Raw genomic sequence first — 136,833 nt, 5'->3', positions numbered from 1 at the left:
CGAGTGGCTCCCTGCTCGCCCCTCGCTGTTTCCCTCCCCCCTCCCAACCCGGCACAGAAGCGTCTCTCTTTCTCTCTCTCTCTTCCCACACCCTCACCGGCTCCGAGCCGAGGCCCGCGCGGCGTGGAACCGCCGGGCCTCACAAAACTCTCTCTCTCTCTCTCTCCCCACCCCCATCCCCCCTCCGGCTCCAAACCAAGGGCCGATCGGCAAGCCGATCGGCCGTCGCCGCTCTGGCCCCCCCCTCCCTGCTCGCCGCTTCCCTCCCAAGCAGCGGCGGCAGTTACAGAGCGTCTCCTGCGCACGCGCAGGAGACACTCTTGCACTTTCGGGGGGATTTAAACATCCCCCCGAAATTTTTTTCAACTTTTTTTATTTTTGTGCACACGTGGGGACTGGCCCACGTGTGCACAAACCTCCCCGGCCCCCCAGCTGCCCCCGGAGCGCTGATTTAGCGATCCGCACTCCGGGGGCAAGTTCGCTATTAGATATATAGATAATTTATCCTTTGTGCATTAAGAGTCTGTCAAACGGCACAACTTCTCCCTTGGTAGGGCCATCATCCGGAAGACTGTGGTTGTACTGTTCAGCAAGGGTATGCTAATACCACTGCAAAAGCCTTTGAATGTAGAAAGCACCTAGGCTCATCAGGGACTTAAATTATTGGCTAAGAGAAATCACTGTAAGCTAATCCTCTTGTTTTAATTAAATTATTGTCTTATGCAAGCTTTGGAAAATTAATACTCTCAGTGCTCTAGCTACTGTATCTGTGACAAATTCTAAATCAATATGCATAATTTACAGCTACCAAAATATTTATGCTGAACTGGAGCAGAACATCAAAGGAGCTGATGCTGTTGAAGATCTGAGGTGGTTCAGGGCCAATCATGGTCCAGGCATGTCGATGAACTGGCCCCAGTTTGAAGTAAGGGCTTTAACTTGCTTTGTAGCATTTTTGTTTTTGTTTTTCCTGAAGGCAGTTTTCCATGTGTCACACTAATGGTAGGAGAATCCATTAGTGAGTTGCAATTTCTCTGTTCAGTGCCTGTGGAAAGAGGGAAAATATGCATACTGTCCCTAGATTGAGAGAAGATGCCTCTTTGTATCACAAGACTCAGAAGAAGGGCAAAGCACAATGCACAAGCAGTTTTCCTCCTTGCCATCCTTGAAGGAATGTTAAACAACTCTTAACCAGTGAATCCTGTTTTATATGAATTTGGGTTATTGAAAATAGTTTCCATATCCTTTTAATGTTTCAGTTGGTTTATACATACTTTTGCTGGCTTTACACTCAGGGGTCCTCAACCTTGCTTGAACTTGTGGTTCCTTGTTCAATTTTGAAAGAGATGCGGTGGGTGCTGCTACCAAGTGTTGGCCAGAGGAGCAGGGCCAGTCACAAAATGTTGAAAGGTTCCGAGCCTATGACAGAGGAAGCTGTTTCTGAATGGGCAGTTCTGCAGATGCAAAGGTGATCTTTCTTGGGCTCTCCTGTGCCAAGGATGCAGGAGAAAGCTGGGATCAGTTCTTTGGGAGGAGAGACCTCCTTAGTTTCCATTTCCAAGCAATGGGAGAGGGCTTGCACCCTGTATGACCACAGGGTTAGGCATCACAGGGGAGGGTGTGTTAATGGCTGATGTGCTTGATGGGAGGGGACAGGGGGAACTGGCTTGTGGCAAATGACCCAAAGCATTCTGTTCTTTTTCTGCTCCATTCAAGGCATTGGGGATTTTATCCTCCAAATTCAGGAGTTCACAGAATCAGCATTGCTGTCAGATGGCCATCTAGCCTCTGTTTAAAAACCTCCAAAGAAGGAGAGCCCACCACCTCCTGCAGAAGCCTGTTCCCCTGAGGAACCACTCTGTCAGGAACCTGTTGGTTCTGGTCCGACCTTCTGGGGCAAGAGAAAAATAACTTCACAGAATCCTCTATATGACAGCCCTTCAAATACTTGAAGATGGTTATCATGTAGTAGGAATATTCTGTTGTGCTGTATATGAAAATAAGTTAACAGTAACTGAAGATATTTTACTATGCCTTTAATGTTTGTGCACAATGGTGGTTGCTTTCAAAGAGCTATTTTTATTTTAGTCATTTCTAAATGTGTCTCAGTTAATGTTTTAAAAGCATCCTTGTTCATTCTCTGAGTACTTTATGAATTTTGATAGAGGGTAAAGGTAGGTGGGGCCAAACCCTCAGAACATGGGAAACAATGAAGAATGGGGGCACCGCCTTCTGGGGCCCATAGAATTGGACCCAGGGTCCAATCCTTTTTGAAACTTGAGGAGATTCTTGAAGAGTGGCAACAGCAGCTATGCTGCAAATTTGGTGCCTCTACCTCAAAAAACAGCTCCCCCCCAAGAGCCCCAGATACCCCCAGATTGATTCTCTATTACAGCCTATGGGGCCCATTTACGAAAATGGTCCCCATAGACTACAGGGGAGATGGGGAACGGGGGGGGGGGGTTGCACACCCATATTACACTTTTCAGTAAGATTTATAAGCTGCCTTGAGTCACAGGGAAAAGTGGGAAATAAATATTTGAATAAATAAGTAGTTTGGGGGGTGATAACATTTAAGCAACTTGCTGTTTTTTAGGTTAGGCAGGGTTCTGACAGTGATGGTTCCTGAAGAAGTGAGCAGTGACTCATGAAAACTCATACCCTGCCACATATTTTGTTAGTCTTTAAGGTGCTACCAGACTCTTTCACTTTTCTACTATTCCTTTGTTATACTTACCTGCAGGGCTATTTTTGGGCAGGAGCGCACAGGAACAGAGTTCCGGCTGGCTTCAGAGCTGGCCACGCCCACTACAGTGCGGGGCTACAGAGGGAAGGCCTGGAGAGCGACACCCCCCCCCCCCCACAGTGACTCCAGGCGGATGGGCCGGGGGGGGGCCCTGGAAGGAGCAGGGAGGCATTTAAATGCCTCCCCATGCCTTCCCCAGCCTGTCCAAGAGCTGGCTTGCCCGGGCAAGCCAAGGGAAGGCATGGGGGTGGCCTAATATGCTAATGAGTTTCTGCTGTTGGGTGTGGCCTATTATGCTAAAAAAGCCCTGCTTCCCTGTAATGCTGGTTGTCATATTTAACTTTAAAAAAACAAAGTAGACTGTAAGAGTCCCCACCCCCCAAGTGCTGGTATGTTTTCTAAGGCTCAACACAGGGTGACAGTCGGAGGCCAAGCCTACCAATACAGTGGACTGGGGCAGGTAGACCTGTTCTCCAGAGACCAGGTCTACCAATACATTGGAAAGGGGCGGGTAGACCTGTTCTGCAGAGGCCAGGTCTACCAATATAGTGGACTGGGGTGGGTAGACCTCTTCTCCAGAGACCAGGTCTACCAATACATTGGAAAGGGGCGGGTAGACCTGTTCTGCAGAGGCTGGGTCTACCAGTATAGTGGAAATGGGTGGGTGGACCTGTTCTCTGGAGGACTGGTCTACTAATATAGTGGACTGGGGTAGGTAGACCTGTTCTCTGGAGAACAGGTCTACCAGTATAATGGAAAGGGGTGGGTAAGATTTGTCTTGATTCTATTTTCTCTTATAACGTTTAAATTATTCTTAAAATATAGTTTAAATATAACAAAATAATTTATTCTGAGATTTTTACAAGGTTATGGAAGTACTCTTCTAAAAAACTAATTTACACAAAAGTCAAATGTAGATTCGCTCATAACTGTAATGCTACTAGGGGTTGTTGGGTGTTTTGCTCACGAGTTAGAATTTCTGTTCACAACACTGAGCGTAGAGGGAATGACAGGATGACATTAAGCCTGAATGTGCATGAATCTGGCTTGTGGCCATCCATGCCCCACTCCTCCCCATCCCTCCTTGCATGAAGGGTGATGAGAAGTCTTGGCATAAAACACTCCAGTAGGAAGGCAGGCATGCTGTTTCATCAAAATGATTTTCCACTTACATGCTGGAGGTCTAAGCTTGGTTTACAATCCATGATTGTGGAAGGAAAATGATTTCCATTCACATGGGTAACTAGAGTTAAGCTTAAGCCTTCATCATGCATTGTGTGGGCTGAGTGAATTGAGGTATAAGCCAGGTGGAGGCACATTCAGTAGGGTTGCCAGTTCCCCTTGTCACTCCGGCGGGTGGATTTAAGGGGTGTTCTGGTGCCCCCAACCCCCCCTCCCAAGAGCAACTACCCAGGGCCACCTCTCTCCCTCCCCTCCTGCAAGATTTAAAAGATCTGCAGGGAGCATGTTGCCTGCTGATCAGCTGGAGGATCCTTTAAATCTTTCAGGAGGGAGGGAGAGGGGCTGTCACTGGTTGCATGCTCTGCTAGCAAAAAGAACTTTCTTTTTTTTTAAAAAAACATTTTTTATTTGGATATAACATCAAGTCAACCAATATAATATTTTAGCATCCTTTTCTCCCCATCTCTCCCCCCTTCCGGCTTCCCGCAGTGCTCCCACCTCCCTTCCAAATCTTCTATTTTCTTCTCTCTTCTCCCCACATCAATAATTAAACTTATAAGGTAACATTTTTTAAGCTATTATTCTTACACATTTGAACTAACTCTAAATATCCTTCTATCTCTAATAGTTATCAAAGCAAAATAGATTATTCTTCACATCCCAATATTGAACTTTCAAAGGGTCTTTTTGCGAGTGGGGTGGGGGCCACAGAGCACGGGGCTGATTTCCCAGCAGCGATTCGCCAGTTGGTATTCAGGCACGCATGCTGCCACTCCGCTCGCAGAGAGCCCCACTTGTAGCCAGCCCCGCGTGCCACCGCCTTGTTATCAGTGAGTGGGGTGGCAGTGCACACACCTGAACCCCAAGCAGCGAATCGTTGCTGGGAAATCAGCACTCCACAGACCCCACCCCACTCACAAAAAGACTGTTTAAAGGGTCTTTCTGTGAGCGGAGCTTTTGGCCAGCGGCAGCCCCTCTCCCCCCCTCTCCCCCCCTCCCTGCCGATCAACTGAAGCCCTTTAAATCTTCCTGGAGTGGAGGGAGAGCGGTGGTGGCCCCAGCTGGCCACTCTTGGGGGCAAGGCTTCCCCTGCCGGCCAACTGGCTAGCAGTGGATTAGAGCCGCCAAAAGCAGGGGAACCCCCTGCCCAGACCTGCGGGCTGGCAACCCTAACATTCAGCCTTGCTGCCAGTTTTTTCAGAATGTTTGAGTGTAGTCATTTTAGCTATCAAAACAAATTTTAAATTGTAAAAAGTAGTTGTCAGGTTGCTTGGTAATTCAAGATGATTCACTTGTTAGAATTCCACTAGATATAGAGCTGAGTGGGAGGTACAACTTACACAGAACATTCTGCCTGGCTGAGCTCAGTAATGTAACAGTTCAGTTCTAAGCTGACATACTTCATAGCAGCTTCATTTTGAAATTCACTAGATTCAGATTGATAAAACATTCTCTGAATTTGGCCTGTTTGTGGAATAAGGCTTTCAAAGGGTTTTGGAGCTTCACTGGCACACACACTGTCAGTCCTGCATTTGGTCAGTGTTCAGCACTGAATTCTGAAGTACGAAGACCTCAAAAATAAATTCTGACTTTCCTAACAAATATTTTGTTTGCTTTGCATGCAACAAGGATGAAGTAAGTTTCAGACTGCTATATTTAAAGTTAGTCATACTTTTTAGGATTTATAAATGGCCAAGAAAACTTGCCAAGCTTGTGCTGCTTGTACAATTTGTTTTCAGCCTGCATTTTAGTGGCTAGTCGTGTGCATGATTTGAGATGTGAATTCTGTATAATCTTGTTGTTAAGAAATGCTCCTAGGCGATTTAAGCTTCTACCAAGGAACATATATGCGCATGGCTTTTGTGAACGTATTAAGGAATGTATGTGTACATGGCTTTTGGCAGTACTGGAGGGAATATTTCATGAATCACAGGGGAAATTTATTCCTTTGGAGTAGTGTCTGAAAAGTGATTTCAGATATTCTTGTTTTCTGAATGTTAACTTAATGGTACACAATGTCTTACCAGCAGTGGGCAGTAATAACTGATCAGGGCAGATGGATTCAACTCTGATTGAAAGCACCAATTTTAAATCCAAATTTTTCATTATTATTCAGACAATTCTGAAAAGTATATATTTCTTTGTTGCTATAACCATAAAATTTTTTAGAGGATTCTAGTTGGTCCTTAGAGATTAATGTGCCTTCTCTCTCTGACAAGATTTGTTAAAGCTTTTGATAAGTAAATGTTCATGATTTCAAAGCAACATGGTCCCAATTTGCAAAGTAGGCATGCTCCCACTTAGACTGCATTTTTCTTTTCCCTCCCAAGAGTTCACATACTCAGCCACTGAGGTAGCTTTGAAAAAATATGTAAGTAGCAGGGGAGAAGGGAAGAGTGCCCATTCAATTCCATTATTTCTGTGTTAATTTTAAATGACTTCTGTTGCAAATGCAGTTTTTTCAAGGAGAAGAAATCATGAGAGAGGAGCCATTTTATCCTTTTCTCCTCTGCTGTTTCCTTGCAGGGGGCTTCTGTCAGTAAGAAAAACAGCCCCACTCTTCTCTTTGAAAAAGCAGCATAGAAGCTTGCCATTATGGAAGAACACAAAATGGCCACAGGACTTTGCTATGAATGCACTTGTCACTGGGACTCTGTCTTCCCTGGGGTAGTGTCCTCTTGAAGATGTAAACCTCAGAGCACGAGTGCAAGTTCTTCACCTTCACAGGCTTCATTCTCTCCTGCTGCTGGGGGGGGGGGGCACAGAAGAGATGGACACTACCCTACTTTCCTCCTCCCTCCTTTGTTGGCCAATAACCAGTATGCTGCCTCCACTGGTGCCTACTGGTGTTGCTGTTGCTTCTGCAGCTCACCTGGATGAAGGATAGAAGTGCTTTCTGGAAAGCTGTAGACAGCATTGATGGATAAAATCATAAGAACGTAAGAAGAGCCATGCTAGATCATTCCACAGGCCCATCTAGTCCAGCATTCTGCTCACACAGTGGCCAACTAGCTACTTGAAGGAAGCCCACAAACAGGAATCATCTCCCCACCACACTAATTGGTCATCTCTCACTGGGTAATAGGGGAAACAATTCCCCTCACACAAGTAAGGGGTTTATGTACCCGTGTTCCATTTAAGACAAACTGTTCTTAAAAGAGAAAGTTGTTACATCCAAAATAGAAAAATAATTAAAATCCAATTAATTTTTTTTAAAATCATTTTTAGATCAATTTGTACATACGTTTATGCTGAGGAATAGCCAGGAAGAGAAGCTCTGTTTTAGCATGGGGTTTGTTTTTGTCAACAACAGTATTTAAAAGGGAATATCTAAAGAATAGATTCTGGGTTTTAAAAAACTATTTATATCTAATTTATTTTATAACTTGAAAACTTTGAGGTGATCAGTTTTAACATGCTGTCCATGAATAGCAGAGCCTGTGAGGCTGAATTTTGAACTGGAAGCTGATTTTAAACTTCAGGAAGCTTTAAAAGTTAATATCTAGCCTGGCCTGTTTATGGTTTCCCCCTCAGAGTCAAACTACATGGCCATAACAGCTTGCATTCAGTTAGTGAGTTGATAGTGGATTTTCCATCTTTTAATCATGGTGGTGGGGAGACAATGTGCAATAACTGGGAGAACAAAGGTTAAGATTAAGCAATTAAAATCTTGTTCATTTCTGTTGTGTGCGCTCAACATTGGATTTGAGATAGCTGCTTGAATCTTTATTTCTGCCTTTGTGTAGGAATGGTCAGCTGACCTGAACCGTACTCTCAGTAGAAGAGAGAAGAAAAAGGCTGCAGATGGAGTGACCCTGACTGGCATTAACCAGACAGGAGACCAGCCCAACAAAAACAGCAGGTTGGCAAGTCTGATATGGCCTTTCAAGGTGCTGACTGGAAGATGATGTATTGGATAGTGTTTTGGAAAATACAGGATCAGAAAACAGATCTAGACCATATCAGAACACTTTCTTCCCACAGTTGTCCTCAAAAGTTCTTACTTGCTGACACTAATTCCCAAGTCTTTCTCCATGAGGAGAAGCTCATGACTGACCATAGAGACCTTGCCATTATTTGGGTGCAAAATCTCCCACAACCCTGTAAAATAATCTAAGGGCCTTTAATCTCCCAAGGTGAAGGGATATTTATATTTAAAGGTGGAGTTCCCTGTTTTATTTGGGAAGTGTGAGGGTCAGAGGCCTGTTCCAGCTCTTTTTCTGGGTTGGTGGATGGAAATATGGTTGTGAAAAAACATTGAAACAGGACCCTATGTAAAGAGGAAAACGGGCTCACTGTCCCAACAGGCACCTGAGCAGAGAGACAGTGCCAGTGCAGTCCAGAAAGCAAAGTCAAAGCCAGTTCCAAAGTCAGTAATCTGTTAGATGCAGACAGGTCAAGGAAGCAGAATCCAAAGGCAATCCAAATATCAAAGTCCAAGGTCAGTCTGAAAATCACAAGGTGCAAGGCAGGAGTTGTGGTCGCTGGGTTCAGAGATATGACGTTGCTTCCACAGCTAGAAAGGCATGCCAGTTAGGTTTAAGTAAGCCTCTCACATCGAGCTGAATTAATCAAGGCAAGATCCTGCAGTCACTCAGAACTGCTGTCAGCCAAACGCCAGCATTGAGCCAAGAGATGCACACTGCGCCTTCTCTCTGTAAGTTGCCAGCGACTTCGCTCCCAGCGTTCATCTGCTGTCTGAGGAGTCTGAGGAATCTGAGGAGTCATCCTGCCCCAGATGGTCTTCATCATCCCCTCCCGTAGTCTGTCTGGAGGAGCCGGCTTCAGCTGTCAGTGTTGAATCATGGAGCTCCTGGCTTTCCTCAGCTGCTTCTTGTGAGCTGGGCCCAGGCTCTGCGACACTCAAGGAGTCTTTCTCTAGGCTGAGTTCTGACTGGTCAAGCTGGCCCATGACACCCAGCAGCATATTTTGGGTTAAGTTTCAGTATAATACACAAAAGTAACAATCTGCGAAAAAGAACTAGTTTGCAACAAATAAGCATGAAATTAATGGTGGTGGTGAAGATAGAAACAGATAAGAAAATGGCTTGATAGTGACTTACACCAAGCCTAGGACAGTGTGGTCTACTCTGACCTACATACTTCAGGCTGCCTTGCAGAGATTTTCTTCCAGACTTGCAGCTGCAGAGCCATCTATTTGAAGATGGCAGGAACTGAACCTGGGACCTCATGTGTACTGTGGTCTTTTCCATGCAGTGACCCTAACCATTGCAGAGTGGGGATTTGAAGCTGGGGTTTTCCTAGTCCAACACACTAACCGCTACACCAAGCTGGTGTACGGCTGCTGTAATAATCTAATAGTATAAGAAAAGATATAAACAGTGAGTGACAGACAGAATCCAGAATGCTATCATATGTAGATCTGCATTTGGGGTTCTTGTTGTCTTGATTTCAACCTGTTATAACTCAACCAGCTTTTGCTCCTTCTCACAAGCACTTGTGAACAGTGCTAACCTGGGCTTTCACAGAGAAGCTACATGTTCTTAAATTACTGTTCACTGAGGGAATACAAGAGATCAGTTCATATGAAATGCTTTGCTCTGTGTGTGAATGGTCCTGGGTGCCCTTTGCCCCCACAAATGAGGACCCAACTTAAGAAGTACATCAGGTGATCATCCGTATCAGGACAGTGTGCCAGATGTCACCAGGTATGGAAGTTGCTGGTTGTGCTACCTGAAGTCAGGTTCTCCTCATGAATGTATGCTGCCCTGATTGAAATTGGTCATGAGTAAAGCAATATGTCTTAAGTGAAAATACACTCAGCTACTGATTCTTGTGGTTCATTAACATACGGCCATTATCCTGCCCTGTTTTTGATAGCCATAAAAATGCTTGTGCTGTTGTCTGTTTTGGAGGACAAGCTGAAAGGAGCAGGATCTGTCCTGTCCTTCATTGGTAAGGGAATGATGTCCTGAGTAACTTAGGGGTTGTGCAGACAGTCTTTCAGCAGTTTGCTTGCTGACTGTAGCACTCTGTTCCATGCATCAGGGAATATTCTCCAGGAATGGTGGGAAATCATTGCACATGAGGACATGGAACATAGAGCTCCCTGTGTCCAGTGAAAGCCCCATCAAGCTTTATTTTAATCCATAATGTTTTGTTATCAGTATTTGTTCTGTGAAAAATAAACTCTTTGGGGAAGTAGATTTACAGGTGGTGAATTTTAGTCTCTCTAGCATAGGCAGTATATAAACAACCACCCCAGAGGATTAGGTTAAAAGGGATAAACACAGCTTGCCTATCAGATCACTAAGTTGCTTTTATAAACTGGTCTTCAAAGTGTTGGTAAATGCTACTCTCTTTGAAAAGAGCTTCCAAACCATAGGTTTTGTCATTCCTTCAGGGTGCTGCTGCATTTTTAGAAGTAGCTAGAAATGACCTTCCCCATCTGCCTGGGTGCTTTTAAGACAAGACAAGCATTGCAATTAGGGGGCCCTTAATCAAGGGGACATACTGTGCTGCGTGTGTGTACTGGGACCATGAAATGATAGGGTCACCTTAATGCTTTTTCTCTCCCAAATAGCATCCTTAGTGTCCCGAGTAACACAGTGCAGGCAGTACAGTCAAGTTACAATCCCTTTGAAGATGAAGAGGATACTGGAAGTACTATCAGTGAAAAGGAGGACAATAAAATCAAAAAGTTGGTGAAAGACTGTTCTCAAACTGTTTTTCATTCTTACACTTCTTCTGTCAAGGGGTTCCACCTCCGGGTTTCTACCAAGGCATTATGTTGTGCGTGCATGAAGCCATTGTGGAGAAGTTATGTAACTGTTGTTGCAAGTATGACTAATATGATACTGTATCTACTGTTTTCTGGTGGTTGTTTTTCCCCACCTGCTGGTTCCACAACAGCTAACTATGGCAGTGTGCTGTGCAACTACTTCAGGAGCTTTGATCCTGTCTGTTTTCATTGGATATGTCCTTTGCTGAGACTCTCTCTCTGCCTAACATTTTCCTCAAATGAATATAGTTTTATTGTGGTGTTTTCATGTTGTGTTGGTTGCTAATTTCATGTCTCTCTGTCTCTAAACGCCATTGCTCTAGGTCTCAGAAATGTCAAAGCACAGCATTTCTTAGTAAATAGGTGGCCTTGGTTGTGTGGTTGTCGGCGTGATTACTCAGATGGCTTTTTGAGACAGTCTAAATTATTGTTTTTGTGTTTAGTGTTAGCAGCTCTGAGAGAAACCAAAGTTATCCCACAGAGTGGTCTGATGAAGAGACCAGCAATCCATTTTCGTCCAGTGATGCACAAGGAGAAACAAATCCCTTTGATGAGGAGGAGGCCTCACTTACCATGGAGGTGCGAGTTCGAGCCCTGTATGATTATGAGGGTCAAGAGCATGATGAGCTCAGCTTTAAGACTGGTAAGCATCTGTCTTTTCTCCGCCATGAAAGAAATGTGTATGAAATTACTGATACTGTTAAAATTAGAGAAGGCTTTCAGCTGCTTGGTTTATTGGGAATTTGACAATGGTTTGTTCCTTACTGGAAAGGTACAATGCAGTGTCATGGCTGTTAGATTTGTCAGACTTTCAATATAAATTTTCTATAAATTTTCTGTTCTGTTTTCAAAAATAAAATAGAATGAAGGATAACAACAGAATCATGCTAAGTAAACTACACATTTGGTGCTTAGGGTTCAAGTTAGATTCTTTAAGGACATTCTTCTTCCTCTTTGTGTCCAATCTGATTTTTAAAAAGTGTGGAATTCTTAGTGTATCTTAAATAGCAACTATTAGTAACCTTCAACACAGGATGTACAGTGCCAATGTGTGTGTCTATGATACTTCAACTTACTACAGAACTTTGTCCATACGTGCTTTTTTAAAAAAAAAACCCCAAACCCTAATTTTTAAAATACCTGGCCACTTCTGGGTTCCATCTACAAAACAGTTATAATAGCAATGCTGATGAAGGTTTCTCTGTTTCACCTGGTATTACACCCATTCTTGTTGTGATAAAAAATGTTAATGTTGAGGCCCAATGGTCAGTTCATTGTTGTGGTATCTGTGCAGTCCCATTTGGGTACTGCACATTGCACAGGCCTATCACAGAAAGGTTTCTGAAGCAAAAAAAAAAAAAAGCCTGAGGGAGTGCCCTCACCACACACTGTTTCCCACCTTTTCCAGTGTTATAAAGAGGGGGCTGGATTCTTTGTCACTTCTTTCTCTGCCATCACTGAAAAGGGTTTGTTACTAGAAGCTGTCATTCCTTACCAGCAGAAACTGCCAACAGTTCTACCTCATACCTGTCTCTATAGAGATACGCGTCTAAAATGACACAGAACGCTTTCTTCAAAAATGTATGTCCTGTGAGTTGAAAATCCCCCACACAGATAACCATGGAAAATGTCTTCTGTGCCATGGCAAAGAGTAGAGTGAGAAGTTTTGCTCTACTTTGTCACCAGTTTACACCTAAAAATGGTGCTCTGGAAAAAGGTTCTGTCCAGCACTGCTCAATGAAAAGATCCAAGCACAATGCTGATGTCTTAATACCAATAGATGGATCCAGCTATCTTCAGTTCCAACGAGACTAAACCCAAGCACCTCAACCTTGTCAAAAGGCACAGCAAAAACCTTGGGACCACCACCTAAGAAGACTCAGCACAAGCACACAACCACCTAGAGAAGCCTCCCAATTTGAACAATTCAGATTCTACCTTTACCTTCTCCTGTCCTAAGGACTCAGTTCCTTGCAAGTCCCATTCTGAGAATGTCCTCACCATCAGGCCAATTGCAGTACGTATCTCATTCAGTTTTGGAAGGTGACGAACAAGGTTCAGAGCCCCTTGTCCCTGGAATCAACCGGATATCTCAGCTCACCATTTAAATCCATTGCATCAATCGGATTTTTGCCCTATGTCATCCCAACTGCTGTATCAAGAGTTGCAGTGTGACTACTATGACCAGGACTGGGATCCATGTGCTCCCCTCAGTTCTGAACAAGCAGACAGAGTCTGCTATCCTATGGATGAACCAGAATTTCCCCTGGATCCACATGAGGAAGCTCAATCCTACAGTGATTTGATCTTTGATTATGATCACCCTGCTTGTGAGGACTGAGAGCCTGACTGCCTCTGAACCCTCACCCAATGATGCTATCTCAGAACTACTGATATACTCTCCCAGCAAGCATCTGCACATGTACAATGAATAACTCATCCAGATAGCTCAGTCTCTCAAAATCAATGTATCCTGCATTCCTCCTAGAGCCATAGACCTGGTATGCAAGGTTATGCATCCAGGGAACTTGTGACCTGTCACCTTTCCCATAATGGATTGCCTACTGGAAGTCACAGCTGACAAATGCAAACTAGTTAAACTCCTGGCCTTAGAGGTGTCAAAGCTATCTAAATGCCTGATTTCCTCAGTAAAGCACTCAGCTGACTGTGCAGCCCACAGTCTTCCCACAGCAGTTGCACTGCATCATCACTACTGGCCAAGATCCACAGCACTTCCCCAAGAGACACGCACCAGAATCAAAGACCTACCTTTTTTTTTTTTTAAATCCCCGGAGGGATATTTTTTTATTTTGCAAATACTACAAACTACAAAGAAATATTAGAGGAGGGACTACAACTAAGGATAAAGGAAAGCAAACCACACTAAGCTAAAACCCCAAGAGGAGGAGATCTTTTCACTGTTAGTAAAAATGTTAGTACAATCAGTTTTAGTATCACAATATACTTGTAGAGTTCTTGCTTATGACAGTTCGCTATTTATATGTTATTTTGTTAGTTGTTATGAGAGAAGTCTCTGATCATCATCTTATTCTTCACTTCAAAAGGCCATTTTCCAAGTCCTTCTGCCTTTAGTTCGGCTTTCTGTCTCTAAAATTGTATACCACTCTGGCAGGTCCTGCACCCTTCTGCCGCAAAATCCTCTTCCTACCTTTTGAGGGCACAGGCCTCTCCTTATTCATACAAAGAGAGTCCAAATTATTCCTCAAGGAATTACTAAATAAATTTTCCCTGGTTCAACCCTCAGTACATCACTAGAGCTTCTCACCTGTACTCATGGGCAAACCATTTGAATTTATGGCCACCTGCCCACTCCGTCTTCTCACCATGAAAACAGTGTTCTTGACTGCCATCATTTCAGCCAGAAGGGTCAGCGAGCTCCTTAAAATCTTCAAAACCAGAGTCGTTCCAATTCTTCACTAAGATAACATCTAAATTTCACTTAAACTAAGACTACTGGTGCTGTACTCACAACCATGGGATAAAAAAGATGATAATCTTTTCATATCCTTCTTAAGCCCTAATTTGGGCAAGAAACTGTCAATACAATCCACTTCTAGATGGATACTCGTCTGTATCTAACTGTGTTACAAATTAGTATGAGTTGACTATCTGCTGCAGCTTCACACTCGCTCTACCCAAACACAGTCTGCCTCAGCTGCTGTTTGCCGTGGTCCATTCTTTAACTCCATCTGCAAGGACGCATCATGAAGCTTTGCCAAGCGTTATTCTGTGGACATAGATGCCACAAGACATAGATGCCACATAGCCACCCTGAGCCCATTGTGGGATAGGTAGGGCAGGATATAAATATAAATAAATAAATAAATAAATAAATAAATAGGAGCCATAGGAGTGAATAGAGTGATTTTACAGTCTCTTCAACTGAGAGCTCCTTTTTGCCTTCCTAAGACTGGCAAGTTAGCTTGCTATTGTCCCACGTGGTACTGCACAGGTACTACACAACGATGAAAACAGGGTTGCACTTACCTGTATATTTTGTTCGTTGAGTAAGTCACCTGTGCAGTCACTCATCCCTCTCTCCTGCCCCATTTAAACTGGGCGACTTGCCTCATTCTGGTGGTAGCAAACAGGAACTGATGGAAGATTGCTATGTCCCTCTTTATCATGCTGGAAAAGGTGGGAAACAGCACGGGAGAAGGGGGATAGAACACCCTCTGGCTTTTTTGTGCTTCAGAAACCTTTCTGTGGTAGGCCTATGCATGTGCTGTACCGACATGTGACTGCACAGATGATCAGTCGATGAACAACAGTTACCTGTAACTGCAACTCTGTTTTCTCCTATATCAATTGTTTAATCTGACCACCTTGCTGCTTAATGTATGTTTGCAGGGCTATTTTTGGGCAGGAACGCACAGGAACGGAGTTCCGGCTGGCTCCCGAGTTGGCCACGTCCAGCAGGAACTCATTAGCATAATAGGCCACACCCAAAAGCAGAAACTCATTAGGATTGGCTACATTAGGGGTGTGTGGCCTAACATGCAAAGGAGTTCCTGCTCCAAAAAAAGCCCTGGGTTTTGACAACAAACAAGGTAAACAGAATAAGAAGCAAAAAGTGGGTGTGGCTGGATGACCACACTTCTGGTAACATGGGGGTGTGGCCTAATGGGCTAATGAGCTGTGCTGTCAGGGGTGTGGCCTAATATGCTAATGAGTTTCTGATGTTGGGGGTGGCCTGTTATGCTAATGAGTTCCTGCTGGGCTTTTTCTACAAAAAGAGCCCTGGATGTTTGTCTTTTCCCATCAGTATTTTGAGGGATCAGTTCAATACAAAGCAGAGTTCTAACCTTCTGATCCTGATTGGTGTAAGAAGGGAATACTAGAGTTGCTATGGGAAGACATAATTTAATCCAATGCTACATATTGTTAGCCGAATTTAACAATATTCCTCATGATTTTTATAGTTTTTCAAATGACTCTGTTCCCAGGGGAAGAGCTAACAAAAATAGAAGATGAAGATGAACAAGGCTGGTGCAAAGGACGTCTGGATAATGGACAAGTTGGTCTATATCCAGCAAACTATGTGGAACCAATACAGTGACAATTTATGTTTAGAAGCACTGCAGAAATTGTTGGTCTGTACAATATTTGTGACTTACAGTGAGGGGGAAACCAAAAAGTGTGTATATTTCTTGTAATGCAATTGAATGATGGACTGAGTTCTTGTCCCCAGAGAAATCATTTAACAAAATAAAGCAAAAATAGAAAGGGGAAATGTTGTGCCACTTATGCATAGCACAAACAACCAGGACCGAGTGAAAAAAATTGTACAGCAAAGAAAGGACTTCTTAGTGCTTGCTGCCAATTTCCTCCATCATGACTTCTGTTTCAAATTTGCTGAATCAGTGCTTCAACTAGCATTCTTTGTTGTGGCCTTATATTGACTGTGGTTTAATCAGTTATTTTAAATGACCTTCATTTATTTGCAACATGATTTTTTATTGCAGTTAATTTTGTAACTGTTCCTAGGAAAATTTGAAAGATGGAACTTTTAAAATGTAAAGTCTATATGCCATCTTCTCATGCCTGCGTAATCATTTATTACTACTTCAATTATGACTCAGAGGTATCAGCCAAAACTCCTTCAATGTGGAATTTTTTTCTATACTGTATGTCTTTCCATGCTATTTGCACCAGACAGTGTCTTCAAGTACTGTATTAAGTATCTTTTGCAGAACATTGTAACAGTCTTGTTAATGCTGCCAACCCATTTTGATACCTGACATATTAATTTCCGGAATGATGAGCTTGGGGAGATTTCCGAAAACCAAAAAATTAAGCCAGTTTCCATCAAATTGTTGCTGAGAAATTTCTGCTTTGCCAATTGTTAATTATTGTGTGATTTGGAAAGTTAAATATATATTATTTTTTCAAGCAAAGAGACTGTAATATAGATTGATGCCTTTTATTAAGATATTCTTCATTTGTGTATATGTATATATGATTTGACAGAAATGTAAAGAGCATGTCATAACTAGCAAGCCTTTTATTGATTAAGAGTTAGATTGATATGCTGGTGTGAAGCTGCACACTAAATGGGAGTTTGCTATTGACTTCAATGGGCTATGGATTGCCTCCTTAGATTAAGCAAAGCAGGTTCAATTATAGACTTATTTAAAGTGGCTTTGTTGGTGCATTCTCCTTTGGCTCTAAGATAGACCAGTAGCTCATTTCAGTGCACAAACAGAACAGCACTAGGAAGGATCCCTTTGGGCATAATGGAAACCCAGTCTCTGTGGGTGAATTATTGTAGCAGAACACTGTAAAATCCTTCTACTACTTGTTTGCAATGGCAAACCAGCTATAAAAGTATCAAGCTGTATACCCTGATATAGCTAAATTGTGAACGTGTAAGAATAAATTGCTTTATAGAAAATCTAAATATCAGATAAGTAGATATGCTGTTTTAGGAAACTACACTGTAATTGAAATAACATTTTGATGCTGTAAATGCTCCATGATTATTCCCTTTGCTTGTGTAGATTGATATATTTATTAATCTCTAAAGTTAAAATTATAAACAACTAAGAACTATATCTTTCTGTTATGATATTCTGAAAAATTGTTAATTTACAATCAGAAGTTTCACCAGAAATGGTCAGAATGAGTGTGGAATATTTTTCTGTTCAGTACAATATTTTAGAAATAATAAAATTGTTAAAATACTGAACACAATTTAGTCAGCAAAAATAATTTTATAATCTTGTTGTAAGTGTTGTATTCTTGAGATGAATTACCAGAGAGTTTGTTAGCAACTGCTTTCTGTCACAGCAGTGCACACCACAGATAGCCTTGGCTAATATGGAACTCCCTGGATATTTATGTGCTGCTACAAGTGCTTTGTGGCACTTTTGCATTTATACAAGGCTTAGGTATTCGGTGCAACTTTAAAATGTACTAGTTTATGCATTCAGGGATGAAAATCCTGAAAGCAAAAAGCAATCTTGAGCTAGCTAATTGACTTTCTCTATCAGCTGCTCTTTTGGCTTCTTCGTTGGGTAAGATGATGATGTAATGGCTTGATCAAACCATTTCTCTATACAGTTTCATTGGATCCAGTGGCTGAGACTGGACACGGTGAAGTGAGAAAATAGAAATTGTTTTCTTAAAAGTTTTCTTAAAAGTTTTGGTAACAAGTCTTATTCTTTCCCCGGAAAGCCAAATGTTCTTCTGATTGTACATCTGAAAGAGAAGACAAACTTTTGTCTGAGTTTAAGCAGATTCTTTTCCTATAGAGTGATTTTGGCTTTGGAACCTGCTGGGCTGAACACATGTAAAGAAGGTCAAATGCTGTTGTAGCCACTGTTCTCTAGATTGTGGAGTATCTGGCTTCAGACGTGTACATACGTTCATCCCTCACCTTACGACGAATGTAAATATTTCCAAGAATTGCAAAACTACACTGAGCATGGGGAAATGGTTATCTCTTGACTACTAACCCTCTAGCGGCTTTCCCTTGTTCATACTGAGTTATCCTGAAAAGTCTCAACACAAGTATCTCCACTTGCTGGTTTGATCCACAATTTATAATAATAATAATATTTATTGCATTAGCAAAAAAGCCATAGCAACTGTACAGGATAAAATAAAATAAATGTCCACAATTTATGATTAACACAATGAAATACTTGACAAATTGTATTTCCTTTTCCTTTTCTTTAATGATATGGCACTTTTGGCGACAGCCTTAAGCCTAATCACACCGGGGGCAGGGGGGAGGCAGGGAAACTCACTCAAGTCACAAACTTTTTTAAAAAAAATTTTCAGCTGGGTTGCTAAAAGGTAGGATGTCAATGTCCTGGTGATATATGGGTCCTTATCTTGTAAAAGAAAAGAAAGGCTCTGATTAATATTTGTGAGCTCATTCTTCTCAAGTATTGGGGTAATCCATCTCTGTCTCTCCTCAATGAATTTGGGGCATTCAGTTATTAGATGAGCCAATCTTCCCTGTATTGCAGAAACCAGCACTCTGAAAAGGGAACTCCCGAAAAGCGACCTTTCATTTCTGGGGTTAATGCAGCATTCAATCTAGCAGCCAAAAGCATCCACAATATCGGAAAACCATCATGGACTTTTAAGTATGCTGGTAAGGTCCATCAGCTTATTCCAATTGACTATCACCAAGTACGACAGACCTCGTCCACTTCCCTCCCTTAGAGGCAAGATTTTCCCTCCCATTTTTCTTTTTGGTCCGTTCACTTACTGAGCAGCCTTGGTAACCTGTATTCTTCTCTGTAAAGTAGCTTTAGCAGTCCCACCCTGTGTCAGTACGGTAATATGTAATGGCTATTTTCCCAGCCCAGGACCTGCGGGAAGGGCTTGGGTCTCCCTTTAGCATAAATGACGGAAAATAGTACTTGAGACTCTCTTAAAATTCAAAAGCAACAGAAGATTTTATTAACATCAAGGGGAAAGGTTAGATGAAGTTGGGTTGAAAATACTGAGGTAAATTAGTATAAGCACGAACTCTTGTTCTTATAAATCAAGCTAGGTGACAGTTTCTTGAATTATTCACAGTTACTATGTTCCTTTATTTTGAGAGGCTTTTGTTACTGGGCTTTCCCAAACCACTCCAGTTCACTTAATTTGTATAATAGCAGACTATTTTGGTGCCCAGAAGGCTGGTACCCTATTCCCAGTACACAAACCCCTTCTCTTGGAACACCAGAAATCTTCTTGAGTTGTTAACTGACTTTCAAAGTCTCCACAAGCAGAATCTAGTCACACTAGACTAGGATATCTCTCCTTCTCAGAGATAACTTTCTCTGTTTGACTGGGTAGCAATTCTTTTTTTTCTCCCAAGAAGATTTATCACCTCTTCCTTTGGCCTGAATGGGAGACTTCTTATTCTACCCAAACCTTCTTGCCAAACTTTTCCCCAGCTCGCTGTCTGTGTTTAAAACCGCTCTCAGCTAATGTTGAATTAAGACTATATTAAGTCAAGGGTGAATTTTGACTTTGTCATCACAAAAACCCTTTTCTTTCAGGGCTAGTCTAAAACCATCTCCATACACGTCTTGTCACAGTTAAGGCAGGAATCTCAATCTCTTCTCCTAAGCATCCAGCTCTCATAAGACTTTTTTCTCAGCTGATGCCAACCAGTCAGATTGCCTGGAGCAGCCTGTCACTCAAGGCTCTGTGAAGTATTAACCCTTCACAGTCCTGTAGTTTATGTACAGCACCTTTAAGCCTCTTAATAGGTGCAGTCCGTCACACCAAGTTATGAGAAAGCACCAGGTTTATTAATTGTTTATCAGCAGGGTTTACCCCTTGATTCCTTCCTGCACTATTCAGGAGGGAGTCACTATATGGGAAGTCTTCCTTGTCTAAGTCAAACATCTCTAAAATTGTATTAGATCCATCTGCACCGATATGAGCATTAACATCCCCTGTTATTAAGTAATGCTTTGGTAACCCTTCTCTTGCTTCTGAGATAAATTCATCTGTATTGTCCCAATTTCTTACTAACTCTTCTTTTCTTAGGACAAGGGGGTAAGTACGCTGTTATCAATAAAAAGGAGATTGTTGGAAGGGCCAAAATAAACAACAACATAAGTGCTAAAGAGGTTGAAGCCATTGTCCTCACCTCCATTATGTTCTGGGAGTTTTCAATTAGGCATGCTAATCCTCCACAAAAGTGTCCCTTTTTACTATATCTTTCAGCACTAACTGAGAAGGTAGTATATCCTTCTACAAAGATTTCTTCTGATAATCTTGTTTCCTGGATCAGCAGGATATGAAATTTCTTAATCTGTCTATAAACTTCAGGGATCTGTATTTTCAAGGCCCATCTTGAAGTGTTCAATGAGAGGGTTAGCTTTTCCTCTAGTCAATTAATGTTTGTAAACTCCTGTTCTTTAATAAAACTAGATTTTACAATTACTTTGGCCAGAGGTTTTTACAGTTCTGGTGTGCCTCTTCTGCTATAGTACCACTAGGTGGAGGAATGGAGGTAACATCTTGGTTGATTCGTGGGTCAGATTCCATATTTCTCTCCTCTGGGGCTAAAGGTCTTTTGTCTGCCCTCTTTAACCACTCCACATTCAGTTGAGTGGGTCACTCTTGGTTTCTCTTAATATACACAGAAGAGTTTGAAGTCTTGAAAGAACACTTTCTTGGACTTCTGCTGCTACTGAACCAAAGGAGGCTATTAACTCAGCCTCCATTAGAAAAGGGTCATTCTGGGGGGTGGGGGTGTCTATTAGATGTTGTTTTAAGTTGCCTGATGTTAGTAGTTGTATTTTGGGGGGGTTTCAAGGGTGAAGTGACATTGATCAATTGAGGTTTAGTGGTCATATCTCCCATTTCCACTAAATTTAAACTAGAGCCATTGTCTCCTGGGATAATAGAGGGGACTTCCTCTGTTCTTCTCTTGAATGGTAGACTGGAGCCTGATTCCTCTCCGGTTGCTTTGCCTCCCGACTTGGTCTTATTTCCCTGTCCTCCAAAAGGGAACCCAATTTGGAGATGCAAAAAATGTCTTTTAATACACAGGCCAAAAGGCTTCATTTCAAATCTTTTGGACCATAATAATAGTGAAATATGCCTAGAGTGGAAAATCAGCAAAACTGATTGGTGATATATAGGGCTGCTTCAGCGTTCTAATTTCCACAAATCTATTTCCCTTATTGGTATTCCTAATAAATCGCTAAGTGTCTTTTAGCTTGCCACTTGTTCTGCCAACTTATATCTCTACCTCAATAAGGAAAGATTTCAAGAATAATTTTGCTTGGTTTAAAAATCAAATTCTGTTGGCTCATCTTGGTTCCAGTTGTGGATACTTAGATGGATAAGCTGGCTGCTTCCTTCCCTTGCTTGTTATTGTGAAGGATGTAAGAAGTTAGTACATCTCATTTTTCGTAAGCTTTATTAAGAGACGTTCAATATGTTGTCGAAGGCTTTCACAGCTGGAGTTCATTAGCTGTGGTAGATTTTCCGGGCTGTATGGCTGTGGTCTTGACATTGTAGTACCTGATGTTTTGCCAGCAGCTGTGACTGGCATTCTCAGAGGTATAACACAGAAAGATGGAGTGCTCTCTGTGCCAGCCAGCAAAACACCTGATGAAACAAAGATAATAAAACTAAAAATAAGATAAAATATTCCAGGAAACAGAGCACAGCACTGTCTCAGGTCCAAACCAGGAAGTCCTTTCACGAACTGTATTTGAAAACTTTACCTAGGATCTTGATTGTGTAAAAAAGCCAGTTGTGCATGCAGAGTCTCTAATTGCTTTCCTGTGGCTTTTCCTATCTGCTGTTTGCCACTTCTGTCGAGGACATTGTCTCCATCTGTCTCTGAGAATAGGACAGGAAAGCAAACTGCCTAGAATGAGAATAACAGTAGCATGTTTGTTTTCATAGTTCTCTGCCAAAGCTGTCCCTTCATCCAAATATTTTTCTACCCAAATTAAAACACCAACTTACAAACCAGGCTCTCTCCATAGTTCCATAAGTTCCCTTTTTTGTTTCATTTTATATTTCCTAGAGACCTGCCCCTGCTCCTGCCACTTTCTGCTGCACAGAAAACCTGTATAAGATCAAACAGGATGATACTACATTCCTGTCTACTCATCCACCCCCTTCTTCCTCAGTGACAGAGGAGCCCCAGAACAGAGCTTGGCCATCCTTTCATTGTGCTCCGGCTGATAAGGAAGGGGAGGAAGCTGGATGCTTTGGGGTGTAAGGTGTACTCCTCCTTTGCTCTGACCCTCAGAATTTCCAACTTTCAGGCCATCATGAGGGCCTACCAGCTGTTTTTATGGCAGAAAATGTCACCTTACTTTGAGTTCCTTCCTGAAGACAAGAGAGACCTGGCTAAGGTATTTTCTCACAGAGGCCACCAGACTGTCTAAGCAACAAATCAATGCCTCTCGTTACTCCATTGATTCTGCTATAAGGGCCATCGCTTCTGTGGTCGTGATTAGACAGCATGCTTGATTACTCTCCCTGTTGAGACCAGGAGCAAACTAAAGGATTTATCCTTCGAGGGTTCCACTCTCTTTTCAGAGAGTACTGACGAGACCCTGACATAAATAATCACCAGACAGCACGATCATTGGGCTTTTCGCAACCATCCTCTTCTACCACTGGTAGCATTCACCTGCAACCAGGCCTTGGTACTCTTACCAGCACCCTTTAATCTGCCTAGATCCTCCTCAGAGATCAGACTCTTCTTTCCAGCCCTCAGCTAGGAGAAGGAATTGGTCCAAGCAGAAGTCTGGCCAGCAACTTGCCTCTTCCAGGGACCCTCAGGGTCAACTGCCCAAACCATCTTTCTGACTAGACCCATTTTCTGAGTCCAACACAACCTTCAGGGACAAGCGGCACCCCTTTTTGTCAATGCCATTACTGATGATAGATGGGTCCTGTCTATCGTGGCTCAGGGCTACAGGCTAGAATTTATGTCACTACTCCCTGTTCAGAGTGTTCCCGAGGCAGTTGACAATTAACTGCTGGAGTTAGAGCCCCAACATGTTAAACTGTCACAAAAGGAAGTGGTCCAGGAGGTCCTGGAACTTGTTTCATCCCCTGATTTTTACTCCAAGTTCTTTTTGGTTGATAAAAGGGACAGTGGATCTCACCCTATTCTAGATCTCAGACGACTAAATAAGTTTTTATGGTTAACAGAGTTTAAGATGGTTACTATCTCTTCTGTGTTACAGTTATTGAACATTATGCCTTGTTTGCAGTTATCATTCTCCAAGATGCTTACTTTCATAGAATCATAGAGTTGGAAGAAACCTCCAGGGTTAGCTAGTCCAACCCCTTGCACAATGCAGGAAATTCACAAATACCTCCCACCTACACCCCCAGTGACCTCTGTTCCATGCTCAGAAGATGACAAAAAAAACCTCCAGGATCTCTGGCTTGGAGAAAAATTGCTTCCTGTCCCCAAAGTAATGATCACCATTTCCCTGTATGTGTAAGAAAGGGCCACAAGAACTAAGCAGTGATGCATCCCTTCCTGGACTCCCTATCATTATCTGCCTAAGTTCACAGAATCAGCAGTGCTGTCAGACAGCCATTTAGCCTCCGTTTGAAAACCTCCAAAGGAGGAGAGCCCACACTCTCCCAAGGAAGCCTGTTCCACTGAGGAATTGCTCCATCAGGAAGTTCTTCCTAATGTTTAGCAAAAAAATCTTCTGCTTTAATTTCAACCCGTTAGTTCTGGACCGACATTCTGGGGCAACAAAAAACAACTCTGTACCATCCTCTATATGACAGCCCTTCAAATACTTGAAGATGATTATCATATCACCTCTCAGTCGTCTCCTCTCCAGGCTAAACATACCCAGCTCCTTCAGTCTTCCCTCATAGGACTTGGTTTCCAGACCCCTCACCATCTTTGTTGCCCTCCTCTGGATATGTTCCAGCTTGTCTATATCCTTCTTAAACTGTGGTGCCCAAAACTGAACAGAATACTCTAGGTGAGGTCTAGCCAGAGCAGAGTAACGTGATACCATCACTTCACATGATCTGGACACCATACATCTGTTGACACAGGCCAAAGTCACATTTGCCTTTTAGCTAATGCATCACACTGCTGACTCATGTTCAGTGTATGGTCTACTAAGACCCCGAGATCCTTTTCGCATATGCTATTGCTAAGACAAGTCTCCCCATGCTATAATTATACATTTGGGTTTTCCTACCTAAATGCAGAACTTTACATTTATCCCCACTGAAATTCATTTTATTTGTTTTAGCCCCATTTTCCAGCCTGTCAAGATCATCCTGTATCCTGATTCTGTCCTCTGCCATATTTGCTACCCCTCCCAATTCAGTATCATCTGCAAATTTAATAAGCATTCCTTCTATTCCTTCATCCAAATCATTTATAAAGCTGTTGAACAAAACAGGCCCCAGGACAGATCCTCGAGGCACTCCACTTGTCACTCCTCTCCAAGAGGATGAGGAACCATTAACAAGCAATCTGTCAACCAGTTACAGATCCACCTAACAGAATCCCTCAGCAGGATACATACATCCAATCACAAGTGGGCACTCAGGCAGCAGTACGTTCAACTTGTTTTCGATCTGGGGATACCCCATGGTAGACCTGTTCACCACACACCACAACACCAAGGCACAATGTTTCTGCTCTCTGGCAGGCAGCAACCCCATCTATGGGGGATGCTTTCCAGTTCATTTGGAACGGTACCCTTTTTTACCTGTTTCCCCTCTTCTCTCTCCTTACAGGAGTAGTGACAAAGTTGTTTCAGGATTGCTCAGAGACTATTCTTATAGCACCCATCTGGCCATGTCAGGCTTGGTTTGCCCTCTTCTCAAGGGCTCCAGGAGAACATATGTTCATCTGCCTGTTGCCCCAGATCTGCTGAGAACAGGACAGTTGCTTCATCACAACATTCCCCACCTCTGCCTCATGGCATGGAGACTGACAAATGACCCTGCCCCCACATATTAAGAAGGTTCTATGTAATTCCCATAAGGTATTTACCAGAAGGTCATATGGTGCTAAATGGAAACACTTTGAGCTATGGGAACGTTCTGAAGGCCATTGTCCTGTTTTGTGCCCATTGTCCGTAGTGTTACAGTATTTGTTCGTTCTCAAGGACTGGCATACTCATCTGTGAAGGTGCACTTGGTAGCCATATCTGCCTTTCATTTCCCCCACAAGGGGTCAGACCATTCTTTCACACAGACTCTCTAATCAATTTCTAAAGAAGTTGTTAAACTTGTATCCTCCACGTCCTACACTGGTATTGCAATGGCTTCTTTCATTGGTACTCTTGCAGCTAATGTTAGAGTCCTTTGAGCCATTGGACTTATTATCAATTAAAGTTTGTTTTTTGGTAGCCATAATTTTGCTCCAGGGGGTTAGTGAATTAGCTGTACTACATATCAGTTCTTCATTTCTGAATTTTTTTGCTGAACGAGTAGTCCTTAGACTCAGTTTGGAATTTTTGCTCATCTCCCTTATATATAAAAGCTGAATGGTGGTGGCACTTCTCTAGAACATTCCACACGCTCCAGGGAACCATTGTTGCCAATCTCCAGGTGAGGGCTGGAGATCACTCAGAATTACAACTGCTTTCCAGATGGCAGAGATCAGTTCCCCTGGAGAAAATGGTGGGCTCTGTATCCTTATATGCTGCTGAGGTGGACCCCGTATGACAGCCAATGTGACGTAGCAGTCAGGGCTTCAGAGCACAGGAGAGGCTGCAGGTGTGGGGGTGGGGGTGGAAAGCTGAAGAGTGAGGGGAAAATATAGGTAGGTTGATGATTGGCTGGGAAGGAGATAGGGTTGCCAACTCCAGGTGGGAAATTCCTGGAAATGTGAGGGATGGAGCCTAGAGAGGGTGAGGTTTCAGGAGGCGTGGGACCTCGGACAGGTACAAAGCCATAGACTCCACCCTCCAAACCAACCATTGCCTTCTGGGGAACCATCATTGCCAATCTCCAAGTGAGGGCTGGAGATCACTCAAAATTACAACTGTTTTTTAGGTAGCAGAGATCAGTTCCTCTGGAGAAAATGGTGGACTCAGTGTCATTATACCCTGCTGTGGTCGCCACAGCAAATTGACACTGAGTGTCCAAGGCTGGGGCACCCGCCCAGAGCCTCTTTGTAGAGACCGTTGTATTTATTTCCACAATGAGCCTTTTCCCCTGTATTCTATATGCTGCGGGACATAGTGTTACCTGTATTTTTCCTTACACCTTCTGCCCCTGTATACACACTTCATACATTATATCAGAGGTGTCAGACTCATTTGTTATAAAGGCCAGATCTGACATAAATGGAACTTTGTGGGGCCAGGCCTGTCATAAAATGTAATGCCAGGTAGCAGAGATATAAACTTTATAAAGGATACAGACAAACACAATTAAAGGTATTTTTTTTACTTAAAATACAAACATGCTTAAAACTCTTGCAATATTTTCTTTATTTAACAATCTTTGATAACTGACACCTCCCAAACCTTCTCCCGCTCCAAAAAAAGAAACTTGCCTAAAATGGAAAGGTGGGGGAATAGTAGGATTTGGCAATGCAATTTTAAAAATAAAACATCAAGAAAAAGCACAAGGATCACAGCAAAAACTAAAACTATAAACTAAAAATATAAAATGCTCCGAGCCTAGGAAAACATGAAATGGCTGGGCATTGCAAGCTTCTTCCCCCCATCTACTCAGAGTGGCAGTGGCTCTCCAGTGTAATGTCCCTCTTTGGCTGTGGGTTCCCATGTTAGAGTACTCACTCAGGCAGCCATTCTTAGGTCAATTCAGCAGAGACAAACTGGCTCAAAACATCAACCTTGTATTTCCAAGGAGACAACTCCAGCAAGTAACAGCTTCAGCTGGCATGCAAACATTGGAAAGTGAAACATCTTGAAGTCCACTCCATTGAAATACATTGCAGCACAGACAAAGTTGCAAAGAAAATGTGGCTTTTCTATTAAAGTCTCTGGACCCAGATAGACAACTCTGGGACTGGAATGACAGCCACCAGAGTAAAATAACAGCCCCTAGCAAAAGAATCTGTGTTCTGGGACTGAAATGACAGTCCATGGGAGTAGCAGCAGCGCTCTGGGAATGGAATTCCACTCTGGGGGCCCTCATTCCAATCCCAGAATGCTTCTGCTATTGCTAGAAACAGTCCCAGAGTAGTCTATCTGGGTGCAGAGACTTTAATGGAAAAATCCATTCTGCATTTTCCGCACAACTTTGCAAATTCAGAAGAGCTTCCTGCCAAAGCAGGCAAAGACCTGAGGGAGCTGGGAATTTTGGCAGTCTCAAGCTTCAAAGGGTGAATGGAGGAGGGTGAATGGAGGAGGGGGAAACGAAAAGAAAGCCGCGGGCTGGATTAAACCCATGGACAGGTCAGTTCTGGCCCGTGGGCCTTAAGTTTGACACCCATTGCCTTAGATGATAGAAGATACTGCTTTCTCACCTCAAGAGAAACATTTAGGAGGTGTGTTAATCTTTTTATTATACTGGGTGCCACAACGGTAAACCAGTTACCTCTCAGACATTGTCTAGATGAATTGTTTCTGCTGTCCAGAGATATTACAAACTGGCAGGGTTGCCTTCCCCTCTGCATATTCAAGCTCATTCCACTAGGGCACAAGCTGCCTCTGCTGCAATGCTACAAGATGTCCCATTGCTAGAGATCTGCAGGTTGGCTACCTGGTCCTCTTCGAAGACATTCACAAAGCACTATGAATTGAATCTACAGGCAAAAAGGGAATCAGAGGTTGACAAGGCCATCCCGCCCCGGCTAGGCGGGATACAAATCTAAAATAATAAATAAATAATAAACTTCTTGTTCCAGTAACTCTTAAGGTGAGAACCTCATCCCACTTCCTAAGTTGTCAGCTTGGTAGCATCCTAATGAGGGACTGCACAGAAGACTGTTTATCAAGTGTCTTCTGTGTAGGCACACATTCCCCCCCATCTACCCTGCTGGGGGTTCTTGGAGGAATTTTTTCTTCTGGTGCTTATGGCAGCTCAGGCAGAACTGAGGTGAGTGGGTTCCCCTTCCTTAGACCATGCAACCATCTTTGGGCTGGAAAAGGATGGCTCACAATGGTGGGAGGGAGAAGGAGTGCCTTCTAGATTACTTTTTAGCTTGGAAACAGATTTTTTTTTCGTGGGAGTCCTGCATGGATTCAGTCCCGACGTGTGTCTGCACAGAAGACACTCGATGAACAGCAGTTACAGATAAGAACAACCCTGTTTTCTTTCAATTCTAGCTTTTGGAGATTACCTCAGGTTTTCTACATATGACAGCACTTCTAAAGAAACTACCAACATGAGGGGGAAATGGCACAAGCATATGATCACTCCATGTCTTGTTCCTTGGTGAGGGCCTCAATACCACTAGATGCCCTTTCTGTAAACAATTTACACCAAAGGCAAGAAGCAATCTCCAGCCTGGCACCTTGGGAAAAAGCACTCATGAGAGATGTTACGATTCCTGAGAAAGTCACCCCCTTGATGTCTCCACCTTCAGAGAGATGAACCTGGCCTCATCAGTTACAAGGTTTGGAGCCATTGCCAGCCATGGTACCAAGGATTCTCAAACACCAGTCTCCACATAGCCATTCAGAACCAGAACCAGGCCACATATAGGTCTAAGCACAAAGGCATGTTCCTAAGAAGCATATCACCGAAGAGATTGCTGTGGTCCCAGTTTCTCCTAAGACATAGAACTTATTACTGGTTTGAGAGGAGCTGCCTCAGATACCAAAGATCTCTTCACTACATCTAAGAGGTAAGACCCTGGTACCCTTGGTTCTCTCTGTATCTGAAGGAGAAACTGACAACAAGCATGAGCTTGTTGGATATCAAACATGTCAGTCCTCCACTAGGACATGCTCTCTTGTTTGAGGGAGTGGCATTAAGGGTATAATAAGAACACTATATATTGGAAGCGAAGGGAACGGAGATGTAGAAGGGCTAGCCTGCGCTCCATCCCGAGGATAGTAGGTAGTGGGGCTAGGATTATTGACCCCTCTTCGACATTGGTGTTGTGCAATGACAGGCCCATAAATAATAAGACCGTGACTTCTTGGCAGAACAGGATATGGATCTGGCATGCATGACCGAGACCTGGGTACGAGATGGGGAGACTGTAACTCCCAGTTAACTCCCCCTAGATTCTTGGTCCTCCAGCAATCTCGGACTAAGGGGTGGGGGGGAGGAGTGGCTCTGTTCATCCAGGAGGCTTACATCTTCAGAGTGCTTCCGCCGCTGAAGCTCACGGGCACAGAGTGTGCTGGCTTTCTATGGAAAGCCGGGGAGAGTTTGGCTGTTTGGTTGGTGTACCATCTGCCTAACGCACCGGCAAGCAGCCTGCCATCCCTGCTGGAGGCCGTATCAGGCTGGGCACTGGAGCACCCTAGACTGTTAGTCCTGGGTGACTTCAATGTCCATGCTGATGACGCAACCTCCATGCAGGCAATGGATCTGGTGTTGTCCATGGTGACACTATGACTCTCCCAATATGTTACGGCCCCTACTCACTGAGCAGTGCACACACTCAATTTGATCTTCACGGTGGGGGTTACAGTGGACCGTGTTACGGCTACGGCCATTTCATGGTCGGACCACCATGTTCTGAAGGCCCACATGAATGTGCCACCCTGACCCTGTTTGGGCAGTGAGCATATTTTAGCTTGCCCGTGGAGCCAAATGGACCCGGTGTGGCTCCAAATGGCCCTGCGTGATCCGATGCCCCCCTGGCAGCTCACTGGATGAGCTCGTCGAGGACTGGCATAGCCAACTCTCAGCAGCCATCAACAAGATTGCTCCCCAGCGTCCTCTGCGTCCCTGCTCAAAACTTGCCCCGTGGTATACACAGGCGCTGAGGTTGATGAAGCGGGAGCTTAGACGACTAGAGAAACAGTGGCGATACACTTGGGACGAAGCGTCAAGAGCATCCTATAGGACATCATTATTAACCTGGCCTTAACATCAGCACCACTGACAGCTGGAAGTTTAACAGCTTGGCAGGAGCCTGGAGGCGGCCATTCAGTGATAACATCATGTGCTGTGTAACTACGGTTTTATAATTTTAATGTTATTTATATTGGAGTTTTAATGTATATTTATACCTATGTTGTGAGCCGCCCTGAGCCTGTCATGGCGAGGAGGGCGGCATATGAATCTAAGAAATAAATAAATAAATAAATTTAACATCAGATTTCGGAATACAAATTATATCACTTTTAATAAATTGTACTTTAAAAGGATCTTGAATTTTATTTAGCCAACCTGTCACATTCCAAGAAATGCATTTTAAACAATGCTGCTACTGAGTCCCTGATAGTCAGTCTAAGGTGGAAATCTGAGAAATCATAGCATATTGCCTCCATGCCCCTTGCTCTATCCAGGTGATGACTAGCTTTGGTTATTACAGGACAATTCAAGACGAAGGTGACCATCCCTGATCAGTTTGTTGGTCTAAATTCCTTCTCAAGTCTATTTCAATGGACTCATGGGGCTGATGGATCTTAGCATAAACCACTATGTTTGGCTTCTTAACAGTTAATTTAACTGGGAAACAAAAGAAAAGTACAGACTTGCAGTTATCTGGGCCAAAATGATTAGATAAAGTAAATCATCAACTTGAGCTGGAATAGACTGAATTGGAATAGAAATATTAGCCAGATCAGAAAGGTCTGAGATTATAATTGCCCTATCTGCATCATTCTTGGTCTGTTTAGGCAGAATAACTATATCCTCGACCATCATTAACTCAGTACTAGGCTCTTACCCTGCTTTTTAATCAGATTGGAATTGCATCCTATTCTTATCCTCTGCATCCATATTTGATGGAATCTGAGTACTGCGATTTCCCTTGCAATTTACCTGTTTATCTGTGACTTTATTACTCATTACACTCAATGAAAGGAGCTGCGGTGGCTCAAATGGTTAAGACGCTGAACTGCAGGCTGTGGAAGGTCGGTAGTTCAGCAGTTCGAGACCCGAGTGTGCCGCATGACGGAGTGAGCTCCCGTCTCTAGTTCCAGCTCCTGCCAACCTAGCAGTTTGAAAGCAAGAAATTGCAAGTAGATAAGTAGGTACCACTTCAGTGGGAAGGTAACAGCGTTCCGTGTGCCTTGGTGTTTAGTCATGCCGGCCACATGACCACGGAAATGTCTTCGGACAGCGCTGGCTCTTCGGCTTTGAAACGGAGATGAGCACCGCAACCCTAGAGTCGGATTCAACTGGCTTTCGAGCAAGGAAACCTTTACCTTTACTTTACTTACACTCAATGAAGGGGTTATGGTTCCAGAATTAAAGACACCTGTAACCCATGCATTATATCTTAGTAATGAATTCTTATGTTCCAGAATAACTGAAGGTAGCTTCGCTGTAACAAAGGTAACAATACATCTCTTATTTGGCCCTGAAGTTGGTAGCACATTTACACTGATGATATCACTAAGTTTTGCTGGCAGATTAATCAACCATTCCAAGTTGGCTCTAATTTGTAGTTTTGATTTGAATTCCATCTAGGAGGATGACCACCAGGCAATGAAAATACTGAAAAAGCCAAGGAATTCTTGATTACAATGAGTCCTGTAGATGTTACCCCTTTCTACTCCAAGGTTATAGGTAGAAACAACAGTTTGAGTGCCCATAGAATTGGACCCCCTGGTCCAATGTTCTTGAAACTTGGTGGGTATCTTCAGGAAAGGCTCCAGCAGCTACCCTGCAAGTTTGGAGCCTCTCCCTCAAACCACCTCGCCTCCATCCCCCTAGAATATACCCAATGTTTTTGCCATTGACTTCAATGGTCCATAGGATATAATGGAGACGAAATTGACATTTGGCTGGCAATTGGTTGGTACTGCCGTGACACCGGGAGTCTTTCTGCTGGCCGAAACTGATTCTGCCCATTCGGCAGCCAGCCCAGGATGGAGCCTGTGGGGCTGCTGACAGGTGGGGAAGTTGTGGGGCCTTGGTAGGAGGTTGGGGGCCAGGCCCCAGAATGCTTCAATGAAGCTACCGGCCTGGATCAACCCCTCCTAGGAAGGAAAGCCTTAACCAGGGGGGAAAACTTTCCCAGCCATCTCTCAGTCAGATTCACAAGGAGCCCGCCCTGCAGTTAACATTGTCCTGAATTTAGCCCTGGCGGAATAAACAACCATCTCTGATCCCCGCCTATTTCTCTCTCAGCTGCCCAAGCCGGCACTCTGAGAGAATGTCAAACTGTGCAATCCGCACATGCCACGCCCGCCCTGCTCCAAAGACGGGCAGCGATGCCGCCGCAACCTTGAGTCAGATAAAGCTCAGTGGCTCAGCCAACGCAGACGTGGCCAAGTGCTTCCGCACACGTGTGACACCCTAGCGCAGCCTCCTCAAGTGATGTATGCCTGGGCGTGCACCGGTGAACAGCCGCCGGTTTGCCAGTCTGCACGGAAGCGGCCCCGCCTCCCGTCACAAGTCCTGTCGCCTTGGAAACCCGCAGGGGCGTCCCCTCCACCGATCCGCTCGGGGCGCATGCGTGCGGCCACGTCTGCCCACCTGCTGGGTCCCGCCGTTGCCTGCGTCTGTGCGGAGTGGGGTTTCTCCTCTGTGGCCGGGATCTTGCTAAGGCAGCGCTCGCTGGCGGACAACGGAGGAAGGGGAGGACAATGTGCGAGCCTAGCAAGCAGGACATCAGCGCCATTTTCAAGCGACTCCGCGCCGTTCCGACCAACAAGGTGCCGGGGGGGGGGGCGCGGGGGAGCAATGGGACTGATCTTCGCCAGGGACACGTCGCGCAACCTTTGGGGCGGGCTGGAGAGGAAGGGCAGCCTCGCGCAGGCTACTCGAGCGGCCTCGGGTCTCAGGAGGCGAGGCGTTGCGTGTTACTCCGCCCCCTTTTTGCCAAAGCCCCAGCTGGTAGTGGCTCGGCCCCTAAACTCCGCCGTTTTTGACCCAGTCGCTTTCACCGAGCCGCGGACTGGGCGCAGCAGAGGCCTGAGAGAAAGACAGCTCTCTCAGTTTTGGGATGCGGAAGAACGGGGTGATCTAGGGAGGAACCCTAGGCAGTTCTTCTTATGTGTAAGCCCTGTTTTCGTCGATGGGACTTACTCCCAGAAGAGCGTTCTTGCGATTGCAGCGTTTGTGTGCCCCACGCGGGGGCGGGGGCGGCGCAGATCGATTTTCTGCACTGCTGTTGGTGCTCTTATTTTTAATGCCTCTCTCGAAATAAAAATCCGTTGAAAAAGAGAAGTGGAACAAAATATGTGCTGGGAGGTGGGCCTGCAGTGTTTTCCATAAGTTTCAATAAAGGAGAAGAAGAGCTAGATTCCTACCATCTAAAAAATCGAATGCTTTGATGACATTATTGATAATAGTGTATTTTTTAACTCTTGAATCACTTTGATTATGTAAAAATGGAATTCACCTTGAAAAACAAAATGTGAACTTATTTACAGCTGTGCATGACGCTAGGAGGTCTTAGGACACTAAGGCCTCGCTAGGGATGCTAGCCTCCAGGTGGGACCTGGGGATCTCCTGGAATCACACCTTATCTCCAGACTACAGAGGTCAGTTCCCCTGGAGAAAATGGATGCTTTGGAGTGTAGACTCTTGACATTGTACCCTACTGAGGTCCATGTCCTCCCCAGGCTCAGTCCCCAATTCTCCAGGAGTTTCTTAACCTGGATCTGGTAACCCTATTCCCCACCGTGGTTAGAGGGGACCAGGCAACCTTATGACCTGCTGATATTTGTTATCCAGTTAAAATTCATGGTGAAAAAAAGTTATCAGTTGGATTAAATAGAGCAGTCAGATTTGCACATAGGAGTAACGGAACATTGTTCAAAGTTCAAAGATGTATTGGCTTGTAGACAAGCCACATTAATCATTGACTTTTAAACTTAAAAAACTTAAGGTATGTATACCTTTGTGTTCACATTGTTGATGATATCACAGATTTAATAAAAGTTGTGCAGTAAAATGAAATGAAGTATTTTTGTGAGGAAAAGGTCACCTTTTTGCCACCAGCAGTTCTTTGTATCTTTATCAGCCAGTTTGAAAGGAGGGGAACAACATTTTTAGTTAAACTTTTAAGAAATTCCATATTTAGATTGTAACGCTGGACAGCAGAGATTTAGGCTAACATTGAACTAATATGAATTTTGTAATGCACCGTTAGCTCAGTGGTGTATAGAATCTTTTTTTGTCCCAGAATTTTTGAATTATTGGACAGTCCCAAGTACAAAATAAGTTTGCACCAACTCATGAGCATCTGTGTTGGACTTAGGTGATGTGGTACTATACTACCTACACAGCAATGTTTAGAAAAATTCCTTTAAGGTAATACAGTGCAGGACTGGAAACATATGTTGTCCCAAACAGCTGTGTGACGTTAACATTGAGCTTTAAATGTGTTCCTTGAATAGTCATTATGTAGAAAATGGGAGATATTTTAAAGTATATCTTTCTAGTTGTTTAGAGTATTTTGCAGCATGGTAATTTGAATGCTGTTATAGTCAGTCTCCTTAATCACATCTCTTATATTTTTGGAAACATAATATTCCAACTATAAATTCTGAAACGCAAGTTTACTACACCCAACCATCTGAAATCCTGGTTTAGCCTTAATCAACCATCTTTGTTCATTAACTACAATCCATTTTCATTATGTTGAATTCACCTACTTCTGTTGTCAGAAATAGTGTTTGTGTAGTCGGTCCCATGGGAAGATATAAAACTACAAATTTATTTATTTCCTTCATTTATATTTTCCCCACTGGAGAAAGTCTCCGCTGAGGCTTTGGGTCCAAATAGACATTATCCTTTTCTCCTCTGTTTTACCCATCCAACAACTTGTGATATAGATTGGGCTGAGACTGTGTGACTGGCCCAAGCTTGGCAGAGTGGGGTCCCCTAGATCCTAGTCTGGCATTCTAACCACAGCACCATAGAGAAAATATTAAATCTATCCTGTACTCTTAGTATTACATCATGTGGGGATTAGAACAAAGCACAGTTATCTTGAGGCCAAGGTACCAGAGGGTGTCTCCTTCCATACTATCAAGCCTACCAATTAAGCTCTGTCAAGCTCTGTGCTCTATGATCTTCAGAGGTTGGCGTCTAGAGACAGGACATCTCCTATGGTGCCACCTTGTCTCTGGAACAACCTCCCCCTTGAAGCTCACCTGGCACCTACTTTATTTTCTTTCAGATGCCAGGTTTTGCTCTGGTTTTTAGTTAGGGGCTTTATCTTATCAGCTTTTTAATGGCCTGCCTCTGTTTTTATTTTGTAAGCCACCTTGAGCAAGACTTTGAGAAGGTGGCATAGAAATATCATAAATAAATAAATACCCCAATAAAAGCAAGGCAAAAACTGTAAAGAGATTTGAGGGCAAGTTTATTCCATAGTGGGCTATGGTTGGCTTAAATCCTGCCTAATTCATTGTAAGCAAAAACTTTGCATTCCAGAAGTTATAGATCTAACATCTAGAACCTACTTGCATACTTAGTGCTGAATTTTTACTGTGCTTTATGCTGCTATCCAGCATATCTGCAGGGCTGTACACTGTGCATAGGACAAAGAATGCTGCTATAGATACTGTGCTGTGAACTGTGATTTATTCACATAAAATGGTGCTTAAATAAACATATTGCTAAATATTTAAAAAGGTTCAAAAGCAATATCATCTTTTTAAAATTAAAAGCAATATAATTTTAAATGTAAGTGTCAAGCATCATAGGTTTTAATTTTTCACTTTTTGTTGCTCATATAGAATCATAGAGTTGGAAGGGAACTCCAGGGTCATCTATTCCATGGGTAAAGTTCCACTTGTCTTATCGGTGCTGGTTTTTTTGAGCTCAGCAGGGAATGGCGATTGAAAATGGAAGAGTCAGTTTAGTGATTCCAAATGTGGTTAAATCGTCTTTTCATTTAGTGAACAGTGCTGACTGCCAGATGTCCAAACAATGGGTTGATCGTCCCTTAGGGGGCAGGTATCTAGGGATGGGCATAAACTGGGAAAATGCAGTTCAGACTGTGTTTTGTGGTGTGCCCGGTTCACAAACCATGAACTATCACAAACTTTTTAGGGGCCAAATAGCCTGGGGAGGTTTGTGAGGTTCATGGTTCGCTAGAATGGCCCCGGCACTTTCCTGGGGGCACCTTCTTTGGAGGGCTGTAAATCAGACCCCATAAATCCAGTGCTCAGTAACCTTGGAGGGCAGGTAGATTAGAGTCAGCTGGATATCTCCTGCGAGTTTGGTGTCTCTAGCTTGCACAGGATCCATTCTATACACTCCTGAACCCGTACTTGTCAAAATAAGTACATAGAACGGATCCTGATAGCTAGAGACATCAAAGTCACAGGACCTCCCCTGGATGCTCCTCTACATGCCCTCCAATTTCTGCGAACCACAAGCTGGCCATTTTGTGCCCATCCCTACAGGCAAGCCTTGGATGGGGCCGGAGCGCCCTGGAGCAGCGCTCCGGGAGTGAGGCGCCGGGGGCGGGCACATGATGAAGCCCCGCCCCCTGCTTCCAGCCGCCCTCATTTGGGCCTAGGAGGAGGCAGAAGAAGGATGGTAAGTTGACTTCCTCTCCGCCCCATCCCCAGCTTCCTCCCTGCCCCGCCCCTGGCTGCCTCGGGCGCTCCGAGCGCCACGGCCTGGCTGGTGGGGGCTTTCTCTCAGGGCGGGGTGGGTGGGCTACGGATGCTCCAAGCACCGCAGCCTGGGGGGGGGGGGGGGGGGGGGTGGGCGGGCCACGGGCACCTTAACTCAAAACACTTAGCACGAATGGCCATAACCCACTGTTTCAGAATGACCCCAGTAAGTGCAAAATGTGCTTTTCAGTTCACATGTCTTACCTTGCTTCCCAGTCTGCACAGGAATCATATTAAGTGGCTGGGATACTGAAAGCCAGTGTGATGCTAGTGGTTAGAGGAACTGGGAGACTCGGGTTCAAATCCCCACTCCATGGAAGTTTGTCTAGGCCAGTCACTCTCTTGGTCCCTCAGCTTAACCTACCTAATGGGGTTGCCATAAAAATAAAATGCTGCAGGGGAAGACAGTGTTATAAGCCACTCTGGGTACCTAGTGGGGAGAAAGGAAGGCTATAAATATCTAAACTACTGCTGTCCCTACTTGCACTGTTGTGCTTTGAGCAGTACTTGTACACAGGGTATGTATTCACTCTCCTTCTTTGGAGGTTTTTAAGCAGAGGCTAGATGGCCATCGGACAGCAATGCTGATTCTGTGAAGTTAGGCAGATCATAAGAGGGAGGGCAGGATGGGTTGCATCAGTGCTTTGTTCTCATGGCCTTTCTTACATGCCCAGGGAAATACCGATCACCACTTAATGGTCAGGAAGCAATTTTTCTCCAGGTTAAGATAGGCTGGAGATCCTGGAGGTTTTTTGTCATCTTCTGGGCATGGATCATGGGTCACTAGTAGTGTGGTGGGGGAGGTAGTTGTGAATTTCCTTCATTGTGCAGGTGGTTGGACTAGATGACCCTAGAGGTTGCTTCCAACTGTATGACTAGGAAAAAGTCCTGTTGTGGAAATAAATACAACGAGCTCTAGAAAGAGGCTTTGAGTGGGTGCCCAGGCCTTGGACACTCAGTGTCAATTTGCTGCGGCGACCTAAGCAGGGTATAATGACACTGAGTCCACCATTTTCTCCAGAGGAACTAATCTCTGCTACCTAAAGAACAGTGGTAATTTTGAGTGATCTCCAGCCCTCACCTGGAGATTGGCAACGATGGTTCCCCAGAAGGAAATGGTTGGTTTGGAGGGTGGAGTCTTTGGCTTTGTACCTGTCAGAGGTCCCATGCCTCCTGAAACCTCACCCTCTCCAGGCTCCATCCCTCACATTTCCAGGAATTACTGTGGAACTACTGACCTTCCACAGCCTGCAGTTCAGCGTCTTAACCACTTGAGCCACCGCAGCTCCTACAATAGTACAAAAGTAAGTCTATTTAAGGAACAATCTATATATCTAATAGCCAAGTTGCCCCCTGAGTGCGGATCGCTAAATCAGTGCTCCGGGGGCACTTGGGGGGGAGGGGGAGGTTTGTGCACACGTGGGCCAGTCCCCACGTGTGCACAAAAATTGAAAAAGTTGAAAAAAATTTCGGGGGGATGTTTAAATTCCCCCGAAAGGGACAGAGCGTCCCCTGCGCATGCGCAGGTAATGCTCTGTAGCTGGCCTTGCCGCGCCTCCTCCTCCTCCTCCTCCTCGGAGCCGGGCGGGCGGGGGAACCAGCCTCGTCGCCACCGCCGAGCCTGGCAAAGGGTGGGGGAGGACCGGCCTTGCTGCCGCCGCCGCCTCGGGGAGATTGAGGGGGGGGGATGGAGGAGACGGAGCTCTTCTCCCCCCCCCCGCGAGTATCGCGGGTCCCCCTCTTGTAGCATAATGATTCCTTAAATAGACCTACTTTATTTTCTCACTCACACACAAACACACTGCTCAGCACTCTCTCACATAAAACCTCCCTCTGAACCACATAGTGAACTCCGGCTCTAGGGTGCAGCTACTATCCAATCATGACCACTCACCCATCCATCCCCCTTCTTTCTTAGTCTGCAGGCCTACATTTTAGATCACAGCCATATATACATAAAACTCCACATTAGAACACAGAAGTAAAAACATGCATGCAGTATTTACATGGCAAAACAACACCGTTTAACTAAATGAGACCTAGAGTGCTGTAGTGTTGAATCAGTGAGAACTGGGTTCAACTCACTACATGGTGTAGCCTCATCTGCCTTCCAGGGCACTGAAGATAAAATGGGAAAGGGAGAACCATATACGCTTCTCTACATTCCTAGGAGGAAAGGTGAGATAGCAATGTCCTATCTAGATAGATTCTGGAGGCTCCCAAATCATCCCCCCCCCTTAGTAAGTAGCAGATGCGCAAGGCTCTGATATGGGTTGAGACCACATCGAGGAGAGACGGCTTTAACTCTTACCCTATATTCATGCATACCTTGCCTGTGTGTTTTCTCCAAAGTGGTAAATAGCAGCTCTGTAGGGCCAGGACAAGGTAATGGGGAAAAGAACTAACATTGTGTCCCCCACACTGCAATTCTGAGCTTAGTCAGTGCTCCACATGGAACTCTGACTACAAAATTACCATTCTCATGTTTAGTTAGGTCCTGATAAACAGCTCTCAGAGGATTCTTAAATGCCCAGGGAAATGCTGATCGTCACTTTGGGGTCAAGAAGTAATTTTTCTCCAGGCCAGTTTTGGCTGGAGATCCTGGAGGTTTTTTGCCATCTTCTGGGCATGGAGGTATTTGTGGGTGTGAGGAGGAAGTATTTGTGAATTTCCTGCATTGTGCAGGGGGTTGGACTAGATGACCCTGGAGGTCCCTTCCAACTTTATGATTCTATGATTCCACAGGACTGGCAGAGCAGACAGCACAACTCCATAGTCACTGCTGTTCCAGAAACCTGTGGTGATTGTGTTGTAATTGTCAATCACTGATTTCAGAAGTGTGTGCAATCCAGGCTGGATTAAGACAGAGAAATTTCCTGATAGCTGAGAAGGTTTTGTTTGTTTGTTTTAAATTTACAAGAAAATGAGTTGTGTAATAATCTTCTGCTTTGCTTGCTTTTTTTTAAAATTGCTTTGCTTGCTTTTGAGATTTGGGGCTGAGACTGGACAACTTCAGTAGCAAATGGGAGGGGGAATAATCAGTGATTTTTATGTCCTTATTTTCCTGTTGGGCAAATGTATCAAATGGTGGCATATCCCATTATTTTGCTCAGCATGGCAGCTCCCCAGCTGGGGTAGAAGGGCTGGTGAGAAGCCAGCAGCATCTTGAGAAGGGGTTGTGACTTCCTCAGCAATGGTTTAAAATTAGAATTTGGAATATGGTCATTCTGAGTGTGAAAGTTTGAGTGTAAACTGGTGGTACTCACTGCGTGGCTTGCAGAGAGCCATGTTCACAATTACCATAACCAAAAGAGCCACAACTACTGTATGGCTTGGGGGGGGGGGGGAAGTGGCTCTGTCTGCCACCCCCTAGGTTGAAGACCACAACTCTAGATCATTGGGGGATTTTTAGGCAAAAATTAGTGGATGTGATTTTGTCGTTGTTCTGGATCCAGACTTGTCAGCATTATTTATTTAAAAATGGATAACCTGCTTTTCCTCCCTGAAAGTGACCTTGTTGTGGCTGACAAAAATAACAGTAAATGGCAGTGATATAAAACCCACAGTCAACGATAACAGGGTGGAAGGCTGCCAGTCAAACAGAAAAGGAACACTAAAAGCACCTCAGCCATCAATGCCAAGGAGAATAAAAATATATTGACCTGGTATCCCCCCTCTTTACCTGACATGGGTGGTTTGCTTGTTTTCCCCTACGTGTGCCATCAGATAGGCTCGCCAGCTCTGAGGTGGGAATACCTTGGAGATTTTTGGGGTGGAGCCTGAGTGGTGGGTGTTGCCTTCTGACACACTTCCGGTGATCTCAGGGGGTGTTGCCTTCTGACACACTTCCGGTGATGTCAGGGGGTGTTGCCTTCTGACACACTTCCGGTGATGTCAGTGGGTGTGGCATATGCTAATGAGTTATGCTAATGAGCTCCTGCACCTCTTTTTCTACTAAAAGACCCCTGCCTACAGGTATCTTTCTTTGAAGAAAAAAGTGCTGGCTGAGAATGGATTTGGAGGCATCTTCCAAATTCTGCCTCCCTGACACAGTTTTTCTTCTTCCTCCATAGCAGAAGGTTGCTGATTCCTCTTGCCCTGCAGCATTTTGTTTAAGCCAGTTAACAAGGTTTTTTGTTGATTGCAGGCTGGGTACTTAACATTTTTTCAGAAGGGAAAGATGATCTAGGAAAGTGCTGCATTAAGGGTTTCCAAGCCAGTCTTGGGAAATGTCTTCCATGCCTTGCTATATAGAACTCTGCAGAGAGGGAGGGGTTAATGTGCTGTGAGTTCTGGCACTGTACCCATAGCTTTGGCACCAGGAGTGAGGGTCTGGCCTATCATGAGACCTGGAAGAGGCGTAGAAGCAACGGCAGGAGCATTCCTTTCTGTTCTCCCATCCAATACTCTCAGCTCTTGGTCTCATATGGTCCCACAGGAGGGAAACCTTTGCAGGGGCCACTTTTATAGCTGAGCCCAACTCACCACAGTGTGCCATCACTGTCTGTGAAGCAGAGGTCTTTCTAGACCTTACTGCAGTACTTTCCAGTTAAGCTGCAAGACCACAGAGGAGGCATTGGTCTAACAGCATGGACCAGAACAAGCACAGATGCATATATTCTTTTTCCAGCTCTGACTTGCAGTACTTGATGGAGTAAGGCAAGGATCCCTCAACCCAGCAAATAACTGGAGAAGGTCTATTTTTCCTCCCTGGAGCACAGACCCCTGATGGTTCCCAGGACTGATGGGACTCCTTTCTGCCCTAGAAAGCACTATGTTGCTCTCACACCAGTCCGATACCAGGACATGAAGGGCAATTTTCCTTCCCACCACCAGGAATAAGCTTAGCTTTTCATGATTATAGTCCACCAACAACTAAAGTTGAAAAAGTATAACTCTCAGTTGAGGTGTTGCCCCCTCCCCAATAGAAGTACTGAGTGTCAAAACAGGTCCAGAGAAAACAGTGAAGTGGATTCCTGCATACTGGCATTCTCAGGCTTTGATCACACACAATAACTAATCCACTTTCAAACCAGTTTCAGTACACTTTCCAACTGGATTTTGCCAGTTCACACAGTAAAATCCAGTTGGAAAGTGCATCGAAAGTGGATTATTTAGTGTGTGTGATCACAACCTCAATGTATACAAGAAAACCTTTTTAAAGAGACTCTGTCTTCCCAGAGAAGCTCCAAACCCAACACTATTGGGGGGTGGAGTGGCCTTTATTGCCCTGCATAGGACTAGGCTTCAATGGATATAGCTTCGCTATAGCTATGGCTCTCCAAACCAATCAATCAGTCTTTATTCAGCCAATGACCAGTACAAGTCAAATATAAAAACTTTACAGTAAAGTCATTAGAAAGTAAAATTGGTCTCATCTATTGGCAACAATTAGTTAAAATCTGTACATATTTTTTCCTACGAAATCTACAGGCTACTGAATTTTTTTGGGCACAGCTAATGGTAACTGACGACCCCTTATCTGGGAGGCCTGGTTTCACTTTAAAGTGTTTTTTTTTATTTTGTTCCACTGGGTAGGTTAGGCTGCCACCAGGAAATTTTAGGCTTTCCAAACCTTTATACTTTCTTTTGGCTATCACTGGATAGGTAGGTCGAGTTTTTAAGTCTCATGCGGGTCTATGTGTTTCCTGAGAAATTATTTCTTTCAGAGCTGGCAGACTTAAATAAAAGAAGATTTATTGAAACAGTTCATAGATTAAAGTGTAGAACAATGTAACCAGTAATGTGAATACTTTTAGCAATTTCGTTGTGTCTCACACACAAGATCTGCTCCCTTTCTGACAGGGATTTTTCAAGTAACTTTGTAACTCATTACTCAGTGTCATATACGTTTCCTATTCCACTCCAGTCTGTCACTCAGACTTTCATTTAACTTTTGTTTCCTTATACATTCAAGTTTTCTTCATACACAGAACTTAACTCTTGTATCACACACAAGACTGTCTCTCCCCCTCAGAACACAGAACGAACTAACTTAACTACTGTATTTATCAACTGTCCAACCTCTAACTGTCATTCCTGAAGGACATACCCATTCATCCACTCAGAAACACTTTCTAAAACCCCTCCCCCTCTCTGTCAATCACCAATCACACCACACTTGTCTCTTCAAGCACTCTAGTCCATCACACAGCCATGCAACCAAACTTTTAAAGAGACACACACACATATAAAACAAGGAATCATTACAGTAACCTATTGATTAACACCCATTAAAAGTTTCTTTAAAATATAAACATCAGAACATCCTGAAAAATTATCAAGTAGAGGGGAAATTATATTAGAACGAGCTTCCTGATAGAAGTGACAGTCACCTCTGCTACAAGGGCTGCTCAGCTGGGACTGGAAGGTGTGGAATGCATTCTCATGCAGTGCCCTGGCTGGGTCCCAGCTGAGCCCTTGCCCCTGCTAAAGGACAATGAGACTTCTCTCTGTCTCCTGATGCAGGAGCTACTCAATTCTGACCTGGCTGGCAGTGATTCAGAGTGGGAGGGCTGGAAGGAGAGTTTAACCATCCTTCAAGCTCATTTGTCTTCTACTTACGAAGCAAGGCATGGAAATAGGCCAGAGAATGGTGAGTAGGGTTGGCCACGAGCTGAACCACAAAGCAAAATTTTGCTCTGTTTGTGGCTCACAAACAAAACTTCGTGACGGGTTTACTCCATGAACTTCTTTTAGAGTGGTTTGTGCGGTTCATGGATGGAGCAGAAAGTGGGGGTTTAAAGGGACTCCAAGTCCCTTTAAGTCCCTGCTTTCTGTTCCCTGTGAAAGCTGCAAAAGCAGCTGAGTGTTAGGGAGGCACTCCCTTCTGCCCAGTTGTTTCAGGCTGTTTTCTGTGTCTGTTTAAAGTTTAAACTAAAGTTTAAAGGGACTGCAGAAGACCACACCAAAAATAGTGGTGGGTAGGCACTTCTCATTGCACAAGAATTTGGAGGAAAAGCAGGATTAAAAATAAACTTGAAGAAAACTAAAATAATAACAAAAAACTGTATGGCTAACGTAAACCAAGAATTATATACGATAACAAATATAGAGATAGTGAAAAAATTAAATATTTAGGAATGACAATAGAAATAGTACAATTCTCAAAGACAATTATTACAGACTACTAGAGGGAATTAAGAAAGATATCTTACAATGGAAAAATTTACAACTATCTTTAATGGGGAGAATAAATACTATAAAAATGATGATATTACCGAAATTTCTATTCGCCCAGAATATACCCATACTAAAAAATTCTAAAATCTTTATCAAAATGGATAAAGAGATAAAAAGATTTATTTGGTATCCAAAGCGTGCAAGAATCAACTGGAAAGCACTTCAAAATAGAAAAGAGAGAGGGGTTTTTGGAATGCCTAATTGGAGATTATATTACCAGGCGGCAGCACTATCTTGGATTAAGGATTGGTTAACTTTAGACAATACAAGAATGTTAAATTTAAAAGGGCATGACCTGAGTATGGGTTGGCATGCTTACATCTGGTACAGGAAAGATAAAATACATTCAAATTTCAAGCAACATATGATCAGAGGAGCGTTATTATGGGTATGGGATGAAATTAAAGAGAAATATTATAGGAAAACTTCGAAATGGGTCTCACCTTTAGAAGCTTATATAAAACCATCTCTTATAAACCTGTGCGATAGAGAAAGTTATCAAACATTGTTAGACGAAAATTACAGATTAAAATCAGAAGAAAAAATATTAAAGCTGTACAAAATAAAACTAACTTGGTGGGAAGCCATGTAACTTAGGTCTTGACACGCTAAAGATATGATAGTAGGATTTCAAGAAACAAAAACACTATTAGATAAGATCTGGCTATCCTCAAGTGATAAAGCAATCCAGAGAGTATATAGCTTTTTATTAGAAGAGTATATGTTAGACGAAATGGTTAGCTCAACCATGATAGCATGGATGAAGGATATAGGGCATACGATAGACCAATGGGCAAGTACAAGGAAGTCACTGAAATATGTAAGAGCGATCAACTATAAAGAAAATATCTATAAGGTTTATCATCGATGGTATTGGTCTCCAGATAGGATAGCGAAATGTCTCCCATCAATGTCTAAAATATGTTGGAAATGTAAAAAAAAAATAGGGACCTTTTTCCATATGTGGTGGCGTTGTGGAAAAGTGGAGAAGTATTGGGAAATGATACTAAAACTTATTATGGATATTATGAAGTTAAATTTGGATTTAACTCCGGAAATAGCCCTGCTGAATATGATACCTGAGGATTACAACCAAAGTGATAAATACTTATTAACATATATATTGACCACGGCTAGAATATTAATGGCTAAATATTGGAAACAAGATAAATTCCCAAGAAGAGAGGAAGTGTTAATTAAACTAATGGAGGTAGCGGAAATGGATAAACTAACTATAATCCTTCAAGGGAAAGATGAAAGTGTGTTTAGTAAAAGATGGGGAAGAGTATATAAATGGATCAACAAGATGTGGGAAAAGACAGACTCAAAAGTATAAAAGAATGAACGTATGTAAATGTTAATTAAGACTCAAGTTATTTGAAAAAAGAATGTTTGTAAATGTTATCTAAATAAAAAAATTATAAATTAAAAAAAAAAAAAAAAAACCCACAAAAATATTCTTTTTTTCGTTCTGGGCATTGAGACTTTGTGGAGTTGGACTTTCCCCCACCTGTTGCAGCCCACTGAAATTTTGTTTCAGGCCAAAACATGAACAGTATAGGGGGCAAATTGGGGGTCTATGATTGGATGAAGAATCAGTGGAGATCACCGCCCCTTCTTCCGCAAATGAAAGTACCGTTCCACCCTGGGAACTGCATGGATGGATACATTCTAAATTATTAACTTCAAGTAGAGAAATTCCTGTTCCATATGTTTCAGTGTAGAAATTAGTATACTGAATAAATCTTAATGTAACTATTTAACCAAATTGTAATTGTTTTTTTCTAGGCCTGCTTTGACTGTGGAGTAAAAAACCCAAGCTGGGCAAGCATAACGTATGGTGTGTTCCTGTGCATTGATTGCTCAGGGACCCATCGATCCCTTGGGGTCCACCTGAGTTTTATTAGGTAAAAAGTCTGTTTATCATGTTGAGTGGGGGGAGGGGAGAATCCAGCCATATTGTAGTAAAAGTGTTTATGACACATGACTCTTGATTTTATGTGCTCTAAAGCTAAATATGTGAGAATTGTTTTGTATTATATTTATATTTTTTATAGTAGTTAGAGGACTTCTTCATTCTTGCCTTGGAGGTGGAAGACTAGGAGGCGGTGTTTGAAGTTAAGGCTCCAGCCCCAGCATTTGTCATGCACACGTTGTACAAATGTGGGAGCACCTGAAACCCTCGTCAAAGGCTCACGTGCTCTCATTCTTGTCACCCCCCCCACAGCTGAAGAAGTCACTGACACTTGGGACTAGCACTAGGACCCAATGGCAGGGCCCCAGACACGCAGAGAATTGGAAGTCATCTCCCCCGTCTGCCCGCCCCAACTGATGTGCCATAACTTAGAGCACTCTTGGGTACCTTTAACTTTTCCTGCGACTTTATTGAAGCCTTTGCTGACAAGGCGTGACCTCTTTACGCTTTGCTAAAGAAGGACGCCCAATGGCACTGGGGTCCCGAGCAACAGCAGGCTTTTGCTGCTTTGAAGCATAGCCTAGCATCCGCTCCCGCCCTCGCGCACCCAGACACGGGAAAGCCTTTTTGCATCCAGCTAGCCCACTCAGAGCAAAGCATTGGCGCTACGCTGACACAGCAACAAACTGGAACACAGAGAGTAATTGCGTATGCTTCCAGGAATCTTAACTCAGTGGAACAAAAATACACACCATGTGAAAAGGTCTGCCTAGCTTTGGTATGGAGCCTTACTCACTGGGAATTCATCATAGGAGGAGCAAGAGTGATTGTGCAAACGACACACACTTCCCTAAAATACATCCTTTCAAAGAAAGGTGGGGTGTATGTACATGTGTGTGTGTTGTGCTTGGTGCAAACTGGGACTTTCCTATTGTCCTACTCCGTTCGTTTTGTTCTCCCACCCGCGATAGATCGGAAGCGTGGCGCAGGGTTGCTTCAAGGGTTGCAGACGGAAAGAGACAAAGGAAACCCTCCCACGATAGAGTGCTCTCTAAAGAGCCAGGCTCGCAGACAGAAACCTCTCACACAGACCCTCACTGGTCCTTGGAGCGGACTATTCCTCTATGTCTGCGTGAGGCGAGAGATAGCGTGTCAACTCGCTTGTTCTCGCGCACGCGCAGGGCAGATCCCAGTGGTGCCTCCAATTATTCTGTTAGCCGAACTGCTTTATATACAACAGCTGGCAGACTAAATTTATATGGGTTCCTGCCTGTGTATACTGAACTCCAGTCCACCCCGAGGATTTCCCAGTAAATGAGTCGAGACTGGTGAATTTGAAACAATCTGTCTTTTACTTAAGAATATATCAAAATCACATTCAATCGATACAGATACACACACACATTCAATCAAGTTTCCTTTAGAGTTACAGTTCATACTTATCTGTCCTGAAGCCTTGTCTGTTGCAATGAAGAATGAAGGGTATAGAAAATAGAACCTAGGGATGTTTCTAAATCACACTGCTAGAACCAGCAAGCGAGTGTGGACCTCTTAGCTGTGCATACCAAGAGATCAAGCAAGCTGGACGTTAGGAGGTAAAAGCAGACAGGGGGTGATGGAGGGTTTGCAGCTAGCAAAAGACCAAGCACATGGTCCTTAGCTTTTATAGGTGAATCTTTGGGTGGATGGCAACCTTGCCAATCTGAAGATCCACCTACCTGTAAGTCCGTCCCATCCCTACAACTATTGGTGCGTGTAGTGAGGGGTAGTTACTTAGGGTTTGGTCAATATTGAAACTCTAACCTCTAACTCTCGGAAAAACCATCTGGTCAAGTGTGAACTCTTGGCGTCAAGGAACCTCCTTGATGTGCAGATAAATCTAGGCTTTCCCAGGTAATCAAAGTGCATCTGCCAGGAAATGGCCTTTCAGATGTAGAGTAGATAGGTGTAGGACGTGTATTCCCACAGTACATCAATGGGGGGTTGCTTGTCCTTAAGCTGTTGTTTCTGCTAACCACAGTGGTGATGGCATGCTTTCCCTCCAGGCTAGGAGCTGTGTATTTGCAAGCTTCATTAACATGAAATGCAGGCAGGTACCTCCTATGTGTATCAGTCACAACAGGTGATTCAAGCAGCTTCCTTTGAGCCTAAGGGTGTATATGTGTGCACAGTCCATGTAGTGTGTGTGTGTCAGCGAATATAAATCCATAAAAAGCAAAGATCAGTCTCAATTCTCAACAATTACCTGAGAACATAACATGGATATTTGAACCGTGCTGTTCTGTTCCATTATATCAGATAGTATAATAACTGTTGAAAGAGAGGATAGTTCTGTTTACAGGAGCTAGTATGGTACAGTCTTCTACCCACAATTAATGTTTGTTTATATGAGTAATAGAGGGACTTTCTGTTTTTGGATATATTTGCCATCCTGTTACTGTATGTGGTTGGTGTTGAAACACGTGTACAAGTTTTGTTTCCCCTTTGGATTCTAATTCATTCTTAGGAAGCCAATGTTCTGCCTCCTCTTACTGTGCTAAAGGAGGTGCAGCTTCAGTTTTTGAAGCCTGGCTTCTTTCTTGCTGCTCCAAAGAAGTACAAAAGAAGGCTTCCAAGATGATTAAGGGTTTGGAGCACTTTTCCTGTGAGGAAAGGCTGAAGAGTCTGGGGCTTTTTAGTTTAGAAAAGAGACAGTGGGGGCACATCAGATCAGATGTTTATAAAGTTATTTGTGGGATAGATGAGTGGACAGAGATAAGTTTTTCTCCCTTTCCCAAAATACTAGAACTTGAGGATATTCAATGAAGCTGATGGGCACTAGATTCAGGACAGACAAAAAGAAATACTTATTTACCGAGTGAGTGATTAAAATGTGGAATTCACTGTCAGAGAATGTAGGGATGGCCATAGGCATAAACAGCTTTAAAGGGGGCTAGACAGATTCATGGAGGATATATCTGTTAGTGGCTACTAGCCACAGTGACTAAAGGGACTTCCACATCCAAAGGCAATTGACCTCTGAATATCTGTGCCAGGAGGCAGCATCAGGGGAAGGCCTCTATGCCCTTTTGTTGGACCTCCAGAGTAACTGGTTGGCCATTATGTGAAACAGGATGCTGGACTAGATGTACTGCTGGTCTAATCCAGCAGGGCTCTTTTTATGTTAATTGTTAATATTCTGTGCAGTCATGGGACTGCTATTGAGAAGCCTGCTGTGGAGAGGTTTTACAAGCTAAAGCCTCCAGGGGGTGCTGAACACCAGAGCCGGAAGAAGCTATTCCTGCCCAAATGGTCATGTGCTCCAGCGCCTCCACCCTCAGTTCCTTTCTTGCTGCTGAATGAGAAGGTTCAAGCTAGTAACTTCTCTACTGTCATTCTTGTGAGTAGCTGTCTCACCCTTGCTCCCCCACCTCTGGGCAGTGGCAATCTTCCCTTCTCTGGACCATCATAGCTCAGATAGCTTGGTTCAAAAAATGCTCATGTTGTGGTGCCAAGATGACTTAGATTAACGAGCGCTGTTCTGTTTGGGAAAGGGGCATAATGTATCCGCGTGCAAAGATTGCCAGCATTTTATCCCCAAAGTTAGGAGTAATTGGGCATCAAAACTCAAAGTGGCCCTTTGGGAAAAAGCCCAAAAAGCTTCCAGTCCACAGGATCTGGCTTCAGCTCTGGAGGGATCGTCAAAGCCGTCTTCCTCCAATTCTGTTGGGCCAGCTCTGTCTATAACCTGTTCAGAGCCACACCACAGCCCTTTGGAATTGTGGTCCCCTGGAGTTCAAAGGTGTTCTTTGGAACCACTGGCTAAAAGACCCAAGGAGAAGTGCAAATCAGAATCCACACATCACACCCCTGTGTTAGTACCAGACCAGACGCCTGAACCGCAGGAGGTTTTTCTCTTCTGAAGACACCATCTCCCAGGCCATCATCGCCCCTCATGTTGATTTCTGAAGGAGAGATTGAAGCAGAACAGGAGGCCGTTTCAGTTCCAGATGTTTTCAAATCTGAGCCCAGTCAAGTGATTCCGTGGTCCCAGCCTTGGGTGACTGTACCTTGATCGCTGCATCCCTCCCGATGTCGCCTGTGTACTTAGCTGAATGAGGCAACAGCTATATCCGTGGATCCAGGTTAGCCACGAGTCAATACTGAGCTTCACAATAAAAGATCCCATTGTATCTTTCAGCCACAGTTTCTAGAAAATCTCTTACGCTGATTCCAGTGTCGGATGCAGATTACAGCAAGGATAGAACTATTCGTTCAGAGGCTGACTTGGCTCCTACATCTGACCTTGGCCCTGATGAACCGGTAGGACATGCCCCTGCATCCCCCACTGAAGATCTTTGCACGTATGGAGAGCTAATGCTCAGAATGGCTCAGTCTCTTGAGATCAATGTGGCCACATCTGACCCAAGGACAAGATTTTGGGGCATCTCTACACTGAATCGCCAGGTGTTATTGCCTTTCCCATGTTGGAAAGCTTACTTGATTTAACACAGGAGTTTCAGCAAAAACCTGCACCTCTCCAGGCCACATCAAGGAGAGTCAAAAATTTCTACAGAATAAAACAGGACTCTATCAATTATTTAACTACTCACCCACAACCCTTATCTTTAGTGACGGAGGAAATGCAACCCAAGGGCTAACAGTTGTAATATGCTCCCCCTACTGACAGGGAAGGCAGAAAACTTGATGTCATTGGCTGTAAGATCTTTTGCATTTCTTGGCCTCAGGGTGGCCAACTACCAGACCATTATGGCTGGTTACCAATTTTTCTTGTGGGAAACTACACCATGTGCACAATTTAATATACTTCAAAGAGACCCACTGATTAACTCTGACCTTTAAGTAGGTTGTATTTGTGGGTTGGAAATTAAGGGTACATTTGTAGACTGGAAGTTAAAGGGTACATTTTCTAAAAGTCTTGCAATTTTTTTTTTAAAAAAAACTAATATTCTCTAAATCAAAACATTTAGCACATTGAAGACAGCTTTTAAATAACATATTGAAAAATCATGGTTTAAAATATTAGTATTTTGTTGTTGCAGGTCTACAGAATTGGATTCTAACTGGTCATGGTTTCAGTTGAGGTGTATGCAAGTTGGAGGAAATGCTAACGCTGTAAGTTTTGCTGAGTCCCTTTTCCTGAAAATATAGCTTTCTTCTTTAGAAAAACCTGTAAAAGTTAGAAATTTATGCTTGAAAGAGGGTGACGAGCACCCACTGAAGTCTCAGAAGCCATATCTTCACTCTTCATTGGTTGGAGAGAAGGTTTACATGTCCTGGTCTTTCCCATGACCAGCAGACCTAGCATAAGTTTGGCAAAATAACAAAAACTGATGAATAAATTATGCAAGATAAAAATCCAAATTGGCTTAATTTGTGTAATTGCATAATTTACAAATGAAAATGGCTAGGACAATAATGGCAAAAAGTCAGTGGTGTCAGAAACTAAGGGGAGAATTCTACAAACTAAAGAGACCATATCCTAAGGGTTTATGTTGAGATTAAGTGACATAGTAGATGTGGGAAATGGTGCTTTTAATGTAACATATAAAGTTTGTTTTAATATTCTTTGAAATTTTCAAATAAGTGTGGTCTCTCTGTGCTTTGATACATGCATGAGTGATTGGTTGGCTTCAGCAAATTTATGTTTTGAAAAACATGTTTATAAACCCTAACATTTCTGGATGTAGGCGTTTTAAATATGTTTATATAATCTATGTTCTGTTTTAAGAATGTATGCAGATTTGTTTTGTGAGAGGTTTTTTTTTGTTAATTCTTATTAATGTTATCTTACAGGTCCCATGATGAAGCCAATGCAAAACATGTAGGGATTATTAACAATAAATATCTGCTCTCTTTTATTGCATCATTGTTTTTTTATTGCATCATTTTTCTGGGCCGGCAACTGGTATGGCCCTTTTGTTTTTTGCTTCATTGTAGGATAGTAGAAATGGGGACCCCACGAGAATCATGGGGGAGGGATCTCCCAAATTCACTCAACCCCAGGTTCACTGTAGTGACAGCACCAACACCAGTTTCCATGCCTCAATGGTAGTGAATCCCCCCTAAACCTACCCAAGTCCCATTTCCTTGGAGCTGCAGCTCCCAACCTCCCCCCATCACCATGGCCAGACTTGGCATGGCTCACAGCCTCTGCTGCTGGGCTCGACACAACTCCCAGCTTCTGCCCGTGTGGCTTCCTGCCCCGTCAACAACAGAAGAGGTAGCTGCATTGTCTGCATTTGTGAAGACAACAGTATTGTTTTGGAGGGGACATTAAACCCCCCCCCCCATGTATTTTTTAACTTTTTCATTTTTTTCTACAAACCTGGGGGTCCCCCAACTTTAATTAAGATAACTATCAGTCTTTATTAACTAGGGAATCTCAGGCCTATAGCTGTCTGAATGGAGCTGACCTTGAGGCAGCAGCAACTATATGAGTTCCTGACTTTTGAAAGAGGGGGTTTTAACGGTTTCTATCTGGCCGATTTTTAAGTACAAGTCGCTTGAACCCTTGACAAGGGACTGAGGGGATTTAGAACACTCGCAGGCATGCCAGAGTGTGCCTGTGTGGATCCAGCTTGGGCAAGGTTCTTGTTCCGTCATCTGCAGCTGAGTATGGGGTGGGGGGGCAAGAGAAGAGTGATAAAAAATCTTGACCATGAAGGAGCATCCTTGTACAGAGCTCAAAGCACTGCGGTGATGGGAAGTGCCCTCAAGTCGCAGCTGATTTATGGTGACCCCATAGGGGTTTTCAAGGCAAGAGACGTTCAGAGGTAGTGTGTCATTGCCTGGCTCTGCCAATCCTAATATTCCTTAGAGGTCTCCCATCCAAATACTAGCCAGAACTGACCCATTTAGCTTCCACAATCTGATGAGACAGGGCTATTCAAGTCAAGGCCAAAGCACCGTACTTTATTAGAAATTAATTCCTCTCCCACCTACCTTTCCCCTTTTCCAGCATGTTAGGGTAAAGAAATCCTACTCTTCCAGCCACTCTTGCCTCTGGTGTTTTGGTTCCACTGGCTAATCTGGGTGGCCAGTTTCACCATATTTGTTTGCACAATTTCACTTTGCTACCGGAAGGGAAGGAGAGAGGGAGATGTGGAGAAAGGGAATGTTTGAAGGATGGGTATCTCGGGGAGAGGAAAGGCAGGCATAGCCCAGCCTCATCAGATCTTGGAAGCTAAGTAGGGTCAGTACATGGAAGGGAGACCACCAAGAAGACTCTGCAGAGGAAGGCGATGGCAAACCACTTCTTCTTCTCACTTCCCCTGAAAGCCCCATAATTGGCATAATTGGCAATTGCAAATTGATGGCACATACCTATTTATCCAGGTGGGTTAATAGGAAGGAACTGTATATTGGGGGAGAAGTAATAAAACTGGCAGATAGTTAGAAAGAAAGGCTTAAAGATGAATATGCAGGATTAATTAACCAATGCATGAATCACGTTAAAATTTGGATTTTTAAATCCATTCCAATTCAAACTGCTGCTCCCAAGAGAAAGCTTCCATTGTAGTGGATTCAAGCGGGTAGTGTGCATGCACACGAAAGCTTATGCACAGAATTAAACTTCGTTGGTCTTAAAGGTGCCACTGGACTCAAACTTTGTTCTGTTTCTGAAATAATAATAGCAATGGAGTTGCAACTCCGGCTGGGATCCCTTGGATCCCTTACTTTTCTGTTTTAGTGTGGCGGCAGCAGAGGAGAGGCAGAAAAGTGGTCCAATGGGGCATCTGTGAATTCAGCCTCAATCAATTCATGTGGTGGTAGTGGGGAGTGCTGTTGGGTCCCAGCCAACTTACGGCAAACTTGTCAGGTTTCCAAGGCAAGAGAACAGGGCTGTTTGCATTGCCTGCCTCTGCAGAGCAACCCCTGGACTTACTCGGTGGTCTCCCAGCCAAGTACATACAAGGCCTGAGTCTGACCCTGCTTACCTTCTGAGATCCAACAAGTCCCTCCAGGGTGAAAGGCATGTAGGTACATTTATATCCAGCCCTTCCTCCAAGGAGGCAGCAGGCATCATTTCTTCCTTTCCCATTTTACCCCTATGAAAGTCCTGTGAGTAGAAGGCTGTGAGAGAGTGACTGGCCCAAAGTCAGCCACCCAATAAGCTTCATGAAAGAAGCAATTTGAACCTGGGTCTCTCAGGTCCTAGCCCAGCTCTCCAGCCACCCCATGGGGGCAGAGAGGCATATGAGCAGCCTGGATGAGGAACTGAAATGTTCTAGTTCCCTGTTCTCTCAGCTGACAGCCATGTGGATGGAAATGCATAGGGCTGCTTCACTTGTCTGCAAAGAGCAAATGCAGATGTCTTCATGTGGGCATTGCCGTGAATAATCCGGGGTGGCCTGGTCATGTCATTCCCATTCTGCCTGTTCACTGACCTTATGACCATAGCCCGTGAACAGGGCTTGAGTCTCTGTTCCACATCTGTAACAGTGGCAGGCTGCAGCTATTGACCTGCCTTTACAAAATATTAAAAGGTTTCTGAAGTAATGTATAGGAGGACTTTGGTCCTGAGAATCAAAATTGCACTGAACTAGAAAAGTTCTATTTTTGCAATTTTACACTGTAGTCCTAAACACAGTCACATCCTCACTGATGCAGAAGCGTGTAACTCTATTTAGGATTGCACGGTTGATGGCTTTGGGGGGAGACTGGCGAAGGGAAGGGAAATGCATGACTGGAAATTGCGAACCGAGCCTAGGCGGCATGTCTTGTTGGGAATGGCTTGCAAACATACGTGTGTCTAAAGTCTGTATTAAAGTCGTTTGGTGCTAACTGCCATGCAAGAGAAAACATCTGAAAAAGTAGCTTCATTGTTGTGTGTGTTGGCAGAACACTTGACTGTTGCATGGGGGACTTTGGGGGACATCTGCAGAGAAACAGAGTTGTAACTAAAAATGAGCATTGTCAACAGCACTTTGGAGATTGCCTGTTTTGTGAAATTTAAAAAGTAGGCAGAGTTTCTGAAGAAGATTATTGTCCCTCTTCTCCTGCCACTGGGCTGACATCTGCCTTTAATGGGCCAGCAAAGTTGATGTTCTTAAACCTCCTAATAAGAGAGATTTCTGCTTCTGAGGAGTTGACTTCCAACGATTGGTGATCTTGCGATGGTAGTGATACTTTGATGTGGTAAAGCCCACCTGTTCACAGGATCATTTTACCTGTGGGACAGACTCTGCATGGTAACCACTCCACCGGTACATAATTGCTTGTAAAAAATATTATAGTGTAATAATTCAGGTGGGTAGCCATGTTGGTCTGAAGCAGCAGAACAAAGTTGGAGTCCAAAGTTTCGTCCAAGATATAAGCTTTTGTGTGCATGCACACTTCTTCCATCCGAAGGAGTGTGGGTGGCACATGAAATATTAAACGGTGAATAAAATCTTTCCATGTTCCAGAGTGTTTATTGAGATGTTTGCTTATGTTACTGCTACTCTTAAAATAAATATAATATTAATTATTAAAAGTATGGAATTGGAAACTTTTTAAAAAAAATAACGTTTTTATTGGTTTTGTCAAAACCGTTTTGACAACAAACAAGGTAAACAGAATAAGAAGCAAAAGGGTGTGGCTGGATGACCACACTTCTGGTAACATGGGTGTGTGGCCTAATATGCTAATGTCAGAGGTGTGGCCTAATATGCTAATGAGTTTATGTTGTTGGGTTTGGCATATTATGCTAATGAGTACCCCCTGGGCTTTTTCTACAAAAGAGCCCTGGTTTTGGACATCCCATGCTGAGATGCTTTCCTCTCAGAATGAGAAAGGAATGTTGGACACTTACCACGGACGTTCCTTCGGTTCTGAAGTAGGGAGGGCATGTTGAGATACTTCGCATTGTGTTTTCCTTCTGGCTCCATGTTCATATTCTTATTTGTTCGTGCTTTTTCATCACCGCCTGCACTGGTACATTCAGTTTTTAGCTTATTACAGTTATGAAGTGAATGAAAATGTCCACAGCTGGGGGAACTGAACTGAGGAGCAGAATGACCCCCCTACCACTAAAGAGACGAAGTTGATAATTAAATCCTGCCCCGTTGACTAATTGGTGGGAATCATCTGTGCTAAGATGCCCTCCCTCAGAGGAGAAGGAGCTTTCACAGCAAGTGTCCAATTATCCTTTTAATTTTCTCTTGAACTATATGAGGAGATTTCCTCTGTTCTCAAGACATTTAGTTATCTGGCACAGTATAACACAGGCAGAGGGACTTAATTGATTCAGGTGGGGAAACAGTGCATCATCTTTAAGGATAGCTTAGCGTTCTTTCATTTTAGTGGAAGAATGTCAGTCACAATTTTTTTTAAACTAACATTTTCCACTCTTTTTTGTAGTCTGCATTTTTCCATCAGCATGGTTGCACAACAAATGACTCTAATGCCAAGTACAGCAGTCGTGCTGCTCAACTTTACAAGGAAAAGATTAAATATCTTGCAGCGCAAGCAACACGGAAACATGGTACCAATGTAAGTTATGCACATGTTATGTCATTGATTGACTTTTGTTCCTGGAGCACTGTGCTTCCAAATCGTTTGAAGTCTGTTACTAACTTAATTAAAATTATAATAGATATATCATTATCATAATAAATGTATTCCATACTCAGAGCAATTCACAGATAAGTAAAAAAAATAACTATACCAGGAAACAGTAAAAGCATAAGAAAACACTGAAGAGCTTTCAATAACATTAAAACTCTTTCAGTCAGTTCAAAAAATGTACCAAAAGACACTGCTTTCCATACCTCCTCTGGTAAAGTATGTTAGAGAGTAGTAACTTCTTCTGAGTGCTCACTGGATCTTGCAATTCTTCATTGTTGAAGTGTGGAGGCTCCCCAAGTCAGGCTTGTTGAGCTGATGTATGAGCTTCTGTTGAGGGAAGTAGTGCTATGAATACGTTGGTCCCTGGGAAGGAAGCTGGAGTTGCGATAAATTGTGCTTGACATCTTCTCCACCAAATTTGTAGAGGCAATTAATTGCCTGCTTTAAAATATGTGAATTGAAAAATGTTTTGAAGACCAGCACTAAATTTTGAATCAGTTAATTCATGCGGTTGTGTTAAGTAGATGTTTAGTTCACCAGGAGCTTAGAAACCTTGGCAAAATGCTAAATCAGGCATCAGAATTTAAAAGATTGGCTTATTGCAGCTCCTTTTAAATTTTTGAGCAATTCTCATTATTGTTAACGTGTACTCTGTAGGCAAACAAAGCCCATGAGTATTGGAGGTGGAATGCATTTCTGTTCAAGTTAGGCTTGCCAAGTCCCCCCCCGGGGGGCAGGGAAACCCCCACCCCAGAGGCCTATTCCCCGCCAGCGGCTGATTGGGCCCCAGGAGGAACCCCACCCCTACGTGCACGTCACCCAGAAGTGACGCGACCACGCTGGGGGCAGGGCCACGGTCATCCGAGGGAAAACTCTGTGTTTTCCCCTCGGATGGTCGTGGCCCCTCCCCCAGCGTGCCGGGCGTGGTTGCTTCACTTCTGAGTGATGTGAATGCGACGTGCTTCGTGCACATGCGCTCCAGCCACCAGCCGGAAGTCCCCCACTGCAGCGAAATTCCGACTTGGCAACCCTGGTTCAAGTGAGTGGGTGAAGAATTACGATGTCTGCTCCACCCCCATGCCCTAAACTTGAGCAACAGTGTTTTGGGTAGCACGGTGGGTTGCATAGGAAAGGGAGAGGAAGGGGAAAAAAATTGTTTTGTTTTTTAATTTTATATTATAACCACGGGCAGTTGTCCAAAAAAAACAAAAAACAAAACAACATACAATACAGCGTATAATTTTTTTAACAACTTATCAGAAAACAATAAATAAATAAATAAATAACTATCAGTGTCAACCTAGTTCACAGTGCTAAGAACTTCAAAAGATAGATCCTCTCTTGGGAAGGAAGAATAGACTTAGTTAATGATATGAGACCTAATATTTTTAGAACCCTGTAAGCATAAGTAGTGCTGGACATTGGTAAGTCCCTGACTATTCAACAAAAATTCTGTGGTAGCATAGATTATATCCAACTCAGTGTTGATTATAGCTAAAACAATATTACAATATTGAGAGAGCATCATGAGATGGTGACATGCTGTGTTGTTTTAGTTGTGGCTAAACAGCTGTGAAGCCCCTCCTCTGTCACCTCAAGAAGAAGAAGATGACTTCTTTGCATCACATGTTTCTTCTCAGGTATGGAATAAGTTACATTTACTGATTCTGTATAGAGATGTGAAGGCCCAGAAAAACAGAAGAATTTGGAGAGAGGGGTTTTTTTCCCCTGAGGATTTTTTTAGAGAGATTAGGAAATTTGGAGAGAAACTGAAAAAACCTCGTATGAAATATTTTTTTTATTTTAGAATAAGTAAATGCTTCTTAGATGAAATCTGTTCACACTGTAAATGTATAGCATGAAAAAGTCTTTGAACGGTTAAATTTTTTTCCATCTCCAACTTTATATTTTGTTCTGTTTTTGCTCTTGGAGTGAGTGAAATAAAAGGCAGGATTTCTTCAAAATGTGTGGTGTGAAAATGTTTGTGTAAGACAGTCTGCAGCATTAGGTAATGATAATTTCTATGTATGCTATATGTGTATGTATGTGTGTGTGTGTGTGTGTAACGTTCTTGTTTACCTTTTTGATTAAATGTAAATAATTTTGACAACAATTAGTATGGTATAATGTGTATAATGATAATACATTTTTAAAGAGTCCAATGTTTTCATTGTTATAAAGCTTAGTTTAATATCCAAACAAGTTGGTAGTCCTACCTATTATGACTGTAGAAGCAGGGAACCTGTAAGGACTTGCAGGTGTATTTCATTTTTCTCTCCCCAGCTGTTTCATCTTTACCTTCCCTGAAAGCCCTGATAGCAAATCCCCTTTTCCTGCTTCCTTCTCTTCCTCCTGCCCACCAGCCAACCTGCCTTTATCTTCCTCCCGTCTTCAGTTTTCCCTCCTTCTTTTCCCCTGGCTTCCTCTGTCCGGGAGAACTATTGCCATGTTGTGCAGTGCCAGCCACCAGGCCCAATTGCATGGTGAGGAACTGTGGTGTCCTCGCTTATTGGGGAGACGGTTTTACCTTTAAACACTCTCTGTGTATATAAACTTGGTAGTTTTCTGCTGCCACCAGGAATTAAAAATTCCAATTCTCTCTCTTTTGGTAGTATGACCTAGGGCTGGGATGTCAAACTCATTTGTTATGAGGGCCGGATCTGACATAAATGAGACCTTGTTGGGCCAGGCCATGTGCATCATAAAATGTATCAATCAATCAATCAATCAGTTTATTACGGTCAAAGACCCGTCAAACAGCATACAAAATCAAAAACAATCTCCAGGTTATCGAGAAGTGTTACAATTGCTGGCTAAGCGCCGTAACAATAAAATTCATTCATAAAATGTAATGCCAGGTAGTGGAGATATAAACTTTATAAAGGACACAAACACAAACATGGTTTTTTTTAACTTAAAATCATTCTTAAAACATTAGCACTCTTGCAATATTTTGTTTATTTAACAGTGTCTGATAACTGACACCCCTTGCTCTGAATTATTGCATCAAAATGTCTGTGCTGTTGCAATCTTGAGTATGCTGTTCAGGTGTGTGTCTGTAAGCTGCAAACCTACGATGATGCAGCAGCAGCAGAACTGGAGGAAGAAGAAGCAGAAGACAGCCAGTTCCACTGCAGGCCTGATAGAAGCCCTCCGGGGGCCTAATCCAGCCCCTGGGCCACATGTTTGACACCCCTGACCTAGGTTCTGGGCACGTCAGAGGACTATATGGCCCTGAGGAAGTACTGTATTGATTTCTGGGATAAGTTTAAACAAAAATTGATTTATTTAATAAAAAACAAAATAGGTTTCTGGTTATTTTGAACAGTTGCTGAAGAAAGGAACTTGTAAATATAACTGGCAAAGCTTGGTACCAAAACAGTATCTCAAACGCCAAACTCCACTCTGACAGGCTTATACATTCAGTATACTCTCTCTCTCATATATATATAGCCACACAAGCTAGTCTTTTTGTTTTATTCACACTAAATAGAATCAACTCTCTTAGTCACACAGACTAAACTGTTAGAATTAGACTCAAAATTCCATAGTCACACAGACTATGCTCACTCTTCAAACTTTACACACAGAATCCTTTCATAGACACACACATACACACACAGATTCCTCTCAGAACATCTCCTCCCACACTCTCAGTCAGCAGCCAATCAAATCACACTTGTCACCCTCTATCACTCTTCTCATATTACTGCAGTCAAACTAAACATTTAAAGGAACACACACACCAAAACATGGAATCATTACAGGAACCCTCAAGGTTCCCTTGGAGCTCTTCACTTTCCCCTGGTTCCCCTTCCTCACAAATACTTTCCTTCCTCCTGGCAACCCCGTATCTTAACTTTTTCCTGCTTCCTTCTCTCCTTACCACCAACCAACCTAACTTTTATCTGCCCCTCACCTTCAGCTTTATTTACTTAATTTATACCTTGCTTTTTTGAACAGTGGGAACCCACATTCTCCTCTCTTCCATTTAACCTCACAAAAACCCAGTGAGAGAGGTTAGGTTGAGAATTGGTAACTAGTTCAAGGTCACCCAGTCAGCTTCCACAGAAGAGTGGGGATTCAGACCTTGGTCTCTAAGATCCTAGTCTGAAACTAACCACTACACCACACTGGCTTTCATGAGGTGGCAGCTGTTGAACAACAGCAAGCAGCTGGGACTGGAATAAAGTTTGAGTCCAGTGGCACCTTTAAGACCAACAAAGTTTAATTCTTGGTATAAGCTTTTGTGTGCTTGAACACTTCTTCAGATACATTGAAACAGACTTCCTCAAGCCTTACATATATTTTTTTTGGGGGGGGGGGTTAGTTGCCAGGAAGGGCTAGTTAGAGTCAAGGTGCATAAGTAACTGAGTGATAAGTATAGCTAAGATTGGATTAAAGCAGTTAGTAAGACCTGTGAATAGCAGCAAATTAGCATACAAATAATAAAAGAATTAACAAACAGATGTGAGAACTAAGTTTGAGTCCAGTGGCACATTTAAGACCAAAAATGTTTAATTCTGGGTATAAGCAAGAACTGAGAGACTTTGCATGTGTAGTGAAATAAGAAGCTGATATCTGTTACGCCCGGGGGGTTCCATTGTCCTGAGTGTTGTAATAACTTATAAAGAGTGTTGTAATAACTTGTAATTCAGCAGTCTCCTGTTCCAGTCTGTTTCTGAAGTCTCTTTGCAATAAAACAGCTACTTTTAGGTCCCCCATTGAGTGCCCAGAGAGGTTGAAATGTTCTCTTATAGGTTTCTCAATTTTGTGATTCTTGATGTCAGATTTGTGTCCATTTATCCTTTGGCATGGGGCTTGACCTGTTTGCCCTATGCAGAGAACTGAAGGGCATTGTTGGCATTTAATGGCATATACATTGTTAGAAGATGTGCAAGTGAATGAGCCTGAGATGACGTAGTTGATGTTGTTAGGTCCAGTGATCATGTTGTCTGGGTGTATCTGGCAGCAAAGTTGGCATCTGGGTTTATTGCCAGGTCGGGCTACCTGTGTCTACATTCAAATTAGATGTTGTATTATTGTCAATCAATCAGTCAATCAGTCTTTGCTGCATTAGCAAAGAAAAGCCATAGCAACAATACAGAATAAGGTGGATATTCCACCAAGATAAAGTTAGAAGGGAAAAACATAATAAAATAATTTTAAAATTCAGCATTTTCCAATTAGTATTAAAATACAAATACAAAATCATCATTAAAATTGTATTTCTAAAAGTAAGAGAGAAAGACCTTACAATCCAGAGACAAATGAAAAATGACAAATAACAACCCAGAGTGAAGCAGTCACGGGCCAGACATACTATGGTCAGCATGCCCCATCATCTTTTTATCCTTCATAGTAGCGGGAGCAAATCTTGCCATTTGGAGAGTAATGAATGTTTCTCTGTCTGTCAGTTAATATAACTAATTTCTCCTGATCTAACCTTCCTGGGAAATGGGATATTATGGTCTGCAAAAAACTATTACATTCAACCTCATATCTTGTACATTGAAATGTGACGTGGGATAGATCCTCAATAGACTTTTGATCACAGGAGCATACTATTTTCCTATATGGTATCCTATTAAAATAGCCTTCCAAGACTGCAAGCGGTAAAATATCTAGACATGCCCTGGTAAAGGCCTTTCTGTACCTGCAATTTCTTAAACTGGTAAAGTACGCTGAAGGAGTTGGGAGAGGGAGATAGCTGTCTATGAAGTATAGATGTTCTCAAGTTGCCTATGACAGCTACATCTGTTTGAGCTCTCTGATCTAGCAATCTTTGTTTTATGAGTAGCTTGGCTGCATGGAATCCAAGAGTCCTCAAGTATTCTACTGAGAAGCCAAAACTAATCACCAATCTCAACACAGAACTGCACTTCATCTCTCCATACACGAAAGTCAAAAGGCCTGGGGATATACAGAAGATGATCTTCAGCCAGTAATTAATGGTTGTTTTATAAACTAGAATTGTTATTGAGGGTAGAGATAATTCTGTTCTAATCACAGTTGAAGATGTTGATGGCGGAACAGCGAGCAACTGGCGCACAAATTTGTCTTGAGAAATTTCTAAAGATTGGAGATTTCCAAAGCCCCATATCAGTGCTCCATACAGAAGCTGGGGCAGTAACTTCATTTTGTAAATTTCTATAGTTGGAGGAATCAGGCAGCCTCCTCTTGTCCTGTAAAATCTAAAAAGACCAAGGATGGCTTTTTCGAGGTTATGGTTAGCATAGTCAATTTGAGTTGTCCAAGAGCCTGACCGATGAAACATCACCCCTAAATATTTAAAGCTAGAAACCTGTTCTAATGGTTTCTCATCCATTGTCCATCTCTCCTTATATATAAAAGTGTTTTCGTGTCCCTCTTGCCTCAACGTTCCACACGCTCCCACAGCCTTTGGCCCCCTCAGCTGCCACTCTGATGGTCTGCCAATCCCCTGGCTGTGTCCCCTGAGTCCCGCCCACAGAACCGGCAGCCACTGTGTCAACCTCAGTGTGGTGGGAGCTGACAGACAGGACGGACGCTCTGGCAGGCAGATGGTAAGAAGCTCAACTGGGAGAAAGGGGGGAGCAGAGCAAGACGGCAGAAAACTGGGACCAGAGTGGAATAAAAAGGAAAGAAAGCTGGGACCGGGGTGGAATTCAAAGGACAGAAACATGGGACCACAGTGGTGTAAAAAGCATGCAGGCCGAAGCTGCGATCCTACTCACACTTCCTCGCCAGCCACTCACCACCACTTGCTCACGAGTCAATGCAGGCAGGACCCCACTGTTAAGTCCTCCCGCCAAGCATATGGAGCTCTACCCCCCTCCCGCCCCCACCATGAAATGTTTTGCCATTCCCAGCACCATGCAGATGAGCAGGGCCGTCGTTGCTCTCCTCTTGGGTCCCAACCCAGTCCCCCCCCTCCTCCCCCCTTCATTGGGAGACCTCCTTCTCATGGGATGGAGGCGAAGCTGCACAACTCCAGGCAAATCCTTGCTTCCGCCTTCAACAGGCTGCTTACGGGGGAAAGTGGAAGCAAAACCGAGCCGGGAGGCCCCTTTCATCGGCCAAGCTTTCTGCCTCTCCCTCCCCCCCAGCTGGAGCAAAGTCTCGCAGCCACACACACACCCCACGAGGAGCCGTCAGAGACAACTCACCTGGCTGTAGTTGCGAGGAGGGGGTGCAAGATTTCCTTGTGCAAGAAGGAGGCTGCAAGGGACAAAGGGCAGAATCACTTCAGGGTACTGGACACTTTCAGATGCCAAAGTCGTGGTAAAAGTCGTAGGGCACAGATACACAGGGCCAGCCAGGCCATACAGGCCTTTGCAAGTCAGGGCAATGAGTTTGTGCTAAACTTCTCAGCAGACAGAAAAGCAGGTCAGGGATCTGAGAAAGAGTACATGTCCACTGAGGGGGGGAGAGAAGATGACTGACATGTGTGCCAGAGTTTTCGCCAACGGGTCACCTTGGCAATAAGCTGATACAGCAAGCAAAGTAAATGAAGGAATCCTTATATATTTTCTATATATATATAATTCCCTTACATCTTGGCCATTTCCAGCTCTCCCGTTGACTGTGCAGTGCGCTCCATCAACCATTGGCCCATCAACTACTACTCAAGCATACTTGCATGGCGCTGACTGGGTGCTGGGTCCATTCTTCTCCCCTGGTATTTCTTGGTGGTCGCCCAGCCAAATACTAGCTAGGGCCAGGGCAGCAAGCAGTTCAGCCTAGCTGAGTCATGCAAATCGGGTGGTATCAAGTCACCCAGTGGTTGCTGCCAGGCCTAGTGTTGCCAGCCTCCAGGTGGGACCCAGAACACTCCCATAATTACAAGTGAACTCTAGACAACAGAGATCTGTCCCCTTGGGGAAAATGGCTGCTTTAGAGAGTGGACTCTATGGTATTATATCCAACTGAGGCCTCTCCCCTCCCCAAATCCTGCCATCCACAGACTCCACCCCAAAATCTCCAGGAATTTGCCAATCTGGAGCTGGCAACAATAGTCTTAGGCTGGCCCCTCAAACCCCAACTTGGAGACAGGCCAATATCATCTGTCTGATAGACCTAACGGTGGGCACCGATCTTGCACCAAAAATACTCTTAGAACAACGATTACATGATAAGATTCCGTGGTTCTACTATTTTCAACTACACCATATGACCACCCAAATACATCTATCTGAATCAATGAACTCTCCTCTAACAGACTTTGAAGCAATGCTGAAATGTGACACCACAAATACTCGTGGTCTTATCAAAAAATGTACACCTTATTACAGCAACAATCCAACTCAAAGCCCCTATCATATCAAACAGCATGGGCACGAGACTGCGGCATTGAGTTCACTCATGAGGAATGGTCCTCTATTTGGCGCAACCTATTTGTTCTTTCACCTTCAGCTTATGTAAAGTTACAAACCGACAAAATTTTATCGAGATGGTATCTCACACCGAAAAAGGTGGCTATGATATCTCCCACAAACTCCCGGCTTTGTTGGAAGAAATGCAGTAATTATGGTTCATATGCACATTGATGGTGGTGATGCCCCCGAATACAGGAATTCTGGAACAATGTTCTTATACAAATCAACTATATAACAGGATACACAATATCACTGTCACCAGAGCTGGTTTTCTTACGCCATGGGTGCAATCCTTCAATCCCGAGAATCAGATGGGACCTCATCCACAGCTTGCTGGCAGTTGCACAAACAACCATAGCGGCACACTGGAAATCTCCGTCAAGCCCTACAATATCCAGCTGGTACACAAAAATATGGGACTATTTAATAATGGAGAAAATCACAGATCGCATTCACCAAACAGACATCTTCCCCAAAACAACATCTTTTGCAGAAAAATGGTCCCCCTTTTTTGAACACATACTCTCGCAAGACCTCTCACCTCCGACTTCTGTCTATCAGCAATTGCTTTCTTCTTAAAATGCCAACTATTCTTTCCCTCTTCTTTCCTTTTCAATAAGACTTTATACTTAGCATCTATTTACTTTAATAAATAGTACTACAGAGTGAAAGACAACCCTCAAGTCGCTCATAAAAGATGTTGCTGTAACTTAACTGTATATTTATTGCATTGTGTTTTATATAGCAAATGTTTAATATACATATATATACATATTCAGCACTGATGTATAGCTGCTGCAAGACTCGTATACCATTGTAAAACTTTAATATATCAATAAAATATTTTTAAAAATTAGGAACATTTTATTAATCCCATTTCCCTCCCCCTACAGCAGGAGCATGGAGGAAATGAGAGAGGAGAATCTGCTCTTGCCAAACAACCATTTGGTGGCATCTCCCCCATAATAAATAGATAAATCCCAAATAAAATGCTATTATTTTCTGTGGGAAAACCTGGCCTCCAAAATCAGAGAGTACAGTAGACCTGGACTTGGAGCCTAGGTCCTACCACGCATCAGACATAATAGAACCATTATTACCCATGGATGGTAAAGAGGACAGGTCTACTGCTCATAGGAAATAATTGGCCCATTATTTCCTAGGCACAGTACAGAGAACAGTTCTACCCATAGGAAATAATGGGGACATTCTTTTTTATAGGTAAACCTGTCTCCATTATATCCTATGAGTGGTAGACTTAGCTCTGAGGTCAGTTCCTCATGAGCTGTCAGGCAGCGTCTCCAGTCCCTTTAAATTTCAAAGGGATAGAGACAATGCCCAACAGATGTTTAGCAGATCAGCTTCGTATCTTTTGCACTTGGCTTCTGGCCCCTGAAACCCAAAATGCTCCTGAAATTCTGGGAGATACATTTTAATTTCTCCCAGAATTTGGGAGTCTTTGAGGTCATTTTGGATATCCTGGAACTAAGCTGAAACAGCTAATTTCTGGTTTATTTTCAACTCAAGTGTATCTGAGCGCACATCCCTAGCCACAACTGCTTTAGTTTTTTTCCATAGCTGAAACTTAATCTTTCTCATTACTTCGTTCCTGCTGTATGATTTGTCTGTTTTCTCTTAGGTCATTGAATGAAAAGGACTTGTAGTTACAAGAGTTTAGCTGTCTAATGCATGTGAATGGCCCAACTAAACTAAACAACTTCGTGAACACTGAGATTTTCCCATGTGTTAGTTCTGATTTGCTTTGGGTGTATTCCAAAATAGGCACTATTTTCCTTTTTTTCTTTTTTCCCCTTTTTTTGCAGGTTATTAGTACCCAGTGGTTATCATCTCAATCAGAGACAATTAATCTAAATCAGTGTTCTTCAGAACTCAAAAAAGGTATACTTTTAATGTTAACCTTTATAACACTAGAGGATTGGTTGATTGAATTTTTGAGGGTGCGCAGTTCATTCAAAGTTAAGATATTTAGGTCCCATTTATTTCATGCCCTTAATTTCTGTTGTTGCATAACGTTGTGAAAAGAGAGGCTAAACTAAGGGTAGCTGTGTTTCACAGATGACAATGTAGCAAGCCTGTGCAAAAAATGAGTGTTTTACAGTGGCTGTATGCAAACGACCATGATATTATAAAATTGAAATACAACTTGATCTATCCACTAAAATATGCATAGTTGCCAAAAGCATTTCGGTTACCAACATTTGGATGTAGTCATAAATCTGAAAATCTGCAAACTTTCAATTCCAGCCTCTTATTTATTTAATTTATTTATTTATTTTTATTTATTTATTTATTTTATTAGATTAATGTATCGCCCAACCCTGCAAGTGGGCTCTGGGTGATTTACAGCCTTAAAATAGATAAAATACAATCAACATAATAAAATGTTGTAGTTTGGTTCTTTTAATGGACTGTGGGAGAAAGCTGGTCTGAAATGGGCTTTTAGAGGGATAGTCCAAACTCGGGTGGGGTCATAGCTTAGTGACAGAGCATCTGCTTGGCAAGCAGAGGGTTCCTGTTTCAATCCTGGGTGTCTCCAGTGAGAAGGATCTGGTACTAGAGATCGAAGCCAGTCTGAGTGGTCAGTACTGATGGTCTGAACTGATGATCTGATTCAGTATAAGGCAGCTTCATGTCAGGTGACTATTCCAAATATTTTTAGAGGGTTTAGGGGCTGAGAAAATTATCTCTGTAACAAGAAGTTCTTCATAATCATTCTAAAACATATTCTTTTGTTCTCAATTTTCTTGTATTTCTAGAAGAACCTGAACATGGACCAAGTGTTGATTGTCTTAGTGTGTCTCCACAAGCTTCATTAGGTAATCAATCCACAGCAAAAATAGAAAGTTTGTGTATTTCTTTAACAAAAGAATGGCTAGGATGTCTTGTTTTAGCTGGGTTTTCAATTCAGTCCTGAATCCAGGCATATCAGTCCACAGAGTAGCCAGTTTTGCTGGAGGCACTCTCTGTAAGCCGCCCAGAGACCCTTAGGGGTTAGGGCGGGATAGCAAATCAAATAAATAAATAAATAAATAAAAATAAATAAATGTTCCCTCTAAGCTGTGGAGTCTTGTGAGCAAAAATTCTCCTTTGTGAGTTGCTGGCATTAAAATTCTGAGTGAGTGATTTGGCTGCTGCATAAATTAGTTTGCTCTGGAGCCATCCTCCCTGAGCTAAGACAAAAATGTGTGAGCCGGAGGCTAAAAAACTGTGAGCTAGCTCACACTAACTCAGCTTAGAGGGAACACTGGGCATAACTTAAATAAAAGTAGTTTGGGGTGTATGCTAGATATTGTACAGTCATGGCAGTGTATCGCTACTTGTGAGCAACAGGTTGAAATTAAATCAAAAGAGTTTTCGGCTAAACATTAGGAAGAACTTCCTGACAAGGCAGTCCCTCATTGGAACAGGCTTCCTCAGGAGGTGGTGGGCTCTCCTTTGGAGGTTTTCAAACAGACACTAGATGGCCAACTTACAGCAATGTTGATGCTGTGAACTTGGGAAGATCACAAGAAGGGAGGGCAGGAAGGATTGCATCAGTGCTTAGTTCTTGTGGCCCTTTCTTACATACCCAGGGAAATGCTAATTGCAACTTTGGAGACAGGAAGCAATTTTTCTCCAGGCCAGTTTGGCCAGGGATCCTGAAGGGTTGGGGTTTTTTGCCCTCTTCTGGGCATAGAGCAGGGGTCACTGGGGTGGGGTGGGGGTATTTGTGAATTTCTTGCATTGTGCAGGGGATTGGGCTAGATGACCCTTCCAACTCTGATACTATGATTTTTCCAGACATAGGTGACTTTGTACTGTGGGGTGTCTTTAGGATGTCCCGTTCTTTCCATAATTTGTAGTCTCATTGAAGTTATATGTTTTTTTGAGCATTGGACGACTGGCACCAATCCCACTACATGGTAGAGGTTTAGTTCTTGAATGGCCTCTTGAGTACTAGTGCAAATTGAACCAGATATGCTATCAATCTGTGATTGTTGGACCTCATTCCTGATGCTTATTTGCTAATTCTTATTTAATCTGATACAGTCCTCCTGGAGCTCTACCAATTCAGAATTCAAACAAGGGGACTGAGTGTCTGAATGCTCCCACACAGAAAAACACTCTGCACAGAAAACCAACATACCAGACAAATTGGCATAGTTTTCTGCAGCAGTGGATTTTGTGGCATGCAACTTTCCTCTCCTGCACTCTGAAGTTGTGCATTCCTCTAGGGACTGTACCCCTTGCATTTTTACCCTGTTATGTAAATTTGTCTGCGGTTATCTAATAGAAATTCAGTTGTTTATGTAAAACATTGACCTGTTTAGAATAAAGTTTGAGTCCAGTGGCACCTTTTAAGATCAACAAAGTTTAATTCTGGATATAAGCTCTTATGTGCATGCACATTCATCAGATACCTATTGACCTATTTAGTTAGTGATGTATGCTTGTTTTTTCTGTCTTGTTTAGCCACCTTGGAGAATATAAATGCTTCAGGTACCACACCTAGCAAAGGTGACTGTGGACATTTTAGATATCCTATTTGGATGTTTTGGTTTCCACGTTTAGTGCATCTGTGGAATAGAGTACTACAGCAGTTCTCATAATTTTCAGAATCATTTTAAGCAAATTAATCTTTTACTTATAGAATATAAACTCTTAAGTATTTTTGTCAAACAACTGATTTTTCTGTTATCCAAAGAACTTTATAATGGCAACCTCTTTCCTTCCTCTTATTTATAGGCTGCTTTTCTTGCTGAGACTCAAGGTGGATTACAAAATTAGCAATTAGCGTGTTGATCTTTGCTTTGAGATGCTCAGATACAGCCAACAAACAGATTTTGGCTCTGACCAGTTGAAGGTGGAGTATGCACCTGGATTTGGTCTTCTCACCTGAGCAACTGATCAGAGCTGACAGGGCCAACATACGTTTGGGAATGTAGGGGCACTAGGCACTAGGTACTTAAATTTAAGAAAACAAACCAACCAACAAACCAACAAAAATATTTATATAAACATACAAAATAATCCAAATGCATCTCTACATAACTAACAGTGTTGACATAAGTTTCAAAACAACACATTTAATCATGAACAAAATATATCTGCATTTCATATACATCATTGTCATCAATAAATAAAGAACGTAGACATAAATCACTAAAGGAAAAAAAGCCCCTCTAAATATGTTCTAAGACTTGTTTCTGAATTTTATCTACTGGATTATTTTAGTTCCAAAACTGTATAAAGGGGAACCATTTTTGGATAACCTTTTTGAGGGTCTTGTATTTCTTCTTCCACATGCATTTTACTGTGATCCCTACATTTAGGGAAATACCGAAACCTCTTTAATAAACCTTCTCCATTTAATCAGTGGGATACCTCCCCAAAGATGATTTTTGTACCTTGTTTTATAATTGTTTAAATCAGTCTCATGAAGAATAGAATTCATCCAGATTAAATAATTCAAATTGAGTCTTAAATAAATCAAGATGGGTAGCCGTGTTAGTCTGTCTGCAGCAGCAGAAAAGAGCAGGAGCCCTGTAGCACCTTAAAGACTAACACAATATGTTGCAGCAGGGGTCATTTTGTAGAAAAAGAGGTGCAGGAGCTCATTTTTTTTTGTATCAACTGAAGTACAGCTGTTCAGCCTTTCCTCAGTAGTCCCAATATTCTGTTTGAGTTTTAATTATGGTAAGTGTTGTGTATGCAGACCGCCACCGGGGGGCCAGCGGTCAGCCAGAACTGCCAGAGCTTGACTCTGGGATAACAATAGGGACTAGCCTCCTAGTCCCTCCACTGGGGAGCCAATGGGAACCATGGCGGGAGATTCAAACCCACCAATGGTGATCAGGGGTGTGTCCCCAGGGATGTATATAGTTGGCCCCCGGGCCGTTGTTCCCCCGTTCTTGTTGTGTACCAATAAAGCGTGCTATGCACTACGTCGTCGTCTGTCGTCTCTCCATGCGGCAACCCACTACACAATAGTAAGTTAACCACAAGGATAGAAATTGCTACAACAAAATACAGAGCCCGGAAGAATCTTTGAATATTGTAAAAAGTATCCCAAAACATAGCAGCCAGTAATATCTGGGGTGGGGATGAGGTGGCACACTTCCCAACAGTTTTAATCTCTGAACAGCAAGTTCTTTTACTTAGGCTTCCTCCCCCATCCCCAATAAAGCACATGGTAAGCTGCCCAGATGTTTTTAGGGCTTCTATACAAATAATACAGTACCTCTATAAATAATACATAGTTCAATGAGAGAAGTGGACCATAAATGACAAATAAGCTTATACCTGGAATAAATGAATACAAATGTGTAGCTAGATGTCAACCAGACTATTCATATACGTTTAGTACAGGACCAAGCCTGCAAACTGTTTGCAGGGATTATGATACTACACAAGCCATTTGTGCTGGATTTAGGGACTCCAGCCTCCTGGTGAAAATTCCAGCTCCTTTGACCTTACCCTCCGCGGGGGACCCGGGTCTTGCGTCTCCCCCCTGGATTGCAAGGAGGTAATATTGGTGGCAGCGGCTGCCTCTCGAGGGGCTACAAAGGAATCCAGGATGCTAGCTCGGGATCCGGGCTCTGGAAGCTGAGCAGAGCAGCCTCTCTCCCCGGGGCTGTGATCTGAGAACCAGGCGTTGGAATGCAAAACATGCTTCCTTCCCAGGCGCCAGCCGAGGGCAAGAAAGCGCCAACCTGCTGGCTTTTGGGCTTGGTTCCCAGCAGCCCTCCAGGATTTCACTTTTCCCTGTGCTGTCGGAATGGGAAGCAAACTTTGGGGGAGTTGAACTCTTGACACCTCTTCCTTCGTCATGAGTAAGTGGAAGATCCTCTCTGCAGGGGGGGGAGGGAGGTAGAGGGGAGCTTCTCTCTGGTTGCTGGATGGAGGAGGAGGGGAAGGCACACAGTTAACTTTCCCAGCTGCATCTTGATTTTAAAAAAAGCACCCTTTGTAGATCAGGGAACACTGTGCCGCTCGACGCATGGTAGCAATCCTGTGGGTACTTAGGAGAAGCGGCCCTGCTGAGTAATTTCTGAGTAACTGTACACAGGTTTGGACTGTAAGCCTGAAATTCTAATGTATCTGCTCGCAAGTCACCCCCTCCACCGTTTAGGACAGTGGGCTTTTATTCCGAGTAAACATGACCCACAGATGGGGGGCGGAGTGTGTGTGTTGGCGGGATGGGGGGAGTTAGGGCTGGCTTCAGCCCTTTGCAGAAAAAGAGTTCACTCTTGGCCAAGCATAGCAAGGCCTTCGGCTGGGTTTCTTGGCATCCGGTTTGCCATGTGGTGACTGAATGAGAAACAAGTACATGCAGCTGTCCAACGGCCGCCTTCTACCTTAGAGGGAAATCTTGGGGGAGGGGGAGAAACGAGGGCGCGCACCTGCTTCTTCCACCCCCTCCGTTCTGCATTCTTGGCAAGTTCTTCGCATGGTAGCCATCGAGGAATGCTACACGTGCTTTCTTTGAGCTCCTTCAAGCCCGACTAAGGGCTGCTGGGAGCTGGAGGCAGGGCTTTCTGCCACCACCTGGGCTTGTTAACTGCTGGAGCACCGCTCCTGTGCGCTCCGGCTCGAACTAACCCCGGTGTGGCAGGGTATGAACTTTCATCAGACCAGAAGAACTGAGCAGTAACTCATGAAAGCTCATATCCTGTCACATATTTTGTTAGTCTTTAAGGTGCTACTGGACTCTTGCTCTTTTCTACTGAATCTTATATAATAACTGTACAGAAAACTCCAAGATCATTAACTCAATTAACTGGTTTCAAGTTTCCAAAATTGCAGGACAACAAGAAATCATAAATCCAGATATATAATATATATAAATATAAATGATACATTCTTATATTAAATAACCCAAATGGTTTAACAGCCCCCTAAAGAAAGAAAAAATCAAAAAAGAGGGAAACAGCTATGCAAAGCATCGAGATTTTTTCGAGTTAACAGCTTCTAAATTTTAAGTACTAGTCATCACAATGTCTAAATTTGGAATATATAAAGCTCATTCAAAAACAAACAGCTTTTCAATATCTTTTCTTATTTATTTACCTAATATATTTACTCTCTCCCCAATGGGGACCCAAAGCAGCTTACATCACTGTCCTCCTTTTTATCCTGACAACAGCCCTGTGAGGTAGGCAAGGCTGAGAGAAAATGATTGGCCTAAAGTAAGCTTCCATGGCAGAGTGGGGATTCAAAGCTGTGTGTCCCAAATCCTAATCTGGCACTCTAACCACTACATCACATGGGCTTTAATTGTTTGTAGTCGAAAAATTAATACACATAAGCTTGCCATATATTTTTGATACAGTTAATTTCTAAAAAAGCTTTCCTTCATTAATAGCATCAGAATGTCAAGAACCTCTCAACCAGTATCTTGTTAAACTGGCGGCAGGAGAAGAAGAAACACATGTGCAAAGCCTCAGAATTATAAAATGTGTACAATACTGTGGGGTGTTTTTAATTAGCAGTATCAGAATTCCAAAATCCATATTCAAATCAGCTATCTTGACGGCCTGCAAGTTTCTGTGTCCAAAGTAGCAGATTCATTATAATTAGCAGCTTTGGGGCTCTGTAGGGCACCTGCAATATAACCCAGTACTTTAAATTAACAGCATCTTGATTCTAAAAGTGGATATGCAACTTGGCAAAGTCTTGTGAATTAGAGACTTCAAGTTCCTTTGCAAAACCAGCAAAATTATCACAATTAGCAGCATCTGAGTGCAAGCATCTAGGATCCAGTATATGCAAGAGAAAAAAAAGTTTATAAAATATAGTCAGCTTATTAATAAGTGCAAATGCTAAACTGATTATTGTTCATATTGAACATTGTCAAAAAAGTGTACACAATATCATGTCTCAGAGGATTAGAAGCAAACAACTATCTTCTTCCTCCAAAGTAAACGGTCTGCAATTGGTCCTTGGTTAAGGTCCTTGCTAGTGGCCTTTGCGGCCTCCCAGCAGGGAGAAATACATCTGTACCAGAAGAGAGCTCCCTGCTGGGACAGGGAAGCCTGGTCCTGCTGAGCTCCCAGGAGCACAGTGAGACAGCCATGTGCCTTCAGATGTTCTTGGCTTGGCTGCTGCAGGGACAATTATCTCAGCATCCAGCCTTCAGTGTTTTGTGCAAAAATGTCTATCCCTGCTCCCTTCAGCACTTTTTAGAATGAACAATGCATTCATGCTCCCTTCAGCACTTTTTAGAATGAACAATGCATTCATTATGTTTTAACATTATGTTTTAACTTTGTTGGAATAAATCGGTTCAATACTGATATTGTAAAATCTCTTGAGAATGACAACATTTAAAAGATTTGTAGCTTTTTAAATTGGTTTTAATTTCCCTAATCATATTAATGACTCACTCTTAAAAATACCGGAGAAGACTCTATTAAAATGCAGGCTTAAAATACAAGTTTCATTTCAAAGCTTGTGCCTAAAGGTTTTTCTAATTTAACACATGGAAAATTCAGCAAATCTGCTGCATCTTCGAGGGGACAGTTTTTCAGCATTGGGTCAATATTACTTTCCTTCATTTTATGGAGAAAACCTAATTCTATTTCATATTCCTGACTTTCTTAATGAGATTGTTATATTTCATAGAAGCAAAGTAAAGGGTGGAAAAATGGATATTTAATTATGGTTCTGCACATACTGTAGTTGTTATAATGTTTGTCATAGTACTATGTGGACTATAATAGAATATGCATTCATCTTTGCAGACATTGGCTCCATGATAAAGAAAAAACCAAATCAAATGAAAAAGGGGGTAGGTGACTGTCTTGTTTTTATGTATTTATTTTTGCCTGTATGAATTCTAGTTATTCCATGATGTGTATGTGTTTTAGCATTAATGGGTTTAGAGCTGCTTGATAATTAAGTATAAAAATCCAGAATAAATCCTGAGTCTTTGATGTAAGAGAAGCTCACATGAAGCAGCCAGAGCTACACATGTATAGCCTTTCTTTAAAAGCAGACATTCAGCTAATTGCCTGCTCGGAATAGAGAAAATGGATCCCAGCATCTCATTTCCTTCCCAACGTCCTAATTGGTATTTTTAAAAGTTTTTTAAATCTCTGTATGGCCCAGCTGGATGTTATATGCTGTTGCCTAATCCAGCTAGGCACAAAATTCAGAAGCCTGCTTTTCTGTGCCTATAGCGACAAACTGGATGAGGATATGGAACTAGTCCAGAAATCTTTTCTCCTAAAGGGGTAACTTGAGTTTATCTTCAGTCTTCTGTGCAGTCCCTCCACAGAAAAGTTTATTCCAAAGCTAAAAAGTCCTCTAGAAGGTGCTCCTCCTTCCTCCCACCTTTGTGAGATGTCCCTTTCTAGCCCAAAGGATGATCATATGGTACAAGGGTACATATGGTACAAGGATCATATAGTACCCACTCACCTCAGTTCCTTTTTTGCCATTGTTGAGAGAGGTTCTATCCAGTGTTGCTCCTCCTTGAAGACAAAAACAAAAGAGAAGAAAAGCGAGATTAGTCATCTTGTTCCTGGTAATTCTTTTTCTCCCTTGGAACACATCACTTTACTGCATTCCGGGCAGATAAGGAAAGTTGTGCACTCTTTTGTGCTGCTCTTCTTGGAGGCTCTGGGCGGCCTTTGCTCCCAGCCTCATTCTAAGTGGGCATTACTCCTGGCCCTCCGATTCCTAATGGCCCAAAAGGCTCTATTCAAGAAGTGCTCGAAATGTGGTACCAAAATGCCACAATCATACAAGCATAGTCTTTGCCTCATTTGCCTTGGAGAGGTAAATAATGTGGGGACTTGCCTCATTTGTCAGCAGTTTACCCCCAAAGCACAGAGAAACAGGGCTTTCTGTTTGAAGACAGCCCTGTGGGAAAAGGCTCTTATCTCCTCCGATAAATCTCCTAAGGCAACCCCTCCAACCACTTCTCGATCCATGACAGCATCGGTTCTGTCGGCTACCAGTTCCAAACCAACTTGGCATCATTCATTGTCTCCAGTTCCTTCGGTTCCATAAAGTGTTAAAGAGCCTCCAGTTAAGAAGAACCAATCTGTCAGGACCCACAGTCAAACAACGGAGCACACGCTTCTTCAAAGGTTATACTTTATTGATAGCACTATGGTAGCATAGACACAGTCACTGTTAGGAATAACTACACCATAGAAAGCTGAGAGAGATATAGGGTATTCAAATGCACCCCCCCACACACACACCTATGGGCCAATCGGCCTGACTCCCATGGGCGGGAAAGAGGACCAAGGCAGTTAGAGCTGAGGCTGGGAAACGAAACTAGTCTCATGGTTAATTGATGGGAAGACACTACACAGGCTGGCTACAAGGTCCGTGATAACGAGGGGGAGAAGCGAAAAGAAAAGAATGCGGCAGCAGCTGGCACACAGGTCATGAAAGCGAACCCGGGCTCATAAACTATATGTCAGCATAGCTGACATTCTGCCCACCCAAAGAACAACCTCCCGGGCTGCCCGGGAGATCTCCCGGTTAGCCTGGGAGATTTCCTGGTTAGCCCGGGATATCTCCCGGTTTCCCCGGGAACTCCCAGTGAAACTCTTGCAAGAGCCTAGGGGCCCGAATATCCCCTACTTCCACCCATTCACAGTGCTGGGGTCCAAAGTCCAACCATTCCACCAAATAAAACAGTTTGCCACGTTTAACTTTAGAGTCCAGGATCTTTGAGATCTCAAAATGTTCTCCGCCCTCCACCATGATAGGAGGGGGTACAGGCTTTGTTGGCCGCCAGGGGCTTCAGCCTGGGTCCCGTTTCAGGAGGCTGAAATGAAACATAGAATGGATATTGCGGATGTTCTTAGGAAGGTCAAGCTCCACGGCCACCTCATCGATCAGGCGTTTGACTTTAAACGGGCCAATTAATTTCCAACCCAGTTTGCGGCTGGGTCTCAACACCTTAATGTTTTTTGTTGATACATACACGGAGTCCCCAGGCTGCAGAGCCCATCCCTCCATCCTTCGCTTGTCAGCCTGAACCTTCTAAGCCTCTTTGGCTGTTTCCAATGTTTTACACAATAAAGGCCAAGAGTCTTGAAGTTGTTGACACCATTGTTCAGCATCCCCCGGGCCCAAGGTAATGGGGCAATGGGGGGCTGTCATAGCCATACAGCGCTTTGAACGGGGACATTCCCGTAGAGGAGGGACACGTGTTATTATAGCAAAATTCAGCCAGGGGAAGTAAGTCTACCCAATCATCCTGCTGGTAATTGGTGAAACAACACAAATATTGTTCTAAAGTCTGATTCTCTCGCTCGGTCTGTCCATCAGTCTCTGAATGATAGGCGCTACTCATGGCCCGTTCAACACCCATGAGTTTCAATAATTCCCCCCAAAACTTGGAAACAAATTGCGTCCCCCTGTCGGAGATAATCTTGCCCGGGAGCGTGTGGAGGCGCACCACGTGTTGCATAAAGGCCTTTGCTAGAGCCTTGGCGGTGGGCAAGGACACAAACGGGATAAAATGGGCTTGCTTAGAAAACAGGTCAACCACCACCCAAATGACCGTCATGGTTTTACTAGGGGGTAAATCCGTGATGAAATCCATAGAGATCACCTCCCAGGGGTGACTCGGGGTCGGGAGAGGTTTCAGCAATCCCGGAGTCTTGCCAGGGCGGGGTTTACACATGACACAAATTTGGCAAGACTGAACAAACGAAGATAAATCCTTTCGCATAAGAGGCCACCAAAATTGTCTTTGCAACAGATGCAGGGATTTTACGAATCCAGAGTGCCCTGCGAGTTTGGAGCCGTGAACCACTGCAAGCACTTCCCCTCGCAATGATTTGGGTACAAACAGTTTTGTGCCACAGTACCAGCAACCATCCGCTTTCCTTTCCACCCCCCCCCCCACATTTCCCACCTCCTCTTTGTTGGCATTCGAAAAGGCGGAGGCAAACCTGACATTCCAGTCTGCCCCGCCCATAGGAACAGGAGGGGTGGTGTCCGGAGATCTGGTCTGGAGGGGAGGAAGCTGCACGGCTGCGAGTCGTCACCGTCCCCCCAAGATGTGAGGGCGTGAACATAGAGTCTAGTACCACCTCCCTTTGGCTGTCATGTTGTGGGAGGCAAGATAGTGCATCCGCCAGCGAATTCGCAGAGCCCGGGAAATGGTGCAACGTGAATTGAAACTTGGAAAAGAAATTGGCCCACTGTAGTTGTTTGGCGTTAAGATTACGGGGGAGGGGGGGTCTTGAGCATTTCCAGGTTCTTATGATCAGTCCAGACCTCAAACGGCACCTGGGCCCCTTCCAACCAATGTCTCCGGGTCGAGAGCGCCTATCGGATCGCTCCCGCCTCCTTGTCCCAAATTGCGCTTGGTCTCATTAAACTTACGGGAGACATATGCCAGGGGTGTAACAACCCATCGCCCCCCTCTTGCAGGATCGCCCCCCTCCCATCTCCACATCTGATGCATTGACTTGGACTATGAACTTTTTATTTTCATCCGGGTGGGCAACCACTGGTTCTGACGTGAATAATGCCTTAAGTCAGTCAAATGCCTCCTGGCATTCCTAACAGAATGTCAGGACCCACAGTCAAACAACAGAGCACACGCTTCTTCGAAGGTTATACTTTATTGATAGCACTGTGGTAGCATAGACACAGTCACTGTTAGGAATAACTACACCATAGAAAGCTGAGAGAGGTATAGGGTATTCAAATGCACCCCCCCACACACACCTATGGGCCAATTGGCCTAACTCCCACAGGCGGGAAAGAGGACCAAGGCAGTTAGAGCCGAGGCTGGGAAACAAAACTAGTCTCACGGTTAATTGATAGGAAGACACTACACAGGCTGGCTACAAGGTCAGTGATAACAAGGGGGAGAAGCGAAAAGAAAGGAATGCGGCAGCAGCTGGCACACAGGTCATAAAAGCGAACCCCATAGCACCGTTTTGGCCTCACCAGGCATGGTTTGCTCCTCTTCTTCAGGGATCCAGAGGAATCTATATTCACCTACCTGTTGCCCCACACTTGTTAAGAATGGGCCTATTGCTTCATCACAATATTCCCCACTTCCACCTCATGGCATGGTGGTTGATGAGCAGATGACTTTACCTCAACACATTACTCAATTCATGTAAGGCATTCACCAGAAGATCCTATAACTGTAAATGGAAGTGTTGTGAGCTATGGGCACACTCTGAGGGCCATTCTCCAACCTCGTGTCCTATCTCAGTAGTGTTGCAGTAATTGTTTGCCCTCAGATCCTAGGGTTTGACATATTCATCAGTGAAGGTGCACTTGGCAGCCATATCTGCTTTCCACTGCCTTGAGAAGGGCCAAACATTCTTTTTACATTGACTGTCTAAGCAATTTTTGAAGGGGTCATTGAATATATCCTGCATTAATACCACAATGGTCCCTTTTACTGGTACTTTCATAACTGACATTGGAGTCTTTTGAACCACTCCCCACCTGCCCTGTGGACCTGCTTTCAGTTAAAGTCTGTTTTTAGTGGCCATAACTTTGTTCTGGAGGGTCAGAAAATTAGCTGTCTTGTGCTTTGACCCATCATTTTTGAAGTTTTTTTGCTGAACGGATAGTCTTTCATCCCAGTTTAGAGTTTCTAGCCAAGATATTTTCTGCATTCCACATGCTGCAAGACATAGTATTACCTGGTTTTTCCCCTACACCATCTCTCTAGGTTTAACGGGCACTTCACATACTAGATGTTAGAAGGGCACTACTTTTCTACCTGAAGAGAACTAAACCATTTAGGAAGTGTGTTAATCTGCACACGGGGTGAAACAAGGGCAAATCAGTTACCCCTCAGACAATATCCAGGTGGATTGTCTCTACCATCCAGACTTGTTACAGACGGGCAGGGTTACCCTCCCCTCTGCATATTCGAGCCCATTCTACCACAGCCCAAGCTTCGTCTCCTGCAATGTCCCACTGCAGATCAGCTACTTGGTCATTTTTGGATACTTTTGCGAATTACTACATGTTGGATCTACAGGCAGGATGAGAAGCAGAGGTTGGCAAGGCCATCCTGTAGTCTGTCCAAGTGATATATTAAGGTGAGAACCTCATCCCACCTCCTAGATTATTAGTTTAGTAACATTCCAGTGGGGGACTGCACAGAAGACTGAAGATGAAAACAGGGTTTCTCTTGCTCATTGTCTTCTGTGCAGGCACGCATTCCCCCCACCTGCTCCACTGTGGGTTCTCAGGACATTTTTTCTTCTGACATTCATGGCGACTCAGGTGGAACTGAGATGAGTGACCATCCATGCCATGTGACCATCCTTTGGGCAGGAAAGGGATGTCTCACAATGGTGGGAGAGAGGAGGAGCACCCTCTAGAGGACTTTTTAGCTTTGGAATAGACTTTTCCACAGCAGGCCTACTCGGAAGCAGTCCCAATGCGGGACTACACGGAAGACACTTGATGAACAACGGTTACAGGACAGGACTGCCTCATGTTCCCAATGACCAAGCCATCTCCTGCTTGAGATATCTGAACTAGGCTTTCATGCACCTTCACTTTCCCATCACTGGAACAATGCTTTCCATTTTGCCTAAAATGACTGCGTATTTGCATTTCAGCCTATTTGCATACCTGTATTTTATTACCTATTTATTTCCAATTTTGGCTTAAATTACTGATTGACATAAGAGTAAAACTATTTTTTCTTAAAGTTTGGGGCCAAGAAAGGTGGTTTGAGGGCCCAGAAAATGAGCAGCAAGAGTTTTAATGAGATTGAAAAACAAGCACAAGCAGTGGATAAAATGAACGAACAGGAAGATGCACACGCCAACATTAGAAGTGTGAGAGAAGAGCCACTGTAAGTATGATTTATTTAGTTGTGATGAAATTTCAGGATACAATAGCAAGGATAAGATTTGACTTCAATCAAGCTGTATAAAGGCAGTGTAATACTCTGTTTGCAAGGAGGGGGTTGGCCACTATAGCAAAAAACCCCGTATTTTTTAAATGAATCCGTTCTACTATATAACATGTTCAGTTTGATACAACCAGGACACACACCCTGGGGAACTAAAAGGACACTGCTTATAGTGGTAGAGTTGAAGTAATCTCTCTGTATACATTGAATTTTTTTTTTTTATCAAGTAACTAAAAATACAAGAATAGGTTCTCAAAACTGTAGGGAGCATGCCAGTTTTTGATCAGAGAACTGAAGACTATTTTGGGGTACCTAAAATGAATTTAAGAATTCTATCCTGGGATCTTTCCCATTACATAACGTTAAAATGGCCCCAAGTCCCAACCATATACAAGAGTACAATTTAGCCTTAATGAATTTTTGATTAGGGTAAATTAGACTTGTCCCATTATGCCTCCCTGACTTTTAGATACCATTGTACAAATAAAAACAGGTTGCTTATCTGGAACTGTTGGTGTTCAGTTGGTCATTTGTGTCAGGCGTATAAACTACAAGGGGCAGCAGGGCTCAAGCCCCACCCCCCAGATTTCCCAGGGTGCATTGCTCTCTCCGGACTGTCAGGCCCTCTGGGATTTCCCAGCAGGGGCAATGCTTCCCCTGCCCTGGGCTGCCAAGTAGCATTGTGAAGCTGCTCAAGCTGTCAGGTTTTCAACTTCGGTCAGTCCTGTTTGCCTTTGTAGCAACTTAACAAGTTCTTTGGAGGCACAGGGCTGGTTTTGTTTGTCTGTTTCTGTAAAGATAAAAGGGGGAGGGAATCTCCAGTAGATAATTCTGTGAAAGAGCATAGAAGCAGGAAGCAAGAGAGGATCCACCACCACCCCAGACCAATCGGGATGAAAATCGGGTGGCTCAGATAAAACTGAGGGAAACGTGGCATGGCAGTCATCTTTCAGACACACACACACCCGATTTTTCTAGCTTGTATGCAAAGCACGGGAAGCCCTAATATGGTGGCTGCACCATTTTTGCCGGCTCTTTTTAATACAGCCCTGGCAGATTGTATTATGCAGGCCTGGAAATCAGCCTAGATGTCTCTGATGCAGTCGCTAGTGCCACCCACAGGCACTCCAGGGACTTAGGGTGGGGGACCATGCAGAGAACACAGGAGGCGGTTCAGAGAGATTCTGGTGGCCAAGGGCCCAGACAGCAAAGGGCTTATAGAAGGAGTTCTCCCTCCCCCTCTCCCAGACCCTCTTATCATAAGATGACACACTGCTACACAGACAAAAACAGCCTAAAACAATACCAGGTGGAAGATACTCAAATATACGGGGGGGGGGGCTTATGACATAGAGCAGGGGTGTCAAACATGCGGGCCTGGGGACAAATCAGCCCCCCTCCGAGGGCATCTATCAGGCCCGCAGTGGAACTGGCTGTCTTCTGCTGCTTCTTCCAGTTTTGCTGCTGTTGCGTCATCATAGGTTTGCAGCTTACTGATACACACCCGAACAGCATACTCAAGATTGCAACAGCACAGACATTTTGATGCAATAATTCAGAGCAAGAGGTGTCAGTTATCAGACACTGTTAAATAATATTGCAAGAGTGCTAATGTTTTAAGCATGTTTTTATTTTAAGTAAAAAAACCCACCTTTGTGTTTGTGTCCTTTATAAAGTTTATATCTCCGCTACCTGGCATTACATTTTATGACACACATGGCCCAACCCAACAAGGTCTCATTTATGTCAGATCCGACCCTCATAACAAATGAGTTTGACACCCCTGACGTAGAGGATTGATCTTCATCTTTCATTGTGGGGTCTGTGAGTTAGATGACCAGGCATCGTGAAGCACAAAACATAGCAGGCTCAGATTCATAGTTTGACATGGAAGGGACCCTTCAGCAAAGGCTTCTATGGCAACAAGCTCTGATAAGGAGGAGGGAGAATAGTCAGGGGAGAACTCATACACAGGAGAGTTAATCCAGATTATTCCAACCGAAGACTTTTACTGAAAGTTATATCTACTCTCAACTATCAAATAGATATTCCTGAAAAACCCAGTTCATCAGCTTCTGCCAAGCTAGATGGAAGGAGGTTTAAGAGACTGTCTAGAGGGTCTTTGGTCTGTCCATTTCCTGACATTTTTGATGATGTCTTGAAAACTGATCTCAAGGTTCCCTTGGTTGACATTCCTGAAGTTGCCCTTCATTCAGGGGCCATTATTTCAAAGGATGGAGACAATGTGCTAAAAGATGGAGTAGACAGAAAGAATGAAACAGCCCTTTAAATGTCTCATGAGGCGTCTTTCCTCACAGTTAGAGCTTCAGCTGTTTTCTCTAATTTTACTAGAACTATTGTGATTTGGGCTGACAATTTACTACAGGATATAGAGACTGATCTCCTGACCTATAGGAGATCTGGCAGAGTTTGCAGCGGGTATGTCACAAGACACTGTGCAATTCTGCGCTAGAGTGCAGGCAGCAAACATGGTGGCCAGAAGAAATTTGTGGCTAAAGCACTGGAGGGTAGATCCTCTTTCTAAATATAATTTATCCACAGAGAAATTCTTGGGCACATTGCTCTTTGGAAAAAAGGCACTTGATAAGGTGTTGGTGGAGACAAAGTAAAAGAAAAAAAGCAATGCTATCTGCATCTACTAAGGACAGAAACACCAAAGGAAAAACGTTTCATTCCTTGCATAACTACGGAACTCCTGCAAGAGGCTGAGAGGCTAATGTTTTCAGGAGTAACTTCCTTTGGTTACCATCCCAGGTTTCAGCACAGACAGTTCACATCTAACGAACAGGATAGGGGGGTGTTGGGTTGCAGCACGGCCAGCTTCTCGTTATCTTTAGAGGAGACTCGGGGGCTCCCAAGCTCCGTTGCACTCCCTGAAGGGGGGTGCAGTGCAAGGGACGCAATCCGGGCCCACTGCCTGTGGCGACAGGCGAGTTGAAGCCTGTGGATTGTCCCTAGTAAGAAACGAAGAAAAGCACTCATGGCAGTCATGAGTGCCTAGCTGTCACTACCCACTAAGAGGGACTTAAAAGTCTGCAGCTCATCCACAACATCGATGAAGCATATCACCATATTTCTTAAAGCAACTTTATCTGAAACTCTACTATACAACGTCAGCCCTTTTAAAGTTTAAAAAGACCGGAAAGGAGGGGTAAATAACTTTTTCCGCCTCCCCCCCCTTACCTTTACCGTGGCTGAGAAAGGATCTAAAATAATTGTATAAATAATCTACTGGGCGAAGAAAACAAGAGAGCACCCTGTCTATTGATATCTACAAGAATTATCCTTTTTACGATTCTGAACTTTAGTGAGAGCCAAATTAATCTTCTTGCCTTTTTAATGAAGACTTTGGAACAAATACTGAACTTTTGGATGTGTTATACTTTAATACTTGAATTATAAAGGCTTATACTTTATTGGATCTTATTCTGAACTTTTTATATATTTAGTTCCCATAACAATGTATCTTTATCTCTATTGAAACTTTAAAACTCCATTTTTTTCCTGACTATATTGCTTTGGAATGTAAACAACTAATAAGCTTTTTGCCCTATGTTAGCTTTGTCTGGACCACAATAGTTGTTGATATACACTCTCTAAAATTGTTATCTTTGTAAAACGTGGCTTGGGAAAACATTTATAGAGAGTCTTTTACAAAATATTTTATATGGGATTTATCCCCCTCTCTCTCTATTGAATCTGTCTAATTAACATGAATGGAATATTAAACCTGTAATGAAATGTCTTTGCTGTTTAGAAGCTGTCTTTAAGAAATAGGATTCTGTGATGGAAACTCTGTAAGAAGATAGCAGTAGTTAAATGAATATGTTTAGGACCTTAGTTGAGGTACATGTATGATGAGAACATAGGCTAAAAAAAAAAATTAATAGGAATAAATTCTTTGAAATTGCCTAGTTGATTTATCTCTGATCTTTGGAAGATGTCAGGAAATTGCGGCTATCGCTGGAGGAATTGTTTTGCTTTTTGTATTTTGCCCATGTTAATCAAATGATAGGAGGTAAAAAATTTTGAGACATTCCCTTTTTGTATTGCAAATTCTAAATGAAGGGCGAATTGGATTACAATCATATAGGCTAAATGAAATTAAATAAATATAAACAAATCAGTGGCAAAAATAGATATGGAGACTAAGCCGGATATAGTATCAGGAGTTGATTACTTTTATTATTTATCAAGTATATTTATAAAGAGAAGATGAATTGCAACAGTAATTGAAAATGTTATACAAGAAGTGTATTAAAACTGGTGACACAGAAATTAATAATATTAACAAACTGAAGTTGGGTGGTGGTTTACTTGGCTGTATGTTTGTATATTTGTTTTGTGGTTGTTTTATGATGTATGTGTTGGAAATTTAATAAAAATTTATTTAAAAAAAAAAGTCTTTTTGTTTTAACACATTTTTGGAAAAATTACTTGTATTGACAGACTCCAAAAGACTCCACAGGCTTTATTGTTAGCTACACCAGAATCTATGGACAATAAACCCACACAGACTTCCTTGTAAGACTTCCTGAATATGGTTCAAAATACACTTGCTGTGGCCGTAAAAAAAGCAGTTGAAGAAGCTTTTCACTCAGTACAGACAGAAATCCAAATACTGATGCAACAGCTTAAAACTAAGAGAGAAACAGCCCAGACAGCGTGGAAAGAGGAGGGAAAAAGACCTGACTGCCTTGAAAACACAGAGGAAACCTACAAGCAAGATGACTGGATTTACAAAAAAGAATCTATGCCTACAAAGAGAAACACAACTTTTACAAAAATGTACCAGAGACTCTATAAAAGAATCATGGCTGATTAAATTCCCAAAATAGTGACTTTCTTACCATCTCAGAAAGAAAAAAAAAAAAAAAAAAAATTTATGGAATTACAACCTACCGCTAAGAGGGAACATAGATGGCTGTTTCCAGAAGATAATTTTTACACTTTTAGAGGAAAAAGACAAAAAATCAAGACTTTAAAACTAAAGAAGAGAAACCAGAAAATCAAGAAAAGGCTGATACCTATAAAAACTCTGGGGAAAGTATGAGGGAATTCCCTCCATTTTAGGATTATATCATTTATATATTGAGGTAATCCTAGATACGTTTGATGGAGTAAGATCCTAATATACTTGTATTCAGAATAAAGAGTCACACACTCTAATTCAAACATTTAATAGCATGTTTAGGAAAAGTTTATATTAGTAGAAAATAAGAAAATGTATACTCATATATTTGCAAACTTTATATAATCAATATATGGTGGAAAAATGAGACAGATTTAACTACTGTATGAGGTACTGTAATAGAGAAAAGATTAATATGAACTATTGTATCCCAAATTTTATGTTTGTTTTGGAAAAATAAAAATGCTATATATATAGCATTATATTATAAAAATAATAAACAGGATAGGAAAAGTTAGGGGAAAGACCCACCACCTGACTGCATGATTGGAGGTCGGCACCAGAGTTTCCCCCACATCTGGAAGAAGTCAATGACCAATTGGTGGGTTCTTTTGATTATAGAACATGGTTACAAGATAGAGTTTTCTTCCTCTTCCTTCTCACCAATTCGTCTCATCCCCAGTTCCCAGGACAAAACAAAAATGTGGCTTAATGTTGGAAGTGATCTAGCACCTTCTGTTGACTGGGGCAGTCTAACTGGTTCCTCCGCATCAGCGGTTTCAGGGAGTCTACTCAACAATTTTTGTAGTTTCCAAAAGATTGAGCAACTGGAGAGCAGTCCTCAAGTTGAAAAAGCTGGATCTGTGGGTAAGAAAACACAAGTTCCATATGGAATCTCTTCACTCTGTCCTGCTAATTATACACCAGAATGACTATTTAGCATCACTGGACCTCAAGGAGGCTTATTTACACATCTCTATTTATCAGTCTACCAGAGAGTTCCTGCGTTTCTTCTTTCAGGGTTAGCACTTCCAATACAAAGCCCTACCTTTTGGTCTGTCATCTCTGAGAGTCTTCACCAAGGTTCTAGTGGACCCATAGCTGTCCTGAGACAACAGGAGATTCATGTCTACCCTTGCCTAGAAAATATCCTTATCAGAGCCAAAGATGATCAGTGATCAGGGATTCCAGAGTTGCGATCAAAATACTTCAGTCACATGGCTTCCTGATAAATCTATAGAAGAGCTACCTCAACCCTTTCAGGGACCTAGTCCATTTGGGAGCCAGAGTAAATACAAGACTGGCAAAAGTTTTTCTCCCCGGGGAAAAGAAGGTGAAAGTTATGGACATAATGAAGAAGCTACACAAACAGAAGTTTGCAGATCTTATGCATCTGTTAGCATTACTGTGCCTGCTGATATCCGCTATAGACCTTGTGCCGTGTACTCGCTTCTACACAAGGCCTTTACAGTGGACGCTTCTACCTCACTAGAAGGACATCAGTAAGAGATATTACACACAGATCAAAGTGACTTCTGCCTTAAGGAGACCATTGAGATGGTGGTCCCTACAAAGATACCTGATCAAGGGGGTGAGTTACCTATAATCCCCCCACACACATGGTAGTAACCACAGATGCCAGCAGAAGAGGGTGGGGAGCACAGTGTCTGGGCCAGGTAGCTCAGGGCAGGTGGAACCCTACAGAATAAGTAAACAGCTTGAACTGGTTAGAGCTAACAACAATCAGGCTAGCTCTAGTGGCCTTCCAAGAAGAAGAAAAAATGTTAGCGCACACTGACAACATGACAGCAAAAGCTCACGTTAACTGTCAAGGGAGCACCAAGGTAACTCCTCTCTACAATGAAGCAAAGCTACTCTTTCAGTGGGCGGAACTGCATCTGCCAAGTCTAAGGGTGCAGCAAGCACGTTCAGGGTCTTTCAAACATTCAAGTGGATTGACTGAGCAGAAGGGACCTAGATCTGGGAGAATGGATTCTGAACCACAAGACTTTTTGGGAAGTCATGATTAATTCCAATAATGGATTTATTAGCCTCATCAAACAACAATCAGGTGCCTATATTCCTGTTGAGGTTTTTCAAACCCCAAGCAGAGGGCAAGGACACTCTACTACACAAGTAGCCTATTGTATGCATTCCCTCTGACTCTTCTGATCCACAGGGTCCTAAACAAAGTAAAGAGAGAGGGGGTGGAGGTGATATTCATTGCATTCTTCTAGCCAAGAATCCCGTGGTTTTCAGAGCTAGTAAAGATGTCAGTGACCTCCCCATGGAGACTACTGGTCAGGCTGGACCTACTGTATCAGGGACCTGTCCTGCACCCGGACCCAGCTTGGCTTCAGCTAACAGCCCTGGAGATTGAGTGGGAGGAGGAGATAGTGGAGGAGATAGTGGACATCATGGTGCAGGTGAGAAATCCAGCAACCCAGGTGTATATATAACTATACATGGTCTTCCTTCAGAAAATGGGCCACTAAGATAAATATAGACCCTTTAAAGCCATCCTGTGAGGACGTTGTCCTTTTTCTGCATGACAGATGGAAACAAGGGTTGAGGCCAGATACACTAAAGAGGTAGGCAGCAGCTCTCACTGCTGTTCTGGGAAATAGGGGGCTACATAACTGTTAAAGGTAAATGTTTCCTTTGCTCTAAAGCGAGTCAAATTTGACTCTAGGGGGCAGTGCTAATCTCTATTTCCAAGCCGAAGAGCCAGTCCTGTCTGAAGATGTTTCTGTGGTCATGTGGCCAGCATGACTAAATGCCGAGGTGCATGGAACACTGTTACCTTCCCACCGAAACGGTACCTATTTATCTACTTGCAATTTCTTGCTTTTGAACTGCTAGGTTGGCAGGAGTTGGGACCAGGGACAGGAGCACACTCCGTCACGCAGCACTTGGGTTCTCAAACTGCCAAACTGCAGACCTTCCTGTCTGCAGCTCAGCATCTTAACTTCTGAGCCACCACGGCCCTGTTAGGAGGTTCTTAAAAGGAACCATGCAGTTAGCACCTCTAATTAGGCATACGTTTCCTACCTGGAGCTTGTCTAAAGTTTTGCAGGCCTTGACTAAGATGCCGTTTGAAACTCTAAAGACTGCAGAGTTGAAATTCCTTTCATGGAAAGTAACCTTCCTAGCTTTACATCAGCCAGGAGAATTTCAGAACTAGGAGCCTTGTCAGTTAGACATGAGCTATATATTTTCCACAAGGATCCTTCCTTTGTATCAAAAGTAAATTTGCCATACCATTTAAGCCAACAGTTGGTTCTTCCTTCCTTTTGCCCAAAATCATCTCACCCAAGAGAAAGGGTCTGGCAAAAGCTGGATGCACACAGGGCCCTGTACACATATATAAACAGAACATTGCATTTTCGACTTTCAGACTCTTTATTTGTATCACATAATCCAGCAAACCTGGGGGTAAAGGTTTCAAAAACTACTCTTGCTCTTTGGGTTAAGCTCTGCATTTGTAAGATGTACGAGATTCTGTGCTTGAGCACCACAGGGTGTTACCGGTCATTCCATCAGGGCTGTAGCTACGTCAGCTTCTGTGGTGGCCCCATCCACTTCCCTCCCTCAGAGGCAAGATTTCCCCTCTGTTTTTCTTTCCCTTTACTGACTGAGCCACCCTAGTAATGTGTTTTCTTCTTTGCTGAAGGACTCTGGCTGTCCCACCCTGTCACAGTACGATATTATGGCTGTTAGCTCAGTCCAGGAACCTGAGGGAAGGATCAGTGACATCCCCATGGAGACTACCAGTTTCTTGATTTAACTTAAATGGCACTAGAGGCGTTTTGAAATTAAAAAATAACAAAATATTTTGTTTAACGTAGATGGGAAAGGTCAGGTGAAATAAGTGGTTGAAATGTCTGAGGTAAAATCAGTACATGCACCAATCAGGTAACATCAGTACATCATGATTAATTTCTGCTGTAATTTAAAAAACCTATGCTATTACCTTAGGAGTTTATTGCTGATAACTTCACTGTATCCCTTTCCAAATTATGTTTATTATACTTCTAGTCTGCTTGATCTTCAGGGCAATTTACAAAACATTGCACCTTGCCTACCAGAAACATACTGTTCTGACTTTCTTGATTTTATTAATGCTAACAGAGAGAGATAAAAAGTAAGTGTGGTTTGTTCTGTGATTGAGAAATCAACATGCACGTTGACGAAGTGAAACTTCTTGCACGGCTTCAAGAAGGGAATTTGTACTACAAAAACCTTTAAATGAAATAATTCTTACTGATACATATTCATTTGTTTTACTGTTACAATCACTCCAGCTTCCATCAGCTTCTTTTTAGCTTTTATTACCTGGTGAGGTTTAAAGTATCAGATCTTCAAAGATACTTTACCGGTGGATCATTTTTTGTTGTTGTCAGTCATCATACATTTCGTAGTTGTGTGTACCACTGTAAGATGTAGTGAACATAATTAAGTGTAAATGATAAAAAATAAAATAATGATAAAAAGAAAATAGCAGTAGAATAATGTTATTGGATTAATGCATGATTTTTCAACTCTGCACGGTGTTGATGTATTTTTGTGTACTTCTGTTATCCAAACATTGCACTAGACTAATGTATTTGCGATGTGTTATTGAAGTGTATTTTTCATTTTCTTGTATCAATAATTCATGTCAGGCTGAAGATGTTCTGGTCATTACAAAGAAGTACCCAGAGATGACTTTGATTGTTTTAGTGTTTCTCATGCATCTGTCCCAAATGGTTTCTGTTCCATCTCTCTATAAGGGAGCTATGAAAATTTTAGGTCTGCTTCAAGTTCTTGCAGCTCATGACAGGAGAGTTCTGCTGGTCTCTTCATCAGCCACTGAGCCTGGAAGACTGGGAGGACTTATTTGGGTACCTCTTTGGAGATGACCCAGTGCCCTTGAATTATGCTCTGGGAACATGTCTTGTGTATCGGGAAGGGTAATCATGGTTTTAAGTAAAAACATGCCTTAGATTTGTGAGTGGATTATTTTTACCCTCCTCAAATGTGTGTGTGTTGGCCATCTGACATGTAAAGTAGTGTTAATGGGCTAGTAACATTAATGTTCACTGTCTGATAGACTGTAGCTATTTTTTTGCCCTTTAGATGCCATGAAGAAGCTTCAGTAAAAGCCCACTGCTCTAACTTCCTGTTGGCTAAACAGACTCAGGTCCAAAGACTCCTCCCTTCTTTATACCACATCCAGGTCCTTTCCCATCATGCCTCTAGTCTGTACATTGATTTTTCACTATTCTTGATCTGGTGGTATTGCCATACATCTTTTCTTCCCTTGATGCCCCTCTACAACTCTAGCAATCCTTTGGGGAAACCCTTCCTATTATCTTGGGTACTCTTCTCCTTATGGCACACTTGACTGTCTATATATGTTTACTTAAGCCCTTCCAAAGCAAGGACATCAAAGATGAGATTGATTCAGTCATCTGCTTTTGCCACATGACAAAAGTCACATGGAGGCTGCATGCAATCCCAGCATAATTCATTTGAAAAATATCACAAACATTAGATGACCCACTCTAACTGCTCACTGCCATTGCTGGGCTGATGAGGAAAGCTTTGTGGTTTTCCTATATACCTATGTCTATCTAATCTCTCCTCATCTCATCTATAAATGACATTTGCTTTGTTTTGTAGTGTGTCGTCTTTACGACTGGCCTACAAAGATCTTGAAATTCAGATGAAAGAAGATAAATTGAATATGACTGGTAAAAAGAAAACAGAAGCAGAAAGACTTGGCATGGGATTTAGTAGCAATCGAAGGTGCGTGTAATCCTTTAGCTGTGTATTATAAACACTAAGGACAATGGTTGGTCCAGTTTAACATCATAGCAGAGAATACCAAAAGAATATGATTCCCTTGTTTTGAATTCCTACAGAAAATCTGATACTTGTCACTCCTCAGTGTAAGTACTTCCCTTAATGGTTGATGCAGTGTCATGTAGAGGCATCCCTCAATTTGATGCCTCCCAGTCATTTGGATAGATATCCACAATGCCTGGATGGATATTAAAATTATTTTCCTTTGGATTGTTTGATTTACACTGTGTAATCTGCTTCATATCTCAGTGAAAAACGCTGACTATAAATAACTTTACAAAAAATCGCTATGCAGCTCCATTGCATGAGCATGAAGAGTAGAGAAATACTTTGCTTCTGCATAGCACCAGATCAGGCATCACCCCACCCTTTAATACTGCATAACAAGCCACACTTTAATTTGACTGAATGAATTTTTAACTGGGGGAGTTGCAGTTACAGGACAGAGAGTCAAATCCTACTGGGCATGCCCAAGCCTTTAAGAGTACTTAATGGATCCTGACTTTGTGAACACAGCTTATCAGCCATCTTTGGGCGAGTTATCCCTTGGGTTTGTGTGGCTTGAATCCTAAAGAGGCTGCGAGGGTTGCTTTCAATGAGATCCTTTCTGTGGTGATATATTTTACTGGGCTTTATTTAGCGTCAAGTATTTTATGGGGAGAAGGGAAGACAGTTGGGAAAGGGTGCTGCTGCCATCCCGCTTTCCCATCCAGAACAAAGGTGTGTGTGTGTTGTTGCCTCCTCCTTTGTGTGAAACAGAAGGAGAGGGGCTGCTGCCATCGTTTCTTGCAGCATGGAAGGATGAGAAAGCAGCTGTGGCAACAGCAGCAGAAGGCCGGCAGGCAGAATGGTCAGAGCCACTTTTAAGTGCCCATTGCTTGCAAAGCGGTGTTCAGTCCACCCCCACTCTAGAGCATCATGGGCTTTCTGAAAATCATGGGGCATGATCTAATGAAATCTGAAGTGTGATTTATAGTATGAAACTTCATTTTTACTTTGGACCTTAATGTTTAAAGCAGTTTAGATCTCTCCTGAGCTTTTGATGTACTTACATTTGCCTTTCACCTGGCTCCTTTTGTGGTCACCGTCTAAGATAATTTACAATGTTTTTAATACAGTGGCATATCCCATTCAGTAATCTCAGATATGCAAATCATAGAACAAGAAACACCTACAGTTTCAAAGCCAAGGAAAAAATACAATGATGAGGACTCTTATTTTTCTTCTCCCCGTTCAAGGTAACTTTTTATTTACTTATGAATGAGATTGGTTGCTCTAGATTAAAATTTACACAGTGTTGTAACATGTATAGTTCTTATTCAGGGTTTTTATCATATATGCTGTATTGATTGAGGAAAAAAATGAGAGTAATCATTCCGATCTGTGCTGGAGATTGGGGGTGGGGGGGTGGGGAAATATGGCTCTAGAGGAAGAAGTCTTGTTTTTCCAGGCTGTCTCAGAATACTTAGATTGAATTTATTATGTTGCTCATCAGTGAGAAATCCACATTGATAACTGTTCTGCAAATTCTGAAGACAGTGCCTTGGACTCAAGGAACTGCAGGCAGAGTCCACTCTCACAGGGGGACTTTCCCAGCCTCCATCCCATTCTGATCCTGTCTGCTCCCTAAAAAGCTGTTTCTAAGGGCCAGAATACATATATATACAGACATACATACATATACATACATATATATGAGAGACTGGTGCCAACTCAACTCAGTCACATGTTCACATGAAGAAGAAGAGATTGGATTTATACCCCGCCCTTCACTACCCAAAGGAGTCTCAGAGTGGCTTACAAACTCCTTTCCCTTCCCCTCCCCACAACAGACACCCTGTGAGGTAGGTGGGGCTGAGAGAGCTCTGACAGAAACTGCTGTTTTTCAAGGACAGCTCTTATCAGAACTAGCAGGTGCAAGTGGAGGAGTGAGGAATCAAACCTGGTTCTCCCAGATTAGAGTCTGCACACTTAAACACTACACCAAACTGGCTCTCAGGAGGACTAACCTTTAAAAGGACTAACCTTTAAAAACTCTGTCACTGAGTGCGGCTCCAAATGCTGTGAAGGGGAACTAGAGGCTTCAGGGTTCCCTGCTGTGCCAGCAGAAATGGCTAGGGGGGAGGCTGTTTGTTTTGTGGCTATTTACTTTGTCAAAAACAGCACAAGTTGCGGTGTTGGGAGTAACATGCAGGGATGGTTTGGTTTTTAAAGGTTAGTTCCCACATGAGCATGTGACTGAGAGTTGGGTTGGGCGTCTGTGTCTGTGACTTGTGTGAGACCCATGGAGTATTTTACCCCTGAGGATACCAGTACCTTCTGACATTGCATGATGAGCTGCACCTGGGAAGAGTAATCAGCAGCAATCAGAGGCATTGTTCATGAATGGTAGGCACTCTCTGTTGCATGAGCAGCTTTTTGAATACAAAACAATATATAATCCAATTATAGTCTAGTGGAGTATAATATAGTATAGTATAAAATAATATACAATATTATAGAGAGTCTCCAGTTATTTTAAGGGAGTGATGAGGTTCACACCAACTTAACTTCAGAAATACTGTAGTCCCACTTGGTCACAGCTGGTTTATCAGGCTTTATTTGGGTTAAATTCTGCACTGTATTTCATAGACTAGATTTAGATTATCATTGACTGTATATTCCAATTCACTCAGCTAAGGGATACCTGTGAAGAAGTCACATGTGTAGGTAGGACACAAGTTGTGCCAATGAAACTTGCTTCATTTGCTAAGAAGCTGGGTTTTAAAAACAACAACAAGTGTGTGTGCACTTTTTGCTTCTTGTCACCATCAGAATACAATTGTTTTATATATCTTACTCTCCCTGTGAAATGAATGGGTGAATCAAATGTTAGTTCCATATCCTTGCAGGTTTAAATAAATTATTTATTTTTAAAGCCACCAATTTTAATAGAAAAACAATCCTATGCAGTTACTCCAGGCTAAACCCAGTGAAATACTTGAACTGACACTGGAGTCATACGCTTTCACAATAAATATCATAGGGTTGTCTACGGTAATGTGCCATGGGGCCCTTTCAGCCATTCTTTTGGTGTCAGCCCCTTATAAGTTTCTTCCATCCCATCCCATGCTTCTATGGAGGCCTTTATGCATACAGAATGGCTTTTCTGAATGCTAACCATACAATATCATAGTTTAATTTCACCACTCGTTAACTCACGCTTTTGCAGAAATCCACCCCTTGCCCCTTTGCAAGCCTTTTTGCAATGCCTACAAAATGGAAATAGGTGAGCTGGCCCCAACTTTAGCCCTAATAATTGTGTGTGTGCACAGCATGTTTACTTGGGAGTAAGGAAGGGGGAGAGATGCACTACAACACTAACTCAGTGGCCTCTCGGGCAGGCACCTAAGAAAGGAGGGTAAGTTTGTTTTGTTTTTCTACTGTCCTCAGCCTCCTGTGGGCTGGCGAGTGAGGAGGAGGAGACACGAGGCACACTTTGAAGGGGGGGAAACTGCCTGTTTTATACATGCTTAGTTTATTTGAAGGGGGAGCTTTGGGTGAGGAGATAGCTGCCAAAATTTGTGATTAAAGGGGGAGATTGTAGTGGGGGCACAGCGAAATTGTTAGGGGCATTGCAAAATCGATAGGGGGCGCTGCCTGTGCTGCTCCCTCCCACACTGGCTACAGCCCTGCCAAGCGTGGGGGCCTCTGGACAGACTGCTGGCTTCTGGCTTTGGCTGCGCTCAGGGCTCACCTGCGACTACCAAAGTTGTCTTCTCCCCACTCAGTCGATGATGGCTGAGGCGGGTGTTGTGGAGGCAGCAAGGGTGGGGGGAGTGAAAACAAAGGGCTTGGGGGTGGGGGGAGGACAGCAAGGGTGGGGTGGGGTGGGAGTCAGCAAGGTTGAAGGGGAGTAAAAGCCAAAGGGTGTGGGGGTAGTTGAGAGGAAGAGGGAAGGAAATTGAGATAACAGGAATTGCTCCCTTCCTTGTTCCTTGTTATCTTCCCTCTCTCCCCTTTTCCTTATCTGTCAATCTACACCCATATCTTTTGTCCCCCATTCCTTCTCTGTCAATCTACCCCCCTTCTCTTATAACCTACCCCGCCTTTCCCCTTTCTCCCATTCCCTTCCCAACTGCCACCTTCTAAACATACCTTGACTCCCTCTCTCTTTTCCTTCCCTCCACACCAAAGGGTGTGGGGGTAGTTGAGAGGAAGAGGGAAGGAAATTGAGATAAAAGGAATTGCTCCCTTCCTTGTTCCTCTTTCTCAATCTCTCCCCTTTTCCTTATCTGTCAATCTACACCCATATCTTTTGTCCCCCATTCCTTCTCTGTCAATCTACCCCCCTTCTCTTATAACCTACCCCCCCTTTCCCCTTTCTCCCATTCCCTTCCCAACTGCCACCTTCTAAACATACCTTGACTCCCTCTCTCTTTTCCTTCCCTCCCCAGCCCCCCTGGCCAAGCCCAGGGTACTTGCCCAGAGCCTCTTTCTAGAGCTCATTGTATTTATTCCCACAATGGGCCTTATTCTTAGTGGTTTATAATTTTAGATTTGTTATTAATCTGTTAGCTAGTATATTTTGGGAGACTATAAGCTCGTTCAGGTTGGGGGTTGGTTCTGTATTTTATTTTATAATTTTATACATTTTTATTTTATAATTTTTATAGTTTTGAATTTTTATATAACTCTGTGTTTTGTACGATTGTACTTGTTAGTTAGGGGCCGCGGTGGCTCAGAGGTTAAGACGCTGAACTGCAGATCGGGAGGTCTGTAGCTCGACAGTTCAAGACCCTAGTGCCACATGACGGAGTGAGCTCCCGTCTCTGGCCCCAGCTCCTGCCAACCTAGCAGTTTGAAAACAAGAAATTGCAAGTAGATAAATAGGTACTGCTTTGGTGGGAAGATAACAGCGTTCTGTGCGTCTTGGTGTTTAGTCATGCTGGCCACATGACCACAGAAATATCTTTGGGCAGCGCTGGCTCTTCAGCTTGGAAACAGAGATGAGCACCGCCCCCTAGAGTCAGATTCAACTAGCTCTCAAGCAAGAGAAACCTTTACCTTTACTTGTTAGTTAATGGCATTGCTTATAATATGCCATGTTTTATACTGATCTTATTGCATTGTTTTCTAATTTGTAATCCAGTTTTATTGCACTGTTTACTGTGTGTCTCATACTATGTGTCTTTAAATTTTGAGTTTCAGCCAGAAAGGAGGACGGGATATAAATTAAATGAATGAATAAATAAATAAAGTAATAGAAGTGTAAATTGGCCCATAGGAACAATACAAGATTGAATTTGAAAACTCCATTACTTAATCTCAATTTTTTTACCATCTCCTACAGACATTCTGAGCTGCTGAGCGTTTATTAAGGAAATGATTTCTTTTTTCCTTCACTCAGGTATTTTGACTCAGAAGAACAGAGAAGCAGCCCTTTTTCTAAATGGGACAACACTTCTGATTCTTACTGGACAAAAGAAAGCAGCAACAGATATGTGGATACCACTCCGTCTTTTAAAACTGTGGGGTATTTAGACAGGTACATGAGGAAAACTGCAGTCCACCATTTCCCAAATGCTATCTGTTGTTCATTTTTATTTATTTATTTTATTTATCTTTAAATTTATACCCCGCCCTCCCCGAAGGCTCAGGGCGGCTCACAAGGGGCACGAATGCCCAAGTTAAAACATTAAAACAGTACAGAATAGTATAAAATACAATAAATAAATACAATTCACTAAAATTTACTTTACGGTGCTCCAGAATTAATTAACTAAAAAAGTTCAAGATGGGATTCTAAAATTATTAGCAACAAACAACAGTAATAACAATAAATATAGTAGCAACAATATACATCCACATAGCGTTGATCTCTGCCAGGCACGTCTCGCACCCCCAATAGTCCCCGCTCTGGTCAATTTGTGGGACTAATGAGGGGGGCGTAGATAGAATGCTGGTAACAATGATGACATAATGATGATGGCATAATGATGTTGGCGGCGGCGGCTCCTACTCGAAAGCCTGGTGGAAGAGCTCCATTTTACAGGCCCTGCGGAACTGCACCAAGTCCCACAGGGCCCGGATCTCTTCTGGGAGCTCATTCCACCAGGTAGGAGCTGCCACCGAGAACGCCCTAGCCCTGGTAACCGCAAATGTGATGTTTCTGGGGCCTGGAATGTCCAGGAGATTTTGATTCCCCGACCGTAGTGCCCTTGGGGGAACATGCGAGGAGAGGCGTTCCCTAAGGTAAGCCGGGCCCTGACCATATAGGGCTTTAAAGGTCAAAACCAGCACTTTGAAGCGAATCCGGTATGCCATTGGCAGCCAGTGCAGCGCTTTCAGTGCAGGCCAGATATGGTCCCATCTAGTGAGACCCATCATCATGTGGTCTAACTCCACTAATGTAAATACGTATTGCTTTGAGTACAATCCCAGTAATCTGGAGTAATCACTTATATTAACTAAATATTTCTAAGTCTGTACTCCTATACAAAGTATGTTTATGGTTTAACCTACACCAGAGTAGCCATGTGTCCAGGCACAGACATGTGTCCAAGCTGGCAACCCCCACAGCCCTCACAGTATTCGCCCACAACCCCATACACCCTGGCACCCCAAAGCCCCAACTTACTCTTGCCACATGACCCCACAACGGGAACTGGGAAGGAGAATCAACAGGCCTGTCTCTACCAGCATCTCCAGTGCTGCAGAGCTCAGCTTGGCAGCAGCAGGAGAAGGTGGCAGCAGCAGAGACTTGCCGGGCCCAGGCCAGGCTCCAAAGCAGGAGAGCAGCAGGCTGGACCGACGGGGCATGCTAGAGGCCATGAAGGGCTAGCGGGAGCACTGGGCCAGCACTCTCCAAGGATGCGAAGCTGGCTCCGCCCTGAGGCAGAGTATTCTTTTTTTTTTTTTTTAAATAATCTATTATTTTCCACATATATCAACAAACACACACACACAAATACATAATACATAACTATAGATAATTTTGGTACCTTTACAAGATTGTACAATAACCAATACCATTCTTTTAATTTATAATTCTCCACTACAAATTTTTCTAATAGCGCTTCTTATAGTTTTTACTCCTATACCATATCTCAGTTTCCCTTACACGTGGCCTACAGCCTAAAAATTTGACAGATAGTTTTCCCTATCTCCAGTACTTATTTTCTATATCACTCATCATCTTAATTTCTATTAACTGCATAGAAATTCCTCCTTTTCTTCTGTGTTTGCCCATTTATTTCTTACAGCTGTTTATAGTTTCACCTTTGCTTTCCTGATCATCAACTTATAATTACCAAACCCAAAAAAAAAAATTCCTTCATAAATCAACACAATATGCCCTATTCCAGCCACATTACTTCCTTAATAATAGAGTATCTTTATGGTACATAACGAAATAATAATAGTACTTACATATAAATACACCTACCTAAATCCATTTAGTTATTACAACACTAACAAGACTGTTTTATTTTATTTTTCCCTTCCTCTTATTCTGTGAAAATTACATTTAATCAGTTTCAGTTATTATCCTCCCCATTCCAAACCTGAACTTTATCCTATATGCACATTTGCTCAATTCCAGTTGTCATCTCCATTCCAAACCTAAACTTTATCCTATATGCAAACAGTGCCCCTATATGCAAACAGTTCCACTTCAGCAATTTATTAGCTCTGCAGTCCTAATTAATTTTAATACTACAGTCAGCTACCATACTAGTAATCAGTCTTTCCATTCTTCTTTACATCCCAAAGCCTGATACAACATGAAAGATATCCCTAGGCAAATAAATCCCTTGTTTCTTAGCTCCCCTTCCCTTCTCTATTTCTTCTTCTTCTCCTTCTACTTCTTTTAGGTGCCGAAAAGTTTTAAATTCCAGTAGCCTTAAGACCAAACTTTGCCAGGTCCTTTCCCACAGATACATCTTCATTCTTTTGTTACGTTTAGGTTTCTTTTTAGATTTTTTACATTCTTCCTTTTCCTTCCCCTGATGCTTTAAAATGTGTCCTTTTCTCCATTGTTCCTTCTGAATTTCTTTTAAATTCCTGAGCTTTTTGCATTCATTTAACTTTAAGTCCTGACATTGACCTCTCCCCTTCTCTGCAAACTTCTTTGGTCTTACATAACGTTTAAGGTTCCTTCCTACTCTTCTTAACTCTCTCTTCCTCTTCTCTTGTCCCTTTAGTATATGTCGTATTTTTTGTTGTATTTTAAGTCTTAGAGGTTTCCCTTTCTTTAACTGACTCCTTGAAAAGTGTTCAAAATCCTGCGGTGTATCTTTTATGTGCAAAGCTTGATTAATCGAGGACTCCCTCTCCTGGTCCAACTCCTGTTGTTTTAACACAGCTGCAAGTTGTTCCACTTCCTTCTTATTTTCCACCTCCTCCTGAGGAGCCTGTTGTCCTCCAAATACATCTTTAAATGCTGTTGCTACCGCTGTCGCCATCGCTTGCTTAAAAAATTCTTCCAGAAATAATTTAAACTGTTCCATAATAAAGTCTTTTAATTGTAGGATTGTCTCAGGTTCTATCTCCTCCTCTGTTTTTGCTGCTGCCATTTTCTCACTCCACTTTAAACAGGTTTACAAATAGTCCATAAAGCCTTTAACATCACTACCCTTAGACTCCTTTCCACAGTTCCTTTCCTTTTCACAGTTATCCACACTTTCTTACTTAATTTTTATAGTCCGTTATACATTTGTTCTTACCCCGTTTCTTCGATTCTTCCAGCTCTCCTCAGACTTTCCATAGCCGCCTTCACCAATTAGTTGAGGTTTATTTAAGGGGGTATTTGCCTCACAGTCTTCGTTTCTTGCAAAGATATGCGCCAAAAAAAGGAGAGAAAAAATACGGTACCATTTTCTTAACATTGACAAAACTTTAAAACGGCTGGTCGCTGCTAATTGAGCACGGAAGCCGTGTTCATCCCGATCCTCGTCTCTGCTTCGGGGCAGCCGGCTTCACCCCCCGCGATTTGCTGTCAGCGTGGGGGGGCCAGTAAGCCCCCTGCGACTTCCTCTCCCTCCAGGAGAGAAAGCAGGGCTCGTCCGCTGAGCGAAGAGCCCCAAAATAGACGAGGGGGAGCCGGTCGGCTTGGAGACGATCCAAGACTTGACCGGTCGCAGCGCCGTCAAACCGGAAGTCCCGCCCTGAGGCAGAGTATTCTGATGACCAGTGACAGCGACCAGTGGGAAGGTCCCAGGTGTGGAGGTGGAGCATGACATTTTGGTGGAGAATGTGGGCATAGCCCCGCCCATGGGCTACCCACTCTCCCACCTACCCACCCCAGCTAGCTGGAAGAGCAGCAGACTGGTGTTGAAACCCCCCATGTTTCAGCCACCAGCCAAAGAGGAGACCACAGAAGCAGAAATGTGGAGCAAAGCCCTAGAGGACAGCAGCCAACCCAGCACTATGGATTTCACTCAGTTTGGGCAGTAGATGGCAGAGCATCAGGTGCAGTTGCTGAAAGACCTAACCCAGCAACAGCAGGCGTCCCACGTTGTACTGATGAGGGACCTGCAGCAGACACTGGCCACCAGTAGGGACACCGGAGGCCCGGGTGGTCCGTCCATCAGGAGTTGCTGGAAAAGACTGAGGGAGACAATTACAAGGTGGCTATGCTTGACAGGTATGAGATAACCCCAGAATCCACAGACAGAAGTTCCAGAACATGACTTTCCCTCCTACTGAGAGGCCCCGAGCAATCATTGCAGCCCTGAAGGATTCAACAATGCTGTGGTGGCAGCCAACGACAGATAATGGGCACTGGATAGTTGAACGGGTTCTGATAGAGCAGATGCTCCAAATACTACCCACCGGGACCCACCATTGGGTGGCATGTTGGAAGCCATCAAGACTAGCTGAGGCCCAAGAACTGTGGAAAAACTTTCAGGTGGCCAAGGGGCGTGAGCCCAGGCCCTGGCCAGAGCCTCCCTGGGGAAGGGGGGCGAGTCCCCATCCCTGCCTCCCGATCACTCCCAGGAACGTAGATACCAATATTGAGACCACTGGCCACAGCACCCAGTGGACAGAACAGCATGTTGGGCAGACCTTCGCAAGACCCCAGGCCCGAGTCTGGTACCTCTCACGGAGAACCTGGGCCATACATCATATGTGGACAGTGGGGGCACCTGAAGTGAGACTGTTCCCTTATGGAATGTGATGCTGGTTGGGAGATGATGCAAACCTCCTCAGGTGGGATGTGCTGGGAGGACATCAGTTGACCGCATTCCTAGATAGCGGGAGTTCTGTATCGATGGTCCACACTTACTTCTGACAGCCCTACCAGTCATCAGAATGGTGTCAATAGATTGCTTTCATAGCCACGTCAACCGATGCCTGGTGGTAGTGGTGCTCCTTTGGAACCTGGAATGACTTCATGAGGTTTCTGGTGTCTCGAATGGAGAACTTGCCATACTCAGTATTGCTCAGGAGGGATGCACCTGGATTTGCCAAAGCCCTAGCCCAATATTGTTCCAGGCACATCAAGGAGGCTGCACTGCTTGAAAAATGTTGTCATGGGGTGCTCCAGGAGATGATGGTACGGCAGGGAGCCACGGGGGTAAGAGGCGGCACTGCCAAGGAGGAAAAACCCTGTAGGGAACCCATAGAGGTACAGAATGACGAACCTGATGGGGAAGATCCTGGTAGCCAGTGGCAAAGCGACCCTGTATTCGCCAAGGTCGAAGCACACGATAACAAACTATCAAATCTGTGGGACCATATGGTGGTGATTGAGGGCACAATCCTTGACCAAAGGAACAGTCAGCACTTCCTTAGAATAGTACATGAGGTGACGTTATGGTATTGGGTGGTGCACAGGAGGTTGGGGCCCCAGTCCCAGATGTTCCACAACAGTTCCAGAAGGAGGTGGTGGAGGCTGCCCATGACCATCAATGGACTGGGCACCAATGAGTCAAGAACACTCTGGCTAGGATATTAGCCCATTTTTTTTGGCCTGTGGTCACCCATGGCATGTGGGTGTTTTGTCAAACCAGTGAGGTTTGCCAGCACACATCCCACTGACCTGCACCATGGGCCCTGTTGGCCCTGCTACCCATTAATGGGATGCCTTTTGATCGGGTAGCTGTGGATTTTGCCTTCTGCCCAGGACCCCAGGGGGAGCCCGGTACTTATTGGTGAGTATGGACTATGCCACAAGATATACGGAGGGAGTTCACCTACCTATCATGAAGAGCACAGGGGTAGCCCATGCTTTAATGTACCACCCACATGGGCCTCCCCACCAAAATCCTTACTGATCGGGGGTCCCCATTTATAGCAAGGCTCATGAACAAAGTATACCTGAGTACTGCAGATCTGCCAGCTATTTACCGTGGTGTATCATACCCAGATAGACAGGCTGGTGGAGAGACTCTACCAGACCCTTAAGACCATACTAAGGACGCTAGTGCACGAGCGGTCTTCAGCTTGGGACTTCTTCGTGGGCTCTTTTTTGTTTGCCCTTCAGGAGACCCCCCAGCCTTTGACAGCCATCGATGGGAGACCCCCTTTTGTTTGCCTTTGGGAGACCCCCTCAGCCATTGACAGGGTTCACCCCATTCAAACTATTATATGGCCTGATGGAAGAGAAATGGGTCCGCCTCTGTAAGTGCAGAAGCTACAGGAACACCTTGCCATCATCTGACAAGAAGCCTGGGATAACAAGCCCAACAGGCCCAAAAACAATGGTACGACTGGGGGAACAAGGATTGCTCCTTTTGCACCGGGACCCAGATCTTTATATCTAGAGATGTGATGGCCCAACCCCACAGGTACCCTGCCTGGGACCCTATATGGTTACCTGGGCTTTGGAACTGTTGTCATATAAGGTGCAGTGTGTCCCCCACCCGAGACAGTGAAAGTGATTCCACGTGAATGACCTACAGGAATGGCAGACCTGGCGGGAGGTCAACACATGTAACCTATCTAGTGACCTGGGGAACCTGGAAGACTGCATCCTTCCCTGGTAGGCAGAGCCCGGCCCTACAGAAGAGCCACTGTTCAACCCCACATTGTCTGCTGAGCAGTGAGAAGTTGTGCAGACACTGCTCCATCACACCCCCGGTGTATTTTCATCAACCCTTATCTATACCTGATTGGCTACCCATTATATCACAACACCCGCTGGGAAGGTGGCTAGGACCCACTGGCACCCAGTACCACAGAAACAGTGGGAAGTAGTCAGCCAGGAAGTAAAAGACATGCTATGCTTCTGTGTCATTGAACCGTCCCAGAGCCCCTGGAAAATCCCCATGATCTTGGTCCCCAAGCCAGATGACAGCATGCATTTTTGCGTTGATTATCGGGAAGTGAATAAAATCACCCAATTCAACACCTGACCGATGCCTTGTGCCAACCTTCTTATTGATCAGTTGGGTACCGCTTGATATCTCTCATAAAAGTTTATTGGCAATTCCTGGTACACCTTCCAGACCAAGAGAAAACAGTGTTTGCCACACCACAGGGGCTGTTTCAATTTAAAAGAATGCCCTTCAGGCTGCAGGGCACTGCAGACACGTTCCAGTAGTTTGTGGACAAGGCTCTCAAGCACTGCGAGGGATTTGCAAGGACATGGGTCAACAATATCGTCATGTATAGCCCAGACTGGCCAACGCATCTTGAACACCTCTAACATGTCCTGCAAGCCTTAAGATATGCGGGGTTGAAAGCAAACCCTAAGTAAATCCATATCGGACTTAAAGAGCTGAAATATCTGGGATTCCTAGTTGGTCACTGACAACTATGACCCCTCCTGGATAAAAGTTATATCATTAGAGCAACAACCAAGGCTGACAAAAAAGTGCCAACTTCACCGATTCCTAGGTTCCATCAGCTACTACAGCAAGTTCATACCTGGATTTGCCACTGTGGCCAGCCCCCTCAATGACTACTTGTGGAAGTACCGTCCAAATACCAACTAATGGAGTTTGGTTCAAGTCGAAGCTTTTGAAAAGCTGTGCACCAGTCTGTCCCAGGACCCAGTCTTGCACAACCCAGATTTTGACCATCCCTTCATTCTACATATGGACACATCCAGTTCAGGATTGGGGGCCGTATTGTCCCAAGAAGTTAGTGAACAGGAACGACTGGTACTGTTTGTCAGAAGGGAGCTGCAGCCAGCTGAGTGCAAATATTCAGCAGTTGAGAAAGAGGCCCTCGCAGTAAAATGGGCAGTAGGGGCCTTGCAATACTATCTCACCAACAACGCATTCCAATGGGTAGCTAATTTTATGGATGTCCAGGATGAACTACCATAACCCCCGCATTTTACAGTGGTACATGTCTCTCCTACCTTATTGTTTTGCAGTGTGACACCAGGCTGGACAGGAACATAAAACTGCTATCTGTCCTGACTCCATGAGGATGACACCAAGAACATCCAGTAAGGGGGGGGGTGTCCCAGCACCTCCATGCCCAGACTACTGCTGCTGGCAGTCTCCACAGCCCCCACAGCATCTGCCCAAAACCCCACACCCCCCAGCACCCCAAAGCCCAAATTTACTCTCACTGCACGGCCCCACAACAGGAACAGGGGAAGCGGTGTCAACGGGCCTGCCTCCACTGGCATTTCTGGTGCTGCGGAGCTCAGTTTAGAAACTGCAGAAAGAGGTGGTGGCAGCAGAGAGCCTGACTGGGCTCGGGCCAGGCTTCAAGGCAGGAGATCAGTGGGTTGGGCCACAAAGGGCTCGCAGGAACACCGGGCCAGCACTCTCCCGGGATACTGAGCCAGCTCCACTCCAAGGTAGAGTGGAACAACAGCCAGGCCTGAAGCTGGCCGGGCAGTGGGTATCCCACAGAGACCAAGGAACAGCCCCACCCACAGATCAAAGCTTGGTGTTGGGGCTGAAGACGGAGGGTGGGGCCAACTGGGAAGGAATGGGGCAGGAATGGGGCAGAGACAAAGGAGTGGAGGGGGATAAAAGGCAGGCTGAGATGGTCGAGGAGGAGAGGGCTAGTGACCCAGTGGCACAAAGAGAGAGAGAGAGAGCAGACCAGATCAGACCAGAAGGGTACTAGCCAGCAGGGCTGAACAAGCGGTGACTTAACCTTCTTGCCCTTCTGAGACCTCCAGCGGCCTTGACAAAGGGGAAAATGGGGTCCTCTAGAATTGCAACAACTGGTAACCAGCAACACTGCGATTCGGCCGAAACGCGTCAGGTCATTTTTTTAGCCCTGGTTATGATTATGGTTTATGTATATTGGTTGTAATTGGGCCCCTTTATATGTTTTAATTTGATATTATCAATAAATACATGTACCTCTTTTTATAAATAGTTTTTATATTGGCCCTCCTTTCCACTAACCTTTGTTTGGTTTTGGAGTTCTTTGTTAGGTTTAGTTTTTTCCCCTTTCTTGTTCCAACCAGCAACAGTGACCAGTGGGAAGGTCTGGGGTGTGCAGGTGGGGTGTGACACCATGCATAGGACTGGCTTGCATGGAAAATTGTGTATGTAGTCAAATGTTGACTGTTTAGTACCATGATACATATGGTATTCTAACAATGTCATCCCAAACTGAGTTACACTCTTCTAAGCCCATTGACTTCCAGGGATTTAGAAGGGAAAACTCTGCTTAGGATGGCCCCTGCAAGATTACAAAATTAACATATTTTTTCCCCTGTTTAATATAAATCAAGGGTTTTTTTTAGAGATCCCTACATTGTATTGACAGTTATGGCACAAAAAATCTAATTTAAAGAAATGAATATTCCTCTGGGTTTTTTCTGTAAATACCACAAACTCATCGCTATTTGTGAGGAATTCATTGGCAATACGGTTACACAAATGCAAGCATTGCAGTAAGAAAACATTCACCATGACAGCTGCAGAAATCTGAACAGTTAGGGATTTTCTTTCTTTTTGCTAATCAGTGCCCTAATTTTTTGTTTTGTTTTGTTTTTGCTTATCATTCTAGGAATCATCTGCTTTGACATATAGTTTATGTATGTGTAACAGATTAGTCTGCTCCATATCTGTCAGCCCTCATGTAGTTGTAGAAATTATGCTTTAAATTCCCACTGTTGCTTAATGTCAAGACCAGCATGGAAGAAAGGAGGCAGATCTGGGACTAAAATCCATACATTTTCTACTGTTGAGTTCATAGAGGATCTATATACACAAATAAGTAAAGCTACAAGCATCTGTTACGAATGTTATGTTTTCTGTGACATTTCTTGATGGTGTATAGAATCAATGTATTTGATTTGCATCCCATCCCACCTATTAAAATGAGCATATGTGGCTATCATGTGCACTGGGTTACAGTGTGTGGTAAATGTTTGATCAAATTAGTTTATTTCTGGTACTACTATTAATATTTTTTTAGTTTCTTGCCATCAACTCACAATTGACTTATGGCAACCCTGTAGGGTTTTCAAGGCAAGAGACGTTCAGAGGTGGTTTGCAATTGCCTGCTTCTGCATCACAACCCTAATATTCCTTGGTAGTCTCCCATCCAAATGCTAACAAGGGCTGACACAGCTTAGTTTCTGAGATCTGATGAGATAGGCCTGGGCTATCCAGGTCAGGGCATATTAATAACTAGGTGTAAGGCCAGTTGTGGGAAGAAATACAATGAGCTTTAGAAGGAATCTCCAGGTGAGTGTCCCTGCTGTGGCTGGTGGGGTGGCAGAGGGAAGGGGAAAGTAGAGGGAGGCAAGCCATGTTTATTTCCTTCTGGTTAGCTATAAGGCAGGGCTGTCTCAAGTCATTTTGCTGCCCCGTGGGTAGTATGGGAGGAAAGCCTCATGGTAACAGGTATGGTTCCCTCCACCCTTGACTTACGTTGATTTGGGGTTATGCAGTGGCAGCTAAGGTAGAAAACCACCTCCTCCTATGCCATGGCTTCTGGGTTCCAAGGGTCTGGAAAGTGGTTTCATAGCCAGTTACAGGGTTGCCAACTCTGGATTGGGAAATACCTGTAGATTTGAGGGGTAGAGCCTGGGGAGGGACCTCAGCAGGGTATAATGCCATAGAGTCCACTGGCCAAAGCAGCCATTGTCTCCAGGAGAACTGATCTTGGTCACTTGGACATCCGTTGTAATAGCTGGAGATCTCCAGGTGCTGCCTGGAGGTTAGTTTATGTTAATTTGGGGCTATGCAGTGGCAGCTAAGGTAGAAAAGCACCTCCTCCTATGCCATGTTTCCTGGGTTCCAAGAATCTGGAAAGTGGTTCCATAGCCAATTACACGGTTGCCAACTCTGGGTTGGGAAATACCTGTAGATTTGAGGGGTAGAGCCTGGGGAGGGCAGGGTTTGGGGTGGGGAGGGACCAGCAGGGTATAATGCCATAGAGTCCACTGCCCAAAGCAGCCATTGTCTCCAGGAGAACTGATCTTGCTCATTTGTAGATCAGTTGTAATAGCTGGGAAATTTTCTGTAGGGGAAATGATGTGCTGTGGCTGGGGAACACAGTGATTTCTGGGAGATCTCCAGGCCCCACAGAGAGATTGGCAACTCCAGTGACCATTTAAGGGAAGATTGGGATATGTATTTTACCTCAGGACACATTCAGTGACTCCCAACAGCAACAGCAAACGGTTTAGAATGTTAGAGGCAAAGGCCAATTGGGCTGCATATGCAAATAATCTTTGTGTTCTGACTGGCTATGGGGGGGAGAGGAACATCAAACTGTTTAGAATGTTGGAGGCGGGACTCAGGCAACGCAGCCAGTGGATAGGGACAGCTTCTGAGTGACACATCATGGAGCCAACTGTTTTAGGACCTTGTGGAATGTTCAGAAAGTGCCACCCCACTTCACAATTATATATAAGGAGAGATTATCATCTACCAGTACTAATAAATATAATCTACCGGTTCTAATAATGTAGGGTTGGACTAACTTTTCCGCTAATAGAAGGCTTTTGTGGCCGTGAACCAGAACTTTCCTGCCTCCCCTTCCCACTGCAGCCCATTGATTTCCCCCAAATGCTGCTCCTGGGGAACAGGGGACCCTCAGAAAAGGCATGAATTGGTGGAAATTACATGTCCCTTACTGTCAGCAGAAAATTTAGTCTGGATCCAATGCTTAATGTATGCTTGGTATTCAATATATTAATTGGTTTCTGTCTATTGAACTGGAGCCTGTTTTGTCACATGTGACCATATGCAATGTTTGTAGGCCTCCCTCTCGCCATAAACCTGAGTATGAACTTTCTGCAAGCACCGATGAGGCTCAGAAGAAATTTGGCAACGTTAAAGCCATTTCATCAGATATGTATTTTGGAAAGCAAGATCATGCTGAAGTAAGTTTTTTTTTAAACTTTCTGCCGTGGTTGACTAGTTTGGGAGCTATTTGGCCTTCTGTGATTAGTCTCAACATTTCTGGAAGTATCTGCTGTGTTTATAGCAGAGCTGATCTTGAGAAAATTTAATTTCCTCTCTTCTGCCCCCTTTTTCAATTTTCTCAAGATAAGGAGCAACATGGAACATGTTTAGTTGTTTTCTTCTTCAGCTAGTCCTTATGCTGGCTAAAATAATAAAGGTAAGCTGCATAACATGGAGCTAACCACGCCTGTCCTGGCTAAAAAGCTCTTCCAGCACAGGCATGATTAGCTTGGCATTCTAAACAGGCTGCTGCCAGTTGAAAAAGGAAACTGGATGAGATTGTCATCGCTCCATGTTAATACGGCTTACCTTTATCAGTTTAGGAGTGGCTGAAGAAGAAAACAAGGAAACAGGTGTTTATCCTGATAGCTGTTGCTATGAATATTTTTACTGCTGCTATCATGAATTTCTGAAATCTTCAAGGGATTCATGGACATTACAAAGTGTGGCTGTTCATGTCAATGGTTTTGTATCCTTGAAAGTTTCTTGTGATTATATTACTGAAAGTTCTTTGTAATTATATATTACTAGAAGCAAAGCCCGTTGTAGCAGCAAAAGACATGAGACATTTCCCCCCTCGGCTCCCTGCCTGGGCCGTCTCCAAGCACACAGAGACCCAGTCCCCCATTTCCTCCCCCCTCCCAAGACCCTGGTGTTAAAGGGTGATGGCACACCCTGCCAGTGGCTCCCTGCCCGGCTGCATCCAGCAGCCTACAGGGCACCTCCACCACGGTCCACCCCTCAGCCCTCGGACCCGTCTCCCTCCAGTTTCTCCCCTTGGTCCCCCGACCCTCTCCCCTCCCCTCAGCGCCACCAGCCCGTCCCGCTGGGCTCCTTCCCTCGGCAGCATCCCTGGCTGGCGTGCGGTGTTCCCGGAGCAGCCGCTGCACTGCTGCTGGCCGCCTCCCTCCCTCCTGGCTGTCCGCCGCCCCCCCTCCCTCCCTCCCCTCCCCTCAGACTACTCGTCCTGCCGCTGCTGTGGCTGGGCCAAGTGGAGGTGCCAACCGCGCCAGCAGAGAGGAGCCCACACCAAGGTAGGCTGTGGTGCTGTCAGCTCGTCTCCCTCATCCCCCTCCCTCCGGCAAGGGCCCAGCTCTCTGCCGCCCTCGCTCGCTCGCCTGCCCACGGGAGGGAGGCACGAGAAGGCACAGCCAAAGTCTGCCGAGAAAGAAGATGGTAGCGCAGCCCAGGCCGGCCGGAGGGAGCTAGCAGGGCCCAGCCGGGCCCATCCTCCTGCCTCCCCACTGCCATTGGGCAAATAGGCAGTAAAGACATGCAGGTCTCGCTGCCTCCCTCGGCAGCAGGATTGGCCTTCGCCCCCTAAGCCTCTACCCACCGGAGCGTCCAACCCATCCGGCATGTCCCTGTAGACTGAGGGTGAGATGCTGGCCGGGGCTTCTGTGGGTGGGACTCTACCACTCAGCCAGCCAACGCAGCCAGTGCCTTCTGAGTGGCAGTTCAGGCCACCAACTGATTTTGGCGTGCATAGAACTTTGCCACTTGAAAATGCAATTCTTAATAAGGAGAGATGTGCAGTAAATCCTTGTACAATGTTATCACAGTGGTGTTTTTTTGTTCTTACACTGTGATCCCAGTTTTTTACTTACCATCCTTGATTTTCGTGGGCAGAGGGTGTAATAAACAAGTATCAAGTTATTCCATTGGCAAGCTGGGAAGTTCTTGATTACAGCAATCCACACCCCATGCCTAGTGAAATCAAGAAAGCATCCAACACAATATACAGATAGAAAGACCTTAGGATCATGGCCTGAAGATTCTTCCCTTTTTTTTTCTTGCTCTGATAAAGAGTTCTGGAGAACTTGAAAGCTTGTACAGCATATTGTGTTATTTTGGCGGGTTTTAATAAAACATACTAAATGGCTTCTGGCTTTAGAGTTTGCTATGGACAAAGTGAACTGAGAGCTGAAATGATTAAGCTGGACTCTTTGTTGCTGGTGGTTAACACTGGCTTTCCCCCTGAAGGTCTACCTTTGCTGTGAGGTTTCTTTGCAGTGTGACAGTAAAACTGCTCTCACTTCAGTATCAGAGCCATGTCACTGCACTGTTGCTGAATTTTTTTTAACTTTTCCATAGTATGAAGCTAGAGCTCGGTTAGAGAGGTTTTCTGGAAGCTCAGCGATAAGTTCAGCAGACTTGTTTGAAGAGCAGAAGAAACAGCCATCAGGTATGAAAGAAAACAATGAAAAAGTCTGAGATTTGGTTAGTCTAAATTTGTGTAAATGCACACATTGCCACTGCTATAAGTTGTTATTTCTAGGTCTGGTGCAATAATTCCTGTTCAGGTTGACTTTCACTTGAGAGCACCATTCTACCGTTATGTTTCCAATTGCAATTCTAAACACTTCCTAGGAAGTGCAGACTTTACATGCGCTTGGTGTTGAGTTCTAGTGTTAAACTAGGATCAGAGAGACATGGTTTCAGGTTTCACTTGTGAAACTTACTGGATGGCCTTGACCCAGTCACACTCTGGTTGCAGTCACACGCACCAGAAAAAACAGGGGGGAAGTGAGGCTATTTCCTCCGGAGGAATTTGACCCCCGGTTGCACAATCACACCTCCTTTGAAGCTGCAGGCGCAGTCCGTCAGTGCATGATTAGATGCAACTGCAGGTGAGTCAGGGGGGGTTGTGCTGTTTTCTCCCCATGCGCTTAACTGAGGGATTGATGAATCGCATCTCTGCACCGAGGGCTCCCTATGGAGTTTGCGATGATGCGCATACTGCGAAGGGGGGTGAAAACCAATGGCACGGAGTCAAGATGGCCTGATCAGACCATCCTGACGCCATGAGAGCACACTGGAGTGATCAGACATGGGAAAGTCCGTCTGTGGCCTGTTGCAACCCGTTAACTATTGGGTTTCCCCCGGTGTCTTTTAACTCCGCTTCTGCAGTGGAGCAGAACAAGTTGCCAACGGCTGCGGGGCAGTTCCCGGATGTTGTTGTTTGATTGTGCCCTTTAAATCTGCCCGGCATTTACACCTATGTCGGATCTAATTGTGCGTATGATCGCAGCCTCTCTGAGCCTAACCTACCTCACAGGGTTGTTGTGAGGATACAGTGGAGGAGGGACAATCATCTGCATTGGAAAGATCGTGGGGTAAAGATGCACTGCATAAATTATCAATAAATATGTCTGGCCTCTCAAAAGTCTTCAGAGACCTGTTTGTGCAGCTGTCTTAATTGGCATGCTGGAAAGAAATCCATGTTGCTCATACCTCTTATACTAATAGGAGCTAATTACTCTCATTCCTTGCAAGTAGAAATACTGTTGAACCAAGTCCACAGCCAAAACAGATGGGGCATGAGGAAATTAATACATAGTTTCATGTTGTTTAGGCCTAATGTTAATAGCAGCTACAATCCTGCATGTAGTCATATGTCCTAAATAGCAGATTTGCCTTGGTCTTAGAATGAACCCTTGGCCATAGCGTTAGATCTGCTTGCTTTAGATCTACGTTATGGGCCACATGAGGACTGTATCCATGATACTTAACAGAAAGTTAAATTTGACCAAGCTAGGCCTAAAATAATCATTTCCTTGTACTATCCATGAAGCATTCAATGAGGTTGATAGATAGAAACTTGTCTATGAAAGTGCATGCTACAGTACACCTGTTGGGCTTTTTTTTAACAGACATGTTTTGTAATTCTAATTCAAAACCCCACCTTGACCTTGCACCAGGTTTTAAGGGTACCCCTGGCAAAATGTAATTTATAGGGCAAGGCAGTTTCTTTCCAGAAGGGCAGCTTACATTTTTTATAATATTTGAAATTTGAAGATCTGCTCAATCCCAGTGTCATTTTCTCAAAGGAAGCAGCAAAAAAAAAAGCAGCAAAATAATAGTAACGTGTTCTCTGCCTGTGCGTGAACCTAGTGGGATGGAAGTTGGTGTACATCATCAGGAAACAATGATAAATTTCATTTTCAGGTGAAAGTTATTTTCAGGAGAATCAGGAGTGATTCTCTTTCTCTCACGTACACCCTTTCGCAACAAGAGAGCACACTTTAAAAAGGTAGAAGGGAGGAAATTAGGACGTTTTAGGGAAGGGACGTAAACCTTATATTGTGGGCTTGAGTTCTGGAGAGATCCTGGGGTGGGGCAGCTGAAGTCCAAAGAGCAGTGTGCGTAGGAAAAAGAGAAAAAGCCTACAGATTGTAGCAGGGGTTTTCGGAAAGAAACCAGAGTTCTGACCAGCAGAGATCCGGACTGGGAATCTGAGGAACAATTTGCTAGTGCCTGGGTCCTTCTTTTATGGACTGAAGATTCCCAAGGTAAGTGGGGTTTGGTTGTTCTGGTTTTGGATTGGGTCAAGACAAAAAGTTTGAATCTCGCCAATTCTGCATGGGCACCAAGAGCCTGGGTGAGGCAACATGATTAACAGATTGTAATTAGGTTGAAGTAAGCCAGATCTGCATGGACACATATGCTTGAGTGAGTCAAGAAAGCTCCTGAAACAGGAAGGGGGCAAATCAATCACTTGAGTGCCGTTCTTGATTGAGTTTTTTTTAAAAAAGGAAAAAGAGGAATGATTAATGTTGGTTAATGAAACAGCAACTTCCCTGATACTGTGTGAAGTCTCCAATGCTGAAAAGTCCCTTGTTATTGAGAACAATATGCCACAGAACTGGGGGAGATGGCACTTAATTGGTTTCTAATTCCAGCACACCTTTTATCTTCTTTTTTGGGCTTTTCTAGTGTCATAGCCAATGCTCCCTCTAAGCTGTTGTGTCTTGTGAGCGATTTGGCTGCTTCATAGATTAGTTTGCTCTGGAGCCATCCCTTCCTGTGCCGAGACAAAAACATGTGAGCCAGAGGCTAAAAAACAGTGAGCTAGCTCACACTAACTCAGCTTAGAGGGAACACTGGTCATGGCTGAACCCGAGTTCCCAAGTTTCAAATCCCCTTGGCACTTAGACTGTAAAAGGGTGTGCCTGCTCAAACAACTAAGTCCAAAATAAAAGGGGGACCCTACTATCCAAGAGCTGGAGGAGGGGGCAGGGTCCTCATGGTGTTTAGACAATTATTTTAGGGAGAGTGTTATTCTACATCTAGTTAACTTTCACTAGTAAACAGGCTTTTTTGTGTGTGTTATATCAAACGTTGTTCCTCCCCTGTGTTTAGGAAATTACACCATTTCAAATGTCCTGCCGTCTACTCCTGATCTGGCTCAGTTTAAACAAGGAGTGAAATCAGTTGCTGGAAAACTTTCTGTCTTGGCCAATGGAGTCATGTCCTCTATTCAGGTTAGTAAACTTATATTCAGGTTAGTAAACTTACAACTGACATTATTCTTTATATGGGTTTTGAATGGTCATCCTTATTAGGGAGTGAACACAGAGCTTTCCGTACATATTATCCCTTCTAAGTGCAAATGCCTCTCAGTAGGGCAGGGAAACAGGGCCACCCAAAGACACAGTGGAGGAGTCTCTGCACAGTTGCAGGTATGTAAGCTCACATATACATATGTCTTTGTAAACTCTCCCTTTCAAATTGGCATGGCATGGTCCTTCGGCAGCCCCAGACTTCATTTTATTTAAATATTTATGTCCAGTGTTGTCCTGCATGCAAAGCAGCTTCCAATAAGTAACACCTCAGAACTACTAGATAACGTTTTGAAAGTTAAAGCAGCCCACACGAGCAGAATACTCAGTAGACCACCCATAAGGCCACTTGTTGAGGACAGAGGAGTATAAACGGAAGAACAACAAAAGGGAAATGCAGTGGGTGTAGGAATGGGCCTGAAGCTGATGGTCATCTACAGTGAGAACTAGTACACATCCTGTGAACCCCTCCACACCTCCAGCAGTCCAGGATGCTCTGAATGTTAGGACTCTTTCTCTGAACCCTATTGATCCTCAACCACCCAAGACTCTTTCAAGTGGTTAAAGTGGGGTGGGTTTCTTCCCTAATTACCTCCCTTCCCTGTATTCTTCTTAAGTTGCAAAGGGCTCAGAATGTCTACCAGCATATTGTAACCCAAAACAGGAAATTAAATCTGAATTGGGAGAAAGGTGCCATGCCCCTCTTCCTTTTCCCGAAGTTCTGCCATTACAGGGCTGCTCAGGGATGCAAAAGGAGAAGCTGCAGGCTCACTTCTGCTGGCTGATGATGCTTAGGCACTTGGCCCCTGAGAGACAGGGCTAAGTGAGCAGGAAGGTTTTTGGTCTAAGTTCCCCCAAAGCTTGGAAGTCTTGTGCTCTTTGTGAGAGGGTGGGAGACACTTCCCAGCCAGTTGCTCTTCCTCTCACTCCCCCTGGATTCTTTCTGGATACCCCAGTTTTTAAAAATATTTGTGATGTATCTATAAATGGGTGGTTCAGTCCTGACACCTTGGCTAAAATTTCATTGACTGGTCACATTTCCAAACTAAGTTGTCACGAGGGTGAGTTGGGGATACCATGCCATCATTTTGAACTTTTATCTGGGTGGTGGTTGTGGGATGGGTCTATTGGCTTGGGGGGATGCCCAAAGCAGCAGAGAAATATTTTATTATTAATAACAGTTCTTGGGAGTACCTTGCTGGGGTTATGGCCAGTGTCTGTAAATGACCGTGGTTGAATCCAGAAAGGCACTTAGGGAAGGGCTCTTCTAGATCTGATGGTTGAGTGTCGTGTGAAAAAAGTGAAAGGCTGATCAGGTCTGCGAAATAAATTTGGTCTAGCGAGTTGGTCTCCCGTCTTGAAAGACCTATGGGGTTGCCATAAGTCAGCTGCAACTTGATGACATTTTACACGCACACCCAGTATTCAGCCAACCTTTAATTGCTGTACTTGCTTCCTGAAAAGAGATTTTACCTGTCCATTTCTTCTCACTTCTCCAACAGGATCGATACGGATCTTAGCCATCTATGTTCTACAAATTGTGAACATACAAGAAGACATAATATATGTCTGCTGGTGGTAATACTGCAGATCTTAAAATAAGGCTGCCCTAAATCTGTAGACTATTTTATTCTGATTGATTTGGCACCAGTAGTTTTATTGCATGTCCTTCTAGCTCCTAGAACACTTTACTTTAATGTAATAATTTGTTGTTACTCCTACTTTTCTTTATTTTCACAGCCCATGTGCTTATTGTGCTATTAACTGTGTGTTTGTCACTCTTTCTGTCTCTCCCCTGCCTGCCCCCTTGTGAACATGAGGCTGGAGCAGGCGGCAAAGATATGATGTATGCTGTTAGATCTTACACATAGTAGGGCTAGACGCTAGCAATAAATTCCTGTTGATAAGCTTTAGTTTCCTCTTAGAAGGAGCTGATAATAAGTCCTGCTTGCATGATTGGGAGCCTCCCTTGGGCTTGTGCCCTCCTACATTTGTTATGTAGGTACAAAAGATCGTGCGGGTAATGGCATGCAGAATCTCCCTTTACCTAGGTGTTGATCTTGCCGGGGTAAGGGGAAAGCCCATAGAAATAGCACAGCTGAGGAATCTCCCAGTTTAGACAGTGCTTTGTAGGGACTGGGAAGGGGGGAGATGTACCATCCAAAGAAGTAAGCAGAAGAAGGACATCTTAACAGGCCCAGGGAGGAACTACAAACTAGCACAGAATTAAGCATTTCTTAATTTCAGAAGAAATTTCAGTCGCTCAGGTGTGTTGACAGTTTTAAAGATGGATACTGGTGTCCTTGACAGAAAATAAGTGTTTTATTTGCTCTGGTGTTTCATATGAAAACGATAAGGAAATATTTAAAGCCATTGTTAGCTAAATATATTTTTCAAGAGGAAATTACAGAGATGACTAATACTTATTTTAAGCAAAAGATTTCGTTTTTTGGTTCAAAACCAGTTTGTTCATAGCAATTCTTTTAAATTACAGTTTTGATTCAAGCTGTTAAACAATCCATTAAAATATGATGAAGTAAAATGCGTGTGTGTGTGTATAAAGGCCGCAGAGCCTAACACACCCGTGTATTAAAAAAATTAAGATAAAAGCATTTAGCACACTTACAGATTTAAAAAGGATCGTGAATGTGTACAGAAAAAGAAAGCTATAGATAGCCTAGAACTATAACTGTTCAAACGATCCTTAATAGAAAATATTATGGTCTAAGAGATTACAAAAGAAGCCTCAGCTATCTATTCTGTATCTTTCTTTAACTGCTGCCAAACATTTTGCCTTGTAATACTTTTGAAATAAATTGTGATTTTAAATGAAAAAGTTTGGTTTCTGTTATCTTAAGATTCAGCATGTGTTTGAATTTAATGTGTCATAAACTTGCTTTGTAATGGAGCGGTACTATCCTCTTGGTCTTCCATCAGCGTAGAGCTGATGTAGCCGCTAACATCCATCCTTCAAAAGTCACAAGGACTGAATCCTGATGGTGCCAGCTGGCATTCTCCCCCCCCCCTCCCCAAAAGATTTAAACACATGGGAAAACTTCTGGGAATCCTTATAGTTCAGATAGTGAGAAAATCCCTTTTGGACAGAATTGCACTGCTTAATTTACTCTTCTTGATGTAACTTCTCTTCTTAACCTACTCGCTTGCTTTACCAAAAGATTATTTCATACAGAAGTGTGGCTTGAATGAAACTTCAAGAATACATAGAGAAACTGATAACACTTGATTACAAATGCTAACTCTGCATGATACTAGACTCTTTGGGGGGTTATTTATGTTATTTATTTACATTATATATGTTATTTATAGTCTGCCTTTCGCACATGGACTTAAGACGGATTACACATAGTGAGTCAGTACAAGCAACAAAATGGGATAGTCAATATTTATTTTTATTTTATTGGATTTGTACCAGGGAGATACGGGTTCCATCAAAATACCATATGCAGTATACAAACAATTAAAAACCTCAAATAAAATATGATAACATTTTAATAATTCTGATCCAAGCCTCAACAGATGAGGTCTCATTCAAATTTTGGTTCCTAGATAATACAGATCTGACCCACTAAGGGGGAGGCCCACTAGAGAGGAGGGATGCCTACCGCCTCAACTAACAATCTGGCAGAAGAGCTTCATCTTACAGGCCCTGTAGAATTGTAAAAGATCCCGCATGGCCCTGATCTCATATGAGAGCTCATTCCACCAGGTAGAAGAAGAAGAAGAAGAAGAAGAGATTGGATTTATACCCCGCCCTTCACTTGGAGTCTCAGGGCGGCTTACAAACTCCTTTCCCTTCCCCTCCCCACAACAGACACCCTGTGAGGTGGGTGGGGCTGAGAGAACTCTGACACAAACTGCTCTTTTTCAAGGACAGCTGTGCCAGAGCTTGTGACTAACCCAAGGTCACATCAGCAGGTGCAAGTGGAGGAGTGGGGAATCAAACCCGGTTCTCCCAGATTAGAGTCCGCACACTTAACCACTACACCAAACTGGCTCTCCCTGGTAGGGGCCAGGGAGAGACGGTCTTGCAGATATGCAGGCCCCTGGCCATTTAGGGCTTTAAAGGTAAGTACCAACACCTTGAAACAGATCTGGAACTCATTAGGCAGCCAGTGCAGTTCACGCAACACTGGGTGGATACATGGCCGCACAGACAATGAAGTCAACACCGTGCCACTGCGTTCTGCACCAGTTGCAGCTTCCAGAGCAGAGTCAAGGGCATGTAGAGAGAATTACAATAGTCCAATCTGGAAGTGACCATTGCATGTAGCCAGATCCTGAGGGGCCAACTGCTTGATCTGTTGCACATGGAAAAAGTCAGACCTAGCAGTGGAAGCGACCTGGACCCCCATAGTTAGTGAGGCATCCAGGAACATCCCCAGGCTCTTCATCTTCAATGCCAGCACCAGTGGGACCCCATCAAAGGTTGGGAGCCCAATCCCAGTCCCCCACAATCCAGGAACTGGACCTCCAACTTCGATGGATTCAATTTCAGTCTGCTCTGTTTTAACCATCCAGCCACGGCTTGTAACGCCCTGTCCAGATTTTCTGGAGCAGAGTCCAGGTGGCCATCCATCAATAGATAGAGCTGGGTGTCATCAGCATATGGGTGACAACTCAGCCCATGCCTCTGGATAATCTGGGCAAGTGGGTGCATGTAGATATTAAACAGTATTGGGAAGAGAATCGATCCCTGTGGCATATTACATTCCAACAGGTGTCACTGGGATAATCCGCCCCCCAGCGCCACACTCTGTCCCTGACCTCGGAGAAAGGAGTTCAGCCACTGCATGGCGAGCCCCCTTGTCCCCACCTCGGTGACATGGTGAGTCAACAGATCATAGCTGAGTGTATCAAACACTGCCAACAAGTTAAGAAGTATCAGCAGCGCCAATCTGCCTTGATCCAGGTGTCTCCAGAGGACATCCACCAAGGCAACCAACATTGTCTCCATCTCATGACTAATGGATTAGTATATTAGAAAACTGGAACCACCAGAAAGAACAGGAGAATAGCATAAATATTATAGGATCCTACTTACAATACTATATGTAAAGCAGTAAGGCCCAATCATTTACCCAAGTAGGTTTGTGAAACCATTTTGTACTGTGCAACCTTACTACCTGTGCAGGAAAGGCCTCTTGAATAGTTCAGTTTTGCATACTTTGCGAAAGGCCAGGAGAGTGGGGACTTTTCTGACCTCTAAGGGCTAACCATTCCACAAGGTGGGAGTCACAACACAGAACTCACATGTACGGGCAGTTGTTGATTTTGCTCATTTGCCAATTGGCATGTATTGATTTTGCCCATTTGCCAGTTGGCATCCTGCTGAAATGAGCAAAGTTGTCTTGGTGGAGCATAGAGTTATAGGCAGTCCCATATATGAGAGGGACCAATACCTTAAAACTGAGCTTGGTAACAAATGGGCAACTGATGGAGGGTTTGCAGAATGAGAATAATATGCATGGGCTGTCTAGCTCATGCCAATAATCGAGCCGCAGCATTCTAGACTGGTTGGAGTTTCCAAATTGATTTTGACGGGAGACCAACATACATTGCATTACAGTAGTCTAGTCTCAATGTTGCTGTTATGTGGATCCAGGTGGCCAGATCAGGTGTATTAAGGAATGCTGCCTGGCCATTTTACAGGCTAGGCGGAGTTGGAAAAAAGTATTTTTAAAACTGCATTAACTTTTCCAGTAATAAAGCTGGAGTCAGTATGATCCCAAGGCTTTTAACTGAGTCAGCAAGTGTCAGCTGAACTCCATTGAAAGTGGGGAGAAAATGTCCTTCAAGGCCTCCACCTTCCTAACCAGCATTACATCTGTCTTTTCAGGGTTTAGTTTCAATTTGTTAACTTTTAGCTAGTTAACTGCCGCCAGGCAACAAATTAGGACCTTTACCACATAAGGAATAGGATATATACAGCTGAGTATCACCGGCATATTGATGACAGCTCGGTGGTGATCTCATAGCCCCTACCGCTGCTGTACTCCCTTTTGCCCTGTTGTTCATGAAGCCCCTTCAGAATTGGTTTCTCAGGTCTGCCAATATACTGGCCCCCCTGGCAGAAATTGTCCATTCGCAGAGCCATCACACATTCCATAGGGTGGTGGTCTTCTTGGGCCAACCTGCTGATTGGCTCCCCATTTGGGACACCCTCACACACTGTTCAGGTTTTTACCGACGTGACTGTTTCAGGCTGGAGAGCACACTGTGATTCCCATAGGGCCAGTGGTCACTGGTCCCCTTCTGAGTGGGCCATTCATATTAACCTATTGGAGCTCAGGGCAGTCAGAAATGCTTTGATTTCATCAATAAAATAAAATATTAATGTATCTAACCCGACTGTGTGCGAGGCGAGTGCTCCACATGGTCATGCGAAGCCTCCAAGCTTCGCTCCAGGAGACAATGGACCAAGCGAATTCTAGCCCACACCAACCAGAGGGCTAGGTTCCTGGTCGGGACCTATGGAACTCTCGGCCACTGTATATAGCCCATCACTGAGTGGGTGGGTGTTCTTGGGAGTGGGTTTACTGAGATATAAGCCGGCCTACGAGCTGGGGTTCCTTGTCTTGTTCTGCACCTATAATAAAGTATGAGAGCTGAAATCACTTGCCAGTCTCAGTACTTTTCAATAAAAAAAAAGAAAAAAAGAAATGCTTTGATTTCACTTATAATCCTTGTCACTAGCAAAAGGGTTCTAGTAGGCACAAACACAACATCCAAGTTCTACATAAACAAACAAGGAAGTACTGCTTCCCTCTCCCTCTGTTTGGAAGCTTCTTTCTTTTGACACTGGGCCAACTAACATGATGTTTCCTTGGAAGTTATCCACATTGCCAGGGTGGTAAATGGGACTGCACTCTCAGCAGAAGCAGCACACCTACACACAAATGCTCTCTAAAAGACAATAATCTACTTCCTATGTTCCGTTGCTGGGGACAACCCCAAGTGGACCTGTTTGCCTCCTCTTTGAACACCGTACCTCCAGTTCTGCAGAGACAGATGGGCATCCCCTAGGGGACACCTTCCAGCTGACAGGACAAAGAGCCCTGTTCTATGCTTCCCCCCCAACTCCATGGTGAGAGAGTGTTCTAGCCAAAATCTGAATGGACAGGTCAAAATGCATTCTGATTGTGGCCTTCTGGCCCAAAAGGGTAGAATGCACCCTTCCTGAAAACTGATTGTTATTTGATCAACTTAGCTCAGTTCTTTTTCCTGTACACTGGTGCCGTTGCCATCCCCACCAGAGTAACCCTGCAAGTTCCTGTGCGTTCATCTTCCTCCTTTTTACCAGAGTACTAGAATTGTGCACCTCCTCCATCCCTGAGCTAAATGTCCCTGTTGGTTTCACAATCAGAGGAACTTGATAGTGGTGCAATAATCCGTTAAGGACCTGAGGGCTGAACAGCCGTGTAATTGGCAAGGGATTCCCTGATCAGAAGTTTGTTTTCCCCTCTCCCACTCAATCCTTCTGGTTGTTGCATTTTATTTTTCTCCCAGTGAACTGTGGAGTCCTAACAGGGTCCAGGTTCAGGTTTTAGAATACTTGAGCCTGACATGGGGCTTGTTGGTTGCATCATCACAACCTTTATTGGTATAGCTATAACATCAAAGAAGAACTAACAATACAGTGTGCCAAATAGCCAAGGAGCCAAGATAAAAGCAATATAAATACAAATAACTGTAGTGTTGAATGACAATAATAGTACTGCTAATAATAATCACAGTAAAAGGGGGGGGGGGAACAATTGCAGCGAGGAATCTTAACCAACAGGGAAAGAAAGAGAAACATTATAAAACATGGTTAGACACTATATAGTCTCTCATTCTCTCTCTCTCTCCCTCCCTCCTTTCCCCCTCCTTTTTCTCTTCCCTTCTCCCTTTCCTTTGCCCAAAAACTCTACCACCTGCTCAGTAATTTCAGTGAGATTATCTGCTAGCAAAAATTGAATGTCTCTAGGGGTCGTGGTCTTAGAGGTTTGAAGGAAGGGGCCAATCAAGCATAAACGTAACTGAGTAAACAATGGGCAGTGTAAAAGGATATGCTTTACAGAATGAGGCTCTCTGCAGTAACACCTGCAGAGTCTTGCCTCAAGGGGGAATATCTTATATCTGCCTCTGACCACGGCCAAGGGAAATATATTGAATCTTGCCAGCATGAAAGCTCTACGTTGAGAGGGGATTACTAAATTTGAAAAGTACTGAGCCATAGAATTTTGTAAATAAGAGAGGCCCAGGAAATGTGGGGAACAAGTTCCTTCTGCTCCGGCATTCATTAGTTGAGAGTCAATATCCCAGATTCTCCTTCGCGTTGTACAAAATATATGTTTCACTAGAGTTGGCCAAGGAATTTAAATCAATACTTAATGAATAAATTTTATCAAATATTAATTGGGACCATTTAGAGACAAATGGATCAGCGGGTAGGGAGGAGACTGTTTGGAGGAGGTTGAAAATAATGGTGTAGCCAGTATTTAATAGCAATCCAAGCACTGGATTCTTTAGTATGAATACCTAACTCAGCACACAGGGTAAAATAACCAACAGAACTGGGAATACCAACAATATGATGCAAAAAGACTGCATTAACATGTTCAGCCTCTTTGTTAAAATCCTGACTTAATATGAAACTTATTGAAATATGTATTGCAGCTATGTTTTTCGGTTATAGAGTAAGGATCTAAAAATGCTATTATTTAAGTTTATATATGTATACTTTTTAAAAAGGTGTAGGCATGGGGTGGGAGGAGATGGCATAGGATGACTCCCCCAAAGGTGCCACAGCACAGCATAGGTATGGGAACTATATGCTGTCTCACCTCAGGATGGAGTGAGACTTTGGCCAAGACACCATTTTTTTCTAGAATTATTCCAAGCATATGAGTAGAGAGCTTAAAGCAAAGTGGAGATAGTTACAATATAAATGTAGAGTCTTAAGCATAGTAACGGATAATGGCTACAAAAGGAGATATTAAAATCTATACATTCAATGTCAGAGGAATGGGTGATCCAATAAAATGAAGACGGCTAGCAAATTATATAAGAGATTCAAACCCTGAAGTTATAATGCTTCAGAAAACACACCATAACATAAAAGATGACAGGTTATTAAAACAGGGATACTTTGGGCAACATTACTCAGCACCAGGTAATAGCAAATCCAGGGGGGTAGCAATTTTCGGCAGCCTGCCCATTTCAGAAAAGTAATTTAGTAAGAGACCCATTAGGGTGTTATATTTTTGTTAAAGAAGAAGAAGAAGAAGAGATTGGATTTATATCCCGCCCTTCACTTGGAGTCTCAGAGTGGCTTACAAACTCCTTTCCCTTCCCCTCCCCACAACAGACACCCTGTGAGGTGAGTGGGGTTGAGAGAACTCTGACACAAACTGCTCTTTTTCAAGGACAGCTGTGCCAAAGCTTGTCACTGACCCAAGGTCACATCAGCAGGTGCAAGTGGAGGAGTGGGGAATCAAACCCGGTTCTCCCAGATTAGAGTCCGCGCACTTAACCACTACACCAAACTGGCACCAAAGGGCAATATGGAAACAAAACATTTACTTTCACCTCCATTTATGCACCCAATAAGAAGCACATTCAATTTTTAAGAGATGCTCTCAAGAAATTAGACAAATTTAAGGGGGGGGGAGTGGTGATATGGGGAGATTTAAGATGGACTCATATGGATTACTTAGACAAAGGTGGAAAGAAAAATACAGAAAGGAAAATAGGAGAAAACATATTGGTAAAAACATTACAAGAATTTAGACACCTGGAGAGTGGACAATCCACAGAAAATGGATTATACATATTATACATATTATTCACATAGACACAACACATACTCCAGAATAGATTTCATTTTGATATCATCAAGCTTAATGCAGAATATAGTAAAAGCAGAAATTGGTATAAGAAAACTATCTGATCATTCTCCAGTCTGGCTAGATTTGAATATTCTTGGAGAACAACCAACTACATACACATGGAGATTTAATACTATTTTATTAACTAAATCAGAATCAGGAGAACTAAATCAGAATCAGGAGAAAGATTACAAGAGGGTATACAGAATTATTTAAAAGAAAATATAACTGAAGGCATGGCTTTGCATACTGTATGGGATGCTTTAAAACCAGTAGTAAGGGGGATATGCATTCAAGTGATGGCTAGATTAAAGAAGAAATTTAATAGCGAAAAATTAAAACTACAAATAGAAATAGGAGAATTAGAAGCAAAACATTTAAAAAGGGATCAAAAAAGGAAGGAATTAGGTGTTCTAGAGATAGACTCCGTAACTAAAAAAACTGCTATATTTAAAACAGAAATACTATGAATTTGGCAACAAGAGTTCCAAGTTATTAGCAAGTAATTTGAGAAAACATAATAGAAACAGAATATCAATGACAGAATACAAGAATTAAAAATACATAATATGGAACAAATAGCTAAGCAATTTGCTAAATATTTTGAAAAATTATATACCTCAGAAAATCCATCTGAGGGAAAAATTGATGAATATTTACAAAAATTGAATATTCCTGAACTAAAAAGTGAGCACAACAATATTGTGGTATCATCATCATCATTATCATCATCATCATCATCATCATTATCATCATTATTATCATTATTACAAAATAACAACTTTGAAGTGTTTTTTGAGAACATTTCTTGGGTACGCATGTGTGCACATGTGCATATGCTATACCATTTTAAAACAAAATACAGGAAAATGGGAACTAAAGGTTCATACTTCTAAACTGGTTTGAGCACCACCAGGGCATTCAGACGTCCAGAAATGCAGAATCAATGTGTGCAGATCTGAAAGCACCTGATAGTCTCTGTACAGCCTTGAGCCAATTAGATTGATCATTATGTTGAAGTATCAAAGGGAACAAGCTTTGAGGATTAAGATGACCTTTTAACCACATACAGATAGATAGGATATGCACCCTGGCTTTGACCCTTATAATACCTGTCTCGAGTCTTATCCAAGCATTAGATAACACATCTAGGGGAACTGAAGAGTCAAAATACACTATTTTGTAACAAGAAATCCTATGTTTATGTGATGACCATTCATAAACCTTATTTACCACATAGGCTTTATGGTCTCTTTGAAACTTCTTAAATTTCAGTTCCTTCACATGTAAAAAAATTGCTTTTCTATCCCCATATCCAATGTGGTGATTGTTTCCTATGAACCTAGTTTCACCCATAGTTCTCTGGCTCTTTTGAGTTATTGGATTTTGTGCTGAAGTTTAAAGCTCTCTGCTGCTGCTGTTTCTGTCAGCAAGGTCATCAGATCCAAAGCAAATTTGTTAAAAATAACAAACCACCTGTCCTTAATATCATAGGCAAACATATCTGGTTGTTTATTCATTCTAAGGCCCCTGGGAATAATTTGTTTTCTACAATAATCCCTCAGTGCTCTTGCATGTGTGTCAATCATTTTCCTATAGTTGGATTTTTTAAATGTTATCCAAGTCAGATTTCTCAGATAGTATATGAGAATTTTTAAAAGGCTGATTGACCAAGGATGCTATATCTGTCTAACTGAAACCCCCAAAGGTTTTGTATGACAGGGTCTCATAAATACCAATATCCCCAAAAAGAAGACAGATGCAAGCAAGTAAGCGGAGAAAAACACAACCTTGCACAAGAAGAGTAACCAAAAAGTTGGAACAATTTAAAAGAGATTAAAATATGACTATGAACATAGTACAAATGTTCAAAACACTAGTACTTACTTTAATAATGGATATAAATGTAAAGGTAAAGGTTCCCTTGCTCGAAAGCCAGTCGAATCCGACTCTAGGTTTGCGGTACTCATCTCCGTTTCAAAGTCGAAGAGCCAGTGCTGTCCGAAGACGTTTCTGTGGTCATGTGGCCGGCATGACTAAACACCAAGGCACACGGAACGCTGTTACCGTCCCACCGAAGCGGTACCTATTTATCTACTTGCAATTTCTTGCTTTCGAACTGCTAGGTTGGCAGGAGCTGGAACTAGAGACGGGAGCTCACTCCGTCATGCGGCACCCGGGTCTCGAACTGCTGAACTACTGACCTTCCACAGCCTGCAGTTCAGCGTCTTAACCACTTGAGCCACCACAGCTCCAATAATGGATATAGAAATGCTAAAATATTATTAAAAACAACAATCATGTGGTTTAGCATATAAATACCTAGTCCCAGTATCAAGAGAAATATTAATTTACAAAAATACAGGTTTAAAAGTCTACATATGGAAGAACCAACACCATAGTTGTTTCAGTATAAGGCTTTCTTCAGTGGTATAAATCAAACTGAGTGTTAACAATTAAATACAGGAACTGACCATATAAAAAATAGACTTAAAATGAGAAAAAATATTAAAATTGCACTTTAAAAAAAATTGGTCATTCACCCCTTCTTTTCTTGAATAATTCAGAGATTTCTGATTTATATTTGCATTTCATTGGCATTCCTACAATGGTGCCACAGCTGGGCTCTGTATTAGGGAGACTTCCAAGCCTACCAGCCACAGGAAGCTGTAATAATTACTGCTGTAATGTATAGGCTAAAAATGTACTTTAAATCCTTCTGAACCATGCTGCATATGTTTGGACTGAGCAGTCACTGAGCTCTGAACGTCTTCTAAGAGGAATTTACGAAGGACTTCTTGCCTAAAGTCAAGATAAGACTGCAGAGGCCAAAATCTAGACAGAAGGGGTAGTATAAGATGGTCTCGTTCCTCCTGATAGAATCTGCAGAACAGGAGGACATGAGTAATTGATTCCACCATATTAGCCATGCATGGACATATACGTTCATGCATTGGAACTCGAGTGAATTTACCTTGCAGTACAGTGGAAGGGAGTGCCACAAAACGGACTCTGGAAAAGTAAAAGTAAATAGGGTTCATAGGTAATGTTAACTAAATAAGGGGCAACAGTAAAATTAGGCCAAGAATTTATATTTCTGTAGTTCTTGGGTCACTGTGTGGATCACAACAAACTATGGCAGGTCCTTAAAGAGATGGGAGTACCAGACTACCTCACATGTCTCTTGAGAAACCTGCATAAGGGTCAAGAAGCAACAGTTAGAACTGTTAACAAAAAGCATTTTGCATATTATACTCCTTTAGAGCCATCTACATCCTATTACAGTTTTGTCTTTAGGCAATTCAGACACATCAAAAACATCATTTTCACAAAGAAATTCATATTCATTTCTCATGGCATCCAATCATGCCTGCTTTTCAGGTTCTGGCATTTGAATCACATCATTGTAACAAGAAGGTTGTTTTACATAGTCATGGTTAGCAACCCGATCATAGCCATATCTTTGTGGTGGCACACCCTTATTACTCCTTGCGTGACCTTCCAGGAGTGCTTTGCTCAGTTTTTACACTTTCTGACCATGCAGGTTGATTAGTACTATTCCCTGGAACAACATTCTCAGGTTCACTTTGTACATCAGTATTGATAGGCAAAGCAACTTGTTCAGGTAAAGTGTTTGCATGAACTCTATTCCAGTTCTGACCTTCACAAAAAGATGCAGACCTGCTAAAGTTTACATTATTTTGCTCATTTGAGAACCTGTATGATTTCATTCCTTGCTGATAGCCAAGGAAAAGCATTCGTTTTGAACGTACACCACCCTTTCTTCTTTTGTCCAAAGGAATGTTTACCCAGGCCTTTGAACCAAATACATGCAGGTATTTCAGGTCTGGTGGTTTCCCATAGAGTTAGATATTACAGCTTAAGGTCAGAAAACAGCAACAGCAGCAGCAGCAAGCATAAAGTTTACTTAGCTAATAGAGCCCTTGCTTCAAATATAAAAACATTTTAAAAGTTTTATGTTTAAAATGTTTAAAAAGTGTTAAGAATGTTTCAAAAAGGAGACTTTGAGAGTTCAGGAGGGAAGGAGCAAAGCGCAGCTTCCATAGATTAATTAGTCCTCTCACTTCTCACTTAAGAGGTAAACACATAAGAGATAAACAATTCACTGGCCAGCTCCAGACAAGGCAAAATGAACTAAAATAACTGACTATGTCAGACGGAGAAACAGCTTGAGCGTCTTTTCTCGCCAGCCAGAAGGGGAGGAGTCCAGGAGCTTGTGAAGACATATGAAGAGGGACAAGTAGTACCAATCCTTTGAACAGCTTCTGTGAATTGCCATTTTATTTGCTGAATGACACTTGGTAAGTTTCTGACCCTGTAATTTTTTTATTCTATATGTGGGCCGTTCTGTGTATGGAACTGGTCTGAGGAAGGAAAGGAAGGGATTCTTTTGGGAGTGCTGATGTTTAAATGTCACGTTTTCCTAGTAGGCATTGCAAGGGAGGCAGAATTGAAACTGTAATCCCCTGAGTCACAACCATCAACTAATTGCAGGTTACTCAGTGCATTGAGAAGACTGGATAAGACTGGATGGCTCTTAGGATTGTTGGTTACCATCTGCTCTGTGGAATTAGAAAGCTGAGCTCTGCAGCCAGTTTGTACGATTTATTGTTTCTGGTAGACAAAACATCCAGAATGAACATCCAGAATAGACAGTAGTGAGGCGGGAAGTGCATCATGGCAGCACCATTGGAATAAAGCTCGTCTCAAAGGAAGGAGAGGCAAACCAGCGTCTACTGCATGGTACTAATACCTTATTTAAACATAATTTGGCAAGCAGGTGAGACTTTTATTTCTTTCTGCAATGAGGGGTAGAAGTGCTGGTGCTAAACAACTCTCACATAAGCTCCCCTCCCCCCTGGTATCTGTTTATGTAAGTCATTTCTGGGTATTATAATAGAGGAAAGCAGTGCTTCCAATTGAGAGCTAAAAACTCTCGGATCCATAAGCAGAATTGTGCTGTGTTCAAGACATATTGGGAAGAACAGTACTGGCAGCTTCAACAGCGCATGTGTGCACAGAGACAGCAGACTGTAAGCTGGAGATGTCAATGACTTTGCCTGTGACTGTGAGTGACTGGCTCCTTGGAGCCAGAAAACTGGACCTTGGTTGGATCCAGTGAAATTCATACAGCCATGAAGCTGTCTTTGGAACTAGCAAATATAAGTAAGACTTGCTCTTTCTCTGGCAAGGAAGATTGGGGTCCAGGGGTGTCAAACTCATTTGTTTTGAGGGCTGGATCTGACATAAATGTCACTTTGTTGGGCCAGGCCATGCATGTAACACAAAGTACTTTGTGTTACATTTTATGGCGCACATGGCCCGACAAAGTGACATTTATGTCAGATCCAGCCCTTATAACAAATGAGTTCAACACCCCTGGTAGATCTACAAGAAATCTTTGTCTGGGGACCTATGATGGCTGTTGCTGGGCCAGGTGGCACCTTTGGTGATCCTGAGCACCACCTTGAGTTGTAAACTACTATGTGTTTTAAGGATCAATATGGGGGTCTTGCAATCTTGCTACATCTCTTGCTCTTTCCAGTTCTACTTTGGTAAACTCTGTTTGAAAAGGCTGTCTAAGCACATTAGCAAGTTCTCTGGATGTGCGCTCCTACTGCATTGTCTGTATGCTGCCCAAACCACATATGTCTTGTATTTGAACTCCTCTGCAACATATTTGCAGAATTGATCACCAATGGATTATATGAATGAAAGCAAAAATGGAAAGGGCTTAAGGTACTGGATTGAACAAGGTTTCATGAAGAAAGGTGTACTGAGTTCCTTAAGCAGCTCAATGAAAAATATTCAGGCTGCTCAGCAAAGCTGGGTGAAGTACTGAATTCTCTAGTAAAGTGTTAAATAAATAAATCACTGCTGTCAGCCTGGAGTTATGTCAGTTTCCTCCTGTTGTGCTAATTTAGCAATATTTTAGGTAGAGCAAGTTCCTTCCTCTCATGACAGCAGCCGTAAATCTAGGCTCCTCCCATCTTTTTTGTCTGTAATTCGTTGGATGTTGCAACCCTACTGAATCTGAGCTTCCCTTTACCAGCAGCAGAAATGAGTGGGTTCTTTTTGAAGCATATTCCATTTTAATCAGGTGTTTACATATTCCCAGGGGTCATTTCCTGCAGGAGTGCACAGGAGCAGAGCTCCAGCAGTAAAAGCCCAGGGGGCGGACACATGCAACAAGCACCACCCCCTGCTCCCAGCAGCCCCGGGCCATGAGGAGCAAGAAGCAGCCAGGTAAGTTGCAGTGGGTGTTGCCTTCTGACACACTTCCGGTGATGTCAGGGGGGGGGTGGCATATGCAAATAAGTTATCCTAATGAGTTATGCTAATGAGCTCATGGACCTCTTTTTCTACGAAATGACCCCTGCATATTCCTGTATAGTTTCCAATGTCTGCAGTGTTCAGCACCTGGTCAGGATAAGTAGAGGACTTTATAGCTGTATATAAGGGACAAAGAGTCATAGAATATTGTGATTGTGTGTGTGCGTGTCTGTGCAGGACTTCAAAACTTTAAGAGCGTTTACTAGAGATAGTTAATGATTATGTATATACCTTTTTTCTATGACTGTACGATTAATTAAAACCTATTTTAGTAGATTTAGAATCTGTTTCAAAATAAAAAATGTATGTTTTATGTTCTATGTTTAAATAAATCCTTTCTCAAAAGTTCTCCCTGCTGGCAAAATATGAGCTGCCCTTTTACAATGTGCTGAGACATAACCAACAGGGATTTAGAACCAGCTGGGGTTTACTAGTAAGTTACTGAGAAAAATTCTCTGAGAGCCAAGCTATAAATTTATCAAGACTAGTATAAACATAATATATAATACAATCATACTATATGTAATTTTTGCATAAATTTCACAAATTTCAGATATGCTGCAGATTGCTGGTTGGTTTCAGGTTTCTGTAATCCTAATCTTGACTATAGAACCAACTGAAATTGTTGCTCAGGGCTAGAATGACAGTTGCACTAAATTTGTGAAAATTAGGGCAGCGGTGGTGCTAGGTTTAGATTTGACAACCTCCAGGTGGGACCTGGAGATTCCCCAGAATTACCACTGAACTCCAGACAACAGAGATATGTCTCCCTGGAAAAAATGGGTGGACTCTGTGGCATTATATCCAGCTGAGGGCTCTCCCCTCCCCAAATTCTGCATCCCTCAGACTTTACCACAGAATCTCCAGGAATTTCCCAACCTGGAGCAGTGTCAGACTTCTGGATAAATCAGTTCCCAACAACATTCACTCTGAGGCAGGGCTGTGAGAGAAAAAGACTCTTCGGTTTTTTGGAGACTTGTCAACGTAAGGAGTGTTAGAACAATCTCCCCCTTAGATCTGCATATTACCCCTGATAGATGGATCTCCTTCTTCCAGAATTTATATGGTGATTGTATTCAGACCCCTTTTCCTGATATGAAGGGGGACCTTCCGTTATGCCCCCCAATCAGTCATCAAGAAATAAAATCACATATAACCTGTCTAAAAAATGGAAAGGCTTCAGGTCAGGATGGTATTCCTCCTGAAATCCTAAAAGAAAACCCAGATTGGGGGACACAATTTCTTGCACCTCTGTTCAAATACATTGACCAAACGGGTTGTGTTCCTAAGCTATGGAGTAGTGCATCTATTATAGTTCCTATCTTTAAAAAAGGCCAAAAAAGTGATCCAGCAAATTACAGGCCTATTAGTTTTATAAGCATCATTAGTAAACTGTATTCAAGACATCTACTTGATAAATTTGAAATGTGGTTAGAATAAGAGGAGATTATCCCGCTAGAACAAGCTGGCTTTAGGGCAGGGAGATCAACAATGGAGTACTGTATGGCACTCCAACAGTTAATAGAGAAGTATTCAGTCAAAGGATCAACCTCTCTATATGCTGCCTTCATCGATTTGAAGGCAGATTTTGATTCAATATCACAGGTGAGATTGTGGCAGAAACTAGATCTTGCCACGATTGACAAAAGATTACTATTTCTTATACATGCCCTCCATGAGAAATCTGCCCTTAGGGTGAGATATAACAAACATGGGCATCTTACTGACCCAGTTAGAACTTATAAAGGAGTCAGACAGGGCTGCCTTCTTGCTCCCTCGCTATTCAATTTTTACATCAGCTGCATGACTAAATATTTGACCGACCAAAAGTTTCATCCACCGAAATTAGCAGTGCACCATCTAACATTACTGCTATATGCAGGTGATCCACTGCTATTAAAAAGAACTCCAGTAGGTTTGCGGAGGGCACTAGACAGTTTCTCGACATATTGTAATAAAGAACATCTCACAATAAACTATGGAAAAACAAAAGTAATGGTATTTGGCAAACGGCCGAAAAAGAAAAGTTAGTCAATGAATGGGAACAGAATTGAGAAGGTCAATAAGTTTATGTACCTAGGGGTCGTACTTCAAGAGAATGGGCATATGACAGCTCACTGTAACTTGAGGACGGACCCTGCTGAGATCTCTGCGAATGCAATTCTAAGATTCTTTCGGGTTAAAGGTGGCTCCTATGTCCCTGCAGCCCTGAAAATTTTCCATGCCAAAGTCATTAGCCAACTTCTTTATGGCACCTATATAGGAATTCCGGTGACAAGTCTACATTCGTTGGAGAAAGTACAATCTAAATTCCTTCAATCCATCTTACAAGTTCCACCTAATGTCTCCAATTCTTTACTTCGATTAGAAACCGGACAAATAAAAATTGAAGCAAGAATTTTTCTTGCCTCAGCATTCTCCTGGCTTAGGTTACATAAAAATGAAAAAGACTTATTCCCTCTAATAGCTCAGAATCAGTACCAATCCGAATGGATACGTTTGGTGGAGGGTAACTTAAAGTGTATAGGTTTTTCGCTCAATGATCTGTTGATCCAAAATATTAATGCTGCAAGATTGCTAATCAAGCAAAGGCTCTGTGACATCAAATGTCAGCAAGACCTGATAAGAAATCCAAACTTTAGGGTGTCTGAAAAAGATACATATACTATGAATATGGCCCAATATCTTAAAAACATAGAATACTCTCCATATAGAAGAGCTTTTACTCTTGCCGTGTGTGACGTTGTGCCATCCAAGGTAACAGAAGGGAGATATCGATGGATTCCATACAGCGAAAGAATCTGTACATGCCTATTGGTGAGGTGGAAGCACTGGAACATATTCTTATCTGTTGTCCCCTATATAAAGATGTTAGGGATAAGACAATCCTCCCTATTTTGAAGTAGGTTAAGGTGTGAACTCACAAGATGTTTGTGAGGAAATTGTTGGTGGATGAAATACCATCAATCACCAGTGTGACAGCTAGATTTTGCGCCCACATAATCAAACTGAAGCACAGTTTTAAATCAAAGGAGGCTTCCTGCGTGACGCAGTCCTAGCTACTACAAATGCTGATCCCCATATAGCCAAACACTATTTATACTGGAATGATGCTGTATAATTGGGACATGTATTTTAATGGTAGTATACTTTGATAGATTTCTAAGTTTTATTACCGACAGACTTGTGCGTGTCATTGGTCTGTTATAAGTATAAGGCTGTTGACTGTTATAAGTACATTAATTCATAAAGATATTATCAACAATGCCCCTCGGTCGCGTGGAGGTGCGCTGGAGGGCTTGGGGAGCCCTAATTCAAACTGGGCTCATTGGACAGCGGACGGCAATGTGATGAGAGCAGTGCCCCAATCCCCCTGCAGATGGAGGCCGTGGTGATGGACCCGGCAACGGACTCATGAAATACAGAGCATCTTGGACCCGAATGGTTGACGAACTTCGTATTAGCTGGGAGAGTCAGGGTGAGGAGACGGATGCAGCAGCAGCCCAGGAAAGAAGGGTGCGAGATTAGAATCTGTGCCTATAGGGAGGATTGCCGGGCACAAAGAGATACAGGAGTGGGAGAAGTGGATGATGAGTGGAGTGAGCGGAGTCATTTAGACCCATTGACTGAGGCTCGAGGAAGACCAGACTGGATTGCTGCCTCTACACGTGTATAATTATTGCTGTAACTGGCCGTTTAATTTGGAATTAGGTTTGGATATAATTAATTAGGTTTTGACATAATTAATTAAGGGGTAGTTATTGTTAGCTAACTGTGTTAATTAGTTGATTGGGGAATAATTAATTGGGGGTAGTTATTGTTAGCTAATTGTGTTTGTCAATTAATTGGGGGAGGTTGGTTTAGAGAGTGATTTGGGTTTGATTGCTTGATTAAACTGTCCAATTAATTGGGGGTTGGATTTAACTGGAGTTATATTGATTAATTATGGTTTAATTATACCGCTGATGGACAGCTTTTAATTAATTTAACTGGGTTCTAAAGTAATGAATTGGCTGAATATATTGTCTGCCCTTACATTTGAATTACTATTGTAAATTGATTAATGATAAGTAGCTTCTGTAAATATGCCATTGACCTCCCAGCCTTTATGTAGTTTACTGGCTGGGAAAATAGGATCCGAAATATAGATAATAGGAAATTAGAAAAAGGCAATCATAAACTACAGATTAAAGTGTTGGGCTGTAAGAGCAGAATTAGAGTAGACCCTATATGGTGATTAGAATTTAGACTAGGAATAAGCAGCAGTTAATTGTAAATGGGGTATTTCTACCTAGCAGTAGCGGCACGCAGTGGACTTGGATATCTGCCAACTAAACTGGTGAGTCTGTGGCTAGAGTCGAGTGTGGCCGGCCTGAGCCACTTCTGCGGAAGGGTGGGATAGAAATCTAACTAATAAATAAAATAAATAAATTCATAGTAGGAGATTTTTGCTCAGATTTGCTGCATTAGACAGAAGAATAGGGTGCATTTTAACAAATTTTAACTAGCTTAATCTACGTTTACTGTTACAATATGTATCCAATTTTAACTAATGTAATTTATGTAATGTAACCATCGGAATGCCTGTTTGATTACTGTGGTTATGATTTTCTGATCTTGGATCGTAATAAACTCACTACTACTACAATAGTACAGCGACAGGTGCATGAACAGGAAGTATCATTGGTGGGGTGATACCTTACCTTCCGACGTGATGAGGCAATCCTGCAGTGGAAAATGGAGACAATACTAGGGAAGGGGATCATGTGATGGCCAGCACCACACGTGACGACTTCAGACAGCGCTACAACTGAAGTTGGCTAGATAGGGTGGGGTCAGGTAGGCAGGAGAGGAGAGAGAGAGAACAATGGGCAGATGCTCTCTTTATATACCCAAAGAGGAGCTTGAGGCATGAGCCACCAAGCATGTAGTCCCCAGGAACTTACTAGAAGCTGCTAGTTTCTTAATGGGCCAAGAGAATGAAATTAAGTGTTGGGCAAGTGACATAATGTTTGTTAATGGTGACGACACCTTTAACAATGGTGAGTACTGGGTATGTCTGTACTGCTTCCTGGCGAGGCTTCCCTCAGGTGGGCACGTGTCTACAGTCCAGGAGGTTGGCACTATTATCGGGCTACCATACAGTTCAGTCTCTGGCACATCTATTATATAGTTCAGCTCACAGCCATAGCCCATAGCTTTATAAATGCTGCACAAGGCTCTTGCAGGGCAACGCCCCACAAATCCTCAGGCATGACCCAATGTAGTCTACTCGGTGCTCGTCTGAGGCGAACATGGGGCCCCAATCTCTCAAGAACTTGTGCACCTGTAGCATGAAGAATGCCAGCTTCTCGAGGGTGCCATCAAACATGGCCTCCAGGGACTCTCGGGATCATTCGTGCCATGCGATTCAACCCCAGTTTCCCACCTCTCTCATCAAAGAGAGAAAAGGGAGTGAACAAAGCATTGTAGCAGTGGAACTCAGAAAGGGGGGAGAGGGCGAGGAAAGGTAAGGGGAGAATGCTTTTTGTCTGGCAGTTTGGATCATCACCATGAGGTCCAGCAGGTTTCTCCACCCACCCAGTGACCCCAGCAAATCCCCCACCCCACTCCAGGCCCACTATGAGGTTTTTTCATGCATACAAGGAGAACTAGACTCGCTGAAAACTCAATGTGAAACAAAAGACAGTTACGCATCTCCATGGAATATACACACACACCCCTCCCATTCCGAAGGAGAAGTATGGACGTCTCTGATTGAAAATCAGAGCTGCCTGTCAGCCTCAGATGCTCAATATTGGTCCCTCGATGGCTGGAAAATCCCACCCACACCCGCTTTTCTGCGTGAAACTGCATGGGGTGGGGTTTCTCTGCCGAGAGTGCCCAAACACTTCCGAGCCTGGCCAAGAAACTCAGGGACTCCAGGGGCCAGACAACATGACCTTGAAACCACAAGTTCGGGCCAGATTTTAGCTTAGCGTTCAGGTCTGTGCCCACCCCTCCTGTTTAATAATCTTTCTTAATTGACTGAATTTCAAATAAGCTTTATAAACTTAAAAAAATAAAACAATAGTCTGGTTACTTGTATGTAACTGCCCTGAGGACTCACAGGCAGTCGACATTATGATTTAAAATTTCTGTTGTCAATGGGATCCTGATCCACATGTTAACTAGTTGTGTGTGGTTTTTTGCAGGTCATCCTAGTTTTATTTGCAGAATGCTGACCATGTGCAAAGTGCTGAAATTATCCAAGAGTCTGGCCAACCACAAATTCTGGGTTGTGTCTGTTTTCACCTGTATGTTCATGGCCATCACCATCATATTTTATTGGCGAATCACCCAAAATGCCAAGGACAGCAACTGGCTCAGTAGCTTGCCCAAAGAGTTTAAATGTCCCCTCTTTGTACCTTCACCCTCCTCATCTGGCCAGCCTTCTCGATTGCCTAAGAATATATA

At 43.2% G+C, this 136,833-nt stretch overlaps 2 protein-coding genes across 4 annotated transcripts in view; both read left to right on the top strand.

The window, feature by feature from the left end:
- Nucleotides 1–17,125, top strand: part of PACSIN2 (protein kinase C and casein kinase substrate in neurons 2) — an 88,395-nt gene extending 71,270 nt beyond the window's left edge. The window contains exons 7-11 of one of the 2 annotated variants that reach the window (XM_015422981.1): nt 805–925; nt 7,675–7,790; nt 10,473–10,589; nt 11,114–11,313; nt 15,638–17,125. In XM_015422981.1, coding sequence (XP_015278467.1) covers nt 805–925; nt 7,675–7,790; nt 10,473–10,589; nt 11,114–11,313; nt 15,638–15,750 — 667 coding nt within the window. In that variant the 3' untranslated portion in view covers nt 15,751–17,125. The remainder of the gene's footprint in view (nt 1–804; nt 926–7,674; nt 7,791–10,472; nt 10,590–11,113; nt 11,314–15,637) is intronic. The other variant, XM_015422982.1, reaches the window with a different exon arrangement.
- A 15,535-nt stretch (nt 17,126–32,660) lies between these two features.
- ARFGAP3 (ADP ribosylation factor GTPase activating protein 3) lies at nt 32,661–116,425 on the top strand. 2 transcript variants are annotated; one of them, XM_015422975.1, is made up of 16 exons: nt 32,661–32,881; nt 45,776–45,894; nt 50,945–51,017; nt 56,247–56,378; nt 58,010–58,093; nt 66,634–66,709; nt 67,588–67,647; nt 74,554–74,600; nt 80,482–80,627; nt 91,285–91,410; nt 92,586–92,705; nt 96,857–96,994; nt 108,586–108,709; nt 110,886–110,976; nt 113,934–114,055; nt 115,636–116,425. In XM_015422975.1, exons 1-16 carry the CDS (start codon nt 32,813–32,815, stop codon nt 115,651–115,653), a joined length of 1,545 nt encoding a protein of 514 aa, XP_015278461.1. In that variant the 5' UTR covers nt 32,661–32,812; the 3' UTR covers nt 115,654–116,425. The 2 variants fall into 2 exon arrangements, with proteins under 2 accessions (XP_015278461.1, XP_015278462.1); XM_015422976.1 differs by lacking the exons at nt 32,661–32,881; nt 45,776–45,894 and adding an exon at nt 51,699–51,726 and having other exon boundaries at nt 50,944–51,017.
- Nucleotides 116,426–136,833: the final 20,408 nt, after the last annotated feature.

Source organism: Gekko japonicus, unplaced genomic scaffold, assembly GCF_001447785.1.
Source record: "Gekko japonicus isolate JY-2015 unplaced genomic scaffold, Gekko_japonicus_V1.1 scaffold145, whole genome shotgun sequence".
NCBI classification, from domain to species: Eukaryota; Metazoa; Chordata; class Lepidosauria; order Squamata; family Gekkonidae; genus Gekko; species Gekko japonicus.
Note: the sequence above shows the minus strand (reverse complement) of the source record. Positions and strands in the feature narration are given on the sequence as shown.

What these genes read in the sequence shown, in the direction of transcription:
- ARFGAP3 (XM_015422975.1), top strand. Translation starts at nt 32,813, where the DNA reads ATGTGCGAGCCTAGCAAGCAGGACATCAGCGCCATTTTCAAGCGACTC. An exon ending in CACGGAAACATGGTACCAAT is followed by an intron (nt 56,379 to 58,009) that starts GTAAGTTATGCA and finishes GTGTTGTTTTAG; the next exon opens with TTGTGGCTAAACAGCTGTGA. An exon ending in GTCTCCACAAGCTTCATTAG is followed by an intron (nt 67,648 to 74,553) that starts GTAATCAATCCA and finishes TCATCTTTGCAG; the next exon opens with ACATTGGCTCCATGATAAAG.